The sequence below is a fragment of the Brachyistius frenatus genome, unplaced genomic scaffold (genome assembly GCF_029030835.1).
Source record: "Brachyistius frenatus isolate BFR_SWC_R1_liver_20210118 unplaced genomic scaffold, ASM2903083v1 Contig_295, whole genome shotgun sequence".
Lineage (NCBI taxonomy): Eukaryota > Metazoa > Chordata > Actinopteri > Embiotocidae > Brachyistius > Brachyistius frenatus.
The window spans coordinates 2,265-146,443 of NW_027210894.1; the positions used below are offsets into that span (position 1 = coordinate 2,265).

General features: G+C 41.3%; 6 protein-coding genes and 5 non-coding genes across 11 annotated transcripts in view; 7 read left to right on the forward strand and 4 right to left on the reverse strand.

Moving 5' to 3' along the window:
* Positions 1-4,246, forward strand: part of paip2b (poly(A) binding protein interacting protein 2B) — a 6,190-nt gene extending 1,944 nt beyond the window's left edge. The window contains exons 2-4 of the mRNA XM_069722544.1: positions 1,949-2,115; positions 2,884-3,066; positions 3,191-4,246. Coding sequence (XP_069578645.1) covers positions 1,960-2,115; positions 2,884-3,066; positions 3,191-3,247 — 396 coding nt within the window. The 5' untranslated portion in view covers positions 1,949-1,959 and the 3' untranslated portion in view covers positions 3,248-4,246. The remainder of the gene's footprint in view (positions 1-1,948; positions 2,116-2,883; positions 3,067-3,190) is intronic.
* Positions 4,247-8,078: 3,832 nt separating this feature from the next.
* Positions 8,079-12,771, reverse strand: LOC138635186 (uncharacterized). Its single transcript, XM_069722556.1, has 9 exons — positions 12,748-12,771; positions 11,108-11,242; positions 10,935-11,018; positions 10,123-10,171; positions 9,926-9,997; positions 9,678-9,752; positions 8,565-8,667; positions 8,279-8,441; positions 8,079-8,160 (listed from the first exon to the last, which is right to left on the reverse strand). The coding sequence occupies exons 1-9, from the start codon at positions 12,769-12,771 to the stop codon at positions 8,086-8,088; spliced, it is 780 nt and encodes a 259-aa protein (XP_069578657.1). The 3' UTR covers positions 8,079-8,085.
* On the reverse strand, positions 12,721-16,972 carry nagk (N-acetylglucosamine kinase). The gene is made up of 10 exons (XM_069722554.1): positions 16,931-16,972; positions 16,426-16,510; positions 16,161-16,259; positions 15,870-16,011; positions 15,449-15,559; positions 15,263-15,375; positions 14,925-15,012; positions 14,742-14,839; positions 14,586-14,664; positions 12,721-14,459 (listed from the first exon to the last, which is right to left on the reverse strand). Exons 1-10 carry the CDS (start codon positions 16,957-16,959, stop codon positions 14,257-14,259), a joined length of 1,047 nt encoding a protein of 348 aa, XP_069578655.1. The 5' UTR covers positions 16,960-16,972; the 3' UTR covers positions 12,721-14,256.
* Positions 16,973-19,929: 2,957 nt separating this feature from the next.
* dok1b (docking protein 1b) lies at positions 19,930-34,002 on the forward strand. Its single transcript, XM_069722553.1, has 5 exons — positions 19,930-20,258; positions 29,706-30,029; positions 30,706-30,805; positions 30,931-31,103; positions 31,618-34,002. Exons 1-5 carry the CDS (start codon positions 20,202-20,204, stop codon positions 33,028-33,030), a joined length of 2,067 nt encoding a protein of 688 aa, XP_069578654.1. The 5' UTR covers positions 19,930-20,201; the 3' UTR covers positions 33,031-34,002.
* Positions 34,003-41,810: 7,808 nt separating this feature from the next.
* Positions 41,811-77,901, reverse strand: m1ap (meiosis 1 associated protein). The gene is made up of 11 exons (XM_069722560.1): positions 77,644-77,901; positions 77,270-77,467; positions 72,371-72,536; positions 47,175-47,330; positions 46,828-46,987; positions 45,259-45,400; positions 44,777-44,840; positions 44,276-44,418; positions 43,480-43,595; positions 43,056-43,137; positions 41,811-42,032 (listed from the first exon to the last, which is right to left on the reverse strand). Exons 1-11 carry the CDS (start codon positions 77,899-77,901, stop codon positions 41,811-41,813), a joined length of 1,707 nt encoding a protein of 568 aa, XP_069578661.1.
* On the forward strand, positions 62,010-62,081 carry trnaa-cgc (transfer RNA alanine (anticodon CGC)). Its single transcript has one exon. It is a non-coding gene; the product is annotated as a tRNA-Ala (tRNA).
* On the forward strand, positions 63,240-63,311 carry trnaa-cgc (transfer RNA alanine (anticodon CGC)). Its single transcript has one exon. It is a non-coding gene; the product is annotated as a tRNA-Ala (tRNA).
* trnaa-ugc (transfer RNA alanine (anticodon UGC)) lies at positions 75,734-75,805 on the forward strand. Its single transcript has one exon. It is a non-coding gene; the product is annotated as a tRNA-Ala (tRNA).
* On the forward strand, positions 76,690-76,761 carry trnaa-ugc (transfer RNA alanine (anticodon UGC)). The gene has a single exon. It is a non-coding gene; the product is annotated as a tRNA-Ala (tRNA).
* A 43,671-nt stretch (positions 77,902-121,572) lies between the features above and the next one.
* trnaa-ugc (transfer RNA alanine (anticodon UGC)) lies at positions 121,573-121,644 on the reverse strand. Its single transcript has one exon. It is a non-coding gene; the product is annotated as a tRNA-Ala (tRNA).
* A 10,824-nt stretch (positions 121,645-132,468) lies between these two features.
* Positions 132,469-144,179, forward strand: part of sema4f (sema domain, immunoglobulin domain (Ig), transmembrane domain (TM) and short cytoplasmic domain, (semaphorin) 4F) — a 57,584-nt gene continuing 45,873 nt past the window's right edge. The window contains exon 1 of the mRNA XM_069722549.1: positions 132,469-133,304. Within this exon, the coding sequence (XP_069578650.1) occupies positions 133,214-133,304 (91 nt within the window). The 5' untranslated portion in view covers positions 132,469-133,213. The remainder of the gene's footprint in view (positions 133,305-144,179) is intronic.

The following is a 144,179-nucleotide window of genomic DNA, read 5'->3' on the forward strand; positions in this document are numbered from 1 at the left end:
TGTTCAAAACGGGCGTCGGGTCTGTTTGGGAGAATCTCTCATTCGTTGCCACGGACGCCGAAATGACATGACGCCACGCGGCCACAGGTAACACACACGCCACGCAGCCGGTGCGTTCAAGGCCTTTAAAGCCATCCGAGAGCAGCAGGACAGATGTGCGTTACGCCTGCGGCTTCCACGCAGCAGCAGCACCATCACATAGGGTGACTCACCGCGTTTGCCTTCTCTTGGATCATGTGCAGCCATCCGCACCAAGCTGAGAAGTAACCGCACAAACATTTTCGCTGCTCAGATCACATCAGTCGGGCGTATTCTTCCCCTTCGTGGGACATCCTGACACGCACCGAGCAAACCAGTTGATGGTGGCGGAGAAGATAAGACTTTACTGGTCCCACACTGGGGAAATTTAGTCCTGTCTCGTGGATTTCAGGTGGCAACAGCCGAATGCGACGTCAATTTAATTTAGAGGTGGTCCCACTTTTATTAGGGCAGGTCAATCAAGTTATAATTTTAGGAAAATACTTTTTTTCTCGAGGTAGTTAACTAGAAAATGATCAGCTACTGTAGAATTTGCATGTAGAGGTCATCAAATGGAAACATAACCTTATAAATTCCTCCACGATGTCTGCCAAAAGGTTATTCAATGCAGAATGTAAAGGTCAACATTAAGAGTTTGCTTATTTCCACGCAATGAAAATCTCATTCTAAAAGGCACATCTGCATTTTGGCTGCAGATTTGTAATCGTCACACTGAACCAGTCTGATGACGAACTGTATTCTGACGAGGAGAAACCAGCCTGTGCTTTTCCTTTCTACTCGCGGCCGCTTTGATGATGCATCTCTGGCAAAGCTGTTGAGAAGCAGCATGATTGGCTGAAACGTCAGTGGTTAGCTGAAAGGGTGAAAACATGCTTCAGCATATATGAATGGCAATTACAGGTAGTGATTCTCAGCCCACAGCCGAGCGCTTTGCCTTCGATCTGAATGTTTGTTTCAGTTTATTCTTGGACAGTCAAAGAGCCTCTAAAACTTTTTTTTAATTTTTTTTTATTATTCCCCTATTAATGCTACTTTTGAGTTTTTGTGAAATTTCTTTGCTGTTTTATTTCTTCTTTTAGATGTAAATCTTATGTGGCTTGATCTTTTTACTCCACACGCTGAAGCTAAACTGTAGGGAGATGAAGAAGTTGACATTGTGCTGTATTTTTTTCTTTTTGTTAGTGTAAAACAACTGATTTAACACCCTGTTTGTTTTCCTGTTAATGGCGTTGTACATCTTCATGACGTCTCTGGGCCTGTGTGCGTTTGTTTCTCTGGTTAATAATAAAATTGTGGCCTTTTACTGCACCACTGAAACGCCCCAACCTGGGAACACCATTGATTATAGTCATAAAAGATTCTATTTAGCCTTCGGGCCCATTTAGGTGTTTGCTGAATAGTTTTTCGATATGGCGGAGCATTTCTGACTGGTGTTTGTGCACAGAGCAGCAGCAGCGAGCTGCTGTTAGTTTTCAGTCCAATTCGTACTCAGATTGTGAGATATGGAGAATTATTGTTTGGTGGTTTTATCGTTTATGAGCAGGGAGACTCTGAAGATTTCTTTTACCCGCGGGAGCAGTTTTCCAGCTGCAGCTCAAATGTAATTGAGACGTTGATGATTTGTTGAATTTGGATCCCAGGCTGAAATGTCAAAGCCTTGATTTAAATGACATCATGTCAATAAGAAGCAGCTGTGGGGTAATGAATAGGAGACGAGCCAGTGTTATCTGACTTAAACAAATGACGAGAATGCATTGTGTTGAATTCGATTTTTTTGGAATTGGCTAAAGAATCGTTTTCGGCTTCTTTCTGTGTACTTTGACACTGGAAGTTTTAAGATGAAGCAGAATGTTGCAGGGTTTTTCCACTTCAACACCAATAACGCTCGTGTCATTGTTTTCCCCTGCAGAGCCGGCTGAGATGAGCGGTCCAGAGGTGGCTAAGACACCGGGAGGCGGGGCTCCAGGAAAGGAAGGAAAGGAGCCGGTGGCCAATGGGCACGCGGGAGAGGGCAGTGACGCCAACCCATTTGCCGAGTACATGTGGATGGAGAACGAGGAGGAGTATAACAGACAGGTGCGTGTGTCTGTCCACACTTTGAATTCTTATCAATTGAATTCAGATTTACAACTTGAAGACTTGATGTGTTCATCCTTTAGACCTTTTTCTGGCCTTAGTTTGGTTTTGAACCGTCTTTGTCTTGCAACACATAAACCCTCTCGGCCACCAATCTTCTTCATTTGTGAATTTGGAAAAGTCATCTGGGGAAACTTATTTTTATCTTGTTTGGTGTACTCTGTCCCAACATCAAGGCTCTGATAATACTGATAATATTGTTCTTAAAGCAGTTTTCAGACATCTGCACGGTGTCAAAACACAGAGTCCTTCACTGAGAACACTGCATGATGCACATCGGTCTGGTTTAAAAACAACACGCCGCAAAAAAAGTCAAACTGGACTCAAATTTTGCTGCAACAGTGCACATAATCTGCCTGTATTATTGGCCAATCAAATGTGTACAGTATGGAATACAAAGCATATGTTTGAGGTCATTCAGAGACCGTCTCCGTTACATGTTAATCCACTGAGAGCACTGACATGATTATTTTTCAATGGAAAAATGTCCCACTCGGTGCATACTTTGGTCATAATTTTAGGGATAATAAAGTAGATAAGTGGAAAGAGAGATGAGGGACAACATGCAACTGAGGTCCCTGGCCAGAGTTGAACAGGGGACATGGCTATTAAATCTGACACTTAAACATTTCAACCTTCTGTTCTATCTATAACTTTCTTTTGCTGCTTTGGTCTTACTTGTGTTGTTCCTCTCTCGGCGTGTCCCAGGTGGAAGAGGAGCTGTTGGAGCAGGAGTTCCTGGAGCGCTGCTTCCAGGAAATGCTGGAGGAGGAGGACCAGGATTGGTTTATTCCTTCGCGTGACCTCAACAACCAGGGGGTGGGGCAGCTGCAGCAGCAGCTCAACGGCCTGTCCGTCAGCGATCACCACAGCAACCTGGAGGAGGTGGCGGTGAGTCAATTACATCATTTCACAACAGATTTTTTTTTTTTTTTTTTTTTTTTCTAGACTCAGATTATAAAGTCAGTTTGGGAATGAATATGTTTTTAATTCTCTTCTTCTTCTCTGTCTGCAGAGGAAGAGCATCTTGAATCCCGAAGCGAAGGAGTTCGTCCCGGGGAAGAAATACTAGGAGTCCCCCTCACCCCCATGGAGCCTCCACACGCGCACACACACACACGCACACACACACACACACACACACCAGTCCTCACATATTCTCAGAGACTCTGGCGGCCACGACCGCACACACACTGACTCTCACACTCACGCACGCACACACGCATACACACACCTACACATTTGAAGTCAGTGGCGTGCTGGCAGGCCCAGTTGGGGGGTGGGGGGATTTCTTTTTCTTTCTTTCTCTTTTTGTTTCTTGAATCTTTTTATTTCCTGTTTGTTTCTTGTAAACGGAGGGACATTGGGAACAGGGGTGGGGGAGGGGTGTAGTACCAGCACCGCCCTACTGCGGGCGCTAGCTCATCATTGCATTTCAGATGACGCCGCTGACGTTTACAGAGCACGCAGATCTCACTGAAGCTCCCCCAGAACCGAGGCAGCTACCCAGGAGAGGTGCCACGACAAATCTTCAATCCAAAAGTTAAAGAGTGACTTCAACCACATTTTAATTTGTTTGCTGTCAAATTGGAAATAAACATTTGTAGTAGGTCGAGGGTTTCCATGACAGTGACGCGAGAGAAGGACTAACATTTCAGGGGGCTTCATGGGCTCCTGCCGCTGCTCTGTAAAGTCATCACAGTCAGTCAAACCCGTTAGTGTTTGCTCCTATGATGTCATAAGCTCCCTGTGACATCACAGCTCTTGTGCATCTCGGGATGCGGGTTGTTGTTGTTTGTATCTGCAGAGGCTCTGTTCCAAACCAAGTACAGACCCCCACCCTTCCTGCACAATTGGTTTGGAGTGATCGGGAACATACATGGACAGCTGTAATCATGGATGAGAAGCTATTATTTTCCCAATTTATGTGGAAGTCCATGTTATCTTTGGTCCAGTGTGGAGGAGCAGAGGTGGCGAAATGTCCCAATTAAGTTGAGTTTAATGAGAAAAATGTGACTCGAGGGAAGGTCGGAGCGTTTTGAATCTGAAATAAAACTTCAGTTTATCATTTTTTTGTGTTGAATTCTTTGGCTCAGTTTGGATTTATAAGGTGTTCAACCCTGTTACCGGGAGGGGAGGAGGGAGGGGGATTATTTGGTGTGGAACTCAGCCACTGCCTCTATCTGCCAGAACAGCTTGGTTTGCTCAGCATCAGATCAAGTGTCCATATCCAAATCAGGTTTTCAAATAGCCTCTCCTCTTATTTTTTTTTTCTTTTTTGCGTCATGTTTTTGAGGATGAGGCGTTTTGTGTCTCTACTGGGTATAGTAGCCTGTGGTGTCCATTCAGTCCTGTCTGTTGGAGGAAACGGTGTCGCCATGGCCCGCCAGAATAAAGCAGTATGGAGTGTGTGGCAAACAGTATTGCCTCCTTGCTGTTCTCGTCCTATCCGAGGACACGGATCGACTTTTTTGAGGAAGTTCTACTTTAAAACCTTCAATCTTTGTTGTTTTCTGGGTTTTCCTAAAGCATCCTTCCCTTGTATGAGTACAATATCCATTAAATTGTGAGCCAATAGGAAAGAGTTGTATATGTGAGGATGCTTTTCAGGAAATCCAGATTCTAACCAGCGAGAATTGTGAATTATTCAGTCAGTTTTTCTAGATCTCAGCCATTTTGGCTTTAAAATGCAGAGGCTGTATTGTGAACATCAGTCCTCTTCATGCCACTGTTCATTTGTGGTAAAAACAGTGATAAAAAAAAAAGAAAAAAAAAGTCTTGTGTATTTTACTCCTGGTGTTAAGCAGACATGTGCACTGTACATTGAATATCTAAATATCAGACAGGCTGCACTTCTGTCCACCCTTGCTGCCTCGCTCTGTTTGTCAGCGTGCAGCAGACAGTGAAGTCTTGGTTTAAAGGGGAACTTCCTCGTACAGTGTTGGACCACAGCTGTCGAATGGCACCCTGGTGAAGCCAATAGGAATGTCCGCCAGGTGGATTGTACAACATGAAATCATTTTTGGTGATTTTGTTTGCGTTAGATGACAGAAGCCGTTTAAAAACAACAAAAAAAAGGTTCAGAAGACACAGAGTATGAATTTCAATACAAATAAAAATAATGAAAAAAGATGAATAAAGATGTTAAAGACAAATTCCTTCCGTGTTGTTGCATTCTTATCACATTTTGTTTGTAAATCCAAAATAATGCAATATCCCAGCTGACTTGAGGCAAAGACGGGGTTACACCTCAGACATGTCGCTTGTCCATCACAGGGCCAGTACAGTGTGAGGTGATGGTGGTAACCACTGGCCCACCATGCCACCCCCCCTCCTTACTCATGAAATTCAATTTGCCTCATCCAGGCCTGTTCTGCAGGAGCAAACACCCCAGAGATTTATGCAAGTCAATGTTCAGAACACAATAATCATTGGTTTATTGATATTAAACCAAATGACATTAACCTCTGCAGCTGAGGGTGTAGTCATATACATTTTTACACATTGTACCCATTTTCATTTTTCTGAACACTTACAGGGACTTCCTGTCCACATTGTTTAAACTGTAACCATGGAAATGGCAATTAACAATATAACCTCACCAAAAGGTCTATTTAGTTGCTGCTTTGGGACTTTTGGTCATATCACAAGATCTTCCGCAGCAGATGGTTGCTATGGAAATGTCCATGTTTACATTTTTCTGACCACATATCAGTTTGAACATGTACAACATCTACACACCGATAGTGGAAAAGTGAACAGCTCCTACATGAACCTTGTGGTGAGCTTGATCGGCCCAACCTGTGCTTTAAACCAACAAACGTAAAAAAAACATTGAAGAAGTGGAAACACTAAGAAGGAGAGAGAAATATTTCACATATATGGAGCCGGAAACTTGAGCCAGAGTAGATTGCTGCAGGTAGGAACCAGTGCTCAGTAATTCATGTGTAAACATGCAAATACGGAGCAGTTGCTGGAAAGTAAAGATGTTAATGTTCAGACAGAGGAGTAACAGACATCAAACAGCCCCTCCTGGCATGCTGGGTGACGAGCTTATTTGACTAAAGAGACTGTAAATATGGCCTCTTTAAACGGTGACATGTCTACCAATATTATCTGATATAATATAAGAGGGTAGAGGAAAAACATGCAGAACAGGTCCGGCCAACCTTGAAATGAACTTGGGGCATGTGTGCTCATGTTACATTACCTTACATTTCATTTAGCTGACGCTTTTGTCCAAAGCGACTTACAATAAGTGCATTTCAACCATGAGGGTACAAAATCCAGAACAACAGGAATCAAGAAAATACAATTTCTTAAAGAAAGCCAAACTACAAAGTGCTAAAAGTAAGCACCATTTTAAGTGCTACTAAAGTTCTACTGTTCAAGGTAAATTCGGAAGAGGTGTGTTTCTAGTTTGCGGCGGAAGATGTACAGAGTTTCTGCTGTCCTGATGTCGGTGGGGAGCTCATTCTACCATTTAGAAGTCAGGACAGCAAACAGTCGTGATTTTGTAGAGTGTTTAGCTCAGTGAGGAGCAACAAGCCGATTGGTAGAAGCAGAGCGGAGGGAGCGGGCTGGGATGTAGGGTTAGACCATGTCCTGGATGTACACTGGACCCCATCTGTTCACAGCACGGTACGCAAGTACCAATGTTTGAAACGGATGCGGGAAGCTACTGGTAACCAGTGAAGGGAGCGGAGGAGGAGGAGGAGGAGGAGCGGAGTAGTGGGAGTAAATTTAAGGAGGTTAAAGACCAGTCGAGCTGCTGCATTCTGGACGAGCTGCAGAGGTCGGATGGCACGAACAGGTAGACCTGCCAGGAGGGAGTTACAGTAGTCTAGACGTGAGATGACCAGAACCTGGACCAGAGCCTGGACCAGAACCTGGACCAGAACCTGCGCCGCCTTCTGAGTGAGAAGAGGATGTATTCTCCTGATGTTGTGCAGCATGTATCTACAGGAACATGTTGTTGCAGTGATGTTGGCAGTAAGAGAGAGTTGACTGTCCAGTGTCACGCCGAGGTTCCTGGCAGTCAGGGTCGGGGATAACACAGAGTTGTCCAAGGTAGTAGTCAGGTCGAGGGTGGGAGAGTCTTTCCCCGGAAGGAAAGCAAGAGCCGAGCAAAAGGAAGAAGGAGGAAACCTTGACAGACGAGACCAGCGCTGGCCTCCCAAAAACGCCGCGGGGTGTAAATCCCTCTACTGGTGATCAAAACAAACGATGCATCCCATTTCCAAATCACGACCAAGAGCCCTAATGATCCTCAAGTGCCTAAATAATCAAACAATAATAGAGAAAAATAAATCAGTAACCAAAAGAAGGTCCTGTTTTCTTCATATTTTCATCCAGGCTGCGGTAGTTTTTTTCCGTCATCGTTTTACTTTGTTAAAATCGTGACACTTTTAATTTGTCCCAGCAGCCGCTGAAGTGGATGGAAATGAGTTTTTGGGAAAGTGAACCCCAGGAACAAACTTAACTTTTTCAGCAAGAGACATGAAAGTTTAACATCCACATGATGATCATAGAGTTAATACTTGTTTTTTTTTAGTCACTTTTAAATTGTGGTATTTTTTCTCAAGAATCTCTGTACTTCTTCTACCACTGCCACATGCCTCTTCCCACCATGAGTATGCTAACAAGCATACACATTTTACTGCCTCTTTTGGGTGCCTGCCAGTGGACGGTTCACCGCTGTGCTATGACTCATCTTCAGCTTCTGTGTCCTGAGGCGAGATAACTGAGGATCACAGAATGAAATGTGCAGGTGGCTGAACAAACCCGCAGCCCTTTGTAACATTTCGTACTGATATCCAGCACTATAAACTCACTGGCATGTCACGTTTGACACAAAAGACAAACAACATTTCATTTTTATCTGCTGTGTATTGAGATTCAATTTAAGATTCAGAGTTCAGGATGGATATTCTGGTGAGGAAGACGATGGTGAAAGGCGCACTGCTGACTCTTAGGCTGGGCCCACTAGGTGGAGATATACAGGATAAAAAGAAAATATATTACAACATAAAAAGCCAAAAGACAGGGCTACGGTCTACTGATCAGCCCGTACATAGACACTCAGTGGACCCTCTCTCTTTACCTCTGCAGCATAGCTGGCTTGATACTCTGTCAGCTGTGGCTCCCTGGTGGGCTCGGCGCTGTAGTTCGGCGCCTGTACGTGGGAAAAAAGCACATTGCTGCTCTGAGGGATGGTTTTCATCTCTGAGCAGCACCTAACAGGACACTCAAGTCTCTTCACACAGCTGCAAACGAGAGGAGAGGAGAGAAAATGTCAGGAAATGACACATATACAGTAATACGTGAGAGATACGCGTGAGGGAACTACGACATTTTTAAAATTGTTGACGTTTGTGTTCATGGCTTACCAAGTGCACTGCCAGGCAGTTGGCTTGGAGAAGGTGTAGTTTGTCATTCCAACAGCTGGATTCAAACCCTTCAAATTGGCACTGTTCTCCAAATGTTCAACATCTAATGAGACATGAAGTTACAGAGTGAATTTAGAGATGCTGGCACAAACCTTGTCGTGACACTGTTTCACACAACAATCAGGCGAGTTTATTTGTATAACACATTTCAACAACAAGGCAACTCAAAGTGCTTCACATAAAACCATTAAAATCATCAAAATATTAAACAGAAGAAAAGGACATGTAAAAAAAGAATTTAAAACAGTGATTAAAACATTCAAATAAAAGAAATAAAGCAAGCTAAAAAAAAAAATAGGATAAATGTAACAGCGCAATGTAAGAAGTAAAATACAGAAATGCAAGAAATGAATCAAGATCCTTAAATCTGGTTCAATGAAAGTCAGCTCCTCCCCTCGCTACAGAGCTGAGAGGGTCTGGATACAGTTTACAGTATAGAGACTGTAAAGTGTTTTAGTTTAGTCTCTATACTAAAGTAAGGTAATTACTTACCTTATAATTACCTTATATTTACTGCACAGACGTGAGATTAATATTTATCTTCTCATTTAACTAAGAAATACGAGTATTTCCTTTTTTAACGTATTAGAATAAAAAAAAATTATGATTTAATTGTTTTAATATTATTTACTTCTTACATTAAAAAAAGATACATTTTGCTCGAACAGGTACTAAATAAGTATGTGGCCCTGGAGGTTAAGAAACCCTAATAAAACCTCACTTCAGGGGTCAAATGTTGAATTTTCTATTTCATCAAATTCGACTGTTATTTGAGTATCATTTTATCTGTGGTTTCACATTTCCTCTTTGTTCTTTTGTTTTTTGAAATTCTCAATTGTCTCTAAGCTGGTTTTGTCATTGTTTTAAGATTTTCTCTGGCATTGTCGATATTATAAACCAGGTATTTATAATACAGAGAGAAATTTGCATCAATATGATATCATTTATTTTTACAGACTTTATCACAAATGGTGCATAGTCTTATCTAAACCTTAACCTCGTTTAGGGGTTCGAGTTTACGTATTGAACGACAAATGAGTGCAGTTCTTTTACCTTTGTTTGTGATAATGGAATTCAAGGCCACAGGGAAGTAGGTCGTATCAATATTGGGTGACAACAAAATCACACCTGAAAGTGCACAAATATTGAATGGAATTATAAAAAATATCAAGTCGACAAGTCAAAGGCATTGATATTGGGGACTTCAAAACGGTTTTCTCATTTGTACTTGCAGCTCGATTGCACAAACACCAGATGAATCAAGTCAAACACTCCTAAAATAACAACAGCAGCCGTCTGACCTTCCTGGTAGAGAATATCAGGCTTCCCTTGTGCCTCATCTTTTGCCTCATGCTGCTTCCACACATTTGCTGCTAATAGAAGAAAATGGATTGAGTATCTTTCCACCTGCCAGCTTCACTTGTGTATGTGTGTATCTTCTTCAGAGAGACAGAGAGAACTTCTTGCAGGTATTTACAACAAACACATTGCTCTTGACCTTTATCCGTGACAGGTGGAAGCCCAGTTGCGCAGGAAAATCCTGGTTCCTGTAAAGGGGACGTGATTTTCAAATAGTTATTAAGTCATAAGAAATCTATGTGACTGTTGTCTTAAAAATAACATGTTTTCTCTTGGTCTTATTGCCACCTAGTAGTAATGCTTTCCTATCGCCAGAAGGTGGCAGTAACTCAAGGTTGAAGATACGTTTCATTGATCCTGAAGTGGCAATTTGTGGCACAGAGCAGTAAATAAATACAGTCCTCAACACACAGCAACCTGAACTGAAACAAGTTATACACATTTTATTTAAAGCTGACTGCCAACCGCCTTTAAACAACATTAGAGGAAGATAAATGTGTTACTACCATACACTGTTAAAAACCTGTGTGGCGCTTTAAGATTAGATGCTGCTTAACAAACAGTAGAAACATGAATGGACAACCAAAGCGGCAGCCACGATTAAGTACAAAAAAAAAAAAAAAAAAAAAAAAAAAAAAAAATTAGGTGCACATCTTCGAAAAATGGTCAAATAGTTCCCACTAAATGTGAAACAGTATTTGATATTTGCTTGAAATGCCCGTCACGACTTCCCGTGTCCTGGCCCTGACAGGGTGGAACCAGTTGCCTCGTAAATGGAAAGAGTTAGGATGTCAAATGGAGGCAAGAAGGCAGGTAAGTGGGAACAAAAGGGATGCTGGGACACGGAGGACAGATTGTGAGGCCTGTGGTGGGACAGGTAATGGAAAACCAGATCAAAAAGAGATGGATGTTAGTGTGAACTTGCAGCAGGTGTGAGTTGTTTTGTTTCACCTGTGCGCCAACACCAGCGCCATAGATGCTGTTGGTTGTCCTGTAGAGGTGTTTATAAAATACTGGCCAGGTTTCAGCGTTACTCTGTGAAAATAACAACCAGTAATGAAGAGAATCAATCTACCGTTCAGACGACGTCTGCGTTAATCAATACATCCGTGAATCCAGCCAACCTGTGGTGGAGTGATGAATGCCGGCGCAGGCTTTGCTTCAACTCTGGTGTGCCGCGGTGGTTGGAGCTCACTGAAGGGTTTAAAGTGACTGCTGTAGGTGGTGACGAATCTCTCTGAGGTACATCCGTCCTGCCTCTGGAAAGGGGGGAAAAACAGGCAGGTTGAGAGTCTTAACCAACAGGGACTTCACCGTGTGAGGATGGTCGGACGTACTGATGATGCAGGTTAACCTGACAACAGTAATGACACAAATACTAGTTTGCTTCGGCACAGCTTTTTTTTTTTTTTTTGGCAAAGGTGAAGGATGTGCCTTTATCATTTACCATTTACTGGAGTAAAAACAGAAAAGATGCATTGAAAAATACTTTATTACAAAGAAATCCAGAATTATAAGTGCTATTTAAGCTTATTAATGTCAAAATGTAATTCAATCACTTAATAAAAATGGGATAAAACTTGTACCATAATGTGTGAGTGGTACTATAATGTATTAATTGTAATGTAGAAAGAACAGCTGCCAAATTACTGTGGTGAGGGATAGATAAAAAGTAAACTGTAGAAAGCCTCACCTTCTTTTAAGTTTGTTATGGTTTGTTTTGTTTTGTTTTTGTTTGTTTGTTACTGCACTGCAGTAATTTTGGCGGCAACATCCATTGTTTTTTTTTATAATTTTTTTTTTTTTAAGGTTAAACGCCACAAAAACCAAAGGAGTCACAGTTTCTTAGGACTTAGCAACTGGCTGTTAGTTCACTGTTCACAAACGAGCCTGCAGAAGGGAGGATTATTTTTTTCAACCGAAAAGGGGCGTGGCTACGCGAGACGTGCTCCGAATGACGTATTATTGACGTATTATTGACGTATTATTGACGTATGGTCTGATGAACATCAACTCGATTTTTGGACTCAGCCAATAACTGATATTAACGGATATGAACTCAAAGTTGGTCATATTTAATATGCAGTATAAAGTCAATTTGGTTTTGTCTTCCCAGTTTGTTTCTGCTGCCCCCGCATGGCCGAACATGAATTAATGCAGGGGCTGGTGCTAGATTGGATCAGCTGGAGGGACGCGCTGCCTCTTGATTGATTGTTAAATTGTGGGCGCGTTAAAGTGGAGGTTTAGGGTAAGGGGTAAGGATCGGGTTCAGGACCAGTTAATTGACAGTGAAACAACTAATCACAGCAGCGTAGAGTCAGAGCAGTCTTTTAGATGTCTGATCCAATCTAGCACAAACCTTAATGCAGTTTTTTTGTATTTTAAAAAAAAAGTATTTCAACATGAGTGAATAAATTGAATGAATAAAAAAAGTACCACCGAACTCTTTGGCAAAATCTAACTGAGTTGTTATTCACATTGTTTTACATTTTACCAGTTATTTTTCAATCACTATAAAAACTGCAGCACAATAACTAAAATCAGATCACAGATAACATTTGTTGAAATAAATAAAACTGCATTGATAAAACTGTAAGAAATGAGAATTTAGGTCAATCCTCAGGTTTTAACGTACCTAGTCTTTTCTTCTTTTCATTTGGATGCTCAATTCAATTCAAAACACATCAGGAAAACAGACGTTTATGCATTATTTAACTCAAAGAAAAAGGATAAAGGTTTGATCAATCTTTTTTTTTTTTTTTACCTTCAGGTGTTTGGAAGGAAACATGGTTGATGGTTCCTTGATTCCTCCTTGGCAGACAAGCCTCAGTCCTCCACCACAGCAGTCAAGACTATACAGTGTCACTCTGCCTGAGACTCACAGCGGAATGTTACTCAAAATGTTTTTAAACAAATATATTTATTCTCTTCACCGTGGCAGCACACACGATTACAGCTACTCCGGCACTTCTGTCATTACTTCTGCTTCCTTTTTCTCCTCCTTTGGACTCGAATCCCAACTTTGAAAGCCAAACAGTACATTGTTTTATAGAAAATAATTCACAATGTTTATTGGACACATATTTCTCTAATGCAAACATCACGTCTCACAATTACAAAAGGTTTTGCATAAAATTGATCAGAGGAGATTGATTTGCAGTGAATAAAGATTGATTTCTACATGTATTAAAATGGACCCATGAGGAATAAATGCTTCTCATTGAAGTTGTTACATTACCAGTGAATAACTGCAGATACTGTGATGTGTCCGTCTTAAGTGAACGGGGAGTGTGATGGCATCATTTACTAGTAAATAGTAAAAAAAAACAGAATTACAATCTGTGAGAAGGATTTACAAAACGTGGAGTACACTTGTATTCGCAAGTTTTTAAATTTGGAAGTTTATACATTAGCAAGCGAGTTTTTGGTGTTTGCTTGATTTAATTTTTTTGAGGGTCAGAGGTGATTTGCAACCCTGCACACAATTTCTGCAAAATCAATCGCACTTTTATTATAAATCATAAATGTCAACAAAAAGTTCAAAAGCAGTTTTGCATTTGACAGTACAATGAAAGAAAAATCACCTCTGTTGGAATAGCTGCTACGCAGCTGGTAAAAGTCCCATGTTTTACTCTTTTCTGTTTTATTTGCAGCCTTGACATCTATGAGAAAATATTTTTGTGGTTTTAAGGACCAAAAATATCTCGATGTAATATCACATCTCCTCCCTTCAACTTCTCTCTGGAGCTCTACCAAGAACCATCTGTTTTGTTTCTGTGTCTTTAAGGCACATTGATATCACTGACCCTCTCTTCTGACTGGCTGATTCTTTTCTTGAAGCTTGTTATCTCCGTAACAGAATGAGCCGTCAGTGTCGTCTTCCACCTGAAAGGTTGGACAGTGGGCCGTGTTGAGGTGGACATATGACATGAGTGCGAGTTTGGGACATCACAAACTTACAGAAGTCCAAACGGCTCAGTTGATGAACACGGGCTGCGTGCATATTTCCATGGTCTGAGCGTTTTGACACTTTCATAGTATTTATAAAGCACCTAGACCTGCTTCAGCCAAAAAGAAATGGTAATCGGAATTTACACTATGAGACCTTTAAAACCACTGAGATCTAGAATATTTTCAACCACTGTCCTGGTACTTTGTATTGAGATCAAATCATATGCTATACCATTCTTACACAATCATTATAATGGTCATTATCATTATTTAAGTGAGCAAATATGCTAATAATTACAAACTGGTCAGTACATCTACATTCTCATTCACTGCTGCTGAAGGTGTGTTTGTAGAAGACTTTAGTATTGGCTGCATAATCCATAGTTATGGTAGCACCTAAACTCTTAGCCCCAAGACTGGCGCCTCCGAGGGCTGAAGACTGCTGCAAAATCAGGAGGCTGTAGCCATGGAAACGGCCCTTGAACTTGTCAGATGATGCTACCTTTTCCAAGACCTCAGCCAACCCTGGAGAAGAGACAGAGAGGTACAGAAACTGAGACTTCTTCTTCGTGTAGATAGCTTCATCCACACCTCTCTTGTCTTTCAGTGTGAGCACGAAGGGAGGCAGTTAAGGGCCACAGAGACACTGACCTGGCATCAGGAGCTCCCAGCTCTTCCAAACAGAGCCCACACACAGGATGGGCAGGCCACAGTCTCCGCTTAATAAAGGCTGCCAAGAAAAGAGGGAGAGATTAAGAGAAAAGCTTGGAGATAGTAAATGACTATACAAGTGTGTGTGTGTGTTACCTCCTGCGCGGCAGGTAAAACTGCTTCTACATGTTTTGCCAGGACTCTCCCCGCCTGAGTGAACACGTACTGACAGAGAGCGTCCCCTGCCACTGCACCTTTAACACAAAGTTTGAATTTTACTTTTAATTTCAATTTTAGCCCATCACATCAAAACTGAACAGGAAGTGAAGTGCTGCCTACCTTCAGCCAGCTTTTTACAGAAACCTGCAAAGTGGGACTTCTGGAAGTTTCTGTAGAGGTGAGGCAGCATGCCCATCAGATCTGACACCTGAGGTAAGTTCAGTTTTATTTAAACATGCAACATCAGAAGACAGAAACACTCCGTCCCTGAATCAGACGACACTCAAGAGTTCTCAGATGTGTCGAAGCCTTTGCCTCATTTCTTACCCTGACAGGCACTTACCCAACGTCAGCATAAAGGATTGTTAACCTGCTTCATTCAACACATCCCCCATTCAAAGCATGAGCTGGTATCATTGTATAAACAAACACATTTATCGCTGTTGTTGCAGCCTGACCTGGAAATACTCCTCCATGGCTTTCTTCACATGTGTGACGTCGTGAGGAGGAGCCGCCAGGTTGTCTTTGGCATCAAACACCGTCTTCACCGCCAGATGAGCGGTCCAGAATGCTGAGAGACAGAAAGATGTCTTAAGAGTTCGGTACAGTGCATTAAGATGATTCATATGCATCACCATGGTTACCTGATCCTTCATCGCCCATCATGTGACCCCAGCCTCCACAGCCGATCTGTGAGCCATCAGGGTTGACTAACTTGCAGTTGGAGCCGGTCCCCGATATCAGGACGACACCTCCTGAAGAGAAAACAGAGACGGTCTCTGCTGAGCTGACTCATATTAAATAATAATTAACTACTCAAATCTCATCAAGCCAAGACACACTAACAGTGAGATAATTTTTTTACACAGCCACACCTAAGAGGATAAAGTATGAAGCCGTAAACTGTAATGAGCTTTTAAGGTCACATAATTATATAGGCAAGTGTATACGGTGAGGTGGTTGAAAATAAGAATGCATTAAGAGATTAAGGGTGAATAGAGGCCACGTTTGCACACATGCTTAAAGTTTTGTTACAAGTTAAAAACAGTAAAAATGACAGGTTACCGCGATCACTGGCCGTTGCTATGGCACCGATGGTGTCGTTGGTGATGAAATAGTGCTTGCTGAGACTGGGAAACAATTCCTTCATGAGGGCGATCAGTTCGTCGATGGCAGCCTTCTGCTCTCCTCCGCTCAGACACATGCCCTACACACACACACACACACACACACACACACACACACACACACACACACACACACACACACACACACACACACACACAGAAATCAGAATTTAGAGTTGGTAGTATTTTATCAGACAATAATCTGTACATGACACACAGTCTGACTGACCAGTGAGAATAATGGAGTATTTGGATCCAGTCCTGCCTTGACTTTGGCTCTCTGGACCATGTCGTTGATGACTTCGACAGATTTGTCCACACCGACCAACTGTAGCAGACACAAACAAAAACAAAAATATATATATCCTTAGAATAGAAACCAGGTGCATGACAACACGGTCTCTTACGTAAACCTTTAAGAAATCTACAAATCCCCGATCGTCCTCTGTGCCTTTTCTAATTTTTTTCCAAACCTGCCTACATCTTCATCTCACCCAGTGGTTGGTGGACAGTCCCTCGGTCTCTGCCAGGACCTTTCCATCTCCTGAGACCAGCACTGCTTTGGAGTGGGTTCCTCCACTGGATAAGGAGCATGAGAGAGACAGAAATACACGAGTTACTAACCACCAAGACAACAATACCTCGTTAAAAAACAAAAAAAAACCAACAACAACATGTATTTGCTGATATGAAAGGTGAGGCAGTACGGGCACAATATCAAATGTTCACATACACATTTACATTAAATGATGCAGAGATTTTAACTGACAGTAACCCTTTACGAGGGACGACAATTGATCACGAGACACACACAACACGAGACGCCTCCCCTCGTCACTCATTCAGAAAACTCTTTCACTATAGTTTAGCGTTTATGAATGACAACCATAAAAACGGGAATAAAAGCCTGCAACAAACACCAACGTGAAGAGATAATTCCACAAGATAAAGATAAACTTGTTTTTAAAAAGTTTAGTTGTATATTTCTGTCATTCTTACCCCTCTATTCCTCCGAACACCGTTGCCATGTTTCACTTCCTGTTTTGGTCCAAGCAACTGAGCAGATATCGCGAGAGCAGCAGCTTGAGCGCCAACCTGCAATGCTGATTAGTAACCAGTAGGTGGCAGCTGTGTTATTTTTTTATTTTTTTGTGTGTGTGTGCGAATGACTGCAGTGTTGAGGGAAAAGATATAAATCATAAAACAAACAGCAAAAGGCCACCCAGAGAGGTAGATAAGAAACACAATGTACACACATTCAGATTAATATCAATCAGAATCACCTTCAACAAGTCAAATCACACACAATATAATGTTTGTATGACATAATAACTTACAGGAGTTCAAAAGTAGATTAAAAACCCCATTGACTCAACAGTTCCCATCATGCCACTGCGAAACAAACGCTGGTTTATGTGAGGCATTGTGTGGTTGTATAATGCTAATATGTGACAGAAATTGAATGACAGATAAAAGAGCAGGATTTTTTTGGCCACGTGAAGGAACACACTTCACATAAAAACCCTTCTGTGTCTTGACTCATAGTTTAAATAATCCATAGTCGTGTCAAGAATAATACTGAGACATTTAGCAGCATTTGGTTATGGGCTGAAAACACGGACAGTAAGTAAAAGTTACACTGTGAGCCAGCAGGCGGCATCTGCAACACATTAACTTAGGGGCCTGCTTCTCCTGCCAACATAGGCTTCTTTACTCAAAATTCCTGCAATATTTCTGTAATTAAAGTATATTCGAGTACTGTACAACTACCTAGTAATTCTGATCCTCCAAATGTGTTGAATTCGATCTTTGAAATTTCTTGTCAGTCGAGATTACATGTCAAAAGAGGCGGCTGCGATGTACACGCATCCTACGGTTATGTTCCAAATCACTTTTTTGTTAAACAACCTGGTCGCAGGTCCTTTTGTGCAACATTAGAAAAAGCTTGACTCGTCCTCCACTCAAAACAGTTTGTCCATACGAGTACAATTGCATATCAGTATGCAAGAAGTGCAGCAAGAGGACATTGCATTATTGCACTCAGAAGAACAAAAACATTTTTTCAAAGAAATTCTGACCGCGTAACAGTTTAAGAACTAAATACACAGTATTCTGTATGAATGTATGATGAAATGAAGGATCCTCATCTGCTCACATGTGGCAGGTAACATCAGCCTCACTTTTTGGGTTATAGGCTTCACAACACGGGTCCAACACCCCCTCAAATCCACTCTGATCTTCGTTCTCTGCAGGCCTGATTGACAAGGGGTACACTGAAGTACACTATCATCAGCGAATCAGCGAAGCCAGGTCAAAAATGAGTTCAGACAAGTTGAACCCTATTTGAGTGGCATCCTCGGGATTGAATCTTATTGTGCTCATTTGGCATAAATGACATGAAAAGACCTTCTGTTTGTCTGATTTTCCACAGCTGTCACAGAACTAAAACTCAACCTGTGGCCTGGTTGGTGATTCTTCTGTCTGAAGAGGACAGCCATCCATCCCGAGTATGTTTAGCATTATTTTGGAGCACAAAAGCAGCTCCTTTATTGACTTATGTTCACTAACGGACTCCCTCTTCCCAGGCTTTTGTGGCGTGCTCCTGGTTTGGCTGCTCGATTCACCAAAGACAACTTAATGCGGGACTTGAAGCGAGCGTCAATGACAGAAAACACACGCTCTCCTGCGTAACCATGTCCAAGCGTTACACCTCTGCTTAGTGAGTTTACAGCAACATGGCAGTAATTGCATTTGTTCACATAATGAATAATTGCAGTTTTCTTTGAGATGTAGTTCTGCAGTGATGCACGGCAGTTTATTCACATCATCCCAAGTTACCGTGAATTTAGTTCACATTATGCTCCTGCAGGAGTTAGAAAGTGCGTGCATGTCAGACCTGAAACCAACAGAGAAATTACACAAGAGTGAGGAGGTGGGAGGAAGAGGAGCGGCTCGGTGCGCCCACCACGCGCTGCACACTCCTCCTGGAGGGAGAGAGGTGCGTCAAGCGCAACGGAGCGAAAATACCGGATGTTGGTTCATATTTCAAAATAAAATGCGGACAGTCGGGACAACTATGTTTTTCCTTCGTGACATGTTTATATAAAAGTTTAGGGTTTATTATAAACTCAGCACGTCGTACGTATGTTGTACGTTGAGCACAGAAACAGTGTGAAAGTGTTATGAAATATTTCTCACACTCTGTTGTGTAACTCATACTTCTTTAAGTCATGAGACTTAATGAATAATATCTACATGTAGCTACCGTATTCATGAGGATCGTTTGACCTTTAACAAAGATTTAACACTTCTGTCAGGCTTAATTGTTCACCAGAATTTAAATGAACTCTTACTAAACTAAGTTCTCATTTCCTGATAATGTAACTTTAGACATTTTAAAGTTTCTTTATTACCGTTAGGGGACCCTGGACAAACATTTCAGCCCAGGAGACCCAGAGGTTTCAACCTCACCAGTTTTGATATTAATTGCATGAATTACAAATCTGTTTGGTCATCTCCTGAAAGTACAATGCAGACTGTAATGGAGAAACTTTGAGGCCCTATCTTGTACAAGAGTAGTTCAATTCAAATCTAGTCTAAAAGACCAGATTATTTCACTTCAGGATGGTCTATTGTTGTGGCTACAGCTTTAAGAGTCCCATGTATTGACCAAAATCCCTTTGAAAATGTTCATGACTTATGCAATGTGAGCCCGGACAGACATGGATGCTAACTGTAACTTGACTGGTAGGCTGAGGCATTCAACCATGAGGTGGCAATTGTAGTTATACCAGCTGGAGTTATTACATACCTGTAGTTAAGCGTTGCTAAACTTTTATTGTTTCCAAAATGCACCTGAAGCTGATGCTATAAGCTTTTATTATGAAAGATCTAACCGGAAGTGTCATGCTGTGTTTTGACGTGCAGCTTTTTTTTTTTACGGGTCCAGCCCTGCAGGAGGAGTGAGAGGCGACATATAAGCGACCCACCGACAACATTTGGACATGATTTAACTTTGTCTGGACCCCCTCGGTGCCTCTATGGACCTCTTTATTACCACCACGACACAGTTACCTGTGCGTGATCGTTGCGACATATACGTGTTATCGGCTGGGGAGCGGAAGTGAGAGAAGGGGGAAGTTGTTGGGAAACAGGAAAAAAATAACCCCTTAAAAAGTGATTTTTTTTTTTTTTTTTTTTTTTCCTCTTCGTGAAGTTCAAGTCAGATTTCATCTTCCTGGAGGACGGTGGGCTTCAGCGTTTGGGGGGCATGGACACCCACGTCAAGGAGGGACAACTTCATGTGCAGCATCAAAAGTTTGGGAAGGTGAGTCCCTCAAAATCACTTCTCTTTATTGGCGGAGTTGACAGGAGTGACGGGGGGGGGAAAAAAATAACGAAATGTTTTGAGCATGATGTGATAACGCAAAAATATATAAAGTAATATGCCAGAGATAGATGCGTAGATAATGTCCCAGGAAGCTTTTCAAGGTCACTAAAAACTAAGGTATGCTAAAGTTCACACATGAACTCTTCAAACATTATAAAAATAATACAGAAACCGGTAGCTAAAGCACAACATGTGATAACACCACAACAGAGCGGCAGGAATATGTTGGCATATTACAAAAAAACAAAAACAAAACACACTTCAGTGTCTTATTTAGCCTTAAATAATTAATTTAATTCACAAATAACTTGTGCTAACTTTCTCTCCTTCCTATTGATAAACTAAAAATGGATCATCTGACGTCATGGCAGATAAAAAGAGCACATATTGGTGCAATTGCAGACCAGTCATTATGCACAGTGACTTCAAAGGCAAACCTACACTCTACCTGCAGAGACAGAGGGAGTTTTCTAAATGCTTCACTGGTCTGGCCTTGTCTTGAAGTAGCTGTTTGGAGTAAAGCTGCTGTGCGTTCAGTGTGCAAACAGATGCATGTATGAGCGCTGTATGGCATTCATTTAAAGTAAGAATACTAAAGTGGATTAAAGCAATTTCCTCAAGTAAATTAGGACAGGGAGAAAGAGAGAGGATAGGTTTGTGCGTTGTTGTGGGGTTTGTGTGTGTGTGTGCTGGTGACAGCTATATTTTTAGCACGATTGTAATGTGACTGTCCACAAGAAACGCATCATAAAAGGCAGCAGAGCCAGAACAACAGCGCTGGGAAGTTGAGACACAGTTGGCAGACATGCTGCATTTCCTCTCCGTCTTAGAAGTGTATACAGCTGTTAATGCCATTACAACCGCTGTCACCAGCCCCCCTTTTTTGTCACCTTCTCATAGTCAGCAGGACTGTACCCAGTTAAATGTAAGTGATAACACCTGGGTGTTTGTTTGTTTCAGTCCTTGGCATTCACACTTTGCTCTCAGAGCCACACTGGATAAGAACTCTTAACTCTTAAAGATTTCTAAGAGGGTCTTTGTCTCTCTGTCTCTGTCTGTGGTCATATGACATGAACCAACAAAACATTCTGGCCCTGTTTCCTGCCCCGAAATCACAACTGCACAATACATATTCATACGCTCAAAACCCAGCTGCAATGCCTTTTTAGAAACTGTTTTCAAACTATATTGTTACCGCTGAAGATTTGGGCAGCAGAGAGACAGAAGTCCTCTGAAGAGGGTAAAAAAAGCATCAGCAGAGAAAAGAATAGAACAGGAAGCTGAATGACGCTCGCTCGTCTAACAGTGTTGAAACGGGTATGAGGTTTGCTGGGTGAATTATGCAATCGGTAGAGCTGTCAGTGGCCATACGCACACACACACACACACACACACACACACACACACACACACACACGCACACACACACACACGCACACGCGTATAGGCTCGTTCCCACGTGCATGGTTGGAAAATGTGACTCGAGAGTGAAGCGGCACCATCCAACCCAAGTTTCTCTTTCAGACTGATGTTTAATGACGTGTGAAGTGGCCCTCACAGCACGCTGCTACGATGTGAGCCATCAAGCCGCAGCTACATTTCAAACATTTATTGTCTACTGTCCATACATTAAGCTACTGTTTTCAGTATAAGCTGTTCTGATTGTTTTCCTCGAGTACTGCTCAACCCTCGGTATTGGAAACCGTTGGATTAGTTTATTTAATTCCATTAACTGAAATAAATAGACAGATTATCTAATTATTATTATTTAGTGTTTTGGAGCATTTATGTATTTCTTCAGTGGTTGATAGAAGAGTTTTGACAGAAAAAGAGGGGGGAAGTGAGAAGAAATAGACTTTGAGGCCATTAGGAAACCCCAAGTTAATATAATGATCAATGACAAGTGAGAACAGTAATTAGTTATAGACTTTGTTATAAGTCTGTGTCTGCACTTTGCTATTGGACATTACACCATCTCTAGTCTTGGTGTACTAATCTGGTCATAGTGAAAACTTACTAAATGTCCTCCTTTCATTCTAACAAACTAACAGGTTAAAAAGGTCCAAATTAAAATCTAGATACCCTGATGTCTAGTCTCTAATGGGTCAAACCCCTGAAACACTGGATCCTACATTTCCCATAATGCAACGCAATACCCTTCTAAATGCCATTATTCAAACTAAACAAATGAGTGCACATTTAGTTTTGCAATTTTTTTTTAATCTCAAACCCAATCTGAGATTTGGTCAAATTTTGAAAGAAGTTTGTGATGCGTAAACTGAGCTTCATGTGTACAATCAGCAGTGTCCCTTTAAAGAAAGACTAAAGAAATTTGAACACGACGTCCAGGACCTGTTTTAAACATTCCTGCAGACCATAATATGTCTGCTGTTTCCTCTGAAGCCTGAAGCCCACTGCATCACAAAAGTATTCGTAACATGTAAGGCATGAATTGTGTACACCGCTGTCTCAGCCAATCACAACCACATCTGAACAGTGGTGATGTGGGATGCACGCCAAATATGTGCAGTGATGTGGCTGCTCAGCTGCTTTTTTGATTGGCAGTTGAGATTTTTATGAACAAGGTAAATGTGATTACACATGCTGTGTGTTCAATTATGATTCATACACTTTTTGCTGTTGTAATTGCAGTTTTTAATTTGTAAAGCTGTCGTCTGAATTCAGTTTGTGGCTAAGACCTGTGCAGCAGAGAGAAGTGATCGTGTTGCGTGATTTAGTTGAAGTCATGTTGGTATGTGCATCTATTTGTCTGCCATACATACACACACACACACACACACACACACACACACACACACACACACACACACACACACACACACACACACACACACACACACACACACACACACACACACACACACACACACACACACACAAACATTCAGATTGAAGATGCTTGGAGCTGCAGACTGTAGTTCACATGTGGCCTGCAGCTACAAAAAGCTTTTAGTCTGATGTTGGCAGCTCTTTGCCAACCACCAGGAGAGGCTGCAGAGGTGGGCAGGGCACTCGGGCTGTTTGATTGAGCACTAAAAACAGCTTCAGCCGGGAGCTAGCCGACACTTGAACAGGCGGGGTGTGTCAGAATAAAGTAGAATTTCATACCCAGAGGCAGCTAGATTAAAACGACAATGATTAATGTCTGAAGTCTGCCTAATGGATTAATGGGTTTGTGTGTCACATCTTCTCTTCCTGTGTTCATCACAGGCAGTGTCTCAGATACTGAAGCATATTCCTCAGAAATTAAATGCCCATTTCATTTGTCGTATGAATAAACCACTTGACATAGGACCGTGTGTAATTCTCCGTAAACAGTCTGCTGTCGGTGTATTTACAGCAAGAATAGTATGATCCTGTGATGTGGAGATGTTGAGTAGAAAGGAGTGATTAAGTCTGTGCAGAAATGCACTCTCAGCCCACCTCGGCCTCTTATTGGTGCTTGAAAAAAATTTCCTCAAGAAAGGAAAGGAAAGAAAAGAAAGAGGGGCTTTCTACTTTGGTGAAAGCAACAATACACCTAGGTAGAAGGTGTTGGTCTTCCCTGTCAGGAGCTCCTTTAGAGACACTTCAGTAGACGGGAGTTGCTGCGGATTGAAACTGTTTATTTGCCCTTTTAGGCAATCAGTTATGTACAGCTGAAATGAATGAAATTAATTGCTTCATCATTTGAGACCTTTTTTTTTAATGGAAAAAATACCCCAAATCCACTGGTTTCAGCTTCTCAATTACTTATATTTTCTGTTATTTAGTCTTCTCAACTTAACACGTTTGTGTTTTGGACTGTTGGTCCGATGAAGCTTAGCAAGTTATTTACGTCAGCTTGGACTCTTGGACATCATGATGGTTGTTTTCCACTATGTTCTGACATTCATAGACCAAATGGTTGATCAAGAAAATTCTTGACTACTTATCTTAAATTTTGCTGATTATTTAGGGAAGGTTAACACATAGTGTCCATACATTTAAGACATGTTAATATAATTTGATCTCATTGTATCTTTATCAGATTGTCAACTGACAGCTATCTAAAAGGCCTGAGTGCTTACAAGTTTGAAAGTTAGATTTTGTCGACACAGCAGAGGAAGGGTGGTCAAAGCAGTTTCTCTCTCTATAACACACACACTTCTCTGTTTGTGTCTTTTCTTTTCTCTCATAAACACATTACACTCGGCTTCTGTTTTCCTTCTGTCTCTTCTAAACAAGCATTAACGAGACACGCATACTTTCACGTTCATAAACAAACACAGATAACCCCCCTCCCCCCCCCCCCCCCACACACACACACAGACATGATACGCAGCACCATGACAGATAAAAGAGGCCGAAGTGGCTAAACGTGTCAGAATCTGTCAGACAGTATCAGTCTGTATGCAAACACATGCTGCAATCATGTTTTGATAACTAGAGTTAGTTACTGGAATGACTTACGTCCCCACATTATGTTTTGATGAGTGAAGTGTCGCTAAATCACATAAAGAAGATCATGAAACCCAAATTTAATCCTGTTCAGAAATATGTGACACTATCTACAGCAGCATCTGGAACTAATACAATGACTAACACATGCAAAAGGTGATGTAAATTTCTAAACAAATTAGTGAGGTACATGTTTGAAGATGAGACAGAACCAGCATTGGCTTTGTTCTAGTAAATAATTTCATGAAAAAAGACGTCATCTCCAGTAGTGAATGACAAGGAAGAACGGTAATCAAAGTCCTGAAGGCCAAAACATTCTCTGAAAAACGGACTTCATTGTATCTTGTCAAATACACACAAATACAGACAGCTGATGTATTAATTTGCAGACTCATTTCACACAAACAGGAACATTGTTCAAGAACTGCTAGAAAGATAGAATGGACACAATTTTCTAAATTTGTAGTAATTCTGCATTAAAAGTCTTTAATAACAAATACACAAGGAAGTGGTATGGTGTTTCATTTGCTCAAAGGCACTCAAGTCCAACAGAAAAGGATTTATTTTGTGTACTTGTCAGGTGACGCTCATGTTGTCGAAGTCTGTCACCAAAAACTGCTGAAAAAGGAACAACTGAATGTAGAGCAGTGTTTTTGTCATTTTGTAGCTTTTTGTTTGCCTTTCTTAATAATGTCCATTTTCAGATGCGGCTCTCGCGTTCACTGTAGGTGAGTGTGACAGTTTTAATAGAGACGGAAAGAAACACCAACACATGCATTTGTTGTCTGAGCTAATTCTGTTCAATTCTGCCAATTTGATTCTAACAGGAAGGACGCCAGTGAGGAAGTTTCTCTCTGTCATGATCTTCTTTGCATAATTTCCACTCGGTGTAACAGTGGCTGATAACGGTCTGTTGCCTTATATGGACCAGCTGTTTCACTCACACACACATGCGCACACACGTTATTGCACTTTATTGCAACACAGTTTAAAAGTTTCACACCCTGTTCGTGTATATGGCTTTTCAGAGTCTGTCTGTGTGTGCATGCATTTACATCTGCAGAGAATAATAAAAACAACCACACACACACACGCGTGCACGCACACACGCACGCACACACGCATGCACGCACACACACACACACACACACACACACACACACACACACACACACACACACACACACACACACACACACACACACACACACACACACACACACACACACACACACACACACACACACAAAGTGAGAAACACCTGGATACAGAAGAAAGAAGTAAAGAGAATCCTGGGTAATGACAATCCCACACATTTCCTGTCCTTTCTGGCAGTTGTTAATGTTAAGGGTTGGACGGTGTGCATATGCTCACTTAAGAAACCTTGTAAATGTATGCGAGTAAGAAATCGGTGAAGCCGTCTTCCATGAATGCTTGCCCTTCTGTCAGGACATCGTTTTTAAAAAATTTTTTATGCTCAATCACTTATTTAGCTCAAAATGACAGATCTCATATTTATCTCACGCAGCTTTATGACCTAAATGCCATAATAATATTATAATAGTGATGAGCTGACGTGTTGTTAAGAGTTCATCAGGTAACGTAACCCGAGTAAATATGCACAGTACATCATCCTTAGTGCTTTACTTGACTGGAGTAGTTCCATTTCATGCTGTTTTATACTTCAGCTTCACAGGGAACTATTCTCTCTCTCTAATACTTTGTCAGTCATGTCGTTTTTCCAGATTTGACCAATAAAACGTGAAACACACTGAGTTTATAAAATGCACTGATGACGAGCAAGATGCACTGTGACAGATTAAACACCACATCCTGTGAGATCCAGTGTTACCGGCTAGAATAGTAAAATAATTATAGGTAGTATATTTTACACAAATATTTATGCACTTTTCACCTCAAATATTGAGCACAGAAACTTTACTTGTGGATTTTTTTTCTCTTGTGTTGTTGCTACTTCTCTTTGAAGCTGAGTGTCTTCATCTTTCTTTTACCACTGACAGATCCACTGGTTGATTAAAACACTGGCAGACTGATGTTTAGTCGTCCTATTCTGCTGGTGGATGTCTTGGTAGATGTGAGCAATATGTGCAAATAGAATTTTCAAAACAAATATTTTTGTAGGCTGCATTTCTATTGTATTTATACTTACTATTTACAATGATTTAATTTCCACCGATGTTTAGTATTATCAGGTATTTCCACAGAAGACTTTTTGACATACGGTTGGAAAAGTGTCAGAGTCAGTCAAAATGTCTGCTGTGATTAAAGCCTGTTATAAACATCCGATCCAAGCCACAATCCTTAAACAACCAAATTTTGAAAAATATTTCCTAAAGCATTTATGTGTATGTGTATCAGTCTTAACAGTCACGTAATGGTCTGCAGCTGCTGTTGCACTGAACTCACGGGTCCTTTGAGCGACACATGTTAATATTATCTGATATGTGAAGACCACCTGACTGATCAGGGAGCGCTGGAGGACCCGCAGCTGTAGTGCCAGCGTTTCTCATTTGTCTCAGTTTGCTGGATTTTCCCTGCTGATCGGAGGATTTTACGACCTTGACCTTCCTGTCACAAGCTCAGCTCTCCGACGGTCATGCAGCTTCCGCCTCGCTGCGTAAACGGAGGGGAAAACACACACACACACACACACACACAGTGGAGACATGTAACTGAGATGAGGCATAATGTGATGGGGCAGCAAAACACACAGACGTCTCGTGGGTAAAGGGGGTGACACGGATTTCCAAATTAGAATAAATGTTTACTTATCGTGTCATTAGGGCTTAAAAATCAAATACAACGATATTGTAGGGATGACATGATGAGATTTTTGGTAAATAATAATCACTGATGTGGATCTAGTGGCAAATAATAGAACAGCTAAAAGAGTCTGGTAATTGTTGACAATGACATCACTTTACTGTAATGCACCCTTTAAAACCAGGAAAAGACAACAGTCATGTCATGTCAGCACATCCGAAGTGTAAGATGATATCTCGTCTCGTGTCATTCAGTTTTACCTATAAGCTCTCGTAAATGAGTTGAGTGGACTCGTGTATTGACGGCAAATAATCTTGCATATAGTATGTCACCATATTTATTATTAGAAGTGAACATCTGGAGTGTTTCACACCTGCTGTGCTTCTCATTGTTCAGTATTGTTGTTTGTCCTCGTCGCGGAAGAGATCATTGTTAGCTGTTGTTTCCTCAGGGAGAAATGATAAACGTGTCACCTAGTTCTGACCGGCTCATGTTTTTAACCTGTTTGGGGACAGGGCAGACAAAAATCTACACGAAGTGAGAGTCAGAGGCAATATGTCTTAGGATATTTGAATTGTCTCTCCTATTCTTGTGAATGTGACGTCTCGTCTCATCATCGTTTTGAGGGAATTTCCTCAAAGTTTCACACAAATGTCTGAAAAGTGATACGTTATATCCAAAAGATCAAAGGTCAAATTCACTTTGACAACATAATATTCTGAAAACCCCATAACTGAAGAACAGAAGGTGAGACTGTGACCACATTTCACATTTGGTCAGATACTGAATCGGTGACGTTCGTCTCAGGGTGTCCCCCTGAAAACTGTGCTGACTGTGTAAATCTTCAGTGCTGTCAGGTTGAAGATGTTTATGAAGCATCCAGACTTTATAATTCATAGCTTCCTGGTAGCAACATCCATATTTAGAGCATCGTCTGCTGTCATGGCGACAATTAATCAGAATTAGTTTTATTAGCCAAGCATGTGAACGCACACAAGGCTTCTTCTTTGTGCTTGAGGTTATCTGCTTTTGGTATTAAAGACAGACAGAGTGGGTGGATGGGCGTGTCCCTGTACTTTGTGCAGACTACCATATAAAGCCATCTGTAATGAAGTGAAATTAAAGAAAACCATAACAGGTCCTCTGTCATAATAACTTGTAACCCTGAGAGTTATATTTATACTTACTGATGCAGACTGAGTAATAATGTAAAAAAAACGTAACTTCTTGCACCCAAAATAACTCCTGGAATGAATTCATCGCACTAAATGTGTAATCTAACAGTATGATATGTATATTTGATAAGGATTTGTGTACTTGTGAAAACTCTTGTGAAAAGCCTTTACTTTTTGAGCAGCAATGAATAATGCTGTAACTGTGGTCTGTTGCTGCTGATTGAATGCAAAGGAAACAGTGCAACAGATCTGAGTCAAACTGCATTAGATTTGTCACCACATGCCTCCTACATGAAGCTTCAGTCAGGAGAGTTGGTAAAAGATAGACACACAAATATTATTTTGACTCAGATTTTCTGACTACAAAATGTTAACAATCTTTTCGTTTGTCTTAATCAGGTTTTTAATCATTGGTGGACATCTGCGTATCTCTCCCCATTGCTCTCTGAACAAGCCACATGCAAATTATGTTTCCCTATTTTTAACAGAAAAGCTTTCTGTCACCACAAAGAATCACTTTTTCTGTGTTCATCAACCTCTCCTTTATCTGATCGCAACCTTCCAGCCTGTCCTCCCACTCCGCAACTTCTTACACAAAACATTGGATTACCAATCTCTAGACCGAACAAAAATGTGTTGCTTATATGTGTTTTAAAATAAATATTATAAATGCATTATTTTGTTCTGTGTTGTCTATGAAGTTTAATATCAACTCTCCTTTTAGCTGTGATTTGGCCTCAATTTATGAGGGAAAAGTGTGGCTCTAGTGTGCAGTGGCTTTATCTGACCTTCCTGCTGCAGCTAGAAAAAGCTAAAAGGAACAAATAAAAACATGAATGTTTTGAAGCCAAAACGGTACGCTGATCCGTAGATGAGCCTGACTGCATTAAACCCATTCTTTTGATGCACTATTAATATAAAACAATTTGATTGCGCAGCTTTGAGTTATTGCCACGGTAACGGGTTCATCTTTTTCCCCAATCAGAAATGGAAGAAGAACTGGTTCGTCCTCTACCCCGCCAGCCAAAACGGCATCGCCCGCCTCGAGTTCTTCGACTCGCCTTCGGGCGCAGGAGGGGGGGCCGGCGGAGGCTCGGGTGGCGGTTCAAACGAAAAAACCAGGAAGCTGGACAAAAAGATCATCCGCTTGTCCGAGTGCATTTCCATTCTTCCCTCTCTGACGGAGAGCTGTCCGAAAGACAACATGTCAGTGTTTTGTGTGGAAACCAACGACAAGACGCACGTGTTTGCTGCAGAAAAGAGTGTCGCCAAGGACTGGATGGAGACCATGTGTGACATTGCATTTCAGGTATCTGGACATGTTTCCCTCCCTCTCCTTATGTGCATGTCTCATTGTGTTTGCTTGAGGAAATATAGTTTGCTATAAGCGAAGAAGACTTGGGTGGATGTGTTCTTAAGGCTTTGTCTGTTGTGTATTAGAAATGCTTTTGTCTCCTCTTTTTCAAAATGTTTCTCTGCTCTCTGATCTTTGAGCCTCAACGTGACCAAAAATATTTACACAGTGGAAACAAAATCTCCCTAATTTGGTGGGAAAGGATAAAGAACTGCAGCTTTAAATTTAGTTTCAACGTGATGCAGCCTTTTTGTTTGTGTGGATGTTACAGTCGTCCAAATTTACCCACATGCCCCTCGAGTGTATGTGCGCGCCGCAACTTAAACCGTGTGCGCTCACACACACACACACACACACACACATACAAAAACATGACACATATTTGCAGAGAGGAAGCCAGAGGGAGTTTCCAGGAGGAAAGCTTCATCCGCTTGTTCTCTGGTGCACACTCAGCCTCTTGAACTCTTTGTCTCTTCTCTCACTCGATGCCTACTCTGTTCTTCGGTAGCTTTTGCCTTCAGAGTTCAACACATAAACCACAAAGCTCTGCGATGGAAACATTCGGGGATAACACACTGACAATCCTCATTTGATGTCGTGCTCAGCTGGTTGACTCTCTATGTCTCAACAGGGGGGAAGTGGCAGCTGCAACAGCAGCACTGTGGACTCTAATGCAAGACCTCAGGACCTGCAGATGTCTGAAAACCTCATCTACTACTCCAGAGAGGAGGGTAAGGACACTGAGCAGGGTGGTTTCATAGGTTTACAGTCATGACTAAATATTGCAGCACAGAGGATCATCCAAGTGGACTTCCTAGAAGGAGAAGTTTTGTTAAGAATGACTTTCTCTCTGCAGTGAACGAGTTCTGGGTGAGCGTTCAGTGTACAGAGGCATCAGAGCGCTGTGCGCTGGCGGGCAGCTACTGGCTGAAAGCCGAAAATGACGTCCTGATGTTGAAGGAGCCAAAGACCAAGAAGAACGTTCTCGTGTGGCCGTACAAGCTGCTGAGGAGATACGGGAGGGACCGGGTGGGTGCACTGAACAAAACCCTGAAAAACTTTCTTCCAGGTCGACCTTTCACACCTAACACGAGAGGAAGTTCGATATGTTAAATTTAAACCCAGACTGCCCGACTAATCATACAAAGGAAGTGCAAGTAGCAGCAGCTTGTGTGCGTGTGGTCTAGAATATTTAATTTTAGAATCTGTGGCTGTTTTTGTGTCACTTTGATGCTTGACAGTTTGAGAGTAAGACCTCAAACTGACAGATGACCTTTAAGGGGTCTGTTTGGTTTGTCGGCACAAGATGTTTATTTACGGACCCGTAAAAACTGATACGGTCTTTAATGATATATACTTCTTTTGAAAAGAAAATGGCTGATCCTTTTTGCATTTGGGAAAGAAATATGGGAAGATCAGTGCCAATCTGGCTTCTGTTCTGACACTTCTGGATATATTAACATGGTCACACGCTTTTCTATGACTTTCACATTAAAATTCATTTAAACATTTTCCTCGTCTGTCTTCCCTTTTCTTTCTCCAGGTGATGTTTTCGTTCGAGGCAGGCCGGCGGTGCGACTCGGGCCCCGGCAACTTCACCTTCGACACCAAGCAAGGCAACGAGATCTTCACGCTGGTGGACCAGGCCATCCAGTCGCAGAAGGCTCTGGCTGAGGAGCGCCACCTCAGCTGCCCCATTAACTTTGACCCAGAGTGCCCCGCGACGCTGCAGCACATACGCCACGTCGTTCCTGGTGGCATGACGGCAGGAAGCGGAGACAGCAGCAGCTGCAGCAGTCGGGAGGCGGACGGCGATTCGGGCGGCAGCAAACCGGGTTCGGCTGACGGCGTGCTCGGGAAGAGAGAGGGAGGAGACGGAGGAGGAGCAGGAGGAAGGGGGCAAGCAGGTGGGGCAGGACACAAAGGGAGGAGTTTACCAGAGCCTCCCGCGATGTTGGGAGGAGGAGGGACACCTCCACGTACTCCCAGAGAGCAGGCGGGGAAAGGTGTGTCCTCATCTGATGAACACGCAGGTCTTTATTCTGAGCCGGCAGATTCAGTCCGCCTGCCTCTCTTCAGTGGTGATTTCCTCTACTCCGACCCAGTGGACAGCATCAAGGGTCAGAACCAAACCAGCAACCCATCCACACCCCCAGTGCCGACGCCACGCCTCCGACCCGTAGGAGACGACACTTCGGGTGGTGGTGTCCAAGGGGACCATCACCATGTAGGCAGCAACCACAGGAATCCACTTGACCTGTACTCACATGTGTATGATCGGATCAGCCTGGAGCTGAGCCAGAAAACAAGTGCGCTGAGTCTGAACGGTTTTGCAGGGGGAGGAAGAGGCGGAGGAAGAGGGGGAGTAAGAGGAGTGAACAGCAATAGGCGACCCCCAGGAGGTCAAGCAGAAGGGGCTTCATCGTCTCCTGCCCGTTCTCTGGAGCACATATATGATGAACCGGAAGGTTGCGCCAAAGGCAGCGTCCCCGCTAGCCCAGGGATGACCATTTACGATGAGGCCCACAGCCCGAGGAGGCAGGAAGAGGTGGCGGCCCCATCAGGACCGGAGGGGAGTTACAGCGCCCCGTCACAGGGGAAGCCGTCGGAGCCCCAGAGACATTCTCCTCCACAGCTGGGCCCGAGTCGCGGCACACCGCAACCTCCGGCACCAAGGTGGCCCAAGCCTCTCACTGCTCCCAAGCCGGGGAAGAGTGGTTTCGTTCGGAAAGAGCCGATTCTGCTGCCCCCTGGGAAACATGGAGGTCCCGGCAATAATATGAACAACAACAACAACATTTGGGGCGGAGGAGGAGGAGGAGGAGAAGAGAGGAGGGAGCTGTACAGCGAAGTGTCCAAACACAAGCGTCCGCCTGCTAATCTGTGGTACAGCCAGCACCAACAGACGCCGCTGAGATCACCGGATATCATTTATGATAACTTGGGAGATATTTGACTTCTTGTTCTTTTTCTACCTGGTCGGAAGAGAAACGTTTATCTCGTTTTTTAAAACTCGGAGAGGAAAAACTTTCGGTCTGTGCCTGTGTCCTTGCAGTTTTTGTAAGGACTAAGCAGATTTTTTATTTCACGGTTCTTCCGTCTGTGGACTGAAATAATTATTTGAGACAGTCGATCCATTCGGAGTGGATTAGCTCACAACTATGAGAAAACCACATTATGGCTGCACTTTGAAACATGGAGTGAAACTATTGTACGGCCACTCCGTGTGTGTCCGTGTGTGTCTGAGAAAAAGAGAGCGAGTGTTTGCATGGTCAAACCCATAATTGGTGTACCAAGCCACAGAGTGGTTGGAGCCAGCCACTTCACTTGAACACACACACACACACACAGAGAAAGCGAACGGATTTGCCAAAAGGATCTGGGCCTACAGGCTTGACTTTAACAAGCTGAGAGAGTGGCTTGGCACTTCTTTTCGAAAAAAGTCTGCTGGGAGACTGGGAAACATGTTTTTTTGCACTGCTGCTTTTCTGTTCTTCTGAAATATGAGACAATGTGATGGCCAGGAGACATTTTTGACAGGTTTTGGACAATCGTTGAGACTCTGATTTTACCAAAAGGAACTGATCGTTTTCTGTTTGTTTTCTGGACTGAGTTCAGCCCAGGACACTAATATAAGACGTGGTTACATCTGAGTGGCCGCTACATAAAAAAACAGACAAGTGGAACGTTAAGACCTCATTTGGGTCTTAGAAACGGACATAAATGGGTCATAAAGATGGTCATACGGTCACATGGTTCTTTAAATCACAAGGACAACTTCCTGCACAAGAGAATATTTCTGAAATCCTCTATGTTTTTATGTATTTACAAAATAAATATGAAACTAATCAGTCCCCGGCAATGTGTCTGAAACAGCTGTGCTGTCTGTAAATAGAACTAATAATAAAACTGGCTCTAAAACGTGAAATATTTCTCCGAAGTGAATCTATAATTGCTACATTAGCACTTCCCCTCAGTGTGTTTGTCCTGCCGGGAACCAATCAGAAACCATTATTGGTGTTTAAAAAAGACTTTTCTGTTCTGGACCGAACGGGACAGTAAAACAGTCTGACCTCATCCTCCACCTCTCTCTCTGCCACGCTCTGTTTTTGTTGTTTCAGTCGGTTTCCAACCACTTAATCGCACCGTTAAAAAGCGGAGCCTCCACAAAATGAAACAAAGACGCTCTTTCTTGCTTTCTTTTCTTTCTCTCTTCCGTCCTTTCCCCATCTCGGCATTAATTCTGTTGTTCGGTTGCTCTGGTGACAGTGAACGGCGGCTGGTTTGTGTCGGACACGCTGTGCATTTTAACTGCCGAGAGATACGGTAAGAGGACGGGAAAGAAATGGAAAAACAGAAGGGAAAAAACTGCTAATTGACATTTTTAAGAATGCCGGAGAAAAGGGTACATGTGGGTGTGTATCCTGAGCTGAGGATGACGAAAGAGTGAGACGAAAGGGACTTTAAGACTCAGAAAAGAGATGAAAAAGATGCTGACATGATGAATGCTGGCTGAATGAACCTGTCTGTCTGGTTGGCTTGAAAACAGGTACAGACTGTTCCCTTCATTGCTGCTGCTGCTGCTCATCCCTTTTTTTCTGTTCATTTCCTCGACTGCTGCTGGACTACGTTGTGGACAGGAAAAGTAACTAGAAAGTAACTAGATTACATTTTGAGAGTCAATTTTCTAACTCGCCAAACATCTCTTTTTTTTCAGACGGAGTTAGGGAAGAAAAACAGAAAGTCAAAGAACTTCTGTCTTTCTCATTAAACTCTGGGTGAACTCAATTGAAAAACAGGCATGGTGGGGAAAGGGCACACGCGCACACATACGCAGTACAACGTACATTTTCGTTTTTATGGTTGAACACTTCCTCATTGGAATATCCAAGACAAACTGTTTACACATTTACAGTCTGCGTGTGTTTGTGAGTAGAGAGGACTTTAGCCAAATGAAAGTAAACTGTAATCAGCAGAAAACTGACTGCTGTTTCAGTGGCTGCTTTATCTCCTCTGACTCATTCAGCTATTAAAATTTTACACATTTCTGCTGTTTGTTACTGAAGGCTGCAATCTTCCTGTTTAGATTATACTGAGTTGATTGTGCCTTCATATCTGTTAAATGTCAGAAAGTAACAAGACAACACATCTTGTCTCTCGGGGTTTCACAGGTTGTTACAAACTGCACTATTATTATGGTCGGTGGCAGTGACTTCCTGGACTCTGAACCAACCACCGTGACTCTAGAACAAACTGTAACTCTAAACTGTCTCCTGGATGCAGCTTCATATTTAACAGACGAAAGTGCTGTTGATTTTCACAGCTAAGTCAGCCAGCAAGGCTATTTATCAAAATGTCAGACTATTCCTAAAACTTCAGATCTTGTTCCTGTATCACAAACAACTCCTCCTTTTTCACAATTTTGTCTTCATTGGCTTTGGCCTTTCACACATCTGCAGAACAGTTCAACTGACCACGTGCGTGTGTGTGTGTGTGTGTGTGTGTGTGTTTACTGATCAGACACTTCAGATCAACTGTTTCTCAGTTTTCTGACAAAAGTCAAGCACTTAGAAATTTGGCTGCAGCACACAAGACACAAAAAGTACCATCTGAAAAATGTGTTCAAATATTTATATCAATGTAGATAGATTCACTGACTTCACTATGACATACATGACTTGAGGTCTGTGTGTGTGTGTGTGTGTGTGTGTGTGTGCGTACGTGCGTGCGTTTTGAGCGACGCGGACAATTTTATCTGCAGGTTTGAGGTCTCTGCATCTCAGCATGTCCACACGCAGATGTTACACACAAACACACAATCTTTGGCTATTATTGTGTCAGTCTTCCTGTCCTTTCACTGTCTCCATTGTGTCAACATTGTGTGACTGTCTTCTTCCCGATTTTTTAAGCGCTGGTCCTCAGCCTCAGACTCACAGAAAGAGCACAGAATCGAAAACAAGGCACTGAAACTAGTTTGGCACAAACAGGTGCTTTTGTGGAGTCCCGTCTTACGTGGTGGGAAAAACATCTCCTTTCTGAAAAATTTGTCGGCGTGACTGCATACGGATTGCTGTGAATTTGCTTCATAGATATATAAAGACGAGAGGAAAGAGGAGAGACATCCGAGGAAAAGAACTGTTTCTGAGTTCAGTCAAGGTTGAGCTGAACAAAAGCACACAGACAACGTGTCAGAAGTCAAAATATCCACTCCTACATCAGCGAGCAAACAGCTAACGCCTGTACAGTTGCTACATTGCGTGCAAAGAGGATCCCAGCTATCCACGGGTTTTTGAAGTATCCTTTTTTTGTGGTTTTGCCCGTGAACATTATTTCCAGATTTCAGAAACCTGGATGAGCCCATATGGAAAGGGCTTATTGGACGTTTCGGGCAAGTAAACACAAACAATCTGCCATTTCATTTTGGTATTTCGGCCACGTCAGTGCTGTGAAATGAGCTGTTAACACGACATTCGCACACAATCAAGTTCATATGACGAATGAACGTGGTTACAAATAACAGCCAATCAAGCAAAGAGCCGTGATAGCAATATTTAGAAATGTTTCAAGCCATTTGACAATTATAAAGCCAATATTTCAGGTCTTTTAGCTCGAGTTTGGAAACACAGTGTAGGCTCTAACTATATCATGCCCATACTCCACCAGGTGAGCGCCTCTGTATCTCTCCTCTCGGAGCGAGGGTAAATACAAACCACCTGCCTGCTTTTGTGTGTTGCAGGCCTTAAGCCAGGGCTCACAAGCGAGCAGCTGCTAACTCTGCCTCGGCCCCGTGTGGTGATGAGCAGGAGGCGTACGGTGGCTTCATCAGAACTTTTTCACTGCCTGTTGCAGCTGGAAACAAGAGCAGTGAAACGGAACCAAAACATTGAGCTGAAAGATTCTTTTCCACAGACTGCTTTAATGGAAACACAGTCCTCCTCTAACAAACTGACCGGGCTAAGAGTCCTAATTGCTTCTTAATATTGTAGCTACTCTTTCGACATCTGCCATCATTTGTTTACAAAGTCTGTTGATGCAATAATTTCCCCGTTACAGTATCACAATTTTTCTTCAAGGAAATGTATATTTAACAGCAAATATTTTTAAAAATCACATCTGTCGTTTAGTTCCTGAAAATTTTAATGTCAGATGTGACAATGCACCTTTTTAATCTTGTGAAAATGTTCCACCTGCCAGCTGCACTTCATAATATGAAACAACTCAGAGCAACATTTCCTCATTCTGTTTCTGACTGCGGGACACAAAAATACAACTTGCGCACATCTGACAAAGATTCGAGTGTTCTGCCTTCAGACAGACCTGAAACTGTCCGTGTTTGACTCTGCAGACCACCAGCTCTTGTGTTTAGCTTTGCGTGGGCGAACTCGTTCAGTCATTCACTCTCTCTCGCCAATCAGCGCTACCGAAAGGAAATGACAGTTTCTCATTCAAACTGTAGCTCCGCTGGCTCGCAAGTAAAAGGCACACCTGTGATTTTGAGGCGTGACCAGGACGTGATTTCTATTTCCTTTCAAAGTGACCAAGCCGAGTTCAAAATTCCACACTTTTTAGTGGTTTATTCATTGAACTCATTTGATGTTTAAAGCGGATTTTCAGTGTGACTTGTGCTCATGATTTTTGTCTCAAATATGTTAATATGCAAATCAAAAGTTGAGACCTTTCAGATATCTCTCAGAGCATTCTAGTTCAGGTTCTCTTGACTTCACCTCTTCACTTCCTCTTCACAAAGATGCACTTCCTCTTTCAGTTCTCACCCAGTGCTAATGGTAAGAGGGGGGCTCATTCTCTGCCTGTGTATGAGTTGTGTATATTCCTGCTCTGGTCTTCTGTGTGTATAGTATTAGAGTCCTGTGGCCAGTGAGGACAATTACAGGAAAGAGACAAGTATTATAGTCTTGGAGACAGATAAAGTCTGAAACTTTTTTTTTCTGCTCTGCAGATTGCATCAAAAAAAGGAAATGGAACATTAAGAATAAAGCAGGAAGTCACAGCACTAATATTATCCTGATATAAATGAGACAGAAAAAAATACGATTGCGCTTTTAGGCACTCGGACCACAAACTTCTTTTTATGGATCAGAATGGAAAATATATAAAAATGAAATGGCTTTAAACAAAAATGAAAAAAAAAAAAAAGAAGAAGTTTATCAAACTGGTCCCATCGCTGTATAGAGTCCTGCTCATGTTGACTTAGACCGACAGACATGTCCACAAAACAGAGACAAAATAGTGCAGTGAAAGGTCACTTCTCCACCCTCAGGAAACACTGAATCAAAACTTAAAAAGTAGGAAACAAATTGTCTCCTGCACAGCAGAGAGCGATCGCTGTTTGCTGGCACCAATCATCACGCCTTTACAACTGCCTCATCTTTTTGGTTTCTTTTGATATACTGGAAAGCATCACCTGCCGATACCGTGCCAAAATGTGTCATATATCTGTCAGTCCATGAGACGATACCGTGTCAGTGTCACGTTTTATCTCGCCTCGGCGTGGAGAATGAGGTGCTTTAGGCACCAAACACCCCGTGGTAAGGGTGAAGGAAATATATATTGGTTGGGGTTAAAATAAGGAAATTTACATAAATCACATGATGTACCTCATCTAAATTAAATTCGATGTTGTATATGTGTTACTTAAAAGAAGTCCATGTTGACTGGTCTAATCTATTTTGAAATACATTACAGCAGTGGCTCAACCCGAAGATCGAGATCTACCCGGTAGAACAAGGGAGAAAAAAGGTTGGAGACCAGCATCACAGGCTCCTATACCATTGCATTACTTTTCATAAAAGTGGCAATGTAATAATAATAATAGTAATAATAATAATAATAATAATAATCTAAAGCTTTAAAGGGTTAAAAGTTCACTATGGATGTCCTTCTGGTTCTAAATTTTTTTTTAAAATTTTTTAAGTGTTGAGTTTTAAACATTAAAAAAAAATAAAAAAAATTGAAACCACATTTTAAAGGTTGTACACAGCCATACTGTACACCGGATGTACTAAATTTTTGTAATTTATGAGCAACCACAATGATGTCAAAGATGAAAGTCATTGACTATATATAACATGTTCATATTCACCTGTATTTTCATAGTAGTATCAGCCTGTGAAGCTGGTATAATGCTCGTATTCTGCAGGTAAAGGTGAAAGGTGGTTAGATGCCCTCTCAACTACTGCTACTTCATCCGACAGAAATGTTACCATAAGAATGCTCCCTCTCCATGTTACTTTTATTTATTAACCTACAGGTCATGAACAGAGTTAAAATACAAATCAATAAATATATATGTAGAAACATATGTAGAACATGTACAAGGTACAAGACGCTGCTGAAATATCACCGAACTGATATGAGTTTAACAGAGTGGACAAATGATATCAGTCCATGTCAACTTCCTTTGTAGGTCAGACAATAAATTAGATTAAAAATGGTCAACAAACACAACGTTACAGCTGAACGGCAACATGAGAAAGTCAAAAGAGTGAGATAAGGATGCTTGTGTGGTTGAGTCACAAAGAACAACAATGAACAAAGAACTATTATTTTGAAAATGACCGGCAGCTTTGGCTCGAAACCTAAAAAATCTCCTGACTAACGAGACACTTTGTCCCAAATTCAAACTCTGAGTCAATTTGCAAACACTAACTATAACACTTTTGTCAACTGTCGGCCACATCCCGTTAATCTCTCAGTTGTGACATTTAATGAGGAGAGCGGCCGATAGCGTTCAGGTCAAACAAGACGAACTTCAGCTCCAGTCCTTTGACCTGTTTTTGGGGGAACAGAGAGGCTGTTGTTCTATCTGGACAAATTCATGATATTCAAACACGTTGACTCCACCTCAAGCAGCTCGTGAGGATAAAAAAGAAAAGAAAATGTAGAGCAAGAAAAAGAGAGGAGGGTGAAGAACAGAGAGAGAGAGAAGTGGGTAAAATGTCAGTGGATAGTTTTAAAGGTCCTCTGCAGATACAAAAGCAGCCTTGTGGTTGTAATTTGTGAATGCGGAAGTCCTGTGACATCACAACGTCATGAAGTCATTTACCACTGAGTTATACCGAATGCTATAAGGTTCAACAAGGGGGTGGAATGGCGGGAGACTCATTAAGCCTGCGTGAGAGTGAGTGTGTGTGTGTGTGTGTGTGTGTGTGCGTGTGTGAGTGCGAGTGTGTGTGTGTGTGTGTGTGTGTGTGTGTGTGTGTGTGTGTGTGTGTGTGTGTGTGTGTGTGTGTGTGTGTGTCAGAGTGTGTGGGTGTGGGTGACAAAGCTTCCTGAGGATGAATAAATTCATATTAATGATGATGGACATGTGTAACTGACCAACATCTACGTATGAACATGAATCATCGTTTAAATGCGTGTTAATATGCAATGCTGAGCAGAAATCAGTCAAACCATTCTACACACACACACACACACACACACACACACACACACACACACACACACACACACACACACACACACACACACACCGGAAATTTGTACTTCACTGCAAAGTTGTCATATTCACTGTTCCACAGAACACACTGCAGATTTTATCTGTTCGTCTTCCATCCACCCCCCTCATGCTGCCTTTCAACCCCCAGAGAGGGAGCTCGCTGTGGGGGTGAAGGCGAGCAGAGAGGCCCCTCTGTCTGCTGCTTTATTCTCTGTCTCATTAAAACAGTGAAGCTGTGTTCAAACCGGGGCTTAAGGGCAAAATGAAGAAGGAATGCGCGTACAGTATGTGTGTGTTTGTCGATAAGTCCTCACACACGGCAGCCCTGTACATTATGTCAGATTTATTCTTTTTGAATTATAGTCTTGTAGCTACTTTCTTTTGAATGCTTTGAACTATGTGTGTGTCTGAAACGAGCAGTGTTTTTTATACATCCATCAGCTCTGATCTTCCACATCGTCCACCGTTTGTTCTTTTTTTGGACATTTCTTATGACTTTCCGTTTCTTCCCTCCATTTTTTAGCTGTTCATTGTCCTGCTGCTTCCCCTCTTTTTAATCTTTTTTCATTGTTTACTGTGTGTGATTTGGAAGTTTTGCTGCCTCAGCAATCTGCAGGGGGCAGTGAGGTGAAACTTTCCTTTCACACACACACACACACACACACACACACACACACACACACACACACACACACACACACACACACACACACACACACACACACACACACACACACACACACACACACACACACACACACACATTCACATGCTTGCACGAGAGGCTTGTTAAATTCAGATCTGGCTAACACCGCTTGCGCGGGGAGCATAAATAGGGATGAAAAGAAGTGTCAAAAGAACCACCCAGTGTGTAGCGCGGCACAAGTGTGTGTTCACAGCATGTCACTGCCTATTGTGTACATTTATGTGCAAATTAGTCTGTGTCTTTCCCTTCTTTACAAAGTCTTTATGAGCTGGGTGATTGCTCACAAGCTTTACAATAGAAACCAATTAGCCAAGTGTGTGTGTGTGTGTGTGTGTGTGTGTGTGTGTGTGTGTGTGTGTGTGTGTGTGTGTGTGTGTGTGTGTGTGTGTGTGTGTGTGTGTGTGTGTGTGTGTCTGTTCTTTCTGACTAAGCTTTACTGTTAATCAGTGAAAACCCCTTTTAAGAGGAAGGATTTAAAACTATGTATGTTTGTTAAGGATGTCCCCTCCTCTCTCTCTCTCTCTGTCTCTGTCATTGAGCTGCACTTTCTTCCACTCACCCTGCGCTGTTCTTACTGTATTATCATTGAGTCATCATCATCATCGTCTTTCTCCTGCCGAGTGGGGGCCGGGGCCCGACGGCCGCCAGAGGTGCTGAGGAAGCTCAGAGCTGAGCGGGAGGCCTTGACAGGAGGGGGTCCCAGGGAGGAGGAGGAGGAGGTGAAGGAGGAAGAGGAGGAGGGCAGAGGAGCAACAGTGGCCCTGACCTTGCTGTTGCTTCCCAGTTGGTGACTCTGGTTTTGAATGGAGACAAAACACACAATCTGAATTTCCAAATAAAAGGCATTCTCACATTCGTATCTATTTATAAAGAATTTTACACAATATTGTTAAGCTCAATAATATAGAAAGCGAAAGAAACACGAGTTTTGGGTACGCTTGATTTATATATTTAGAACGGTAAGAAAATAAAGAGTGAGATAAAAGAGAGGAGGAAGAGGAGGCTCTGAAGGACGAAGAACAAAACAGATAGAACAGAAGATAGGAGAAAGAAAGAGATATGAGTTAAGACTTTGGGGTTAAGTTTCACTGAACAAAGAGAGCGGATGAAGATTTTGTCTGTTTTGCTGCTGAAGTGAACTATTTGCATGTCAGCAGCCTTATCAAGACTGATGAGTCACACTGCCAACAGCAGTCAGGTCACAGCCGGCCTCAGTGAAAAATGAAATGAGGATATGTTACGTTCTCAAATCAGACAATGTCTGTAAAATCAGTAAAATGAAGATCTACTCCAAATAAAAGATTCAAGTGTATTATGAGTCATGTTTAAAGTGCTGAAATGTGCTGAATCACTTCCTCTATCAACATTTTAGTTTGGTGTCCACATGAAACTGAATAAGACGCTGACGCTTTTATCCAAAGCGACTTACAATAAGAATAATGACAAACAGGTGTTTTCAATCAGTTGTATTTGTTGTGTAAATGAGATGAGAAAGCTTTAACCTGAAGTGACACTACATCCTTTAAACTGACAGGTTAAACATGTTGTATCCAGGAAAAAGCTTGTTTATTGATGAAACTGTCTGAATGCAAAGAGTGCTGCCATCTAGTGAGTAAATAGGAAGTGAAAAGTGAGGAGGAAGTTAGTAAACCCTCCAAGCACACAACCATAATGTGGTGATGAACAATACTGACCTGCTTTCTGCAGTAAAAGAGTTGATAACATGAGGGAAGTCGATGACTTGTGACTTCCCTCATGTTATCATTTATATGAGCAGCTGATCGTGACCTTCACACTAAAAAGCGTGTGTGTTTACCTGGCGTGGCTGCCTGCTGGCTGTGCTCTTCAGGCCCTCTAGTGTTTGAGGCTGGTCTCTGTGAACAGCTGCTGGCTGGACCCTGATATCACAAACAGCAACATAACAATAGTCATCAATATCATATTCATAAAAATATCATCTTTATCTCTCTATAATCTTACTATATCACAGTCATTATATTTGCATATTCATCTGTTACATGACCTCCATCTATATTATGTTTCCAGCATGCCTCATCATCATCACTCTCAGTGTCAGTTCCATCCTGATCATTCTCTCGGTTTAACACCTTTTCTTACATTACTGACCTCTACATCCATTACATCGGCATCCTGATCATCACCTTTTTCATAAATACCATCATTTGTTCTAACATGATCACAGGTGGTACACAGATTGATCCTCCTCATCAACTGCTGACCTGTATGGGTATCGTGGCTGTGCGAACAGGCCTCTGCTCCTGAGGTGCTGGTAGAGGTTGCTGCTCAGTGAGAGCGGGTTCAGCACAAACTCCTCATCCAGCTGAGAGAAACAACCCTGATGGAGCCAGAAAACACACAAACATCAAGCAAAACAACAAAGTGTCTATACTGCTGTTTTTTGTGGGTGATGCAGAAGGGCAGACTTTAACTTTAGCTAAATCTCTTTCTGTCAAAAACATGCATGGTACATAACAGCATCATCACATTAATAATATTTCATCCAAAAATGTCATTAAAACAGTGTGGTTCATGTTTTCAAACACATAAGTTCTCCAGGAAATGTGCAATTTCATCACAAGATCAATGGCACGTGATCATTATGGTCATGTCATACAGTATAAGCAATAATAAACTAAATTTAAATATGTACATAATACAATTTTGGTAAATATTTACAGTATATAAACAGTCATACTGTTTGAGACACCTGGTGCACATCTGAATAAATGTTTTTGTACTTTTAACTTGTTATAACTGCATGTATTGTATCTATGTTTATCTCTGTAAATAGTAATAAGTAATAATAATGTATTTTCTGTGCTCGGTTCCAACTTTAATTCAGATTAAATGGCCTCGATCCCATCGAGAGACCAGATGCTACTTTATACTATTTTGACCTCAAATTCAGTTCCTGATATTAGTGTCAATGTCCATGCATCCACAGATAATTTCTACTTCTGCTTTTGCCTCTGTTTACTTCTGCAATTTGTTTTGAACCAACAATGTCCAGCTAACCTGTATTGTCTGCGTCGCGTGAGGTCCAGGGTCCTGAGTTGACACCGGCAGCGAGCAGGGCAGCAACAACTCTCTGGAGACGACCGGCTTCAGGAGGAGGGAGAGAGACGAGGACGGCTGGAGGACATAGTGCGAATACACACCTGTATTGTACATAAACACAGACACAGATACACACACACACACACACACACACACACACACACACACACACACACACACACACACACACACACACACACACACACACACACACACACACACACACACACACACACACAGGGTCTATGAGTGCACACACACAGGGACTGATGAATGGACAACATTTCTGTCTCTCTCTGTTTCACAAACACACACACATGTACGCGCACACACACACACACACACACACACACACACACACACACACACACACACACACACACACACACACACACACACACACACACACACACACACACACACACACACACACACACACACACACACACACACACAGACCTCTGCCTCCAGCTGCAGACTTCTGACCAGACTCCATCTGCAGCAGCAAGAACAAGTCACGACTCTGAAAGAAGGAAAATCAAACATAAAGAAGTGTCATTCGTTTGTATTGTACTGTGGCATATTGAGAATTTTACACCGTGCAAGTGGAAATGAAAGAGCCAGTCAGAGAGCCAACTATTAGGTTGAGGAGAATTGAAATAAGAAGTGAAACAATAAAAAAAAAAAATTCTAACATCTATATTATTATTATTTGATTAAAATACAGTAACAGAAACAACACAATGTCATTGTTCTATTCTACCAGGACTAATGTTTTAAAACCTGGTTTTCATGATGCAAACATCATCTTTATACACTAAAAGAAATCCAAGTATTTGAATATGCAGCTGTAACACCAACAGATAAACTGCTGAAATCTTTAAGTTAGAAACTGTAAAGGTGATCGTCACATTTAAAAAGCGGTAAAAACATGTTCGCACCCTGAGTGTGTGGCAGAGAGCGTGAAACAGGCTGTGGTTGGTCTCCATCTCATCCCAGTCCAGCTGCCAGCAGGTGGTGGGGCGGATCACCAGCGGCAGGCCGTACAACACACTCTCACACACTCCATCTGCATGCACAGCCCTACAACACACACACACACACACACACACACGCACGCACACACGCACGCACGCACACACACAAACACACACAACCTTGATTAGTACAGCAAGAACGAAGGGCAGATTGAAGAAATTAGTTTTCTGTCCTCTATGATTTCATTACTAAAAACTGATATATAAAAGGTTGATGTCAAAGATAACCTCATCCTTCCTAAAATAATCTTCATCAGAATACTGGCAGGATGCAAACACATGACATCGTCAGCAGAGACAGAGAATGACATCATTCCCACCAAGTTTGTTCACAGTTGTGACCTGTTCTCCGGCTTCATTTAAATGTCTCTGCTATAAATCCGGAGTCATAAGTATGTAAAGCACACACAGAGCACAGTAACTTACTGGTATGCAAAACACACACACACACACACACACACACACACACACACACACACACACACACACACACACACACACACACACACACACACACACACACACACACACACACACACACACACACATTTATTCCTACTGCAACTCGGGAAAATGTAAAACCAATGCAAATCTGGGGGTGGGGGGTTAGCTGATGCAAATCAGGTCATACCTGAATGTCTGCTTTCTATCACCAGTGGAGGAATAGTGTGTACTTACAGTAGATGCTGCATTTGTCTGTATGTGATGGTCCTGTGAGTGTGTGTGTGTTTGTAGCAGTGTACTTTTGAACAACACTCTGTTTTTCCTGTAAGGAATCAGCATTTATGCTGCTAATCAGAGAATCCATGATGTGTTTGGTGTGTTTCCAGTCTGATGTGTTGTGAATTCATATTTTGTCCCATTTCTTGAAGTTTGTTGTTGTTAGCGTATGCTGTCCTTTCCTGTTTTACCACAGACAAACTCTTCTCTGGAGTTTCTACTATTTGAGGCTACAAAGATTTCCACAGCAAAAGTCTGGACGGGATCTTTCAGGCTTAGAGCTATTTTTCTGCTCAACTGTAGTTGTTTGGAGATTTCCAGCATCAGAGCAGACGACCCCGGCAGAACAAAGCAGAGTCTGATGTGATGGGAGAGTTTCATCTGAGAAATATTCTCTATACTCTCTGCTATCAGAAAGGAACCATTCATAGACAAACGGGGTTTCACTGCATGCACATTACATAACACAGACAACACACACAGATCCTACCTCCCTCATTTTAAACAATCCACTCATCTTGTCCTCTGCCAGAGATTTTGTTTATTGCCTCTGGCATTGTTTTGGGGTATTTTTTGAGAAGTAATAACTATTTATTTTTTTTAACAAAATTTGTGAAAATTGTCAACATTCACTTTCATGTTCATGTTCATCTTAGTAATTTGTAGGTTATACATTTCCAGCAAAGCTGAAAATGCAGGTCAGTTAAAGGTATGACAGGTTTCTGGCTCCCCATCACTGCTGCCCACTCTTACTTGATTGCTTTCAGTCTCTGCGGCGTCGGGCTTTGATTGGCTGAGCCCTTAGAGACAGGCAGGAAGTCACGAATGCTCTCAGTCTTCACTCCCAGGTTAGGGGTCAGGGGGACGAGGGCGGGGCTTATCAGGCGCTCCTGCATGTCACACTTCACACACACTGCAGGTGCCACATGCCACAAGAGAAAGACATATTATGTATTAAAGACGTCTTTATTTGACTATACTCGACTTCTAACAAATCACTGACATCCCAAATCATCACCGTCTTTATATCCATCTATTGTTTACATAAACTAGAGGATGTTTATGTGTGTGTGTGTGCGTGTGTAAGTGCTGTATCTAACCTGAAATAGGACTATCCGGAGGGCTTGGCAGCAGGAGGTGAAGGTGCTCTCTGTTGCCGCCCTGTTCTTGAAGCCATGCCTTCAACACCGTCTCCATGGCGAACACGCTGTTTTCCACCTGCTGCAGGTCGACCTCGGTCCCCAACATCAGAGAGTCTACAGACGGACACAGAGGGACATCGGTGTTCAGATGAAAGAGAGACTGGACGGTTGGAGACTGAAAGAATGTAAACGTTCTTCCAACAGTTTCAATAATGTTTCATGACTGAACAATCAGGACAAACTTTTTTTTAATTTTTTTTATAAATTTTTTATTTAGCATTTATTTTCTAACTTATATTTATTTTAAAATTTTCAATACAACAGACTTGTTGTTCACCAGTTTAATTTGAGTAAAACTTTACATTAAACTCTTGACAGTTGCTAAAGAAAATTGTTATTTTCCTCCACTAGATGGCAGCAATATTCAATATATCTACTATACAGTTGCGAATGGCCTCAGTGACTCGAACTGACATCGAAGACTTTTGAACTTCTGAAGGCTTCAGTCTCTCGAAAGCCTTCTTAAGCCTGTCTGGATGAGAGGAGAAGGCAGCGATTTCATGAAGGGAAGAATTAGGACTTCTTATTGCATGTCACCCTCCTGAAGTAGACAGAAGATTCAAAGAATATAATCTGTTGCTTTTCTGGTAATTTTTTTTGATTTTGTGTGAATCTGTGATTCTTCTCTTATATTTCTGTGCTTTGTCCCAAAGGACAGAACAGACTTCCACCGGTCTCCTTTCTTTGCTCAATGATTTCCACTCACAGAAAAGGAGAAGAGACCCTATGGACCTGCCCCACCCTCATCTCCTGTTCTCATCCCCCATTGTCCATTTACTAATGCAGACTAGACTCAAACCTTACAAAAGCCCCCTCTCCTTTTCCCTCTGCCTGCTGTTGAATAGTTAATGACCCATCAGGAGATAACTAATGGGACTAAAGAGAGAGCAGAGGATCATGGAAACACTGCGAGGGTACAAACGGAGAAGAGGTTGACAGAAGGGAGGATAAGTTGGAGAAAGAGCAGAAAAGATGGATGAAGAACACACAAAATAGTTAAACTCTCCCTTGCCGGGAACTTTATAGAGAGAATGAGAAACTTTAAATTCCTTGACTAAAATACGTCATTGCTTCTTTCATCTGTCAGCTACCGTACGGAAGCTATTTTTGGCTCTGAGCCAAAGTTTTCAAAAGTGCTTCATCTAGAAATAAGTACTTCATCTCAGCGGGAAAGAATTACGCTTGCTGCTTTTTTGCTGATGGACGCTTGTGGTCTGATCCTCGCTGGGTGACGGCAAGAAGGATGGAGGCTGACAGAGGAAGAGGGACAATTCAGAAAGCATGTGTGCACTAATGACACTGGTACTTTACAAGTTCTTCTTTTATGTGTAAATAAAAAAAGACATACTGTAAAGTCAAGATGCTTTGCTTTTCAGTTTTTGCCATGTTGCTCTTCCTCTGAACACGGATTAAAGAACGTCTCTGATACTTGTGACCAGCAGATTAATAACACCTGCATCCTACTGTATATCAGCTTACTGTGCAAAAGCAGTGACTGCAGAGAAGGATTGTAAAGGAGGAAAGGAACAAAGAAGAAGAAATGTGTGTGTGTGTGGGGGGGGGGGAAGCTAGAATCAATTCCCAATAACTCCTACATAATTAGAAAGAGAGGGCCAGAAAAGTGAAAGTAGAAGGAAGGGACATTTCAAAGACATGTACGGTCAAAGTAGGAGGAAAAGAAGACGAAGACAAGATGTGGTCTTGCCTTTATGGAAATGTTAATGGTGAGATAAGAGAAAAATCCTTGAGGAACGGACACAGATGGAGGGAAGCGAATCGATCGCCATTCCCTGTGATAATGTCTGTCTGGGGAGCAGGAACGCTGAGAGGAGGAGGCAGACTGATGGAAGTTGGTGTGTGCAGAAGAGAAGGGGGAGAAGGTTTAAATTACAGAAAGAGCAAAACCAGGAAGGAGGAAGGAGAAGGGACAGCAGAAGATAAGAAAAGACAGAGCAGAGATGGATGTGTGTGGTGGGTGATGGATGACGGACCACACCGACAGAAATGCCGGTAATTAGACCACAGAGTGCGGCTGTGTTTGTGTGTGTGTGTGTGTGTGTGGGGAGAGAGAGATGAAGGCAGGCAGAAAGAGGGGCAGAGACAAAATGAGGTGTGATGCTTCTCATAACCGCATAAATAACTGAAGACAGTCCATCGTGTGTGTGTTTTGAGAGAAATACAGTACAGACTGAAGAGAATAGGTGAGAGTAGTTAACCCTGATGTGTGTGTGTTCAGTGATACGGCAAGAAGCTGAAGTAATGATGATGTCGGTTTCTCTCCGGCAGCCTTATCTGCGTTCATGAAGAATGTGTTTACTCGACTCCTACAGATGTGTCGTCTTGTCAATCTCTGTTGGGTCCATTTAGAGTGTGTTTTACTGCAGGTATGCAACATCCAACATAACTATGTGTTATCTTTCAGTCCTCCCACCACTGCCTCTCTCTGCACCAAAGTTATGAGCGATTAAGAAACTATTAAATTATGAGCCAGAGCAAGTGACCCGTCCCGGTTATCTACAAGTCTAATGGTGCTCCTGGAGCTCATTAGCATGTCCTCTGTGTGTGTGTGTGTGTGTGTGTGTGTGTGTGTGTGTGTGTGTGTGTGTGTGTGTGTGTGTGTGTGTGTGTGTGTGTGTGTGTGTGTGCGTGCGTGCGTGTGTGTGTGTGTGGGTGGGTGGATACCTGGGAAGATAACCGTGACATGCATGCTTAGGTAAGCATGCAGGGTGGGAGTTGAATGTCATTAAGTGTGTGTGTGTGTGTGTGTGTGTGTGTGTGTGTGTGTGTGTGTGTGTGTGTGTGTGTGTGTGTGTGTGTGTGTGTGTGTGTGTGTGTGTGGCGTCAGGTCACAATTCCTATCAGACATCATAAAAACACAGGGTGTTCACTAAAAACAATTCTGATTTCCCTCCTCTCACGTTAAGTGCTACACTACAACTATATTCGGTGAATGTCTGTTAAAAATGCGACAAACAAAAATGTAAAACAAAAAACATGCATTAAAACATTGTAAAAATATACAAAATACATTTTTAAAGAGTGAGAACTCAGTGATGTAAAGATGTCAGAATAAACCCACCAATTAGTGCTGTAAATAGATTCTTTAATAGTTTTACTTTTCAGAATAAAACTCTACAGTGTAATGTTCCTCTTTAGATTTGAAGATGTGACTTATTTTAATGTAAGAGGCTCCATGTTGTGTAAAAAATACCAAAGATTTGAGTGCTGTAGGACTCGAAAACTAAACATGTCTGACTGTTATTTTTGAAATTGTGGCATTTAAAGATATTTTATAATAACAAAGGATTAACTGACATAATACAATGTGAAGGACTCTGAAACAGTCCTCGGCTTTATGGGGAAACACCACAGCTCCAAGGCCTCGGATGCCTTGCTGGCCTACTTTCACATTAGCAACTCTCTTCTGTTTCCACTTGTCCAATCATCTGAGACCTTTTCTCAATTCAAATGACTTATAGTGGATTCTAGATATTAAAATGTGCAACAGAATTTCAATATTTAGCTTTAGATGACACCTTACTGGTGCAGGGATGCAGCTAAATCCTTGACAAAGTTTGTTGTTGGAAAAAAAGATTTGATAAGGGCAAACAAATTTAAAATTACACACAGGCAAACCCACACAACTGTAAAAACTGAATTTGATCAGATGAAAAAGTAATGACTTGAGCTTTGCTGTAATTTCCCTGGAGTCAGTTTGTTTTTGTTGAATGACTGAGTGATGAGTATTTCCGGAGAAGGCTGGGGTATTTTTCACAGCTCTGCCAAAGGGAGGCCTGTCACTTTTCGCTTTTTTCGCAACTATGGGGGAGAGAAAGGAATTTATTCAAATTAGATTTTTAGAAGAAGTGACAGCCCGACAAGGAGAAATCTGCCTAACTGTCTCCGGCCACCTACAGCTTTTAAAAACACACTGACATTGTTGAATCTTTGTTTGTCTCTGACCAAAAAGGCTTATATCTTTGATTTACAAGTTGGTGAGTGGGGAGTTTACGACATTCCCTTTCTTCTGTAATGTGATGTTGTCCTCTCTCCCAGCCTGCTGCTCTTCATCGAAGCCTCCACGCCCAGTAATGCCTCCTTTTATTCTGTGCATTAGGAAGAGAGCCTCGTCTCCATGACCATCGACCAATGAAACATTAGCTTGTGTGTAGAAAGTAATGACACTAATGCTCTACTAGAGGAGGAAGCTGAGCTCTTCACTACAACCCTGTTTTCACTCTGTCATACAGATCAGCTTCTTCAGATCCTGATAATGGACACTGTGCTCTGTAATGGTGGCAATACTTTGGAAAGTTTCTGATGATCATTTTTCTCTTTCCAGAAAGGTCAGGGAAATGGAGAACTACTTTGAAGTCCACAACTTTATGACATCAATAGTTTGGACTTGTTTGCTCCATTTGAAGTTGTTTACAATGATTAACTTGATCCAATTTAGGTCTTTTAAAGGCCTTTTCTATCTATTTGCACGAACATTATGGCTTCATGTAAATAATGGTATTTTACAGGTTTCTCCCCCACTGAGGTCAGGAGTCAGGTATAAAACAAATAACTTACTTTTTAAGCACTTTTCTGAATACTTTTCAGGTTTATTTAAGTGGCAACCCACAGTGACGTCACCCATTGGTTTGTGATCTGCTGCTTTGATGCCTATAGACTGGCATCTTGGTTTTTTTTTTTAGCCAGAAGTGACCATATTTGGACAAACAGGGGAGGAGTGAGGGATCAATCTGACTCGATCTGACTAAGAACCCAAGGACACTACGCCCCTCACGCCTTCACTGGAAACCTGACTGCACCGCAGCCCTATCAATAAAACAGACACGGCCCTAAACACACCTCTCTTTGTGGCCTGATATCTAATTAATGATGGTATTATTTTCAGAAGGACCCCCAGAACACTGATCAGAAGGCGCTTTTTGAATTGGACTTCATTGGAGAGATTTTTTTTTCTCCCGCCCCTACTGGCCCTCAGTGGTATTGCATGTAAAAGCCCTTCCACATTGCCTTAACTTTTCAAAACTTAAGTCAACGTCCATTTGTATTACTTTTACTGTAACTTTTTTTTGGTGTGGTCATCAGTTTCCTTCATTATGATAGCACTTTGCTCACAACGGTATTGATTTTAGTTTGATATATTACCAAAAAAAACCCATTGGACTTATTGTTGAGGCCTTTTCCCAAATATGAAAAAATGTGTTGCCATAAAAATAAGACCGCAGTTAAAATAAACCAACGTTTTCAGGTAAATAATAAGAAAATGCCTTTCTTACTTATCTTTCAAAAGTATTATCATATTAAGAAGTTGCTCTTAATTCACCAGGTAACTCCTTATGTAAGTAAAAATATTTATTCTTTGCACCCATGCGTCAAATTCATTTGGAGATGAAGCACTGCTGTGTCAGGGGGATTCTCTCAGCCTGATGCCTCCCCCTGACACCAACTTCACACAAAAGTGTACATAAACATGAAGGAAGTGTTGATGAATGTCTGTCTATGGAATTTCCCTCTGACATCCATATTTCCCTTGCAGAGCGACACTGACAGCACACACTGTGTCCTCGCCTGTCAGCGTGTCTGTGCGAGCTTTAATGATGAATAGCTCATTGATGTAGTTTGAGACTGTGACAAATAGGACATTGATCATCTGGTCTGAAACACGAGCGCTCGACAAACCAGCGGCTGTGTGACCTAATTGCCTCGCAGTCACTTCTGTTAAAGCCATGCGGTCATAGGGACAATTAAAGCAGACAGACACTTGAAAAGGACAAGGGGACGAGGGTGAAAGAACAGCCCTGTTATCTGCCTGTCATGTTGGACGAGGAAGAACAAAAGAAGAGAGAGAGAAAAAAAAAGCGAGTGATAGAACAAGAAATACTTCAGGGAAGGTTGAATCATGAGACTATTCATATTTGATGCCTCATTAGGTATGTTACAGCGTTCTATACAAGCGTGAAGTGTAAGTGAACGCAGCATGAAAAAAACGTGTGGATAATAAATACCTCAGCAATTACGACTTTGTATATATATTTTTACAATCAGTGGTGCAAGAATTTATTGTGTTTCACCACAAATTCCTCCGGACAGGAGGGATTGGGTTTGTAAGCAGTTCATCAAATTCAAGTATATTTTCAAATCTACTCATAAAATCTGAATCCTTTCAAATCCCATAGTGTACATTTATTATAGATAACCACAACTCCACAGATTCAGTTTAGATTTTTCATTGCCTTTTAGGTGACAAGCCAGGAATACTGCAGTTTATAAATTCTAGCTACTAAATGAAACAACCCTAATAATAATCATAATAAATGAATAAATAATAATTTAATAAAGCTCGCCCAATCAACAACCTGCTACAACCTGAAAACTGATTGATAGTGACACTGAAATAACAGCTGTAACATACTGACATTTAAATCACAAACTACTTTGTCCAAACGACAGACATCCTGATGATGATGTGATGATGCACAAAATATTGAATAGTTATGCGTATAAATGTTAACTGGGAGAGTACCCTGTATTCAACGTACCACAATCAGCTGATCATTTATTCAGAGAAGAGTCATTCCTTACAGGAAACACACATGAGTTTCCCATGTTTTCCACATAGGACACATGTGATCACATGTATGATACATGCAGTACATGCATAATATATGTTGCAACATATATTAACATGGGGGAAATATTTGGAAAGGTTTTCAGCAAATCGCAGGTCAACACTGCTTTAAAGAGAAGCCTGCAGGCATTACCTGTTATTTTCACAACACTCTTCAAATACCCAATAAGCTATATAAACCTGAGAATATGAGTTAATTCAGTATGATTCATGAAGGAACTATTACTTTGGTCCTGCTTTTCTCACCAATCATTCTCCAATGAGCTATGGCCAACAGATGGAAAGAGGTAAAGTGATAGCAAAAGATCAACCGCCCGGTTTCAAGCAGAATCTGGAAATACAAGACGCTTAGATGGAAGAGAAGGACGCAGAGACTCTGAGAGGATGGCAGCTGCATGACTTCTTTGAAAAACTTGAAAAAGACAAGAGGACAGGGGATAAGAAGCGCTCTGCACACTGTATCACGGAGGCTGATAAAAGAGGAGAGGGTTAGAGCGAGGGAAAGGAAACCATGAGATGATGAAAAATAGCAGTCATCTTTTTTTCCTGGGCGACACAGTGTTGCAGTGGTTTTCACTGTCGTCTCACAAAGGTTCTGGATTTGATTCTGGGCCTTTCTGTGTGGAGTTTTTATGTTCTCCCTGTGCCTGCGTGGGTTTTCTCCGGATACTCCGGCTTCCTCCCACCATCCAAAAAACATAATGGATGGATCTGTTTTCCTTGGAAGTATACGTTTTAGGATTTAGCCTTTCATCCAAAACAATTATAGCTCCAAAAAGATTCAGGAATTAACAAAAGATCACTCTCACAGTGACTCCCACACACTTCTATCCTCAACCCTAAAAGGACCATGAATATACCGGGACTTCATGTGAAAGCGGATGGGGAGGAACGATGAGAGCAGACAAGAGATTGCAGAGGTGATAAGGAAATAGCAAACCTTTTAAATGAGCAGGACCAGGAAGTGGCAGAAGGAGACGTCACATTTTCCTCTTGCCAACAGGTGGTTAGAGAAGTACGGCAGAGAGAATGTGAAAGACAGAAAATGAGATAAAACGTGAGGAAGTAAGAGAGTGATAAGAGGAAAAAAGAGGGATATTGGGGAGGCAGACACTGCTGGAAGATTAACTGGGTTTTTTTTAAGACACAATTCAGACAGAAACTAACCTTAGGCAAATGTAGAAATTGAGACGATAAGTTTAATTACTGTGTTGTGGAGATAAGAAAATCCTTGCAGGTTGCTGTTTGCAGTAAAACTGAAATAAAAGTTTTAGGAAGTTATGTTACAACCTGGGTTACACTCACCCCTCTAAACTGCATGGAAACTAAAGATTTGATGTAATTTTCTTTTTCTTAATATTGATTTAATAAAATTGCTGTCCAAAAAAAAAAATTGTGATTCAGTAATTGTCATCAAAGTCAAGTATCAAAACGTATTGAATGAGACCCAGCAGGAGTGATAAATTGCTGCCATCTTGAATGCCCATGGACAATTAACATATAGAACATGTGCTCAGAATTTCACCTCCACATCTTTGAATTGCACCATCAGTGGTTTAATTGGACCCCCACAGTTGTAAAGTACTACACACCAGGGGATGTTGCTGTCTGTTACCTGTAGTGTTGCAGCAAAAACCTCCACCTGTTTTCCCCCCCCCAACTATAAAAACTAGCTTCTCACCTTAAAAAGTAGACGCTCTGAAACAGTACTCTAAGTACAAATTGTAGTAGGTTGTAGTAATTTTACAGAGTACATGTGCGGTGCAGTAACTGGAGGCTCCTCTGAGCGTAGTCAACTAGCTAGTATCTATCAATAGCATGTGAGGTGTTTAGGGAACGTCGGTAAATTGTAGCTACAACAAATAACCTGGGTTACACTATCCCTCTCTAATCTGCATGAAAACCACAGATTTGTACGTGATGTCATTTTCTTTTTCTCAAAATAAATTTGATATAATTGTTATAAAAAATATATATAGTTCAGGAATTTTGATTTTAAGTGTTTTGGTTGAGCATGGGCCCACATCCTGCTGCTGATTGTAGCCTGTTCTTAACCAAAGGCTTTCATGAAGCAGACATTGTGAGGAGCGACCACGAGACCTCACAAATACATTACTTTCCCTCTATCACTGCTACATATCCTTACACAGTGACCTTTGTGTCCCTCACACTTTTATCTCTGCTCACTCTTCTGCCATTCCCTTTACCTGGCGCCGCGCTAGTGGCAGCCTGCTGCAGCAGCTCCCCCCTGAGAGCCCCCCTGCTGTAGTGAAGAAATTTCCCCTCGGGGATTAATAAAGTGTATAAAATCAAAAAAATCAAATCAAAAACCGACCATCTGTTGTTCTGTGCACCGTACAAAGAAAGAAGGAAAGAGAGAAAGAAAGAGAGAAAGAGAAGAATAACTGAAACTGCTTCTTTTGGCTGCCAAAACAGGTATCTGCAAACTGCAACTGCAGGAAACACATCTGACACCCCGCCCTTTGCTCTACGTTTTCTGTTATGACTATGTCTCTCTGGCAATACTGCTGATTTTGTACTGAGTTTTTTTTCATGGTCTTTTGACAAATTAAGCCGAAACGAAGTGTACAAAATATCAAAGTACTTATATTGAGAAAAAGTGACAGACAAAGACAAAAATTGGATTGAAAAAAGGAGTGTTTTTTTTTTAGTGTTAGTATGATTCCCAGCAACCAGCCAGTCTCAGTGTGCGACTAATAGGTTCCATATCCTGGTGTGAACAGTGATATCCGTCTCCATCTGTATGACCACCTGCTGCTCTGCTAATTCAGAGGTGTGAACAGCCTGACCTTGGCACTGTGTGTGTGGCAAACTGAAAAAAAACATGCATTCTGATTTACACGCATAAAATAATTCCAACAATGGATTATTGTTCCTCTCAGTCTGTCATCTTCAATACTCATTTGTAGCTAAAACGATCTAAATGTGTGCTTTCTATCTGTGTGGCCGTTTTTGCGGTAGCTGCAGTTGGGTGTGCGTATATCAGGAGGTCTGGGTGGGGTTTCCCTCTGAGCACCTCGGTGCACGTTCAGCCACCACACACTAAACTGAACTCGCTGACTGCGATGGAAAATGAAGTGTACGAGATAGACGGAGAGAGAAAAAGGGTTGAATGACTGCAGGTGTGCGGTTGTAATAGTAGCTGAGGAGGAAAAGTCTGGTGAAAAGTTGTTTTTACACAGAACCAATTACACAAAAATGTACTACAGGAATGGTGTTTATTAACATCCAGCAGGAGTTCACTTATCACTGGATTTTCAAGAATTTCAAAATCACCGTAAGGAAAATAAAACCAGACAGGGTTTCCTTGCTGAGGTGCTCGAGCAGGATGGTAACAAAAGAGAGAATTTTATACTAAACTAAGCATTCTGTAGCTCAATTAAAAGCAGCGGGTCTGAACAGCAAAGCCTACACGGAAATGACATAAAGTGCTTTACCGAGGAGGGCAGCTGAGGACTCGTCCATATATGGTCACTTCTGGCTCCAAAAAAACAAGATGGCGAAGGCTGAAATGCTAAACTTGAGGCTTCAAAACGGCAGCTCACAAACCAATCGGTGATGTCACGGTAGGTTGCAGCTACACAACCTTCAATAGCTATGCGGTAGAGCGGAGGACTGTAGTGTTTGACACCAGACAGCCTTCGGTCGGCTCGATGGACAGGTTTTTAGGAGCTGGCTGCTGATTAGAACTCAGCTCGAAGTGTGTACAGACAGAGAAAAGTTTACAGTATATTGCATTTGGTTTGAAATACACTCGCTAATAACAGCAAGTGAAATATGCCTTACTTTATTAACAAGGGGTTGTAAACTAGTTTAGTCGTGTTGTGGGTGTCTAACTTGACTACACTCACAAGGAGTGAGTGTAACTTCAGACACGTTCCAGTTGAAATTTCCGACTAGAAATTCGGACCTCCCAGTTGAAAGGGGAGGTCCGATCGTGTCGCCCTGACTGTGCTGCATCATAGGGACGATATTGGCCAGATGAAGAACCGTGCTTGTTGTTATCCAGAGACAGAGCTTTGGATTCTGCTCAAACAGTTCAGTTTTTGTCGAAAGGGACCAGAAAGTCTTTTTTTCGTCGTTCCTTAAGTGGCTGTGGATGAGAAGACTGACACCGGTCTAATATCTGTCCAGAAATACCAGCTTATCAGCATGAAGACAGCAGACAGGAGGAAACAGATATCCTGGCTCTGCGTGAAGGCAACAAAATCCGGCTACTGGCAGCTTTAAGACTGACTCCTAGCTCTTAAATGAGGTCAGGGTGCAGGGACACTACCCTGCACTGTCCAGATGACAACAGTTAATACAGCCACATTTCCACGCATTCATTCTGCCAAGGCATTGTTAAAATAAAACGCTCAATGCTTTCTGCTCTGTACGTCCACACTACTTGTGGAGAGGAGGACCGACTGCGAGGAGCCTCAGGGGATAGATGAAGTTTCACATTATTATTGTAATGTAATACAATAAATATGACTCGCTGTGAGGCCTCAGGATGAAGACTTGGTTTAGCCCTTTTTTTTTTGGGTATAATTCTTGGCTGTGGGCCAGTGGATTAGAATCCTCCTCTCAAGGGACAAAAATGTTCACAGTCATTATTCTTGCGACTCAAACTGGATTTGCGGGATGTGTGCTGATCCAAGTGCAACTGTGTGGGGTGTGGAAATGGCTTAAGTGTTCTGGAGGAGGCAAATAAGGAGAAGGAGAACACTTCTACACAAAAAGAGCATTACTGATTCAAGGTGGCAGTGACACAGATAACAAGGCAAACAGCACATACTCCAGGCAGTGCAACAGTTAATATGATTACACAATACAGAACACCCACAATTTTGGCAACGTGTATATATTCAGTTGCGACCTGTATGCGTATTGTTAAGTCATAATTACTGAATTAAATTTTGTAGTATTAATGTGCTAAAAAGACCGACTTGGGCGCCTTAACTTCATTTCATACATAAAGTGCAAATTTAAACGATTTTTAAAGGCAAACTGATCCAAATTCTCTTGCAGCCCAACTCTCACAGGGATATGCTGCTATAAAAGTTGCAGTCTGCTGAATGGAGTTTAGTCTTAATCTAAGCGGACGCACTTTTAAAAAAAAAAAAAAAAAAAAAATCACACTTGGTTTAGGCAGAGGGGAACAATAAATCTCAGTTAATACATCATAAATCTATGGTAATACAAGAGGGATAACGCGAGAAGAAGATAAAAGGATGGAGGAGATGGGATACTACACAGACAGTCTGAGGAAGGAGAGAGAGAGAGAGAGAGAGAAAAAACATGGCAGAGATTTTCTTTTTCTTTCTCCCCCTAAAAAGATACATCGGAAAAGAGGAAAAGGGGAGGCAGCGGAGGAGGAGAGAGTAATTAGGTAGCTGGAGAGAGAAGAGAAGGAAAGAGGAAAAAGTCCTGTCATCTCGCTGTTATGCTTTGATGGAGCAAGGCAGATCCGGCGGCGCGGGGGTATGATTAAAAGAAAAGTGAAAATTAAAAAGGAAAATTACATACGGAAGGACCACACACACACACACACACACACACACACACACACACACACACACACACACACACACACACACACACACACACACACACACACACACACACACACACACACACACACACGTTAAGTGGAGAGAAGGTGCCAAGAGAGATAGTCATGAGTCACTCATCTGTTGACATAAATGTACTCAGGCAGATAGGACACATTGCAAAAGTGCACGATGGTTCATAAGTAAACAAAAATAAAAGCAAGAGCGTAAACTGCAAAAACAGAGACACACACAGAATTACACAATCACACACACTGTACTCTGTTATTTCAGTCCTAACCACGACAACTGCCATGTGTCCCTTGTAAAAGCTACTTATCTCTTGTACAAACTGGACAGACAGACAGCAGAAGAAAACAAAAAATCTGGAGGGGAAAACAGCGAGCGAGCGCTGCGGTTTGAGAAGAAAAGGAAGCGAGTGAGACGTGGAGAGGAAAGAGAGGGATTAAGGAGATATAATGGGCTGTAATCCTTTTCTATTGAGAGACGGATGCTGCAATCGCTGATGGGGTGTCAGTTGAAGAGAGCCATTTGTCCAAGATATGAGTCTGCTTTTAGACTCCTGCTACCTTTAGCTGCGAGGCAGAGCAAAAAGCACAACTCTCTTTTTATCAAAGATTTATGAAGCCTTTCAATTTAGAAATAATGTTGATTGCTGTTGTCAATCATACACAAACATGAGTCGTATCTTATAAGTGCCTTTAAATATAGAATTAGAGTAATTCTCACAAGCTGTAACAAACTCTTTTAGATATTTTCCTCATTATCAGTCACACTCCCACACTGCAGATGTGGCGAACTGTCAAGGTGAAGCGTTTCTCCTGCCATATCACATTAAAGGCTTTCTATCAGTTCGAGACTCAAGAGTGCAAACAAGAGGAGAAAAATGTGTGATTATTGTAAAAACAGTTTTACTTTTTGTTCACTAAGCAAAGTTTCACTCCAGACTTTTCCTTCATTGAAATGAAACTATTCCCACAGATGATGACTTTGGGCTATTCTGGTAAGTTTATTAACTCTGCAACATTAACTTCACTCATTTACAACGGTGAAGCAACATTTACTTCTAGATTATCTCTCAGTAAATCTAAACAGATCCTATTTCAATCATGGATAACAACTGATTATTAATTTGTGAGCTAACCAACACAGAAACAGTTTCCTCTGTCCATAATATCTCTTGTTCAGAGCTGCTTTACCGGTCATACAACCATGAATAAGAAGCACCTGTCATTCACTAACATTGTGTTTCTCAGTAACATCTTCCACTACGGGGGGGTCTTGAAAGAAACGGATACATGAACAACAATCATCTACAAACTACAAAGAGAATTAAACAACATGTGGCAACGAAACATTTGGAACAAACCACAAATATTCAGGCGTCAGCCCAACGTTTATAAAAAGGAAAGCAGCATTATCAGGTCATGTTAATGTTACTTTCAGTCAAATATCTGTCATACTGCTGTCAGAGGGAATGGTCCATCTAATCCTTCTCTAAATCTTCCCGAAATAAATATCGCCTTTATTCACGTTAACCCGGACGTGAAACAGTATTTTAGGAAACAAGAAAGTGAATCATCTTCTAAATGAGTCTGCGGCTGTTTCTTCTGTGAATAGAACAAGTAGCTGTGTTGATGCTGCTGATGCTGCTGATGCTCGGTGAGCAGCAGCGACAGTTCTGGAGTTTGGAAATGATAATGTATACTGGATTTACAGAGCAGGGTCTGTCTGTTGTATCACTGCAGAGCAGAGGGACGTGGACACTGTGTGGGTGTCAACGAGTAAACAATGCTCTTTCAAATGCAGCACATGTTTGCATGCGGAAAGAATTACATCCGGGCCTGTCTGCCAACAACTCCACGAAGTAAGAAATATCTCTCTAATTTCAGGGAGGCTTTTGTCATTTCAAATTAAGACATAAAATCATGAAAGACAAATGTTAGATTTATTGAAAGTGGGTTTAACGACCACAGTGTGTTCTGTCACGGCTTATATTTGTGATGAGTTGGTGTGACAGTTAGGAGGGGGTCCTCTCTCCTCTTCACGGCCGTGGAATGCCTCGGCCCATTTCGGTGCCAGTGTTCACACTCAAAAGCAGCCACACAGCCTGCATGAGACACAAGAGGTGTCACGCCTCGCTGCTGCGGCGCATCATCCAGAGTCTCGGCGCCTTGCCCCCCCCCCCCCCCCCCTCCCACACAGGCGAGTCGCAGCAGTACAGCGGGGTGACGTCCCTTAAGGGGTCAGAGGCCTGAAAAAGTCTGAGAACACCTGATGTATGATGACATTATGACTACACTTGCAGACTTTTAGCAACTATTATACTGTTATAACCAATAAAACACAAACAGGTTTGAGCCTGTTACATATGCACATTCACATGCTGAACATGAATTCATTACTTCTACATTTTTCAGTCCTGTTAACCTTTGTAAATGGAGTACAGGTCAGGACGCTTGCAACATAAAAATCTTGTGTCATTATTAGAAACCATCTCAGCAGATAGCTGGAGGGGATGTAGCTCAGCGGTAGAGCGCATGCTTCGCATGTATGAGGTCCTGGGATCGATCCCCAGCATCTCCACCTTTAACTGCAATCTCAAGCTTCTTTAGCATTTGGCTAAGTATGATAATGGTTTGCATTGCAGACACATATAGGATACGATAACGTGTCAGGTTCACACTCACTGGAGCATATTTGAACATCTCTGGGAAGAGCACACTCTCCAGGGAGCTTGGGCATGTGAGGAAATACTGTTTACCACAAAGCTATAGCAATAAAGGAAGTTATTGAAGTGTGGATGGATGGATGGAGGAAAGATCAATGATGGGATAATACAGAGCCTCCACAATCTATAAAAAAAAACACTGTGGATGGTGTTTAAAGAGAATAAAAGCTGTCACTGGGAACCTGGATTTAGGGGCTAAATATACGCGGATGAAATGGTTGTTTTGTCACTTTGAGAAGCATTTTGCGAACTTGGTATTTAAAATGGAATAAATGCCTCCACAAATCCGAAGACTGATGTGAAAGAGACTTCAACTGTTTGAATGAATGAGTCTTTGTCAAAATATGATGGTGAGGAAACAGATTGTGTCAGCCGTTTGAACAGGATTTACAGGGAGCCTTGAGAAGGATGCTTCACATGGATTTTCATAATACTGCACATTACTATGAGGCAAATTCTGGCTGAATGAAAAGGGTCAAAAACACATACACAAGCCCATTTATCTGCATGGTGATTTACATAATATGTGGAAAACCACACAAAATGCACACAAAAGAGGTACATAAGTACACATACTGAACAGATACACAATATCTCAAAGTTTTACATTGCTATAGAGCAACTACTTTTAAGGTGAGAAGCTAGTTTTCATAGTTACTGTGCTGCAATTGCAGGTAACACACTGCTACAGCAGCAACATCCCCTGGTGTGTGGTAACTTCCAACTGCGGGGGTCTGAATCAAAAACACGCAGGTGAGGCGTTATTGTTCAAAAGTTTCAGCTTCACACTTTTCTCTAAAAGCGTGCTGTCTCTCATTGCTGCCAACTTGGAAGCGATTGGTGTGGCTCAGTAGCAAACAAAGACAAGTGTGTACAAAACAACGGGGAAATCGCTGCATTCGTGAGTATCGCTGTTGAAGTCTTCCATCTGAAAGACTGAAAAATAGCCGACTTGACTTTTACACTGTTGGAAACTGAAGACTAACAGAAGCAACACTGCAGCTGCAGCCAGTGGGGATGTAGCTCAGCGGTAGAGCGCATGCTTCGCATGTATGAGGTCCTGGGATCAATCCCCAGCATCTCCACCTTTAATTACCCGTCTTTAACATTTAATGGCGGATGAGGTAATTCAAGTTTACGTAAGAGTCTCACAGGTCTACCAGACGGCACGAGGGGACGTAGCAGTGCATGTACGAGGTCCTGGGATCAGTATGTGGCTTCTCATCTCCTTGTAATCGTTTGGTAAAAACAGGCTATCGTCAGCGCAAGGGTGTGTGTCGATGCAGAACCACAACACTTCAAAATCAGGCACTGGCAAAAATAGTGACTGAGCACACTGAATGGCAGCAAAGAGTTTTAATACCAGAACTTAGCACAGGTCCCCACTAAATTATTTGATAATGGAACTTCAACTTCAACAGAAACTCTTCTGTAATCTACCGCAGCTCATACAGCATCAAGAGACAAGAGACAGATCTAAAAAGTTTCTTCTGAGAAATACTCAGGAACGGGAGACTAACATCAGCAGATGAACTTTTCTGAATCATTGCCTGAGACAGTTACTTCTATCAATAATAAAATACCAAATGATGACATTTTGTGTGTGTGTGTGTGTGTGTGTCACAATCCATTACAGGAGTATAAAAGGATGTGACATGAAGTGTCAGCGGTTTATGGAGCTACCTGAAGATACTTCTGATGGCAATAAATGTTCCCGTCAACGAAAGTACAAATGGTTTTGTCAGGTCTGGATACGAGTTTTTCAAAGAAAAAAACCTGTCAGTAAAAATGTCTTAATTCTGAGTGAAGTCATTCATATGCAAACTCCCACTGAGATTCACTGACATTTACACCATTTAGAGACTCTGCTGGTTTCAGCTCGGCTACGTTCTCTTAGTAACAGCGTGTTTCTGCTTCACCAGAGACTCAAAGTCGTCTCATGACAAACCTACGTCACACAACAGAGTGTCAACAAGGAGCAGCACAGAACTAAGACTGCTGCGGGATGCAGACTGCAGTAGATGGTGTTTCCATTTGTATCGACATGCAGAAAACACACAGTAAAGCACGTGGATACAGACGTGTAACGATGCGTATAGATTGTTTACATGCGTACCGCACAGCGAGCGTATTGTTAGATAGTGTAAATATAGGAACACCAGCTTACGTCAAACTGATATCTAGACATCACAAGGAGAAGACCAGAAAATAGCACATACAGCAGGCTGAACAAAATGAACCATACATGACATGATCGACAACAACAAACGCACACGTACTATATGATACCCAATCTGTCCCTACTGATGAAGACATCACCAAAACCTCTTTATTTTCACGGTGCAGCTAATCTCAAATGGATTTGTTATCTCCTGAAATGATGATAAGGATTTCAGTCTTTTTTTCTTTTTTTTTTAAAAGAGAATACATCAGCTTATGCAACTCCTCAAATAAAAGATTCTAAAATAGTTTTAACAGTTTTAACATCATTTGTACATTTTTCGGCTAAATATGATCAGTTAACGCTCCTCCTTCACAGCTGAAGCTAATACTGTCTTTTATGCTGTATTTCCATTGCGACACACGCACACACAATACGCAATCTGCATCTTTTCAATGTGATTATGTGCCTCACTGACTCCACCTTCATGTCTTGTACATCAGTTTAAACAGCTGAACTTCTCTCAACCTTAAACTGTACAATATGCCCTTAAAAAGCCACAAAGCTCTTTCTCTGCTGACTAATGCAAACAATGCCCGATCCTTGAAAATGGATTCACTCTTAATACAAGATAAACAATAGGACTGGGAGATATCACCTAAAATCAATCTCATGACTGATTGTCTCATTTACCTTGAAAGCGATTCATTTATCAATTCTTTAGACACAAGCTTTGTGTTTGCAGTAAATCTTTTTAATTAGTTTCATCATTTATTTAGATCCTAAGTAACAGTTATTTAACTTTCAATGGTAAGAAAACTTTTCTTTTAGTAAAGATTTTGATTGTTTTAGTTCTTTTAATGGTAAAATCATCCAGTCTTCTACCGTCTTAAATGGATCGACCAGTGTATAAGTATCCCTGCAAGTGACTTTTTTGGTCATATTTACTGATGTAGAATTGTAGATTAAGTATTTGCTGAAATAAAACTAAAACTTATAGTCGTTCTTTATTAAGATATATGCTTTTATTCTTGTTCCCTCAGCTGAATGTTTGAGCTTCACTCTGCAGAATCATGTCTGTGCAGAGTTTAAAACTAGAAAGCTGTTTTCACATTCATCGGCTGAAGATTAAAGTTTCTCTGGCAACTGAAAATCGGACTTTAAGGGGCGGGTCTACTAGCAGGATTTGTGACATCACAAACAGTTTGGAGGCCAATCGTGGTTCAATTCACCTTACAGAAGTATAATATAGAAGCTTGACACATCTGAGGATGGACTTTACAGTGAAGCAGGAGACCTCTTTTGAAATGAAATAAATTTGCATATTCATAGACTCTGGAACTTTTAATGAGAGAAGAAGATGTCATTTTTGGGAGTCTTACAAGACAATGTTTTGTGAAAACCCACATCAGAAGTAAACTATTATTTAAAATAGAGTATTTTATATGCATCTGAAAACATGTCTGTAGGGGATCTTCAAGGATTGTTTCACAGCCCTAATAAACTCTCAAGGAGTGCTCTTATCATTTATAAAATAACAATAATAAATATTCGAATGTCATCAATTACGAATGATGACACCTAACCCGAGGCTTATAGAACATATAGCTCAGTGGTAGAGTTCATGTTTTGCCTGTACGAGACCTTGGCTTCACTCTCCAGTGTCTCTATTTCGTGGCTCCGATCAGTACAAAGTTTTCACAGCTGCTGAGACCAATCTGAATAGAAGACAACATATTCCTGGATACAATGGGGATTGCCAATCAAAGCACTTTCAAATATAATAATGGTGCTCTGGACCTAATTATGAAGTCAGAGCGAGAGGGAGACGGCTCAGGTGACAAAGGCCCAGGTGTTCATGGGAGGCAGTCAGACGAGAGTAAATCACTGTCGCTGCTCCAGAAGGTGTTTGTGTGCCAGCATGTCTGTCTGTCACAGCGAGTGTCCTCCAGCGCGGACGATGACTTTGCATCTTACTCCCAAAACAGATGCTGCTTTTGTTTTGTTTTAGAACTCCTGATTCTATCTTGACCAAATCAATGCTCTTGAGGGGAAGCTGCACTGCAGCGTGATGAGTGTTTGGAAAATAACACCAAATGTTAAAGCTTGAATGGAAACTGTTGAATGGCAACAGATTGAACACTCTCTTCGTAATGAATTCACAGCGGCAGCAGATGGAGGGACTTGGAGAGCTGGAGAAGGGCTCATATTTCTCTCGTCTGGAGGGAATAAAGGAGCAAACTGCTAAGGCTGGCAGCAGTGATCTTTGGCATGCAAATCTTATGACGAATCCAATTCATCCATGGTATTATCTGTTCTTAACTTTCAGATAGCACATTGCCATGGTCTGTGATTTTTCTGTCACAGACTGTGTAATTGTTAGTATTTCAAAAATGTCAAGGGCATGTACAGTCATTAGCTTTCATTAACAAACTGTCATGCATTTGTTTGGAAATGGCTTCCCCATTCTCCTCCACGACAACCAGCCCAGCAGCTACTTCTCGCCGTGACGTAACCGTCGCTTAGTACGGGGTATGAGGAAGGGGAAATGAATTTTGATGATTCTTATGACTCATGAATTAATGACGTTTCAAATATCTCTTCACCAACTTCCTGAACGATGAGAGGAACAGACTCGTGCGGGAAAAAAAGGAGCAGAAAAATAAAACGTTCTTGGTGATTAATGTCATTTAGTGATTTGTCCTGATTGGAGTCTCTTCTTGAAGTCACAACGTCATGTGTGTATCCAACATGCCTTCGGTCAATCAGTGTCATTCATAGATCTGCTGTTGAACAGAGGTCAAATATGCATGAGGTGATGAAGCTACAGAGAATACTTAACATCGATGAGGTGTTGGGTTGAGCTCCCCGTGTCTTTAAGCATTGTGGGTCAGCTTGTCCAATATTGCACTAATGTATAACAGCTTTCAGAGGTTAAACTCAGATGAACCACAAAGTTACATGGAATAATTATCAAGTAAGAGTTAGATCTTAGTGTCACCTATTTTGCTTCCTGGACATTTTGTATCTTCGTAAATATGGTTAAAGACTTATGTGGGAGGAAACTTTCTCTAAATAGATGTTATGCTTCTCTTCTTGGTTTGGAGGAGACCAATTGTCACACACTCTCAACCAGAAGTCTTCTCGGGTTGATGCCAGCACTGCAGTCAGCCTCCGGCGATGTCGCCCTCATGTTCTTGGCCTCAATCAGGCAAAGGGCCAGAGGGTGTCTGCTCACCAGCTAATGCTGTTATCAACACCTGTCTGTCACGGTTCCTGTGTGGTCTTCTTTTCTGCCTGTCTAATCCTCTCTTTATTTTTGTATTCTGTCCTTTGTCAGCCATTCTTAGTTTTATCTTTTTATCATTCTCTCTACTTCTTTGCTCAAAAACTGTGCTTCTCTTTCTCAAAAGACAAGCACTCTTTCCTCCTTTTACTCTCTTTTTTCACATCTCTTTTATTCTCGTATTGTTATCGAGTTGTAGAAACTTTTAAAAGGGATTTTTTTTTTTAATAAAATGACAAATGTATTATTTGCATCAACAAGACATGATAAAGAAGAGACTTCTCTACTGAGAAAACCTCCTCTGTCAAACCTACAAAATATGTATTCCCCATTGGCACAATCCCAAACAAACTTGTTCTGAGTGATCGGTGTCGCTTCCCCTTTTCGCCCGTTTGAATCTGATCTATGCTCGCGGCATAGTTCCATTAGAAGGGTTAAACAATGTTAGCAGGCCAAAATGCAAACCTAAGATAGTGGATATGGTAAACCATACACCTGCTTAAAATGAGTAGGTTAGCAATGTCAGTCTCATGGACCTGCAACCCCTTTTTACCTCATTCCCTTTACTTTGATCAAACTCTGACCTCAGTTTCAACACAAATAATAAATGAGATGCTCTTCTGTGCTGTCTTGTGGAGCAGAAACTGCATCTCCAATGACAAAAAAAAGGCAGCGCTTGACAGGACAGACAACAATCTGTCTGACCTTTAATGCATAGTGTTTTTAACAGTGAAAAACAGAAGTTATAACTACTAAGTTTTGCAGAAAATGTAAATTTGAATGTCAAGATTATGAAAATAATCCTCCTGAGAAAAATCTAAATGAGGCTATTTTTGAGAATAGTTGCTACTCCTGATAATTACCTTCACGTTGGAATGTAAACTGGAGGACATTAGACCAATACTTATGCATAATATATCAAACTTTCAACTGGCATCACAAAACAGTGCATCAGCCAAAGATTTGATTTGTTTCATTTGAATACCACTTTTGTAGCCAAAAGGAAAAATGCAATTATATTTTTCGCTCGTCAATCTCAACCATAGAAATATATAGTTTCTGTCTCTGACTTTCCCTGAGGAGCTGCTTCGTGCAGTGTGGGACAGCTTGTTGACTCTACTTCAGTCAACAACAGCAGTTTGGCTGTGAAGAGGAAAACCAAAACCACTGGTGCCATAATCATCCCTGTCTCACTCTGCTCCTGTCGCTCTGTGACCCATTTCTGTTTCTTCTCCCTGGTGCTCGTCTGTACAATTACAGAACAGACTGAGGGTTAAGGGATATAGTGGCAGAGTTTCAACAAAAACAGGATGCTTATCAAGGCGTGGACTTTCAGACACTCACACATATTTGCACTTTTATACTTGGGAGAACGATTACTGACATAAAGCATTTCCTGGTCTCTAACATTAATCAGTACAACTGTATTCATAACCTCAAGCCTTCCCCTAACTTTAACCTCTATATGCCTCCAACCTCGACCAGAAACTCAAGTCCCAACCCTTAAAAAGTACTGAATAAAAGGGAGAACCATCAAACATGTCCACACTGTCCAATATCTTCAATCTCATATCTTCATTAAGATAGATGCACATGAGTAAACACACACACGGCTGATCTCACAGTTGTGCAGACAAAATGAAATATGCGGCATCTCAATAACACAAACATGTTGGCATGCACACAAAACACACACAGCCAAAATAAATAGTCTGGTGTTAAGTAACACACCCAGATTCAGGAGTGTTCCCAGAATCAACATTGCTTCCGAATATTTGACTGAATCAGGATCGGAGAACTCGTCACACTTTACTGTTCACAACCAGAAGTGGATAAATGACAAAGGATATCAAATAATACAAATTTGATTAAACATTAAAACAGAAGTTTCTCCCTGCACGCTGACCTTTTGAGCAGCTCCACAACACAGTGAACACCCCGTCATACTTCCACTAGGATGGTGGGTAGTGCATCCAATAAGACTGAGTAGAATTCATACAGGCTAGACAGTTAAACTTCTTATCTTTGATTTAAGTCCGCTTCAGTTTGCAGCCAGATGAACTCTGAGGTCACTGCAGCTCTTGGATGCAGCTCTGACCCTGTTCTCTTGTCTATGCTGGTGGATTCTTACAGAATTTTATCCAAAATGTTTGTGGTTTATATTGGGAGTAATATCACAGACTGAAGTATCATACCAAGTACATCCAGGACAAGTTATTTTTTTTATTTTTTTTATTTTTTTTTAAGACATTGTGATCTTTTAGGTCTGATTGCTTGAAAATTCCACAATGTATTGCATAAGCCAGTTGGTATATGCATATGCAAGAGTAAGAATAAAATGTATGTGTAAAATGTGTACTGTATAACGCTGTTATTATTCCAAGTCTAGGAGCTAAAACAGTTTGTATTTATGTTTTTTCAGACAGTGATGTTACTCGGTGGTCATAAACGCGCCGATCCTAACTGTAAAACCAACACAGCGGAAAAATTCTACACTGCGAGCCACCCAAACACTAGTGGAAGCAACAACAGTGTGTGTGGCGATGTTATGGTAGCAACAATCACTGTGGAAAGAACCATCTCTAAAAAAACAGTTTTATGTGGGACATCGGCGGTCTGGTTCCACCACTGGTATTGGCATAATTACGAGGCTGAAGGTCGTAGTAACAACGAGCTTGAATGACTATCACACTTCAAACACTCTATAAAGGCTTCTGAGGAAAACAACCCAGAGGAGGAACCCAGTGATGTATTCCCTGTGGCATCGTAGCAGCTAAAAGGGTGTAGGCCTCATCAAACTCCCATCATCAAGCTGTGGTAACGACAAAACCACATCTCCAAGGCTTCATTCCAAACATTTCTCTGTTGAACAGCATTGTTTTTGTTTTTTTTTATTAGATACCGATGAGACACAGGAACAAGAATCTCTTACATTGGTCATCGAGTAGAATAAATACAAAAGAATTTGGACTTGAGAGATTTTTGGAGATTTTCTCCTGGATGCTTTCATACAGTCACTAACTGCACACGCAACATGATCACCGGCCTTGCCCCCTGCATAGGACTGGACACTGACTTTACTACTTTTACGGTAGCGATTGATTTGCTTCGCTACTATCTATTATCAAAAATGCCTTGTAATTCTGCGCAAACATTTTAATACCAAGGCTTAATCCACACGAACAGGTTTCCATTTTAAAATGCATAACTTGCTACGTTTACACGGGAGAAAATCTCATCAGCATCCGCTACCGTTTGCCCGACTAAAGTTCCTGCATTAGTGTTAATACAAATTTGACATTCCCTGTATCCATTTCAAATTAAAAGCTTTCTAGTTTTTCAGTTGACAGAAACAACATTTGCAGGAACGTGTTGTGACAGAAATTGTAAAATACTACTTTAGATATGTCATCCAGAGCAACCATTGAAAATAGCATTAATAAATGATGGAAATATACATTATTGACTACTGTATGGAAACTTGTCACCATGGAAACAGTGGTTACATAACCTTAGAAATGAAGCAACAACTTAACTGTGCGCATGTGTCACAGCTGCACTCCGGTTCTTAAACAAATAGCACTACAGCCCTGATTGTAGCTACGGAAAACAACAGTTACACTTTCCCCCTCTAAACTTCAAGAAAAATAAAAATTGGTACTAAAATGTGTGATGTAATTTTCTTTTTGTGAAAATGGATTTTATAAAATTGTTACTTGAACTGGTATCAAAATCCAAGTATCGCGACCTGTTTTGAAAATAGAATTTCACCAGGACGAAGTAGCTCCTTATAAAATAACCAACATGGACTCCAAGGGGAGCAACAGCAAGCTTTACTGGAGAGAACTGGGGCAAAGCAATGACATTCCTCTTTAGATGTTATATAAAACAGCAGAGACGCGATGAAGACAACAAGTTTGCAGGCAGGATTACATAACTGATAGAATTGTGTTAGGTGAGATAAAACTCACAACATCATTAGTTTTTCGAGCCCAACATTACACAAACTTCAGAGAAAACAAAGCTACAATCAGTTCAGTCACTGATTCAGATAACTATTTATCACCATGGAATAAATATTTCAGATGGCACATTAATATTTTTACAAGAAAGGCTTCTCTCTTAAAATTGCTCTCATTATTTTCTCCTCTTTGGGCATTTCGTCCTCACTTTCTACATCTCTCATTTTCCTCCTCTTCATTCCAATCCAAACTTCACTGCACTTTTATTCAGAACACTTCACTTGAACCTTCATGTAATGAGAAAAATGATTAAGAAATTTGTCTCAGAGAGGATTGCCAAATGTTGGGATTGTTGCAGAGTTCTATAAATTGTAACGTCTGTCTTGAGCGTTGAGTGAGGAAATGCTACAAAACTGTAAAACTACAGTGTTATAAATGGGTCAGTGCTGCACAACTCAACAGAAGATGATAAAGAAAGGGGGAAAGTATTTGGAACGCGTGGGGGAGTAAAAGTCTGCTCAGGAAACACTGTAGATATCAGATCTCCTTCATGTTGATAGAGTGTTTCTTAATGCTCTTTGCTTATTGGCTCAAATGGAGCTACATGTTCTGCTAATAGTGCCGTTATTCCTGCAGCAACTGTATGTGTACCAACACTGTGTCGATGCTATAACAACCCTACATTCTGAAACACTGTGTGCCCTAATTTTGGGCAGGCGTGCATTTGTCTCCTACCTTCAGTCTCAGTATGTGTGGTTTCAAGCGAGGGCGGGTCCCAGTCTCCTGCACTATCAATCTGGACGACAAGGAGCCGCTTCAGTGACACCAGGTCAGCATCTTTGAGCCCCGTCTCCAGCTGATGAACAATGCCGCGCCCTGGCTGGCTGGTCACCACAGTAACCTACGAATAAAGTAACAGGTAAACAAAGGTAAAGAGGAAGAGGAAGACGAACCTCCACAAGAATCACCTTCACTGGAAAATAATTGTTGAGGCTCAAGTCTAAGGTGGCGGCAAAGATGACAGAGCGAGTCACAACGTGCACATTTCATGACCCATTAGCTTTTGGCGATTAGATGCCAAGTGTTGGTCAAAGGGAAAATCGACATCAGGGTGTCAGCAGTCTTAAAATGAGTCGGAAATCATCCTCTGAAAGCTTACTCACACCACACTTTGCACTATTTTGGTCAGCAGCTGTGTTTTATTGACAGATGGATCCCTCTGCTGAGATTTGGCACCTTTGCTGCAGGAACTCAAGTGTCCTGTTACTAATGTCTGCTGTCAAAGTAAAACCAACACTGTTCCTCGAACACAACCACTCTAAACAAACCCGATCAGTTTTGGTTGCATTATTATTAAACCACATCGATGTTCCTCCGAAAAGCTTTTCTGTCTTGAATTGTTCCAGCTGGCGTCCTAGAAGATCATAACTTTGGAGGAACATCCCCACAACAAAGCATTCTTTGTGTCTGACTTTAATGGTTCTGTTTTACTTTATGGATATGACATACAGTAAATTATAGTTACTAAATTGAGAGCATGATGTCGGACCCACTGTCTCAGTCTACAGCCATTTCCCACCCCAGCATACATGTGGCATACCATATGGTATAATGTCTACATTTAGACACACTGTACAGCTACCTTTTCATGGAGGAAAAATACTTTCTTTAACTGCACTCTTGCCTTAGGATCTGAAATCTTAATGTTTTTCTGTGACTGAGCTCATCATTATCTGTAAATGAATTTTAAAAAACAACAACAACAACTCTACAAAATGTTTTTACTAATCCATTATTTTCTTTGATAAGGACGATTTCCACATTACATTTACACAAATGACAAGATCTTAAAATTAGTGCTCAGATCTGATAACAAATGAACATATAATTAGTTTTCTGGGACATTTACATGGCGGGAAAAAAGATAAACTAATGTTAGACTGCTGTTGAGCATTGTACTGAATCCCATTAACAGTTGCAGTAAATGATGATAATAACAGGATCATTGATGGGTTCTGGTCTCTGCTTCTGTCTGTTTAGCCGAAAGCAGAATCTGCTGCACATCATTAAGGAGAACACGCCCACAATGAATGCCAGAATCATGTCTATGAATGAAAACATGTACTGTATTAGTGAAGCAGCAACACACCCGCAGACACACATGCACAGGGCGACGTCTCTGCTTAGTGTCTCCTAACAGTGCTATTCATATCGGCTGCTGTCGGAAACAGCGGGTCTTAGTGTAATCGTCTGTCGGGAGCTTCCTGTAAACGCTGGCTGGATTTGAGAAATCCTCATCAACAGCCCACGGCCTCGTGTCCAGAGGATACGTTGTTTACATTTAACAAGCAAGGCTCTTTTCTCAAATGGCTCCCCATTTAACATTTAAATTGAACAAATTAGATGCTTTCAGGAATGGTAGCTAATAGTCCTTTTCCCCGAAACTGTCATTTGCTGACATCAAAAATGTATTTGTGCCTCAACTTCTGAAACTAAAGCTTGAGCTGAATTACATAACATACAAATTAACCGTTTTGTGATATGAGTTGCATTCAAGTCAAAGCTATGGTCTTTTATTGATGTCAACAATTCTATCCACTTATGATGGAACAATGTGCTGTCCATTAGTGACTATTTAAAACTCTATAAAATAACAGGTTGAAATATTTTGGACACTACAAAGTGATAGCGGGTTGCTTTTTACTGGCAGGGGCAGCACTAAAAACTATTACAGCTTTTCTGATGTCTGTTTTAAAGCTCTCTCTTGTCAGACGATTCAGTCGCAGATGAATAGAACCCATTTGCTGGATTTGAAATGTGCATGAGCTGTTTTTAAGGGGACTACCTCATATAAGATGTGAAGAGTTCTCAGCCACTGAAATGGACTGTAACCAGAGACCGTTTAAAAACATGCTAATGAGATTCCTGATTCAACGTGTTTTTTTGCAGCTGCTAAACACACTGAATTGGACCTGAAGAGAGCTCATTTAATAGGTATAAGTGGAGCCTCTTCTCTCCATTAGCATGAAGGACAAAGCCCGAATATCAAAGGGGATCTATTCAGCCCGAGCTGGACTCCAGATGAAGAGATGCTCCCTCACAATAGACATGAAGAGACAGAAACTGTCAAATATTTTGGGAATGACTTCATATTCAAAAAGTGTGAAAAACTGCAAAAGCAGTGACTTGATGTTATAGTTATCGAATTCCATGTTCAGGCAGACACATTTTATCCAAGAGGCACACTGTTACAAGAGCTTTGAGCACTGGGAATCATGTTTGTTACAACTCTACTTCACTTACAGATGCTTTTGTCACATTATGGTCATACTGACAACTAATTCACTGAAGTGGTCAAATCTGTTGACGCATCTTCTGTCAACATTATGCCGCCATTCTTTTACGCCTTTTAAGGAAGCAATTGTTTGCCAATACAAACAGTCACACAACACAACCATCATTACAAACCTGTACTTATGTCAAACACAGCAGATCAAGACAGGTACAATTGGTATGCCATCAAATCACAATTTAAGGCTTGCTATGAGAAAACATAGCAGATACTCAGCAGAGTAACCACACAGTGTCCATCACCCTGTATAACAGATATTTGCTAATTCCCAGTTTTCAGCAAAATGTAGCCATTCGACATTGATTTATCAAGGGGATGTAGCTCGGTGGGAGAGCACACGCTTCCCATGATGTCCTGGGTTCAATCCCCAGCATCTTGAAAACTTCCATATTTCTTACAAGTTGAGCAGCTCCTCTGTTCACATAAAAACTCTACACAGTTCAAATACATCACAAGTCATTATAAAGAGCAGTACAACTAAATGGACGTTCACTCTCAAGCTGTGTGAACATGCTGTGAGTCATGTTCACGCTTGTCAATTGAAAGTCAAAGAACTGATTCTCTTCAGCATGTTTTCTTGCAGACGTGAAGGAGTCCTCATCATCTAATTCTGGCCTCCAAGCAGATGATTTGTCCAATTAATTTTACTGTGGCCGACAAATTTCCATTTCGGAGTAACATCACGAGTTTTAGTAGTGTTGTAATACACTCCCATCAGTTGATCACTTGGTTTTAAATGTCTACATGGGGATGTAGCTCAGTGGTAGAGCGCATGCTTTGCATGTATGAGGTCCTGGGTTCAATCCCCAGCATCTCCAATTCTTGCCAACCAAACCTCCGCACATTCAGAAGTCAAGCAGCCCTACATGTGCTCTTCTTACATGAATGGAAATGTAACTAGCGAGAGACTCTGCAGCGTGAAGCTGGCCCCACACTGGAGGATAATTGGACTCAGTTCTTGGTCCGATTTGCCCCCTCACACAATCATGGGCACATTCCAGATTCAAGGCTGGTCTGAGCCGATTATCTGCCGAAATGATTGTGTAGAGCGAGAGGTTTACAGACGTAATCTTAATGTTACAGATTGGATCAGAGTCTCCCTGATTTTGAATCGGGATTTCCTGATGATTGAAAAGAACAGCGAGGGAATATTGAGCAGAGACCTACAAAAGCCAATGAGAGCCAGCTGATCGGGAAGTGTCATCAACCCCACAAGCCCAGAGAACAATAACATTAATGTGAAACACCATCTCCATGGCAGTGGGAGGTAAGAGAATGTTTTCAAATGACTACATTTCTAATGATCACAGGCGTCACTCTAGCATCCACCTGCTTACAAAAAACAGTAACATTATCTTTTTTAGTTTTTAGGGTCTTGGGGAAGCTGGAGACATCTCCGGCTGTCATTGGGCGAATGCGTGGTACATCCTGGACAGGTCACCAGTTCATTACAGGGCCAACACAGAGAGACAGACAATAATTCAGACATGTTCACACCCACAGCCAATTTAGAATTACCAATCAAACAAGCACGCATGTCTTTGGAACCCGGAGCACCCAAACAAACAAACACACACAGGCAAACATGCAAACTCAGCACAGTAACCACCACTGTGCTGCCACAGATTTAAACAAATGAACAGACAATGCTCTTCAGCAAGTTTTTTTTTTTGTAGACATAAAAAAAAAAAGACACATGAAGGGGGATGTAGCTCAGTGGTAGAGCGCATGCTTTGCATGTATGAGGTCCTGGGTTCAATCCCCAGCATCTCCACTTCTTGCCAAGCTTAACTTTGACCAGAGGTGACGGTCTAACTCCACTTACTGTAAACGCAATACCAGTCTATCAGGATAATTCTCTGTGCTTATGTTGGTTTATATACAGATTGACTGTGTGCTGTAGCATGACTAGTGTTGATCATATTAGCACCAGCACAATAGGATCACTTAACCAAAACGTTCTGTCAGTGCAAGGGCAGCTCAATACCAATGGCTTTTCATTTTGATTGGTTGGTAGTGGTCATTGACAGTAATTTCACTGTGGACACCAATAATAGGCTTTATATTTTAAAGTTGTTTAAGTCACATCTGAAAGTGTACAGAAATTAAATTTTTCTCGTGTGGTCTAATGTTCAATAGGATAAACTGCCCCTTTACATTATAATATTTATGATTAGGCTGCTACCATAACAGATGCATAAGATGAACACATTTTTTTTTTTTTATTTGTATGACATTTAATTGTCAAACTAAAATTTCATGATTGTGACAGCCCTACTCACCTCCACAGAAATGTTGTTGCTGGCCTGGCTGCCACTACTGGTGTGTCTCATGTACTGTTTAAACTGCTGCACACTGTCCAGCACTGCCTGTCGCAACAGCTCCCCTCCTCTGGCTGCTCTTCTTATACAGCCTTCACCTGGAATAGACCTCAGCTCCTCAACACAGGAATGCAGCCTGGCCAAGTTACCACGAACTTGCTACAAATAGGAAGCGACAGGGAAAGGAAAAGGGATGAAAGAGAGAGATAATGTGGGTGACAGGATGCAGCAATGGGAAAGTGGGTGATGTATAAAGTAAAAGAGAAAGCAATAATAGGAGAGAAATAATGTGTTTTCTATTGCTTTCAGGGTTATTTCACCTTTATCTGTCTTACCACAAATGGCAGTAGACATTCCTGCTGCCTGCTGATGGCGTACAGACTAAGCAGCGGTATCCTACAGGGTCCATCCAGACTACAGGCCAGGGACAAGAAGTTGTCCAGAGCATCACACAGCACCGTACAGGTCTCTGACCACCAGGGTGGCAGAGCCTCCACGATCAGGACCCTGGCTGGTTGCCGTGGGAATGAGGAGGACCAAAAAGTCAAACTCCCAGTGTTGGACGAACCTGCTGGCCTCTTTCTGTTGTCCATGGACACCTGAGAATAATAAACACAGAATGCCAGAATTAAGACATAGACTTTATTAATCCCACAGTGGGGAAATTTAGTCGTCACAGCAGCATAGAAACACAAAAAGGTGAACACAATAAGAAAAAAAATGACGAATACGTATACATAAAGTAATTCTAATAATAATAATTTTAGAAAAAAATAAGAGCAATGAATAAATACACACATACAAACTATACACAAAAAAATAAATAAATAAATACAACTTGGGATGGATGGAAAGTGAACAAAGCAATTATCACCAAAAACCAAAACATCATGACAAACCTCTGCTCGGTAGTGATAATCAGCGCTGGCAGTCGACAAGACTGTAAGAAACTAGGTTATTAATTATGTAATTTTCACATAACTCAAGGCCATCCTTTACTTCAAAGGAGGCTAATGTGAAAAAAAACATTACCATTGAAGTAGTTTTCATGGAGGACAAAATATTTTGCTATCCTTAGCTGCAAAATATGCCTCAGGTGGTCAAGAGTTTATTGCACAGAGATGACCCTCACTTTGTGATGAATTACTTCAGTTAATTGATGTCTAGGGAGATTAATCCAGAAGTATCCCAATTTTAATTTTTACAGCTTCATGTGCATCATCAGATGGAAAAAAAAGTCCATCTGTGTGGATGTCAAAAGGCAGCAGTCAGTCATGCATCACAGAGGGTGTGGCCGGAGGGTTGGAGAGGGGAAACCCCCATGTCTCTTTGAGTCAATTACTCCATCTGAAAGCCCGTCATTATGGAGTGTATGTCTGTGTGAAACTATGTTTTTCATGTATGGTCACTAGCATTATCATGAGTAAAGGGAAGTCCTTTACTTGACAACATCAGTGTTTCCCGATTATGACACACAGCGGCTCAGTCAGTCATTTAATTTCCCCATCTCAGGGAGCAAGAACAGACAAGACGACAGTGTATAACGAAACAGATGAAAACTTTAACATGGCAACAGATTACTCACCAGTCTCCACATCCATCATACAGGTTTTGGTATCTGTCTATAATTGCTTTGAGGATAATTGTTTTGCAGTAGACCAGCACTGTATTATTCTAACAATCAAAACAAGAGACAAAACAAATGTACTTCATGAGGTAACTAGTCAATTAACAATTCATAACAAAAAGTTTATTTGTAATTATTTTTTTGAGGTAATTTTGAAACAAAAATGTTAAACAGTCTACGGGACTTCTGTAATATGAAGATTTGCTCACACTTAAAAAAATGTTGTCACTGTAAATGGGATATTTCTGGTTAACTATTAAAAGCTTGGGAAATCAGCATCTTTCCCTATTAGACTTTGATATTGTATAGAATAAAAATAAAAAAAAAACATATTAATTGATAATGAAAAAAGTACTTTAAACCCTGGGCTTTATCATCTTAAAGTAAAATACTTTTGACATCCTGAAATAGCGTAAATATGGCAAAATCAGACTCACAGAGGGTAATTTTGTTTACTAATATCTTTTTGAATTTGATTGAGCAAAACGTCAGCTTTCTGTCATTATGTTGCCATAACACTGCGGAGGGCCTGTCTTCCATCACTTGTCTGTCACAGGGTTTAAACAGAAACACTAATGCCCACAAATAAATAACAACGAAAGCAAAAAACAACAACAACAAAAAAACAAAACAGCGCCGTACCAAAAACAGAAGCCGAAAATATTTTCCTATGGAAAACATTTGAAAGATCGGGCTGCACTTTTCAGGGCAAAAGCCATTGACAGAACTAATCGCTCTCAGCCAAAGCCTGAGCTCTGAGCACTTCTAATCAAACACAGCTCTTAAATCCGATGTCCTGAGACCCTGCTCTGCCTGATCTTCTCAGAGACGGGTTATTTTACCAGTAAGACCCCACATAAAGACCATATTGTGTGCTTTTTGATCCTGTGCCCCCCTTCCCTTCGCCCGTCCCAGTCCTGTCCTTCTCGCCACCTACACCGCACATCTTTCACCTTCACGCCTTAATCTTGCATCATCTCTCAGACTGCTCTGTGCAAAGATGAGACATTTAATCTGATTCAGTCCAGAAGATAAATAATGGAGCTTCTGTTTGCCTCATCCGGTGTCCAGGTGAATTTCTTCACCAGCATTAAGGCATCTCATAGACAACAGTGCTCAATGATATTATTACTAGTAAACATTGACACTGCATTACAGTAAAACGTGTTTATTTTTGTGTGAAATGCGATAAGTCATATCTGTAAGCATTCAAAATAAAAACGAATGAAAATAATGTCTCATATTGAGAGGTGGAAGAAAAAAAAAAAATTCTTTAGACCCAAACAGTACAAGGTATTATTGTTTTTTAAAAGCTTTATATGACAAATAGACAATCAGGTTAGATTTAATATTAGCTGTTATTTTCGCTTTTAGCTCAATTAAACTCACTCAAGTTGTAATCGAAGCCAAATGAAGCTAACATTACCTTTTGCTAGATTCTTCGTCCTCAGGTGACTTCTGCTGATGGTACGGAGGAGTCACGCGAAATACGTCCGAAGAAGAGGACTTCACCAACAAAACAACAAACTTCAGCTGACAACTTAACAACAACAACAACAACAACAACAAAAAGCTAACTTTGACCTAACAGTATCTTAGCTCGCAGGCTAAAGTTAGCTCGAGCTACCGGGAAGCTAAATAACTGTAAATAAATTGGGTCACGAGCGCAGATAGTTATTGTCACGAGCGCACCCTTACCATAACCCCCACGAAATTTCCTCGGTTTATTTATACTTTCATAATTTTACTTTTTGTTATATGTGATAACTATAATTTATAATCTAAAAAAAACAAAACACGAATAAATTAATTAATTAATTCAAAAAGAAGACTATTAGAGACAACAACAACAAAAAACAGGTGTTTTTCGGCCACTTGGCATTTGGTTTCTTAGTATTAGCAAAATTAGTGTATTACAATAGGCCCTTTTTGGGTTTTTTTGTTTGTTTTTTCCATAAACGTGTGGAGACTAGTATTAAAACATGGAAAGGATACACTGCTGTATGTATACGTTAGTAATAATTTCAAAGAGAGTCCAGTTCTTCAAAAACACACCACACGGCCATTTGGGAATCAGCAGAGAAGTTTTATCAAAAGTTTTTTGGGTCAATGTGCACAGTAGGACTGCAGCATGTCCAAAGAGAAACTAGTGAAGGAGCAGTGTGGACTCTGGATCCGGTAACCTGCACTGATGACTGCAAACACACAGAGAACAGATCCTGGACACCTGGAAAACCACTGATGCCTTCTCACTCAACCACAACAACGGCCGCTTTGTTTTGATATGAAGATGTCTCATGGTAAGTACATGATTTTCTTCCCCCTCTGTTGCCTGTGATCAATTTAATGGATTTGGTGGTAGAGGCGCAGCTTCTGACTCCATGATGATCACTCATTCATCACTTGGTCTGTTGAAAGAAATACTGTTGACTCATTAGTCCAGGTGTTGGTAACTGGCTGCAGGAGTTTGTGCTCTCTGAGTCAGTGTTTACATTGACAGGCTTGTGAACCTTGCATCTGTATCTCCTGACATTGCAACTGTCGCTGAGTGTACATGTTGGGGTGTTGTAGTAGAAATTAAAATGGGGTGACAAAGAAATCTCTGGCGCCGCCATTGCTGAAAAAACTTTCCAAGGTCTATGGTGAATTTTGCAGGTATGTCCACAGCTGGCATGAAGGTGACATGATTGTTTTTGTTGTTATGTGTATATATATATATATATTTTAACATATGTCTATAATGTAATTAAAATAAAGCCTCTTGCTCTTCCTCCTCGTCATAGACTGTGTATTTGTTGTTTGCCAAATCAAAAAATGTTCTCCATCCAAGCTGGAAAGCAAATTATTCTCTTGTTCAAGCTTTTCAGATATGAGATTTGACTGCAGTTTCTTATTCTAATTATATTGTACTATATTTTGGTTTTGGACTGTTGGTGAATGATTTGAAGACATCTCCTTGTGCTCCTGGTAACTGTGATCTAAGTGTGAGGAAGTAACTGACAGATAACATAAACCATTTTTATATAGAAAAAATATCCCCATATTTATTTGATCTCCTTAGTTTTTAGAAATGTGAATTTGATTTCAAACCTTTGCTTCTCATGCTGCCTGGCTTCCAGATGTTTGTTTCTATTCCCAAGTTTTAGATGAATAGAGAGAGAGATCAATGAGAGGCCAAATGCAGGGACAGAATGAAAGAGAAATATGGAAATTTGTTCCTGATGGTCGACCTGCTTGATTCAAGTGCTGTCGAGCGAGAGAGAGAGACCTTCCATTCCTTCAAGATACAATCAAGATGTGGAAGCAAAATGAACTGGGAGAAATAAAATATGACTGTGTGAGTGTGTGTGTGTGTGTGTGTATGAAGGGGTTTTGTAAAGCGCTGTGGTATTTACAAGAGGCTTTAATGAAATGAGCTAATCGATGCACAGTCAAGCTCCTTGTCTCTCTCTCTCTCTCTCTCTCTCTCTCTCTCTCTCTCTCTCTCTCACACACACACACACACACACACACACACACACACACACACACACACACACACACACACACACACACACACACACACACACACACACACACACACACACACACACACACACACACACACACACACACACACTCTGCTACATGCTACTTTGCCAGAGTATATGAGGTTGTCATGAAGAAATGTGGAAAATTCACAGCTGTTTACAGGAGATAAGATGAGGTGTGTGTGTGTGTGACAGAGAAAAAACTAACTTCTGCCAACTCTCTGCACCTGGCAAAACCATTTTCTGACGAATATCTGCCCGGTGGAAGGCTTCTGTGTGTGTGTGTGTGTGTGTGTGTGTGTGTGTGTGTGTGTGTGTGTGTGTGTGTGTGTGTGTGTGTGTGTGTGTGTGTGTGTGTGTGTGTGTGTGTGTGTGTCAGCAGCTGATCAAGGCTTAATGTCACTCATTGGGTGGTGGCTTCTTGAAGGCACTGGCATTTCTCCATCTTGCATCTGTTCCTCCATCCCTTCCCTCCTTTTTTACTCTGTTAAAGTGTTCTTCATGTCCCCACACACCTGCTGCCTCTTTCTTCTTCCTCTCATTCACTCTTATTTTATACCTCCTCCTCCATGTCCCACCTGTCTGTCAGCACTCCAAGCTCTAATTTTATTTATAATGTATATGCTTGTGTATAAGATTGCAGGCGGGATGCATAGATTTTACATTGAGCCTCTCCACTGAGGCGGATGTTGAGCATTCAGTTTCAAATCGGAAGGCCCATGTAAAGGGATTAGGTGCACTGATATGATTGGAGCTTAATCAGTTGTACACACACACACACACACACACACACTCATAATGAAATACACACATGAATGTGCCTCCTAATTTAGTTGTGATAAACACACATACTTCTAGGTCAATAGGAGCTTTGCAACAGTGTACTAATCCGCTATGCCTTTTTGATTTACTCTGGGGGATTGGGGGGAAGTTTGCCCAAGTAGTTTTAATACTTATTTTGCACACTGGTTGCTTTTTTCACCCCTGTGCGGTTCTTACTCTGTTTTGGATTTGACTTTCGGTTCAGTTTTCTTCACTGAGCGATTGAGGTTAAATAAATGTTAAGTCGGTTGTGGTAAGATGTTTGCTGCCTTGAGAAGTTTTAGTTAAATTCCTTATGATGGGAACACGAGCATGAAATTAGAAAATCCCCACAGTACATCCAGCAGTTTTATTTGAAAAGGGTCAGATGGAGACTGATAACAGGCAGAAACTAGTGTCACAATTTGAGTTTTTAATCAGTTGACAAAAAAGCCGGGTCATATTTCGTAATTGTTTTCATTCATCCTGTCATTATTTAGGTAATTTATATCCCAATCTCTAATATATGCTCGTATGTCTATGTAACCATTACAAACAATATTTCTTGAAGCACTTTGACATTTTGGAAATACGTTTTTTTTGCTTTCTTGCTGAGAGTTAGATAAGAAGATTGATACCAAACTTGTTTTTGTCCACTAAAGAAAAAGCTAAAGGACAAGACTGGAGGAAAATGGGTGAAACAGCTAGTGTGGCTCTGTTCGATGGTAAGATAATCGAGCTCTAATACTTTAAAAACCTCAATTGTTTTTTTTTTTTTAAACATGGCGTTAAATCTAAAACACAAAGATAGAAATGAATTAATATATAGTCGGAGTGTGTTTCTTTTAGACTGAGCCAGGCTCGCTTCAGATTTAACCAAGTGACAACCCACCGTGATGTCAGTCATTAGTTTGTGAACTGACATTTATAGACAGAATACAGCGAATTACTTCACAGTGGCTAGTGGAAAAAAATGTATTGACTTTTTTTGTGTGTATTTTATTGTATTTCTAAGAACGATGTTGTGAGTTCCTTGTTACATACAATCAGAGAAAAAAAGTATACCCACTTCCGCCATAGTTATTACAAGTTGACTAAAACTATAAAGTCTTAGCAGGAATTCAGTGTAAAAACAAAAGGCTTGCTTCAACTTGTCTACATGTTATGGTCTTTGTAACAAGCTGGTTTAGAAGTCAACATGACCTGTGAAATTTGCTTGTTTACATTATTTCGACAGCGCACCTCATGCATCTGTCATTACACATGACAGATTTCCAACTGAACTACAGCAGGTGTTTGCTTGTTTCTGTCGACAGGGGCAATGCACTCTTACAATGTGGGTGTGGAGAATTAATTTTGATACGTTGACATTATACTTTACTTCTCGAGGGAGTGAAAGGCGGGAGAGGGAAGTGATCACCACTATGTTTCATTTCATTGAGCAGCTGCTCTGACTGAACATATGGAGACATCTGCTGAGATTGCACAGCAGGGTCCCATGTATTGCCACTTCAGAGCAGCAAAAATCTACCTGACAAGTAAAAACACAGGTGGGGGAATGCCAAAATACATGTGGGAAATGATTTACCTAAAGCACCTGCAGGCATTTACCCTCAGAAGAAAGTGTGACTGACTTCATGCCCTTTGCAAGATATTCTTACATAAACACATAACTTTTTTAGTTCATAAATTATATATCATCAGTACCGAAGGGAGTCACAACAAACTTTTGAAGGCATGAAAACATAATTTGTCTAATGTCATCCGCTTTGACTGGGAAGTACAAATAAGGAGAAATCGTGCTGTTCTTTTATTCCCATGAGACCCATTTCAGAGCCAATCCTATTGTTACTGAGGATCTGTTTGGGTCATACTGTAAGAAGAAATGTTATGGGAATGGCTGTTCCAGGAAGTGTGTGTGTGTGTGTGTGTGTGTGTGTGTGTGTGTGTGTGTGTGTGTGTGTGTGTGTGTGTGTGTGTGTGTGTGTGTGTGTGTGTGTGTGTGTGTGTGTGTGTGTGTGTGTGTGTGTGTGTGTGTGTTTCGGGTTTAGCGATGGTAAGCATGAATTCTTTGAGCTTCTGTACTAATCTGGGTGGGAATGGAATGCTTTTTGGCCTTGTGTGTGGAGGACAATGCCAAACCTGTTTACTGTGTTTTACTGCTACTATAGAGTATAATTAAAGAGAGCAGGGCCAAAGTAGCTAAGAGGGTGGACAAATGCACTGGTCAGCTCACCCATTTTCTGCTGTTACCCTGATGGGAGTGCTTTAAAACATTTGAACTCAGTGTCTTTATGGCTTAATGGTCTAATGGGAGTTCTGCTTTCTGCTAGTGAGGAGAGCATCATCATCAAACAACAAAATCTATATGAATATTGCTTTTCTTCATTTCATGCATTTCAAAGTGGTAGAAGATGATGGGTTTATACAAATCAGCTCAGATGTTTCCCCGACAACAACATGATCAATCTGACGTCATGTTACCAGTAGACCTTCGGTTCACCTTGGACCACTAATGTCTTTTGGAGTGCTGCATCAGCACACTTCCTGGAGCTTCACATAACCCCAAGGTTTTAGCAGTAATGGCAGTGTGAGAAGGACTGTAGTGAGGTCAGAGAGCACATATCCGAAACTGTGTTGATCAACTGCTGCTAGATGTAAATGGGCTACAGCTAGCTATTTTCTCCCTATCAACTTAATGTGTCAATACTGTATGTCAGTGCTGCATACAGTTAGTGTCCACTGACCTCAAGTTGACAAATAGTTTTAGCCTGCTATTAACATGAATATACTGTATATGTCTGGCCACGCTCCATTGAGGACTCTTTCCAGTCGTTGCATCCTAATGGACGTAGACCTCAAATTAATTTTGAAACTATTGGAGCAGCCTTTAACAAAATGGCACTGACCAGCATATATCATATATTGAGCGCTGTCAGGGATAGAGTTGTTTTGTCAGGACTACGCCAACACCATTGCACCTATATCGCTGATTATTCTGCCCTTCAGAGAGGCTGAGTATATCTTAATGCAAACAAGGTTTCCAGACCACAACAAAGGCTAAAGCTGTGGGCAATAGTTGGGCGGAGCTAGGCTAAAATAATTTTGGCCGTGCAGGTTTAAATCAGATTTTACAGCAGTTGATTAAGTCTTGATTTTTGCCTTTTTTTCTCAGTTGTGTTTGTTCTGTCTGTTCTTTTGTGTGTAACATACTTTTGTTGATGGAGGACTTGTGCTGGAGCAGTTAATTCTGCAGCTCTCCACCTGCTTATTCGACATGTAACTGATACCATTCAAGCACTGCTGAATGTAATTATCCATTATACATCAATCAGTGATCTAATTTGTTGTTGAAAACCTGGGGACACTTCCCCCTCTAATGAGATGATGGATGGAAAGCTTTAGCTTGTCTGCCACCAGGGAGCTTTTTTTTTTTTATTTTTCTCTGTCTTTTCGGGATGGGCAGAGATTTAAAGGTTTATTCTCCTGCAGTTCATTTCTCAAATGTTTGACGTTAGCAAAAGGCAGATTCTCTTCCAGACTGTACCACAATACCATAATAAGGTTGTTTTCTAGTGTCATCTTTGCTTAGCCAGTGTTTCATGTCATCTGTGAGCTCCCTCCAATGGACTCAGTGTCAGCTGTGTGAGAAGCTGAGGCAGAGGAAACAGATTGTCTTCCAGAGGAAGCTTCTGACGATCCTGTGACTACAGCCTCATCAATAAGTCAGTGTTCAAAATGTACCACATGAATAGGAGTGATGTTCTCTGGAGGAAAGCTCCACCGACAGTCTTTGTGAATATGGATGACTCATCTTTGAGTGAACATCAATATCTTGAGGGCGAATGCTGGGACTTACATGACGTTATTCTGGTCAGGTCATCCCCCTTGTTGTCCCTTGTCATGAGTACATTATAAGTTCATGACTTGTTATATCACCAAAAAGGCAATGTGATGCTGATGAGCTAAGAACTGGGGCTTCAAGATAATATATGATGTCAGTCCTCACACAGTTATTCAGCCCAATAGTACAAGGAATGGACGAATAATACATCCTTATTGACAAGACTATTGAATTCTTTGCTAACAAGAAGAAGGTGGAGATGACTAAAGTCACTAAAATGAAAGGCCAAGGTCTCTACAAGAAAAAAGGCCTAGATATGAACATTTAGCATCTTAAAAGATATCACTCTTTATTGGCACTCATGATAATAATATTTGGCCAATTTCACAGGGTCTACCTCAGCGACCCAGTCTCAAAATGTGTTGCGTTGGTCCACAGCGCAAAATGTATTAGGCTATGTTAAAACTGTGGGGAAATCTAAATTTGTTTCTTAAATCAGATCTTAAGGACAGACTGTCCGCACTGTGATTTGCAAGTGAGCGGATCGGATTTGGTGTGTTCACACATCGCCAACCTATCTGCATGCATTGCTGTGGTAACAATATACACATAACCACACTGGTGACGCGGGTTTCCAACACGTAAGCTGCTGGACAGAAGTGGCATCGCATTTCAAACCACCTCCAAACCTCACCACTTTCATTTTAGTTTTTTCATGGACTCCCACACTGCTCTCCCGGGTGAAAGGTCTATGTTTGATCCACACACGAACATTGTCACTTTTTCTACTCCGTCAAACAACTTCCCAGTCTCAACCATTGGCATCTCATAGCAAGAAGGTTGTGGGTTAGCTTTTTGCATGTTCATCCTGTGCCTATGTGGGCTTTGTTTGTGTGCCCTGGCTTCCTCCCACAGTCAAAAGACATGTGTATTAGGTAAATTGATGATCATTTGGCTCGAGGTGTGAATGTGAAAAGGTTTATTGTCTTTCTGTGTTGGCCCTGTGATGTGTACCTCATCTTCGCCTAATGTCAGCTGGGTAGGCTTTAGCCCCCATGTGACCTTCTTCAGGATAAAGCAGTAATACATAATGGAGAAATGGATGGACATTTTGTGATAAGGACCAACATAAGACACATTTTGATGTGAAATTGAACTGTTCTCAGAGCACATGCAATATGAGTTAACGTACCCCAACTCTAAACCAGTCATCAAACAGAGGCTGATCTTGTGCAAACCTTATTAAAAAAAAACAAAAAAACAAAAAAACATGGTTCTTGCGTAGATTGCATGTGGTGAAATGGCCACAATCATGGCAGACTACTGTTGTAAATGTATGCAACAATGGACATTGGTCTTCTTTGTGTCCTCTATATGTGTAATGCTGAGATGTCAGGAAGCACTTCCTGCTCATCTGGGGACAGTATGGACAGTATACTTCTGTACAGTAACAGTACCAGCAGTACATGGTCTCATCTGATCGACCGATGTGCCACGTGACTCTCCAACAATCCACCCTGTTGTTGCTCTTAACTCCTATTTTCCACATCCAGAAAAGGAACAAGCAGCAGCATAGACAACAGACGGGGCCAGCTGTGCTGCTGTGACATGTTAATGTCTTTAAACTACAAGATTGGTTTTCTTCATTTCATTGTAAAAGGTCATACAATAACTTATTGCCGAAAATAATGTAAAACCATTTGATAGATCTGATGTTGATCAATTCCAGTGACTTCATGACTATTGAGTTACAAAGTAGAATTTACTTTTTATCCGACATGGCTTCATGGTCGTTAAGAAAAAAGTGTGCTGCGATAACTAATCTAAAGAGTATATATTTAATAAAGTTGATAGTTTCAGTATGTATCTGAGGTCAGTTATGATGTTCCATGTTATCAAGGTCTCTTTGAGCTCTCACTTGTGTGCATGAGATGAAGGGTTGACACCGGAGCAGAGTACTTCCTGGTAGCGATGTCACTGCTCTCCCTCTGTGTTTTCTGTCAACACACTGTCTTCCTCTGGGCTGTCGAGTGATCAGGTCACTGTCATCATCTGTTCACTTATACAGACTATAGCATCCTGCGGGGGTTCCTTGTTAACATGTTGATAATCATTTAAAATTCATGTTGTGTGCTTGTTTGCATTTACATGTTGCCTGATGTGTAAACCTGCCAAGGCACGCAATTAGTTGATAAAGTCTGCATCATTTGAAGTCATTTTACACTCATAAATTATATTGTTTCTCCCGTGCAGCTGCACAGCCTCCAGGGAAATGACCTGATATACTGTATTGTACATTTAAATTGTCATTGAAGTTTTCCTTGGATCCTTGTTTTAGTGCAACAGAATAAAAATTGCATACTCATTAGAGCCAGTTAAAAACAGCAGATGTTTAAAGATGAACGTGTACGGCTGCTGACTTTAGCGGCAGCTAATTGGAGAGCGGCTGCAGCCAGCCGTACAAACACTTTTCCAAACTGATCATCATAGAAGAAACTGTAGTGAATGACAAGGTCCTCGTCTATTGAATTTCAATTTGCAGGCTAGTTGAATGCAATGAATGAAATCAGTTTTTAAAGCATGCAGGCAAAGCTAAGATAACTTCCAGATTTTCATGAACAATAAAGAATAAAGTTAATTCACATTTAAAAGTAGTTGAGAAATAAGGAAACCACAACATGCTCACACCAGGTGATTTTTGCTTTCCGACTTTGCTTTTAAATTTGTGGGAGGAGATCCTTCTGTCCAGGAAAGATTAAGTGAAGCAAAACATTTAAAATGTCAAGGTGTTCCTTTAACCTGCCTCCAGTTTCCTTCAGGTTCACGAAGCATCCCTAAAATGATTTCTGCTGCTGACAATTCTTCACGGTCACATCAGTTTTTGAGCTTTTCCTTTCGTATCCCGCCTACCTGGATTATTTCCTTTCAGGACACAAATGTAGGCACTGTCACATGTTGCACTCAGATACAGTTTCAAAGTTAAATAGACCATATTAATTGTGATATTTTACACATTTAAAAAAGGCTTTGTTAATATATTATAAAGGAGGAGGAGTTTTGTGGGTTGCATATACATATATTTAAACAGTACTTTTCCCATAAATCAATACATACACAGAAATTTTTTTTTTTTTTTATATGAAATCTGACTAGATTAAATATATGTCCTTTAGGATTCCAGTACTCATTCATGCTGCCTGATGATTGTGACCACAATGAATGACACTTATTGAAATGAGACTATCCTCCTCAAGAAAAACAACCTTGAAGTGACCTCTAGCAGTCGTGTAAATGATGGCAATCTTTTGTCCTGGAGAAGTGAAGTAGGTGGATGATTTACTTCAACAGCAGGCTTCGGTGGAGTTGGGTGCAGGAGACCAGTGTTCACGTCCTGTGTCCAATCACGAGTTAGGACATCTCTTTTAAACTGCATTTACTGTTGCCAAGACAATGAAGGTTCCACAACATTAAGGAAGTAATAATTTAAATACACAACACGGTTCTGGTCATCGTTTTAACCCAAACTGTTATCGTTCCCGAAACAAACTACGACCCTAAACCCAACCAGGGCTGGCTAATTTAGGAAACGCTCGTGTAGGTCGTATTTGAGGGTCGAAACTAACAGCCTATGTGGTCATATGGGTTGGAGGACTTGTTGGTTGAAACACAACAGAAGACAATCAGGATATAGTAAATGAACAACTAAATTAAAGCAAACCAAAGACAGGCAGGAGAGTCATGGACAATGTAAGGAAAATATCCGTTGCTTTTTATTTTAGGCTCTTCATGTCGCGTTGCTAAGAGTTGGAAGCTTTACATTTTGTAATGACCTATTCCTCCTTTTTCTTCCTGTGCACAATTTCTTTTCACTGACTCTTCATCTACATTTATATTTGCATTATAGGGGTTTACCTCTTATCCAGAGTGACTTATAGTGAGTAAAAACGTGGGGGTAAGGTGATCTTCAGCAGGATCAGCACCCGTTCCCTCATTCCAGCCTTGATCCTTCCCACCGACCCAAATTCTTCCGTCTCCACCCCCGTCCTCTTCTCCTTCCCTTCACTCTTAAGTGCTCTTCTGATTCAAGGTGCTCTGACAATTGCTCTGCCATGACAGTTCTTCACCCTAATCCTCAGACCTGTTGTCATGGAAAAGAGGCTCTCCAAATAGCACCCCTCACATTCAAAACCCCCCCTTCACCTGAAACATGAATGATAAATTTGAGTTTTTTGTGTCACTGGATGTGGGTGAGGGAGGCCAACAGGCGGATTTCAGCAGTTAATCACACTGTCTGTCAATTCTTCACAAGGGTAAGAAAGAAAATGAAGTAAAAAGAAGAAAAAAGACGTAGAGGGTGAAGATTGGAAGGTGGAAAAATGTGCCCGGTGCAGGATTGCATTCATTGCATTCGCTGACAGGGCTGGTGGATTTGCCTAATTGCTTTGGGCTCAAAACTGCTCAATCCACAAAGAAAAACTAGGCTAGAGAGAGCTGAATGCCTGAGTCTCATTGGTACTGATGCAAATTGGCCAGTTTTAATAACCCTGCTGACTGAGATATGGAGAGTGAGTGTGGAGAGATAAAACTGATTCAGCTGATTTATTCTTTCAAAATTCTTGGCGCATGGTGTTCTAGATTTACTTTTCTTCACTTCGAATAATTTATTATGATATCTTTTTCGTAATTTATTTATTCTGCAATTATTTTTTTGCTTGTTTTTTTTCTGACGAAAAACTAATCCCTCAAATCTTTAATGAGATTTATTATCTGTCTTTGGCCATATTTACAGTATGATGTTTACACTAAATAAGTAGCACAGTTATCATTTACTTATACACATGCTTATTATCATATATTCTTACAGTCGTCTGAAACTTGATAAAATTTCCATCACCTTCAGCTCTACTTTGTACTAAACTGTTAGCATGCTACACATTTAACTAAGATGGAGGCCATAGTAAATATTAGACCTGCAAAACGTCAGCAGGTTGCTTTGTTATTGTAAGCATACCAGCATGCTGATGTGAGCATTCAGCTCAATGCGCCACTATGGATTAAGCTCCTTTTTTCACAGCTGGTACCTCTACTAGTTTTTGGTGCCAGTTTTTTGGGGGGGATTTTGTTCTCCAATGCAGATATACCCCCTCAATAGGGCATTGTTACTGTAAAATCAATCAGATGAACATCTGCACCTCCTCAGTTGACCATGGCTGGGTTTTGCAGGTTGTCTTCAATCGAGTCGCCCAGTGAATTAAAAGAAATTGCAGTCTCCGCAGTAGTTTTGCTTGTTAAGAATGAAGGGTTTGTGATCGATGTACCTTGTCGCGATTGTCTCTGACCAATTAGTGGTCTGCAGTGTTTTTATGTAACCTTTTAGTATCGACTCAGCTGGACAGAGGGGGATACCAAAAATAAGACGATATATCAGGTACTATTCTCAACCTTTGCCGAATGGAAAACCATAAAAGTTAGCAGAGTCGTGTTGAGCTGACCTGATACAGGTAGTGGAAACAAGCCGTTAGTGTAGCCAAAAAGAGTTATATATTGTCTGGCGATAGTGTTCATTTGGCTCTATGTCCTAATGGCCTCCATTGTGTCATAGTCTGATGAATTACATTTCACCTTGACAGACCGCAAGGGAAGCTAAAGGAAAACTACAAACATTGTAGTGATTTTCCGGATGTTTAAATACGATGTAATCTTCTCTTTCATGTTCATCAGTGATGACAGATGATCTGAAGTCTGCAGTTTTTGAACATTATGACTCATCAGTGTTTTATGAGACTGAGTAGTGGTGTTTCATTAAAATCATTGATCTGAAATTTACAAGAGTAGCTTATATCTTTTTGCTATCAGTCAAAACCTGAAGACAAGCATTTGAAACAATTCATATAAAAATCACGTTTCTTGAAAAGCTGCAGGGAACGTACACTTTCTCCCCAGATACACACCGTTCTGCGAGTCTGCTCCTTCCTGAATCTCGAAAAGCGCTACATGTAAATACTCATATATGGCTTAATTTGAAGTGATTAGTGAAGCATTTTAGAAACTCCTCATACTCTATGTTTTCACTGTTAATCAACCATTGAGAGGTTCAGTATGTCTGTTACCATAGAAACCAAAAATGAATGGACCAAATCACTCGATTGAACATGTAGTTGTTCCATTCATTAATGGGGAACTAATAGAGCACTTTGTCTTAATTACAGGAAAATGGAAATCAGTGTGTGTGTTTGAGTGTGTGCGTGTGTGCGTGTGTGCGTGTGTGTGTGTGTGTGTGTGTGTGTGTGTGTGTGTGTGTGTGTGTGTGTGTGTGTGTGTGTGTGTGTGTGTGTGTGTGTGTGGGTGGGTGGGTGGATCGACAATCCTGTAATTTTTCAATAAACAGCATGAAGCTACATTTGAACTTTGCCTTTTGTCTTCCCTCTTTGCTCTGTAGTGCAGTAACCATCAGCAGTGTCAGAGAGGCAGAGAGTGTGCGCATGTAGTCAGTGTCTACTTTATATACTCGATCATAACATCTGTAATATGATTATGAGTTAAAAATAAACTTAAATGAAGGGACCAGCAGTCATGAGGAGCTGTCATATGATGCTGTTTTCATGGGTGCAGCCTTTGATTTCTGTCAAGTGGAGACAGACCGCTCCAATCACCTTTCCACGAACCCTATGTTCCGCTTAACCTCATGAAACATCATCTGTTCTGCCAGAAGCTGTTCTCGGTTTCTAGCTGTGGTTGTTTGTGAGTGGAAACTAGGTGGAACGATCATCTGACACATGTGTGAGGCAGATTATGACTTGTTTGTCGGAATAAAAGGGGTTTTATGTAATTTTATTTAACTCGTCATGTGCAACTTAAAAGCAAAGACGACTCATGCCGTCTGTCCTGCTCCCTGTCCATCAACAGGCTGCATCCTGTCTGTCATTTCCTCCATCAGTGTTTATGTCTGAAAGAAGTCTGTTTAGTCTGCATGAACTCAGGTTAGTTTGAAACACCAAGGATCACAGCTTAGCACCATTATGTCTCACCATCTATTACTTGATAAAATCAGGGAACAGAAAGCTACTTCATATTATCATCTGCTGCAGATTTTCAGCAAGAAGTTCTCCTCAGTAATGTGGATTATGTCGGAGTCAGATTTGCTTTATCGGCCAAGCATTAGCAACATGCAAGGATTTGTGGAATGGGAACAAAACACAAAAGAGGAACTCATATTTTCCTGCAAATCATGTACTTATATATGTCTTTTCTGCACTACATGTACAGTAGATCCATCTTCTAAACAGGGGATTGTGAGACAAATAACATAATCATGTTGGTTTCACTCCCTTCCATATTACAGAAAACATGAGGTTGAATGTATGCAAAGCAGACTGAATGACTAAAGCTCAGCTAACTGATTTTAAGCCATGTAAAATGCTGTTTTTCTTTACTGTGAGCAATGTGCCTGGTGTTTTTAAATAACAGGCCTCTCCCCGATTTAGCATTTCCAATTTCTGAACAAATTATTAACTAAAATAAGTCATTTGCACCGCGAAAAGTGGTACTGTGGTGTCGCACAGAGACTCTTAGACACAGATCTGTCTTCTGGTATTACAAATAGCAAAAATGCATCCTAGACTGATGTCTTGGTCAGAGACAGAGCAGGTGAGATAAAATGTGCAGGATGACTTTTATGTAGCAATAATAAAAAAAGAAAGATTTTTCCTCAATTAATCCAGTCCTTAGAGCTGAACTGATAGCCGGTGCTTTTGCTCCTTAATGATTTACCTCTGGGGCCTGTTTAATACCTGATAATGACCAGTTCGATTTCAGCCACACCTGTGCAACTAATACAAATGGTTAGTCTCAGTACACAGGTTTGGTCACATGTCAAATGTTGATTCCATGGTTCAAATTTACATTCTGTTGGCTTTAAAGAGCAAGAACTGGAAACACAGAAAGGTCTTGGCTCATTTCCACATTGTTATTTCCCATAAAAACATTTTTTTGTGTCCCAGTAGTTTTATATATCTTTCTTGCCTGCTTGCCAGTCAAATTTGAATGACATTTTACAGAAACATCGCATTTGTACCTGCCACATCGTAGCTTTTGTACCTTTAAAATCCTGAGTTCTCTTTTTTTATTCATACCATCATCTCATTATACACACTTCTAAAACAAGGCAGCTAAAATGAAAGGAGAACACCCTGCACTGATATTCAGCCACACAACTGTGCCCTTTTAACCTTTTTAGTAGCACTTGAAGGCTAAAAACAATTCCAGCGAACCAAAATATATTTGTGATAAGAGTACCTATAATTCCTGACGGGATGCACTTTGTATCTTCAGGTTAACCTCAGCCTGCTGTCAGGTTTGAGAGTTCTCACACCAATTGTTATGGCTGCAATATGTGTCAGGGAAGCAGGCAAAGAGAATTAACTCGACTTCACCCCACCTTTTGTCAACTTTCAAACAGGAAGACGGTTCCTGCAGGGGTCTCCGCTGGGCGTATCGACTTCCTGTCTTTGCTTTGCAACAAGGAAAGGGTTACCAGGGGCTGTCAAATGGAGTCAACAGGCAACCGTCTACCTTTTTAACCCTTGTGTTGTCCTTGGGTCAAAATGACCCGCAGCTGTGTTCAACCAAGTTCTATTTTATTTTCATATTTTTTGGGATCATTGGTGACAAGGAGGCTGTGAGGGTTTCTTTAAAGAATGATCACCAATGATCCTCAAAAAATATAAAATTATAGAAATAAAATAGAACTTGGTTGAACACAGCTGCGGGTCATTTTGACCCGAGGACAACACGAGGGTTAAGTCTGAGCTGCATGTATGCAAATAAGTTACACCTACAGAGTTGTTAAGAAATATGTTCAAGTTTCTATCATTGTCTTTTAAATTGAGGTCAAGACTATTCACTTCTCTGTGCAGTGGACACATTCCTAGAAGTCACAGCACTTGAAAAAGTACTGATACGTCAAATCCAATGTTACTGAGTAGGAGCTCAAAAAAATGGTCAAAACCCAAGAACCACAAATGTGCATTTATGAGTGTGAAGGTGGACATTATATCTGATTTAGAACGAGTGTTTTGACTGTGTGTGTGTGTGAGTGGGTCAGGTAGAGGGCTTTGACAGCCCTCTCTGCTGCCTCCTTCTCTTATTATCTCATCCTCTCTCCACATGCCGCCAACATCCAAGGCAATAATTAGCAATCAGTCTCGCCCCAGTGGCTCCATTCAATGACCTGGCACACACACAGTGTCATACACACACACACACACACACACACACACACACACACACACACACACACACACACACACACACACACACACACACACACACATAGATGCACACTCTTGGTTGCCTTAAAATGATGGTTTCTTATCTATTCGTGTCTGTGTGCGTCTGCAGGATGTTCTTATCGGCTACGAAGAGTCCTTGTTGGCTGCAGCTTTGGGGCACAACACGAAAGCACAACAACACTCTGGCTGTATTTCTCCCTTGTGACATAAAGCACGGCAGAAACACTAGATAATGGCAGAGAGGAGAGACGCATCACATTGAAATGAGATTACAGTGAGCAGGAACACACAAATAAATATGGTCAGATGGTATAAAGACTGAGAATAAAACAAGGTTAAGCCTTAGACATATTCGAATGAAAGAGGATAAAGGAGAGGCAGGAGCATGTGCACGTTCAGGTAAAACTCCAAAGATAACAGAAAACTGAGAGGCACTTTGAGGTTTGTCTACATGTTCATTTCCATTATAATCAGCTTTTCCTCTCATTTGAGTGCCTCAAAAATAAGAAACTAATTCCAGCAACAAAAGTTTCTTTTAATACAAGAAAAGAAACACAAATAACTCACTTGTATTTTATTTATTTCATTGAGCAAGATCTATCCTGGTTCAGGACCCAAATTCAGTGCACAAATAGATAAGATCTGGCCACGCTCCTTGAGGAGTCGTTGCATCCTGTTGGGCGTCGACCTCAGGTTAATTTTGAAACTATTGGAGCAGCCTTTAACCAATCAGCATTGACCACCATTTGATGTATGTTGTGTGCCAAAACTCACCAAGCTGTAAATAGGACAGACCCTTGCCTAATGTGAGCAGAGTGCAATGTCATGTCAGTAGAAGACCATTGCAGGAAAAAAAATGTAGGCATTGTTCTTCCTTTGCCATCAATTCTTTGGTATTTGTCGGGTTGCAGCCACTGTCGCCATTGTTGGATCTACATTCAGAAGCAAATGCTTAACTTCAATGTCATCGCACTTAGCCACACCCACTGGTTGCTGATTGGACCGCCCTTAAAAGTGGCTGAGCGAACCTTAAGGCGAACATGGTTTCCAGACTATGATCACAGCAAAGACCGAGGCTGTGAGCAATAGGCAGGCAGAACCAGGCGAAGCAAGATCAGCAGGTAAAAGGAAAATGTCTCCTGACAAGACTCTGACAGCAGATAGCGAGTAACTGGGCAGCTGTGAATGTAGTGGGAAAAGGGCATCCATCCCTGTAGAGTCATAATGGCAGGTGGTCAAAAGAAAAAAACACAGGACTATCTGTGAGTTTATCTGTCAAAAAAACTTCTGGTGTTATTCTAATGCAGCACTTTTATCTTCTTGTTTCCATCCAGGTTGGTTTTGATTCATTTCATTAAGTCTCTGCATGTAAAATGGGCTTTATATTTCCTTCTAAAATCACTCACTGAAATGTTTTTTTTTAAATGTTGTCTCGCGTTGCCGTAGGCAGCACAGCTAAACAGGCTATTTGTCAGGACAGTCCATAACAACCTGTGTGATCATCACTGTAATAGGTGATTTTCTCAGAGGATTTAGCCACACAAACACATTAAGTTGCAAAAAATGTAGGTTGTGGGAAGGAGCAGAGGGAATTTCCCTTTTTAATCTTGCCTATGTTTTGTTGCGTTGAATCCCATATCTTGCACAGTTAGGTAATCTTGACAGAAATTAATGTAAACTTTATGTTTGCAAAACTTTGAAAAAACGTAAAGAACGCACTGATAGGTTTTCATATTATATTGAAATGAGGAGAAATAAATTTTTAGATGCAATGACAAGCAAACTGCATCCAAATTTTCGGTTGCTTGGTTTGCAAAATGTTTGGTTTTAGTTTTTAGTTTTTAGTTTGTGATGGATTGATCAGTCTTAACTTTCCCTTGACTCACACACAATCACAAGGCATTACCAGGTTTTCTGTTTTGCCACTTGGCTCTAGAGTCAGCTGGTTCCTCCACTTTGGTCCAGGCTCAAACATCTTAACAGCTCCTGAACAGATATATGTCATAAGTTCAGTCATTCTTTGGAGTTCGGAGCAGAATTTCTCAACAACCCTTGTTGCTGCTTGATTGCCGTGCAGTTTGGGACACATATATCGTTCTTTGTGCACTTTGGTGATCCCATAACTGTTCATCTTGCACCATTAATGTGTCAGGTTTTTAATTCCCGTACTTTGGTTTGTCTATAGTTTCTTGGAGCCGTACAGCCTCACAGAGCTGCCAGCGTGGCTATAGACTCCAAAACCTGCTTTGAAAAATGAGAAGTGCTTTAATGGGGGAAGGTTACTAAAGAGACAAATAAACTTCCATCTCCGGCCTTGAACAACCACTGTATCCCCTCCCGCAGTGTAATATTCTCCCAGCCGCTCTAATCAGCATCACTTTTCATCAGTGCTGAAAGACCTGAAGCTTCAACTTCTGCAGCCGCCCGCTGACTCAGTTGAATAAGTCAAAAAGAAAGAGGGGCAGAAAATGAGAGGGCGGGTGAGAGAGCACCTGATGAAAGGGAAAAATGAGAGCGAGTTAAAAAAAAAGGGAAAAAAATACTAGACAAGGACAGGCTGCACCCTCCGGTGCCTTTGTCCTATTGGCTAAGGGCCCACCCGGCGCCGGCGGCAACCGATGACATCACTGTGTGAAACACAGCGGGGAAGGGCGGGGCCTCTACTGCCTCTTGTCACCCTGGCAACAGGTTCACGTGTGTAAGTGTGTGTGCGTTTGTGAGAGTTAAACAGTTATAGCATCACCTCGGCCTATAAGTGCGCTGCCTGTTATATTTTGTGTTGGTTCTTGTGTTTGTTGATGTTCTCCCATAATTATTTTTTTTTACCCTGCGAAGTTACATTTTGTCTTTTAAAAGTGTTTCCAAATTTCAAAACACACAAACGTAATTTATCTTGAGTGACTGAACTCATATTCATCTTTCATTTTTTTCCCTCCCCCCTCACTCCTTCCTTTTCTAACTCCCTTCTTCTCGTGTCCACGTAAGCTTAGTTTCCTTCCCTAATTTTACCTACTTTACCCACCTTCAGCTCTTCCTCTCTCCTCCCCTCCTCTTCACTCTTTTCAGTATTCAGCTCGGTCTATCGTAAGTGGATTGGTGGTGTGCCCACTTAAAAGGAGTGGAGGAATCACACCACTAATCCCATTGTGACAGAACGAGAGCTGAGGCAGGCCCATATGTGTGTGTGTGTGTGTGTGTGCGTGTGCGCGTTATTTCTGCATGGAGAAAATGTGTCTGAAAAAGGAAGAGAGACAGAGATATCCTATAGATGGGAGAGACGGACAGATAGAGGACTCTCTGTGCGTGTGCCCTGTTAAATCAGGCATGTAACGCCAGCTTTTATAGGAAAGCCTCTGTAGACTCCTGTGATAAGTGGCAGGCTTCTCTGATCTCGACATGAAAGACCCGGCACAAGAAAGGGAGAGAGAGGGAGGGAGAGAAAAGGTGGAGAGGAGAGAAAGTGGGAGAAGAAAGGACAACATGGGAATGGAGGATCAGTGTGGTCTGTCCAGAGAAAACTTTAATTTTTCTACTTCCTGAGGAGCTTTGTGGGTTTTTTTTTTTTTTTTGTACTAATGACAGAGATGAGAGGAAGGTGAAAAAGAAGGTCAGAATGACTTTGCATTCACACATCTATAGACTGAAGAAAGCAAAAAAAAAAAAAAAAGTCCTTTTAAAATGAAAGTAAAAACATGTTTTTCTTTAATGCCTTCCAAAAAAAACCCTTTGTGGCAATGGCTGTTAGCACACTCAGCAGATAAGAAGCGACATCAGTGTTCATTTGGAGTTTTGTATTGAGGTATATGGAAATCGAAAACCAGCTCTGAGGGAAATATCTTGCCCTTTAGATGCTAAATGCTCCACTGTGTTCGGCAGTTCAACTTTGCTGGCTGCGCATTGGCGAGAAAGTGACGTACAGTCAGCCTGTCAGACCTTTGACCTTTCATCTTGAAAAACTGATCATGGTTAAGAGAAGAAACATACACCTTTTAAGTGGTTTAGGATTTGTTTTATTTACTTCACCCTCCACGTGTGTGTGTGTGTGGTTTTTAATTTATATGTGACTGAAGGGAATTTGTTTCCTCTTTGAAATGACTTATTGCTTCCTCCAAGAGCACCAGTGGGTGTAGATGACATCATAAATGCTCCTGTTCCTATTTTTATTCTTCTTCAAAGAAAATAATGTTGACATACATTAACTAAGAGGACAGCACCAAAACAACAAGGTACTACTTCCATTCACGTAATGATCATATTTCTGTCTGACCTCAAAGTTCTTGTTAAACAGATTTACAGCTGTAATATTTCTTGTAAAAAAAAAAGAAAAACACAGTATAAAGAGAGAAAAACACGGAGATCTTCTGATCCTCGTCCTTTAATAAAGTCTCTGTCCTTCCCAACCTTGATTTACATGCTCGCAACATGCCCAAAAAAAAAAGCCCCTTCTTTATTATCTTCCTCCTTCCCTTCATCGCTCCTCTCCCTCCCTCACACACTCATCACCCACCAGGCGCAAACACACTTCTCTTTCATTTCTGACACTCCTGTTTTCTTCTCTCTGCTCCCACCACTCCTCACCCGGTGGGAGGTAGAAGGAGATTTATAGAGGCTGAAGGGATATCATTGTTAGCGCTTGTCTTCTGAGATCCCCTTTGAAACACACACACACACACACACACACACACACACACACACACACACACACACACACACACACACACACACACACACACACACACACACACACACATAAAAACACACATATTCATGCAGAAATAATGAATGATCAAACGCATGCAGGTGACTGAGCAAGCAACGAAGAGACAGAAATACACACACACACACACACACACACACACACACACACACACACACACACACACACACACACACACACACACACACACACACACACACACACACACACACACACACACACACACTCCCGTCTGCTGTCAAGAGGGTTTGTTCCCACGCTGTAGGGAGTGTGTCTCATGACCGGCCAGCTGTGTGTTTGCATGTGCACGCGCGTGTGTGCACGTGTGTGTGTGTGTGCATGTGTGTTTGTGTGCGCATGCGCGTGCACGTGTGTGTTGGAGGGTGTACAGGGACAGCAGGGGTCCTCCTTGGGGATTAAACTCGTGTTTTAAGGTCAGAGAGGGTTGCACTGCTGGTGGCTGGAGGAGGATTTGCCCACACACACACACACACACACACACACACACACACACACACACACACACACACACACACACACACACACACACACACACACACACACACACACACACACACACACACACACACACACACACACAGTCAGTCAGTTAACCCAGGACTGAATTAACCGGCGTCACTCTTATCCAACAAAACAAATTAGCTGATTCCAAAAGCAATATGGTTTGTGTTTGCTTTAGTCCTGACAGATAATCCATTTAAGTGGCCACACAGGTCCCAGTAAGGAACATCTATCATCCCAGAATCTCTGCCGTTGAAGTGCTGTGAACCACTTGGTATTTAAATCACTTTGTGAAACCCAGGAAATGTCAGGTTGTCGTCTCAGTTGCCTGTTTGTCATCTCCGGGTGGAGATCAGTAAGTTCCTTGCCCTATGGTTAGCCCCCAGTGGCTGTTTAGTTTATGCTCATAGTGTTTTAGTTATTGTCAGTGTTGTCGTTTTTTGATTCGTCCTCTTCAGTTTTTTTTGGATTCCACATTTGTGGACTCATCCAGCTTTTTGGATTGTCTCTCTTTAATAATGAAAATTTGCTTCTGTGAGAACCTGCGTCACCTGTTTCTGAACTCATAAAATATTGAAATGGTGAGAAAGAGGAAATTAGAGTCCCTCTAAATATGTAAGAAAAAAATATTTTTAGCCTTGCTAAAATGTCACATGTGTGTTTTAGACTTGAATATCTCAGCTATTGAATGGATTGCAATGATGTTTTGTGCAGACCTTCTTGGTTTCCACAGGATGAATTCTAACGACTTCTAACGAATTTGAACAACCAGTACATTAATTTCTGACCAAACTAAATCAATGATTTTCCAATCAGATTCAGCTGTACTTGATTTTCTATCAGAATCAGCTTTATAGGTCAAGCATGTGAACAAATAGGCTAACTCCTTAAACATGTACAGTACATCTATATTATTTTGACTCCGGACACACCTGAATGTAAACTGCAACTCGACTGGTTGGAGAAGAGCTACAACTAGGAGGAGTAATTCTAGTTGAAAATTATAAAGCCAATGTACAGTATATTTGAACCATTCACGTGTTGCCAAATGAAAAATTACATTCCATATATTCTTTACATGTTTTTCTTATCAAAGCCATTATTCAGTACTATGCTTTACGCTATCTTCTGCACCTCTTGCATTTCTTATCCTGCTGCACCAGTGCTCTGTCTCACCAGCCTGCTTCATCCTCACATGACCTTGACTTCGAATGTGTAATTTGGATGGTATCATTTACATCTAAATTAGCATTAGTTGCAAATATTGACTGCTTTCACTGTGAATTAAATCAGCCCCATTGATCCAATTTGAGCCAACGGCAAATACAATTGGGAGCCTGAGAGGGATAATGTGGTACAATTGAAAGTCTAAACAAAAGGTAATTGGCTCAGATGTATTACAGAACCAATGTTTGAATTAATGAAATGTCGATGGTATGGTCAGTGTGAATTGTGAAGAAGCAGTAAAACCTTTATTGGGGAATTTAAAGACTGAACGGTAGGTAATTTGGAACTCCTATAACTGTCATGATATTCTTAAAAGGAACATATATTTTTGATAGTGAATTTAAGTCTTATGACCTAAGCTGATTATTTGGGAAGTGTTTTTGGGGTAAGTCGAGGGAGAGGATTATAGAAAGGCATCCAGGGGTTTGAGGGTTGTTTTTGAACTTGGGTATTAATTCTCCTCCAATCCCATTGTTGTGAGACGTTGTGGCTTTAAGGCGACCGTATTTCTCAGTTGACTGGTTTTGGGGTGTAACTGTGTTTTGGTGGGATCCTGTGACCGTCCAGACAGATGATATTCTTATTTGTGTCAAATGTGCTAATACCTTAAAGTCAGTTGTTATGTGTTTGATGTTGTTTTGGATGTAGGTTTGCTTTTTGACAGCTTTGTGCCTTTTTAACAGCGTTAATTAGTTTCATGTTGTAAATAGATTTAATCTGATGCAGACTGAGGCGGGCTCTTGACAGGAAGCTGCTGTTTACATGGTTTACCTTTTAGCTTCAGGTCAGTTTTCCAACAGTTCAGGTTCAGTTTGGAGAATTTGTCATTTTAAGGCTCTTTCACTTCAGCACAAAGCTTTCCTCCCCCTGACTGGACATCCAAATTCAATTGTTTGAGGGATCATCTCAACACTCCACATGTTTTACTACTTCATCGTGCATAGCCAGATCTCCTCCATACTGTGCTCGTGGGGCAGAATAGTCTGGCTGCACACATATATCATCCTGGTTTTGGGGAAAAGAACCACTTTGTCTTGTTTGCATTTCTTTAAGCCAATCACAATTGGCTTGCCCGGCACTAAGCCCAGGATGCAGCGACGGTGCCTTTGCAAAATAGTATCAGGGGGGAACTTGTTTTGGTGGAACATTTTCACACAGGGAGGTGAGCCCTGGCATTAAAATGGCTAAATCCCTGCAAAAGACTGAAAGGCAGGCAGGACTGCCATATTGCATGATCCAAATCTTTGTCAGAACTTGGCTTTTTCATCGTGTAGGTTTCTGCTCTGAAGTTACTATTGCAACTGGGATTTTGAAAATGGTAACACAGATAGCAGAAAAGGAGGAGAATGTCATCTGAAATATTCTGTCACTGGCAGGTTTATATCATCATTCCACATCTGGTGTGTCAGAATAGCTTCCAGATGATAGGATAACTTTTCAGTTGCTGTTTTCAAGATGGATTGTGTTCAGAGGTAAAGTTTTTTTAAAGTTTTTTTTAGACGTATTAATGAGTGAATATTGCTGGAATGTGGTCAGGGTGGATGAGTGATGTACCAGAGAGTAACACCAGAGATCGGGGTTTGCATCCTGACTCTCATCTGTGATCAGGTTTAAGCAACAAAAGACTTTGATTAGATTCATGGAAAGATTGTGGTGCTTTCAAACCTTGTTTGATCCAGATCCTCAGACTTGTCAGTTTGGTCCGAACCAAAATAACAGGTGTAAAAGGTGCCTCGGACCACGGTCCAAACCAAAGGACCAACATTTGTAATTTAGTCTGACCAAGAAATGAAAACTCACCTTGAAAATGCATAAAAATGCCGGAATGTTAACTTATTTACTAAAAGGAAAGTAAGTGCTGGTTGTAATGCAAGACTAATAATAAGCGTAGTGGCAAAAAAATGAAAGTATTTTTCTCCATCCAAATGGAAAAGGCTTCTGGCTGAACTGACAACACACTGATGTCAGATGCATGCCATCCACAAACCAATCAATATCAAGTACAGCGATATAAGTATGTCATGTGAAGTTCATTAGTGTTCTCGCAATATTGCAGTGTGAAACCAAAATCAACCGGATCAAATGTATTGTGTCTCACCTCATTGTGTATTTTTACTGTTACAAACAGCAAAGTACAGTCAGTAAAAGTGGATATTGTGCTTCTAGATTGGATATCTGGACAGAAAACAGATCAGACAGCAAACACATGCACTGATACATTTGATATTAAAATGTATGTGACTTGCCAGATACTTTAATTAAAAGCATATCCTCTTGATGTTAATAGATAATTCAGTCTGCACTAAATTTCCTTCCAAACTTACCTGCTGTTGTAAATCAGTATTGAATAAAGTTAATTTAAACAGGCTCAGATGGACCTTCTCACCTCCCTCTAATTAGTGCACTCAACCCCAGAGCACATCCTAACCTTTAACTAGTCAACCCTCCAAGACTCTGAGGACAGGCTGGGGCAAGTCGAGGACTGTGTCTAAGAAAATGCCGGCAGGTTTGTGCAGTGTAAGGTGCGGTTTCCCTTCGTCTTTTGATATTTGCCTTGGAACAGCCCTTAATCTTTGATTTTCAATTCAATTCAATGCAATTTTATTTGTATAGCGCCAAATCACAACACAGGCTATTTCATGGCACTTAACACACATTAAAGTTCTTATAACAGAACTTTACAGCACTATACAGAGAAACCCAACAATTCAACAATTCCCACATAAGCTAGGAGGGAAAAAACTCCTCTTTAAGGGAGAAAAACCTCCAACAGAGGGAAGGAAAAACTCCCTCTTAACAGAAAGATATCTCAGACAAAACCAGGCTCAGGGGTGGGCGGCCATCTGCCTCGAACGGTTGGGGTGAGGGGAGAGCAGAGAGAGAAAATGATAGCATAGAGATACGAAACATGAACTGTTGGTGGGGCTGACAATCATAGAGCAGAGACATGCAGCTTCATGGCCAGACACATCTGCAAAAGAAAGAACAGAAACTATGCGAGCGAGGGAACTGTATGGAGAGGCAACAGACAATAAGCAAAAACTATAATGTAATGGTGAAATATGAGTGTATAGAGAGTTAAAGAGTGAGAGGAAAGAAGCTCAGTGCATCACATGAGGTCCCACAGCAGCCTCGGCCTATAACAGCATAACGAAGGGATTCGGGGCCATCCAAACTGTTGATGTTAAAAACCTTTGTCTGAACATGTATATATATATGTCATTTTCATTCTTCCACAGTTGTAATACAAAGAATTATCTCCTCTCTAAGGACTTGAGTTCTTGTGGTATTCTTCTGGCTAGTATAAACCAATCTAAACCAATATTACCGTTTTGTATTGTTGCTGTTTGATTTTCTGGTCCATGAATGTCCAATTTTACTCTTTTGTTGTATAAATTCATCTTAATCTTTATGTTCCCAACACTTTTTCTGGAGCAGAATACAACTACAAAAATATTATTATCAGAATACACCTGCTTTATATTGATAGATCACAAAACAAAACAATTATGTAATTAAAAAAAGATAATTATTATCCTTTGATTTGGGTCTGTAAACCCACACATGGGCCTTTGTGTTAAAGCCCACAGACACAAACAGCCACCACTTGGAGCTGCTGATGAGACCTTGTTGCTTGCTGATTGAGGTGGTGTTTACAGTGCTGCAGGTGGACAGACATTCAATCAGGCTGGTATATAATCTGCTGTGAGTGTGTCGACGAGGCAACAGGTTGTTGGTGTGCTCACAAAGCACAACAAAAAGTAGGAAAAGAGGGGGAAGTGTGTGTGCGTGTGTGTGTGTGTGTGTGTGTGTGTGTGTGTGTGTGTGTGTGTGTGTGTGTGTGTGTGTGTGTGTGTGTGTGTGTGTGTGTGTGTGTGTGTGTGTGTGTGTGTGTGTGTGTGTGTGTGTGTGTGTATGTGTGTTTTGTCCAAACACATTTTAAACTGCGCTTGGTCAGATTCAGTCGATCCACAGGATGCCGCAGAATTGCATTAGTTTGTCAATATATATGCTTGTGTGCACGAGTGTGTGAATGTGGAGCAACCCAGGGTTCATATTGACAGTGTTGCTTGTGCATCGCTTTACACTGTACTGACGATTCAAAAGGCCTGCTCAATTTTCCAATAGGTCATCTAAAAAAATCTCTGGGCAAAGTATTACACTCCTTTGTACCAGTTTGCATTGCTCAAGTGGCTATTGATGTATTCTCAGTTTTTTTCTTAAATTATTTTGAAGTGTTTTCGTAGCTGATATTGATTTGATGCTACTGTACACAAGCTGTCAATACCGTCAGCTACTTTGCGTTCCGTTAGCTGTAATAGCGCAAGGTGTGACAGTGTTTTTATTGTGTATAATCATACAGCTTTTCTGTTTCATGATATAATCATACGCTAGCCTCTGTACATGGATTCTTTGAAATCATCAAGGCTTTCTTTAAAGGTATAAAAAAAAATAACTCTCAGGACCCCCGAACACCACCTTGCTTCCCACTTTTTAAATTTATAAAAAGTAAAGAAAATAGAAAATCGACTTGATTTACAGTCTGGCTATGTACGCTGATTTAAAATGTGAAGTTTAATAAATGAAACAAGATGCTGGATAGAACAGGAGTTTAATAAAACTGACCTCACCTGTCTACTGTACCTACTGGTGGGTTGTTCATACATACAATAAAATGCACACACACATTGTCTTCTACACAAAAACACACACATAACCCCCCCACACACACCACACACACACACACACACACACACACACACACACACACACACACACACACACACACACACACACACACACACACACACACACACACACACACACACACACACACACACAAAATGTCAGAAAGCATTGATTGTGAGATTGTGAGCAGGAGCCCGTGGGCCATTTCAGGTTTTGTTTGTGTCTCAACAAGGATATAAAAAAAAAAAACCCTGACAGTATATTTAAAGGTCAGAACTGAAGAATGGGGGGACAGTGTGTGTGTGTGTGCGGAGGAGGATGGAGAGAGTAAAATATTAAAATAATTTTTTTAAATGTAGAGAAATAAATTTTTGGGATCCTCCAGAGAATGAAAAGAAAGCAGCAGAAGTATTATAAAGTAAAATGGGTTACTGCATTGTTTTTCTAAAATGCCATTCAGCTGAATAAATGTTAATCAGGTTTTTCTTGTCTTGTACAAACATGAAACAGATTATTGGTTGTCAGTTAAAGTGAAGATAATTGTAAAGTTTGTTGATGGCTATTGCCATTACACAGCATTTTACAATCATATTGCGTGTGTGTGTCTGTGTGTGTTTTGAGGTGCACTTGGATTTTCTAAGGAAATATTAAAATAATTTCTATTTCTCATAGAGGACACTGCACTATTGAGCAATGGGTATTTCTTTGAGTTTGAATGTCTTTAAGGCTTTCACCCTGCAGATCAAAAAGGATGCATGGTTACATCTTATAAGCAAAATAAATACAAATGTTTTTAATGTTGCTTAGTGAAAACAGTGCTTACTTAGTGCTCACATACTTGCCTTACTGGAGGACTTCTCCAGAGGGCACACAAGAAAAAAAATTATAGACATTAGAACATCCTGATTTGCTTAATTAAAACAATAAACGTGGCGACAATTGAGGGTGGCACTACTTTGCTAATTCTGAGATCACAGGGGGACAAAACACGCCATCTGCACCGTCCCCGATCTGCATTTTTAGCATTTAACGCCGTGCACGTTTGGAACAGTCTCAGACTTGCTTCTATTTAGTTATGCAGGTCGGTGACCCTGTCATATCTCCATGCTGCCAATACAGTGTCCGCACGGGTTATCTGCGTACGCGCTGGGTTCATTTCTGAGGAAATGCACAACCAACATTCAAAACCATCATGCGCAGGCAAACACATGCTTGAATGCAGGTATTTCTCCAGCTGAAGTGCGACGATGGAGGGAGGCTCTCTGTTGTTTACAGCCTGGTGAATTTAAGCGCACAACATATGGTGGTCAATGACAATTGGTTAAAGGCTGCTTCAATAGTTTCAGAATTTACCCGAGGTCGACGCACAACAGGATGGAACAATCCTCAGTGAGCCGTGGCCAGACCCATCTCCCACACAGTGAATCACCGAGTATTCACACACCTAAAGATAACTTTAAAATGACCTTTCTCATGTTGTCTCTGCTCTGTTTGTAGACCTCCAACCCGCCACCAATAAAAGCACAGGAACTTGCGTACACACATTAATCCATCTTTCTGCAGTATGAGCCCCTGCATGGTGATTTAATCTCAGTCTCAATCCACAGGCACTAATCCGGCAGATTATAGACCTCTCACTCCACTGTGCACACACACACACACACACACACACACACACACACACGCACACACGCACACACGCACACACACACACACACACACACACACACACACACACAGTCGACACATCCCATTATTAACAGCATCTTTATTATATGTGACAATCCCCTCCAAGGGATATTGCCCCCTCAGCGTTTGCCCAACATGACACCAGCTGAGACACTGAGCACATATTAATACAAACAGAATTATCTGCAATGCATATCCTCGTGTAATCATATGCATAATCATATGTTTACACACACACACACACACACACACACACACACACACACACACACACACACACACACACACACACACACACACACACACACACACACACACACACACACACACACACACACACACACACACACAGACAGACAGACGTACAGTCAACACAGCACATTGTTGAATTTAGATGGATTGAAGCTTTAGTGCAGCTGCACACACACACACACACACACACACACACACACACACACACACACGCACACACATGTTCATACACAAATACACACATATTATTAAGGTGATTAAATACTTGCTATTAATCTGTCTCAGTGTCAGTCGTAAAACAAACAACAGAAATATGCTGACTTTCAGCACATGTCAGAGAAATTATGTTGGGGTTATACAGATGCACACGTCTGTGTGTGTTGTGTAATCACATGTAATCTGCAATTATATCGACACTGGACAAGAGAGACGTAATCCCCCTGACCTGGTAAAGACACAGATAGATAGATGTGGGATATATTAATGGGTAAACCTCCAATTCAGATGAACAGGATTAATAACATGTTAACATCTTTACATGATGTTGCTCAGAATCGAGACAGATTTGTGTCCCTGTGTTCTGTTCAATAAGGAAAAGATTGAGTCCACTTCATTTTTTTGACACTTAAATTTGCACACTAAAATATTTCAGTTTCCATGACGGCACTGCTCTATTTCTTTATTACTTGTAGTCATTCAAAATCATTTTTATGCCAGGTTTCAATGCACTTTACAGGCAACTAAACAAATGTAAAATAAAAATACACAAATAGCAGGAGTGGATTCTTCAGCTTCTCCATATCACAGTGGTACTATTCTCTACCTCCAGCAGAGACTTGGTCAAAACAGAAACAATGAAATTATTTTGTGTGTGTTTGTGATATTTGGTTCTATTGTAATGAGGTAATGGCAACTCAAAGGTTGCCTCATTGCTGAATTGCTGTAGCTGGTGAGCTTACCACTAAACAGCCAGGCTAGTGCTAGTTCAGCTTTTCCAGGGTTTATTCTGTGTTCTCCTTATGGTTTAGTTTACTCTTTCTCTTAACCTTTTGTTTTGATAATGTTATTATTATATAAAGTAGATATATACACTTTATATACTTTATATAAGATAAAGTAAACAGTAAATTATAAATTAAATTCAGTAAATGTAATGTAAATGTAAATTTAATTTAGTAAATGTAAATTAATGAGGACTAATGCTCACTAATGCCAAACTATCAAATTCAACACATTCTAACCAAAAGGACGTAATAGGTCGATTCTCACTCCCAAACCAACATATATGAATATTTTAAGTGCCCTTTATCGGACCTGCACGTCCGCAGACCTAAACGACAATGAGACCAGCAACAGGCATATGGGACCTTTATTGTTATAGTTATCAATTGTTACCATTGTCAAATGGTCACAGTTTGGTTCAGTTTTGGCACCAAAACTACTTGGTGAGGTTTAGGAAAAGATTATGCACCTAATTTACATCACGTTAAGATTGTGACGTCACCTGACTTCAGCCAATGCTTCTGCCATAATTACTGCGGTCGCTAAAGCTCTCAGTAAACATAAATATAGGTAGTTTTAACACCCTTCTGCCATCACCCAGCATAGTTTGTTTTTGCTATAAGTTAATTGCACTTGTTAACTTATCAACGTAGCTCGCTTACTAATAGGCTAATGGTGACATAGCTTCTAGAAAAGGTACCATTTACTCTGTAACTGTCTGCAAACCAGTGAGATTTTGTGCAGCAGGAAAGGGAGTTAAATAAAAGAGAAACAGAGAATGGTGCAACACAGCTAATAAGCATTAAGACTTCCATGTTCCAGTTTGGACTCTGTGACTGTTGTCCCTTCAAAGGTCAGCACTGTTAAGCCAGCTACCTACGACCAGAACAAATTTACAGGTCAGATTACACCAAAAACTCCACAAACATACTCGCTCTTGTTTTTGCAGAACAAAATACGGGTGGATAACAAATGCACATACAGACACGTATCCATTCATTATAAATGGTATTGATTTTCACAGAGAAATTAATAATTGATTGAAGAAAGTAACCATTTGGTACCAACCTTGTAAATACTAGTATTACCATAGCAACGACTTAGCAAGCTAGACTTTAACTAACAATTCTACAAATTTAAGTCATCATCTTCTTCTGGAAGTGTATTCTCTATTCATAAAGGTATTGATTCAAAAATAAAATGATTAAATGAACTAAACATCCGTAACTATTTCTAAATAAAAGCACAAACTTTACACAGACTCTTTTTAATTATGAGTAGTGTTTCATTCAGGTGGCAATTGAGCATGTGGGTATGTATATGCATGAGCGAGAGTAGAGATTATTATAATGGGGAACTGCCAGGAAAAAAACGTGTGTGTGTGTGTGTGTGTGTGTGTGTGTGTGTGTGTGTGTGTGTGTGTGTGTGTGTGTGTGTGTGTGTGTGTGTGTGTGTGTGTGTGTGTGTGTGTGTGTGTGTGTGTGTGTGTGTGTGTGTGTGTGTGTGTGTGTGTGTGTGTGTGTTAGATGGAGCGATGCCAATGAGTCTGCGCTAGGCTGAAATCAGAGTATCAAGTCATGATCCCTCTGCAGTTCTGGATGTGTGTGCATGTATGTGCATTTGGCATGGCTGATCACTGTGATACTGATAGCTCCGGTTCCTCCCTCTTATCTCTCTCCTCTCTGCCTCTGCTCATCAGTCCCTCATCAGCTGCCAGCTCAGCCAATCAGTCTTCACATAAACAGGTCAGCAGCCACGCATACAGACTCCCACCAACCCTACAAACCAGTCAGTGTTCATCTTGTAGCACCAAAGAGGTGTCACTCAGTGTTAGCGCTCACCTCGTGTCCTCGTTTGCAAAATCGAGAAAAAGTTGGCTGCAGTTGAAGCATCTCATATTATTATTGCACCCTCGTTTCCAGTTACTTTTTATTCTTCCTCTTCCCTTTCTCATTTCTCCAGTAAATCACTATAATTTATGTTTTTAAATATTAGATCCCAATAAAGTTTGCTTTTGGTTTTTTTGCTTCATAGTACATTGCTTTTAGTATTTAGGTTCTTTATTTAAACTGCCTTTTAGAAAAAAAAATGGTTTCAGTAATTTCATTCCCAGTGCAGCTGATAGACTCAAAGCTACATCTTCTGCTGACCTCATTAAGAGTAATTTTCCATGAGTGTACAGCATGTACAGTTTAGGCTTTCCTTTAGCAAAAATTCCTTTTTAGTTTCCTGGCATCCCAACAGGGCAGCCTAATACAACCTTATTGAATATAGGCACCAACCCACCCATTGGTTTGTCAACAGCCGTTTTGAAGCCATGAGTCTGGCATTTTGGCCATCACCATATTGATTTTTTTTGGAGCCATGAGCGACCATATTTGGAAAGTCAATTCCACAAGTTATTATGACGTCATTTGCTTAATTCACTCTTTCTGATCAATGTTCTGGTGGTCCATCTAAAAATAATTCCATAATTAATCAGATATTAAGCCTCAAAAAGAAGTATGTTTGGGGCATGTCAGGTTCCTGGTATATGTGGGCGGGGATTAGGATCATCCCCTCACTCCTCCCCAGCTTGTCCAAATATGGTCACTTTTGGCTCCAAAAAAACCAAGATGGCAATGGCCACAATGCCAGACTGGAGAGTTGGCACATGGGCTTGCAATAGTTGATGTTTTTTTTCTTGTTTTTTTTCTTGTAGCTCAGGCCTGTTATTCTGTTGGCAGCTTCATAGCCAAGACGTTTACAGCTGGTGATCTTTGAACCTCTCTCAAAATGCAGTGACCAGTTTATTTTTCGTTCAATGTAGACTAGTATAGAAAATATAATTAGACTTCTTGCAGTCTATATGTTAATAAATAATGTCTTGTTTGGCTGGGACTTTTGGATGCAGTTCTTCTGAATGCGTGTTACTGGGTGCCATCTTGGCTCTACAGCACAGAGCTGGACTGGAGCCAAGATGGCAGATGGCTGCTTGTCTGCAGGCTTTGGATTCCTACCAGGCCTCTAATACAGCAAACACAGACTACTGGGGGGAGGATGATGCTGCCTGGGCTAGGATGATGGTATTTATTGTTTCTCTGTGTCTCTCTCTCTCTCTCTCTCTCTCTTGTTTCTTTTTCTCAACTCATTTCTCTTTTTTTTTTTTCTTACCTTTGATTCTCTCCAGTGATTCAGCATAATTTTAGGTTTTCCCACACACTTCTTCTTATCCTCTTCTTTTAGTGTTTTCCCTTTTGTGTTTTCTGTCCCCATTATACTTTATAAATATATTTAAAAAAAAAAGTAGAATATGACAATCAGACAGAATAATATTACTGAAACTAAATAATGTATCTGTCTCTCCCCTCCTGCTTTTTTAGATGACGCAACGACTGAATTATGTAATTACATAAATATGGTGTAATTTAACAACTTTAAACTATAATTTGTTATAAATCTGTACACAAGTTGAGAAAGAAGGGATCTGCCACTGCTTTCTTTCTATCTATTTGCATTGTCATTGCAGAATATGTTTCATTTTAACTACATTTTGCTGATGTTCTGATTTAAAGCGTTTTGCAGCGTGACTGAGCATTAAATTCATGTTTTACAATCGGGACAGGACAGAAGATTAGATTACAACTTTGCAGTGCTTCTAAAAAACATCAATTATCGTGTGCCAAAGAAATGCTGAGTACTGAAACAGGGTTTAAATCTATAAATTTGTTTTACAGTAGGTATTAGAGTGACATCATTCACACACAGAGAATGGTCAGAGCTGGGTAAAAATACTGCTCTTACAGCAGTAGGGAAAAGGATATACATTTTGTTTTCCTCTTTTGTATCCCCATACATTTTTCTCACTTTCCTCCTCTTCTTTCTTAATTTTTTCATATTTTCTATCCTTTTTTTGTCCTTTTTGCTTTCTCTCTCTGACTCCCACCTCAACCTCTCTCTCTCCCTCTCTCATCTTTCTGCATCCCATTCTCTTTTTGCCATCTCGATTTCTCTCCCGGAGCAAGCAACAGTATGTATACACCCGGTTGCTGTGGCAACCCAAGGAGGCCACATGAGCGGGTGGATGAACAAAAGACCTAGAGACCCTCATCCACCAAGAGAGAGAGAGACAGAGAGAGAGAGAGAGAAGGAAAATCAGATTTCATTTTTAGGCGAGGGGTTTTGGTGTGTTGAAAATGAGGAGGTGGTGGTTGAGGAGGAGGAGGAGGAAGAGGAGGGAGAGAGGGGAGGGATGGATAGTGTAGGTGAGGTGAGTTCATAAATGAAAGCGAGAGAGAGAGAGAGAGAGAGAGAGAGAGAGAGAGAGAGAGAGAGAGAGAGAGAGAGAGAGAGAGAGAGAGAGAGAGAGAGAGAGAGAGATGGGGGAAGGGAGAAATGGTTAACAAAGCACAAAAAAAAAAGGGAAAAGATTGCAGTGAATAAAACAGAAAAGCCTAAAACATGGAACAGTGCATTATGGGCAGCAGCGGTGTCTCAGAATTAAAGATCATGAGCTGTAGAGGACTGACTGTCATTTTTTTTAGTACTAAGATCATTTTATAGAAATCTTCAAGATGTTCAAGAGTAAAGAAACCTTTCCTGAGTCTATATGTACTCATATTTAATGCAAATAATATACAGGAGGGTGTCCAGTTTGTACCGGAATCATACTGACAGGAGTCTATGAGAGTTAAAGCCACAATGTAGGCTTTAAGCCTTGATCATGTTTACTACGGGGACCATCACCAGTTTATTGTGGGTGTCTATTAGAGCAGTGCTCCCCAACTGACATGCATTTAAGAGCATGTCACATGATTAGCAAGTAAGGAAATTGTTTATTTTCTTGTGAAATACAAGTCCAACCTTTATCTCCAGCACAAACTATTCAAATGAAACATTATTGGAAATCCACGTCACTTTTGTGCTCACAGCACATAGACATATGGAACCTGTGCATAAAAGGGTCGCACAGCTTGTCCGAAGCTGTTAATCCCAGTGCATCAAATCCTGGCATTTTGTCAAAGCCTGCTGACGTCTCATACATATGCTCAAGGTGCCTCAGGTTAAAGCGTGAAAACCACGTGGTTAGGGTGAGGAACACATCATGGTTTTGTGTTAAAGGAAGTCATTTTATGTGAGCAACGTTGTCATGTAGATTACATGCGTTACGTGAATTGAATATGTTATATTGTGTAAGTAATTTAGGATACTGAAAAGAAATCCACGTTGACTTTTGCTTTTGCACGGACGCCCGTGGGCGGCTGTGGATCAGATAGATGATGAGTGGGTTGCCAAGTGATTGTCAGGTCGGCAGTTCAATCCTCGGTTCTTCCCATCCACGTGTTGAAGTGTCCTTGGGCACAACACTGAACCCGAGGTTGTTCCCAATGGCAAGTGAGCGCCTTATGTATCTCTCTAATGCCAACAGCTTCGGCAGTATTTGACACCCTGGGATTAAGAACATGTTGCCTCTAGACATCAGCGTCCATCCTTGTTGATGTCTTTCTTCAGCTACCTGTGAGATATAAAACCCAAAGCAGGGAGTGCAGTCTGAGTTTCACAGTACATTCATGAGTTTGAAAGTTTACCAGATTATGATCTTTTGTCAGGATGATGGCGAGGTAAACAGCAGAAATATTTTCTCTGGGCTCCAAAGTAATCTTTCAGGTGTGTACATTTTTAATTGACCATCTCCGCTCCTTGTTTGACGAAAAGCTGAATTGTAAGCACCAGGTGAAGGGAGAATATGTCACAATATGGCTTTAAGGGTCACAAGCCATGATGTTTGATTGGAGAAAGTGGGAAATGTGACATTTTACTTACAAAATTAAGTAATAAAGATGTAGAGGTTTGGTGTGCTGGCTTATGTTGTCTAGTTTAATCATGAAATAGCCTGTATAATATGAGATCTAATTACCTTAGCCACCCCAAGGCTTCTTCCAATTACTCCAGCTGTAAAGAAAACAGCTAAATGTCTCTTGTAACTATTTTAATCAGCACTTCCAACTGCACTGCGTGGATGGTAATTATGTTGGCCTCGTTGTTGCTCGTTCAGAACAAGGAGAAGACATGAACTCAGTCTCACATATAGAGCCGTAACCCAGTAATAATTAGATAGAAAAATACACTTGGGGAAATGTCAGGTTGATTTCCACTTCAAGCCTTTCCCTCATTATTTTTGCTCTTTTTCATTAACAGTTTTTTATGTTCACAAGCCGTGTGGATTCATTTGTGGAAGAAAAACACAACAACTTGGTTACCCGGTTGATAAATGAAGGACGTTATCGCCTGTGTTATAATTTTTGACACAGGATGTTACCTCTCCTAATCAGCCATAAAACGATTAACCTTTGAAGTCTATAATTAACATTTGTGCAGAAATGAACTCTTGTTTGTCTAAGTAAACGTAGAGAGCGCGACCCTTTGCAATATATACTGAAAGACCCTTTAGGGCACTAGTGGGGGAACCGTATTCAATTATGCTGCCTATTAAAACTTGTCAGGGATATGTGTGTGTGTGTGTGTGTTATGTCAGCTGAAACAGGACAGCCTTATGCAAATATAATTACACCAATTAAACCACGGAGGGGCCTCCGAGGGGGGTTTTGTGTGGAAAGACTGGCAGCAGTTCTATGTAAGTGTTGGTGTGTGTGTGTGTGTGTGTGTGTGTGTGTGTGTGTGTGTGTGTGTGTGTGTGTGTGTGTGTGTGTGTGTGTGTGTGTGTGTGTGTGCGTGCGTGCGTGTGCGTGTGGCAGTGGGTATGCTGGTTATGGAGCTGCTTTTTCGGTGTACATGTATGTAGGTTGACAAGCACACATGTGGGTGTTGACGTTCAGGGAACACTATTCTTTGCACCCTTTCCTCCATCCCCCATCAGAGCCACCATCACCCCATCCTTCCCCACCCCGCCCCCAATGCCGGCTTCCACGTCTGTCTTCAGGGAGCTGCAGGAGCTCAAAGGAGAAACCTTGGGAGTGATGGAGGAAGGGATGAGGACATGGAGGAAAATACAGGAGAGTAAACATATGAAAGAGAGACTGGGAGCAAATCAGCTGCCACACTGTTATATATCAGAAGTAAATCAAGATCGACACTTTCTTCTACCAATGACTGTGTTTGACTGACATCATGAATGAGTGGTCTCGTGTATAAAAACACCAGGGTGGCTACTGTCTTTCTTTCCTCTTGATGAATTCACTCGAAGTCAGTACAGGCACTCTTGACCCTTTAGACTTCACTCATTAAACCTGTGCTGCACATGCAGACCAGACCATTATTTTGTAGTTTTGTGAAAGAAAAAGTGAAAACATTTACTGTAAGTGGACATACTCATCTGATATTTAACCATACATATATACATATATTGTACAGATATTTTCCAGATAAAAATCTAAATTCTGTAACTGATACGCACTGAATGATGATGTATGTGATAGAGGTTTTCATGGATGTAGTTGGTACAGATACAAAAAGGACCCAGACCTTTAATTTTGCTGCCCTTTATAGAAAGCTGGATTTCAAGTAATTCAAACCAGCTCCACCTGCAGCAACTATACAACACCAATATCCTTCCTCTGTAGAAAAGTCAAGTGGATAAGAAATAATTCAGGCAGAAAATATACTGGTACAGACAAGCTTTAGTAGAGATGGACTAACTGAGGGGAGAGAAACTAGATCAAGATATTAGAGCAAAACGTTATGAAAAAACAATATAGTATTTGAAGTAGAAAAAGGGATTTGTCATGCCACAGTATAGAACTTTACCTTGTCACATCTAGAGCAGTCAAACCGATCTAAAAGTTTTGTTTTTGTGCTGCCTTCTTTTACACTCATCACTCTGCTGTCATATAATAGTAAAAGATGTGTAAAAAATGTATGTATTTCTGCATGATTCCTTCCAAAAAAAAAAAAAATTCCTTTAGAGAACTTTAGGATGAGACATCTTTGTGATGGAGTGAGTGACTGGCTACACTGATGTAATTCTTTCTGACATTTACAGGGGATTTTTCTCCATGTCCCCCCACATTTCCTTCTGAGCAGATCAGCATTCAGTGTTTTTTCCCTGAGGGTTATCACCAGCAACCAAGCCTGTCAGGTTAAATTTACCCCTGAGAAACTACCTGTTCATACCGGCAGTGGGAGAAAATGACAGAATTTCTTCTGACGTTGCCTAAAAAAATCTTTTCAGTCTTACTCTTGTAGTAAATAAACTGTGATCACAACACAGTCAAAGTGATTTTATCACAGACACCAGCATCTACTAGAAGTTGTTGTCAACCATTCGTCTTTGTGTATTTTCCAAAATACAGTGACAACATCACACTCGACTGCACTTTACAGAGTTATTACAAGCAATTCACTGAAGTACAGCCAGGTTCTGAATAAAGGAAACATACTCAGAGCAGGTAATTGTGACACAACACATGAGGATTTGTAGAGTCACTTTGACTAACGGCCTGTCGCTTTTCAATGCATCAATGCAATTATTAAAGAGCACCAACTGCATTACTGTATATTACAATATATTTTGGCAGGTCAGTGGTGATGAATGTAGTTGTGGTGGCTGTTTCTCTGCCCCTCTATGGCCAAACTTATGAGTCTGTTTACACCTGGCATTAATATATGCCCTGGTGATCCAATCACAAGTAGGCAGCTCAAAGTACGGGTGTGAAAACACCCAGGACACCTTGATTTTATTTTTTAGTTGACCCCGTCTGTAATTTCTGACTCACATCAGACCCTTGCACAGTTCTTTTATCCACTGCAGTGCAGAGCCCGACCCTTTCAAACTCGCTGGAATAATGAAATAATCTGAGCCTGACGGTGCAGGTAGTGAATTACAAACTCGAGTGTTCAAACATTTGCAAATGTAAAATGAGTTATCGATTTCGAATTGACAGTGCATTAAAATAAGGCTCCAGTGAGCAAAGATGTCTCATTGCACCATGACTCCTCCCTCTTCCTGTTTGTCTATTTGTTCAAGTGTTTTTACTTGCTTATTTACTTGATATTCATTTGTATATAGAGCGGTGATGTTAGAGTAGATCACAAGTGGTCACTCGAGATGCACGACAATGCAAGGTATGCACAGATGTATTTAGAGCTCTCCACTTGTGATGGGATCACCCAGGACGTGTGTTAATACCAGATCTGAACAGGCTATATGAGTTCCAGTAAAAGGTCCAGCACGGTTAGTTGGCTTCACCATTAGGGGACTGCCTGAGGACATAACAGGGATGCTGTCCTGGTAGTTCTCTCTCTTCTTTTGCTGAGCAGCCAGGACGCCCACCACATGGCCTTCACTTTAGATGAATTTGCCTTTGTGTTATTTTGCTTTATTTTTACACTCGTACTTCACTCACTGATGCCCGACAGTCCTCTATTTCATTATGAGTTGTTAAGCTGGGTTTAATAAACTCCCTTCTTACCTTACATTAGTGTGTGTGTGTGTGTGTGTGTGTGTGTGTGTGTGTGTGTGTGTGTGTGTGTGTGTGTGTGTGTGGACTCTTTCCTTTGTTGCCAGATTTGTAAACACAATTCTACACTGTATATCATTACCAGCTTTGTCTGTCATCAGATAAATGCCTTTTGTTAGAAAGACTGAAAACCAGCCAATTGAAATGCACCCAAATTCTTAGTGTTCTAGCAGATGACAATTTTAAGAAGTTGCTTAAACTGTTCATTTTCTGTGATGGATTCTCTGAAGGTCTTCTTGAGAGGCAGCCAAGGATACCCATTTTCTTTTTACCCAATGCTTTAAAATTAGTGAGACAGAGTTAATGGATTTTGGCCCACACATGTACCAGATTGCTCTCTCCCTCTCTCCTGCACACAACAGTAGGAGAGGAGATGTTAGCCAGCGTGTGACGTGCATTCTGATTCCCTCTCCTGGGGAGGGATGAGTCCTCTTCCTTAAAAGGAATTTACAGTTCAATAATGTATTTTCTAATCTCATACAGCATTTAAAAAACATTGCCATGTCTATTTTAAGCTCTCTAACAAACTTTACACTGTCCTCTCCTCTCCTTTGCTGCTAATCAGTCAGCAGATGTTTGGGAGGGACACATGCCACTCTTTTTCCCCCTCCCTCCCGTCCTCCCGTCCCTCCCGTCCCTCCCTCTCTCCCCTTTTAATTCCCTCTGAGTTTCCTTCGATCTTGGCTTGCCAAATCTTTAAATGAAGGAGCTGTTGTCATGTGAGCAGACAACCCAGCTGGATTTATCCCTCCCTCCTCCTCTCTACAAACCTGTTCTCCCGCCTGATGAAATTATTAATCCACAGTCATGTGCTGATTATTGAACCATGTCCTTTTTTTAATAGAAGTGATGTTAACGTGTTCTCACCCTAACATTGTGTTTTTCTTACAGGCATTTTATTCTTTCCATAAGCCTTAACAACTAGCCAAGTACAAATGTACCCATTTCTCTATGTTTATTCCACCCTCAGTCCTTCCTCTCTTCAGTCTCTACACCCTTCATTTTACCAGCAATGTTTTCACCTTTTTTCTGGGGAGCTTTTAGTATTATAAGACCTAAAAAGCATGAAGCAAATTGAGATGTTTTGCTACCTTTAACTTTCTTTCTTTCTGCAGGTTGATTTATGGTGAAAATTTCTACAGCGTGGCTAAGGCTTTTTTAAGAGTGCTGACAAGTCAAATTTGTTTCTCAAATTATATCTTTAGGACAGACCGTCTGCACTGATAGTTGCAAGTGAGCGGACCGGATTTGGTGTGTCCAGACATCACTAACTGATCTGCATAGGTCGCTGTGGTAACGACGTATGCTTGCTACACTGGTGTAGATATTCAACGCTTTCCAACGCAGAACCAAAATGCCAGCAGACAATTTATTTCAGTGTCAAGCTGCTTTTGTTCATCGTGCCAAAAGCTCCACTCTCTGCTAGACAATGTTAGTAAAGTATCACATTAAACTGGCTAACATTATATCTGTGTGGCACTTGTGCTGATATTAGCTTCTGACTGAGTGTTTTATAGACACAACAGGCCACACCATACAGAGGACCCACCTATCCATCAACATTACTGTAGAGCAAAGTTGTTTCAGTGTTGGTGTTTGGCTCTACTGTAGATAAGAACTGGAGATGCTGGGGATTGAACCCAGGACCTCATACATGCAAAGCATGTGCTCTACCACTGAGCTACATCCCCTCCGGCAGCCCCAACAACATGTTCATTTCTGACATACAGTCTTCAAACTGAGGATTTCTATAACTGCAGACAGCCACACATGCACCGTGCATTATTCCATCAGTGATCTATAGTGCAATATAATCTGTGTAATCAGCCAATGAATCAGTTGAATTAAGTAATCGGTTTCCTCCACACAATCATCATCTCTCATCCTTTCAATACTGGCTTCTGTGTAATGTTTCCTGCAAATGAGTGTGCAAGGCTTAAAAACGCAATCATCTTTCTCCTCACTGTACCGCTGAGTTAAAACTGACGGTCTATTTGAATGGATAAAAGGCTGCAAGAAAACATGTGGATGAAAAGTTTAAGCGGATAACATTTGATGCAAAACAAGCCTAACAAGTTAACACATTAAGTCAAGTTAGAAATGTTAGGAATTTAAGTCATATATATATTTTATTTGTATTCTGGTATTCCATCAGTTTTGCAGGATTCACAGTTTAAAAAAAAAGAAGCATTTTCCTGTCCCTTCATGCAGTCCATCAGTTCATCAGTCTGAATCAAGCCACTTTAGCTACTGTCTCTTTCAGGCCCACCACCCTAAAATCCTACTGTCTTCTGATTGGCAACCTGCTGAACAGCAACACTCAGTGCTAGATTAGATCAGCTGGAGGGATGCGAGCTGTAAACTGTACCGTGCTATGATGGATTGTCTCACTGTCAGTTGATGGGCCCTTAACCTATCTTCAACCTTAATCCTAACCTTAATCTTAATCCTTCCAGAGCCATGCGGCAACCTCTGGTGGGGAAAAACTAAGCTATTCCAGTTCCTCGAGTGGCCACTTGAGGCTGACTCAATGTCCAACTCCAGGGCAGAAATTACTGTAACATGTCTACAGCCTCGAGCAATATATGACTTTTGTTAAATACCACTCTCATTAACTGTTTATTGTGTAAAATAACTGTGGATTTATCACAAGCTGAATACAAAGCTCTTTCCAACTATGCTCCTGTGGCAAAAGCACCAGACTAGTTTGACAGGCTTTTGGCCAAGATTATCTTCACTTTAACATAATTTATGTATCGTAGACTAACCGAGAGACAATTCACAAACTAGAGTACAGGTCAAACAGGGGTAGATTGCATGCTTTGCATGTATGAGGTCCTGGTTTCAATTCCCAGCATCTCCAATTTTTATCTATAATAGAGCCAATCATGTCATGTCATGCCACCAGTGTAGCTATGCATACGTCGTTACCACAGCGACCCATGCAGATCGGTTGGTGATATCTGGACACACCGAAGCCAAGCCGCTCACTTGCAAATATCAATGCAGATTCTACAGATTTTCTACCGATGAGCCCCTCGTGGCTAAGATCAAATTTCTGAACATAATTGTGCTGGATGTCAAAACAAAATCTATAAAACTAACCTGATCTCACAGAAATATATGAAATGAACATGACCTCTGAACTCGGCATGCTTGTAATTCATTCGTATTTCTGTGAGATCTGGCTATAAAAAGCAGGCTCGGCACTAAAGCTGAAGGCTACTCTGTATAGTTTAATGAGTCTGAGTCCAGTACAGTCGAAGCTTTCTTCTCCCTCAAACAATAAATGCTTTGACACCGAAAGGCCTTGAACATTTTCAGCGAAGCAACTCTGAATTGGGAATATTCCACATCTGCTCGGGTCCACATTGCAGCACAACAGAGGCAACCCAAGCCTGGGTTAAAAGCTGTGGCAGCGTATTGTAAAGGATTTAAATCTCTGTGCTATCAGCCACCCACAGCAGTTTATCTCCCAGCATTGGGAACTCTGCTTACAAGCATGTTTCTGGAATAATAAAAAAAAAAAAAATCGACCGTGAAATCGAGCATAGTGACGTAACTTCAATGTCATCCCTCCTTGAGATGTATTTATTCTTTCTGTAAAGAATGTGGACTTTCTAACTGCTGCTAATGATGCCCAGTGCACCCACCCCCTCACTCCTTTTAAGTTAAGACTCTTTCTCTGGCAGGGCGAGAATCAAAACATGTTGTCAAGAGCAGCTTAGCACACAAAGGCTCCGTCTTACCGTTTCAGAGGTCAGGCTTTATCATTCAGAAACAATGACCCCGATCGCCTCATGATACAAGTCAATCGGTAAACAACTTGACACACATCACACTCCTGTGACACCTCGCACAAACACACACACACTACACAACGATTATGTGTAGAACTTCACTGTGAATGAATGAGGGGAAGGTTAATATTTGTTTTTCAAAATGCTTTAAAAGGCAGATTTGTGGAACCTTGTAGATTTATAAGCTTACTCCGAGCTAAAAGACATCCGTTCAGCAAGTTGTACTTCCCAAAAAAACCTGGAGATAAGCTCTTCTGGGGAGTTGTGATGCATTGTCCCTCGACGATTTAGATGTCTCAGAGTAAAATAGCCTTTCTTGCTTTGACAGCAGCTAAAAATTGTAGCTCTCTACAATGGAGGTCTGACTCACCACCTGCACAACAGCAGTGTAGAAAGAGATTCTTATGTACATCACAGAAAATCCTGAATGGTGAGGGAGAAACAGTTGGACATGATGCGGAAAATTGGGGGCTGTGACACAAAATATGTCGACAGTGGATGTAAGTTAGAGATTAGCATAGTGATAAGAGATAAAATACGATGGTAATTAGTGCACACACAAGAAATGTGTTTCAGAGTCCGCTGACTGATCAGGATGCTTCAAAATCAGCTATGAAGCACTTCACTGCCACATGTATGACCGGGGTCTAAAAGGAGGTCATGTGTCGAAGTTGAAAGAGTGATAAAGTCTAATAGGGAGGAGGTTGAATGGGAAAAACACAGGACTTTTACCCATGAGACCAGTGTTGGAGTTTGTAACAAAGCAAAAGTAAATGTGGATTTCTTTAAAAAAAAAAAAAAGTAAGTTCCTTACGTAATGTATTTAACTGGTGTAACGTGACGTATGTTATTTTATCCTGTAATTGATTGATTCTTTATATTTGAACAACTATTGGAATATTTGATATTCCAATAGTTGATATAGTCGATATAATAGTTTTCGTCTTTATTTTACTTTGGTAAAATATAATTTACTGTGCACGCTGTTGCTTTAATATATTATCTCATCAACACTATGTGTTTAGTTTCCACAGTGGATTTGGAGACAAGTATTCAAATAAACCAGTAGCTAGAAAGCCGCTTGTGTCTGCCTGAGAGAATTCCCAAACCAAGATCTTTTCTTAACGCTAACTAAGTAGATCTAGTGCGTAAACCTGAGGCATCTTACTTTTCACACCTATATAATATTGACACGGCATTGTCTAGTGGACTGACAGGTATATTTCATGCTTTGGTGAATATTATCTTTATTATCTGGCAACACTTCTCTCCACTAATAGAGCTGCAATAGTGCAAATGGTTGGAAACAAAAGAGGAAGATTACCTTATAATCTTCTTTATTTATTGATTGATTTGGCTGGTTTCTCACCACACCTGTAGAGCACATGATTCACCATGTAACCAGCTGCGCAACTTAAACTCAAATGTAGTGGAAGTCAGTATTTAAATGATCTTCCTCTTCCTCTGCACCCCCACATTCAAAATCCTGTTCTTCAGATTTCTACGCTGCCGATCACACAGACTTTTATATATATATTTTACACTACTCATGTATTAATGTCACAGTGAGCCACGGAGCTCCACTTTGTACCGAGCACTTGTTTCTTCAATTAGATCTCAGCGGGGTGGAGGGGTACAGCGTCGTACTCGCCCCGGGCTCTCTCCTACTCTCTCCGCTTCTCCGCGCAGTTGGGAGTGGGTTAACAGGATTAAGGGGACATGCATTGGGTTGGGTGGAAGGGTGAGTACGTTGGCAGTGACTCCCATCATGGTATGCAGTCTGAGAACTCAACGTGTAGTGTATTTAGGTCAGATTCAAAAATGGCATACATTAAACACACGTAAATAGACTCAGGGGATGTTAAAGACTTTAAGACTGAGGGGGGAAGATAGATGATAGATAGATGGAGGGATGGATGGATAGATAAATAGATAGATGGATGGATGGATGGATGGATGGATGGATGGATGGATGGATGGATGGATGGATGGATGGATAGATAGATAGATAGATAGATAGATAGATAGATAGATAGATAGATAGATAGATAGATAGATAGATAGATAGATAGATAGATAGATAGATAGATAGATAGATAGATAGATAGATAGATAGATACGTGGTCACACAGGGAGAAACAGATTGACACTGGTTAAAAGAGGGAGGTTAAAAGAGGGAGGTTAAAGGAGGTGGTGCTCGGGGGCTGTGCATCTTGACGCTGTGTGTTGATCTAAGAAACTGAGTGTGGATCATAAGGGAGTTGATTTTGGCATAATCTACTTAATCTGATTGAGGCCAGAGTCGTCTTCACAGGCTCAATAATTGATAGCACCATCTGCTGTGGAATCAATCCGGCACCATGTCATACGTAAGGAATTGGGTTAGAGCTGCACTGAGGTAATTACGTTTCATACCTTTGTTTGCCATCAGGAGTCTGATACTGGATAATTCCATTTAACACTGTTCTGTCATCAGAATCACAACATGATGAATGGGTGTGGAGTCCTTTGGATTTGTGGATTTGTGTGCCGCAGGCAAAGCAGACCAGGTGAACACATGGAGTGGATATAATACAGCATCTTGCAATATTTTGACCATAAAACTACACTTTGTAGTTATTTCAACAATTTATTCATCAGTTAAAAAAAATATTTTGGCTTTTTCTTTGTATTACGTACAGCGATTTTAACTTTATTAAAACACTTTTATTTCTTAGCTATCAGTATTTCAACTAAGTATTTCCAACTCATTTTCACACACAGCTGATTTAATAGCAATGCAGAAGTCCTCTTGCGGTCCTGCTTCCTCTGCTTGGCAATCACTGCATTAGCTGATTAGATTTAGCAATATTCAATTGCAGGGACCAGCCTCTGACGAGTCGCTGCGATTGTCTTACAAAGCACTTCTTTGACAGATGCGGTTCGTGATTATATTTCAGCTGAATGGCTACAGCACAGAATAATCATAGCAGAAATTATCCCTTGAATCAGACAAGTCTTTTAATAAAATACAGTGTGTGTGATGTGCATTCATCCATGTGTTTGTTATGGCTGGATTATAGTCATGTTGTGCTTGTGTGTGACATGTAAATAATTGATTGCCTAGCATTGTTTGAACATTTTTAATTCACAGCAGAGGGAAGGATAGCGCACACGGTTGTCCCCCGATGAAAAGAAGGACCTGCAAACATGGGCGACTCACAACATTAACATGTATCGTATGTGACGGTGAGGCAGCTTTGTTTCCTTGGTCGAGCAATGTGTTGCAACACCTCAGTCGGTACCCGCTGTTTCTTTCTTGGAAGCATCATGCGTGTTGTGTTCATGTCACGTTGGAAAAAGTGGAAGAACAAGTTGACAGATTCACGCTCCAATTTGGGGGATGCGGGGAGGATTTTACCCGTGAAATAAAAGAAACCAGAGGGCTGATATGATGTGTTTGATTTCACCTAATTCTGTTATATCCAATGTGACATGCATGTGACATACCTGTAATACAGCATGAAGGGATTAATGGGTGAAAATAAAAAATCTCTGCATTGCTGAGATTAATCTTCACTAAAGGGAAGTAAAGTAAGTTATTTCAGATTCTTACTGTTGAGGAAAATACACACTAGAAAACAGATACTTTTAGAAATATTCATGCTTTTACTGACTGTAGTATCAGAGAACAAAATAAACATGTTCTCTTCTTTATGTCATCTTAACCCTGCTGTTCGTTATGACACAAATAAGGAGCCGAGAGGATGAAAATAAGAAAAACTCTTGTTACTGTATGCATCAAACTGCTGTGTGGATGAAAGGGAGCTCAAGCTGGCAGATATCTGCGCTCTAACTTAGATGAAGCGTACAACAATCAGTCACCGCAGAATCAGTGCACGGCTGTAAGATTATTTTAAGTAAATCAGGGATCAGAATACTACGATATATTTGTCTTTTGCTCACGTTTGTTCGTGAGTTTCTGTGTCGTCAGGGAGGAGGGTCAAGAAGTTGTCAATCATGGCTATTACTCACCAGGTTGCTGAAGTACCTCTGCTATATTTTCTTCTGTTCTTCCACCCACAGCATCCCACTTTCCCTCTGCCATATTTACAAATTCACACCAGAGACCACTCTGCTGTCCCATCGGTCAATGTCAAGGATCGCGTCATATATGTGATATGTCAAACTAGGCAGGTAAAAAACAAAGAACTCATTAAAGTAGACTTCTCATCACGGTGTCGTATGGAGCTCCAGACACTGCAGCGCTGCTCTGCACACTACAGGGCCCATTCATTGTTCCCGATGTCCATATTTGCGGCTGGTACTGGAACTTTGTCAGGGATGACTAAATCAAATCAAATTGGCCAATCATGTTACATGAGTTTAGCTTAAGTAGTTAATTGTAGTAGCGGAGTAGGATGCTGCCACAATGGGCGTGGAGATGCTGGGGATTGAACCCAGGACTTTGTACATGCAAACATCAGAGCTGATTTTTTTGGGGGGTGATTCTGCTGGTTGCTCTATTCTTGCTGTTTGGTTTTTATGTACTGCTTTTTTAAAGAAAAATTAATTCCTTTCTGTTTACTTAAAGGAAATAAGAAAATATATGTATGACCAAAGATTTGTACAAGTTAAATTCTGAATGCTTCTAAGTTGCAAAGAGCAGAATCCCATTTGAGCATGCAACCGTCATCATGTGCATCATTTATTGTCAGTCTGTTCTTTCAGTTTTCTTGAGCTATTTTAGAAGCTTTTGAACACTTAAATTTTGGCCATTTGTGACCAGCGAGCTGCAACCACACACGCCTACATTATGACATCAGAATCTCTTCCAAAGTCATCTTTAGAATACACTGCTTCTCTGTAAGAATTAGCAAACATATGACAACATTTGAGGTGCATAGACTTGAGCCTTAATTATTCTGAAAAATGTCATTGTTCTGAATGTAGCCCATATGATTATTGTTATGGTTTTCCGGGGACTCTGAATGTCTGTATTCATTTGCAATCCATCTCGTACATGTTGAGACATTTCAGTGTATGCCATCCTCAGAGCCAAATTATTAGCATGCCTTAAAATGAGCAGTGACACAACAAAGATGTTTGCTTCCATTGTACAAAGACAACTAAATCAGTTGAAGACTATTACTTAGTTGTCGTTTTTTTTTTCTTTTCACAAGCAGAGATCTTTGTAAAATTCTCTCACCACTGATTTTTCTTCATACAAAGAACAGAGTTGGACAGAATAGTGCACTGCTGTTAAGAAGAGGTGGAGCTGGGAGTTGAACCTCACACATCAAGACAGGACTGCACCTCAACCCACTTGAAATCTTATATCACACTTTATTAGTGGCAGGTTAACATTACTTTATTGTATCCCACACATGCTCTTCAAAAATACACACATTCATGGATCATTTGGGTGGAATGAATCTAATGAAATGCTTTAACTGGAGCATTGATCCAAATCTCCAGGCTTACCTGGGCTCAAACAACCGTTTCAGACCCACCGCCTGAGTCCCTTCCCTCTCCGTCCTCCATAAAACAGCAGAGTCCATTGTTGGGGGGATTAGTACGAAAAGGTTTTGGGCTGTTTGTTCCATTTCCGCCTCAGCAGAGGTGAGGCACGGGGGGTAAATCAGTTGGCAACCATCCAGCTTTGATACAAACAGCGAGCGCTGGATATCACGCCGGGGAGGGATTGACCCTGCACTCGTCTTGTAATCTTGTTTAGCCAGACATTGTGGGTGAAGCGCACGCATTCAGCACCGCATTTCTACAATAGGTTTCCATACGTTTCCTTAGATTGACATCTTGATTGATAAATTCAGATGTAGGGAGGGGAACATGGGGCGAGGGGGCAGAGAGGGAGAAAGTGAGATGCAGAATCTGGGTTCCCTTTATCTTGTGGTTTAATTAAGAAAATGAAAGCTGTTAACTAAATGAGTGTGTCTGTGTCTAAGGTCATGTGGCCCCTCTGCTCCTCGGGCCTTTTGTGACCCCTCCCAGCCTCCCAGCCCCCCCCCCCTCACACACACACACACACGCACAAGCTGTGACTTAATAAGCACTGGAACAGAATTAATATCCATGACTGCATGCATTACCCAGCAATTAGACCAGTCACAAATTTGCTGGAATTAATGCACATACTTTACAGAAAACAATATTTTTTTGAATAAAGTCGCCACTTCTGTGTTGGCAGCAATGACCAAGGACATGGTCAATGTCACGTGTGTGTGTGTGTGTGTGTGTGTGTGTGTGTGTGTGTGTGTGTGTGTGTGTGTGTGTGTGTGTGTGTGTGTCGGGCCTGATCTAGGAGCCGCTCCCAGAGTATTTCTGAGCCATATAATTACATTTGCTGGAGGAGGTGGCCTTTCTGTCCCTCTCCATCTCTTCCCTCTGTCTGATTTTCTTTTCTATCATCCTCTTTTGTCCATAACAATCCCCCCACGAGCTTCAACCAGTGGTTCCCAATCCATTAGTCACACACACATACAGTACACACTCACGCAGACCCACTAAAAACCTTTGGCCTATAAGCCAGCGTCTGGTCTCGGCTGCCTGACACACATACAAGCAAGAGTGCACATACAAACACACATTTTAACAGACAAGTGACTGTGCATAAACAGACACGCACACTGAGACACACACATTAGCCAAAGGAGTGCAGGGTCACGGATTGCAGCGTCCTTACATCAGGGTCTGAATATTAATGTGTGGGGACAGATAAGCAGCCATGGCAATCCCTTTAAGGCCATAGTCCTCTGTAGTTGGTGCTTGTGGTTAATTTATGCCCATCAGTGTGCCCAATTTATGCAAATTTAGGGTTTCAATTTATACCAATATGTGCTGAGTGATTTGAAGGATTCAATCAATCTGACAGCGTCTGTGCATCTCGTTTTGTCTCTTTGTCTTCCCATTTTATTTATTAATATCTGGAAGAAACCTTTCATTCTGAAATCACCCTTTTATTGTCTGGGTTTTCAGTGCAATCTACAAACAAGGATCTCGATAGTAAATCATCATTTTAAGCATTTACTTCACCTGTCCAGTAGGGGGCAGCAGGAAACCCAGAGACATTTGAGTTCTGCTGTAGACAATCAAACTTTCTGACCAACGCCTCTTCATGTGTTTTATCTCAGATGGACTGTCAGAGCAGTGACTGACCCAGACGTGGATCTGGACCACCGCAGTGACATTGATAAATAAGCTCGTCACCCAAAAAGTCACTGGTGGGGTGTTTTTTTTGTATAAAGCCTTCAACTCCAACGGTCACTGCAGCCGTCACTGATGAAGACATTCATTGTGATACTGAGCGATGCTTAGTCATTCAAAAGTCATTGACTGCGTAAAGATGAGACACGCACAGTGTGAGCTTAATCAGGCTCGATTAGAGACGGCGCCGTTCACTTCTTAGCTCCATTTGGCTTTTTTTTTGGCATCGCTGCCTCACCTCTGACCCCCGTCCTCCTCCTCCTTCCCCCCTCTTTGTCGACCACAATCCTTTAATCCGGGCTCCTCTGTGACCCCTCCCTTTATCCTGAAGATGGGGTACATGTCTGTACCCGCGCCCCGTGAAATCGGTTGGTCTGCATTGGCAGCCGTGCAGCTCTCCTCCTGGGAGGAAAAAAAAGAAAGAAGTGGGAAAAGAGAGCTGATATGGCTGCTGCACAATTAAAAAAAAAAAATACAAACAACCCTCCTGCCGGGGGTTTAAGGTTTGCAGACCACTGACCTCACCTCCATTGTTTAATCACCTTTTCTTTACATGTCCCGCCCCTCTATGATGTCAGATGACTGACAGGTGGATTAAGATAAACAGACCACACAGAGTTATAAAGGAGCTGAGGAAACACCTAACTAAATGCACAATCTTTAAATGGTTATGATAAATAAAAATGGATGAACTACTTTTTGTTCAAAATCATTGGAAAAAAAAATTACTTTTGACTTTATATTTAAGATCTTAATCCAAAACTCTGTCAGTTTAGGAATCTTCAATAGTTAGAGTAATTTTTTAGGAGCATGTCTCCCACATGGAGGTTCTGGTTCTGACTGGGTTCCAATATTCTAACAATACACATTAATAATTCAGTCCAGTGTGGTGAGATGTTGGGTAAAGCATTTGGTCAGACCTAAGGAACAAATCAAAAAGCTGACACATTACACATCTGGCGGATCTATTCTATCACAAACATAGGCTATTACATATTGTATCATTCCTGGTGAATGGTGAAAATAATACAAACAGTAACTCCCATCAATAGATTGTAGTCTGAATAGGTTGATATCACTTTCAGTTCATGAATTGTGTTGTTGCATGAACTCTTCATGGATTTACAACTATTATAATTACATATTTAACTGCACAGCAGGCTTTTGTCTCCTTGTATGACAGAGCAGACAGTTCCACAATTGGATAATAATCTAGTGAAACCTGTAATTACTTCCTGACCCCTTTACCAGTTATTCCCACACATGAAATGAATCATTCATTCTGAAAAAAAAAATAATAATAATTGTGCAAGAAATTCGATATTAAGCAGCCTCAGCGTTTCTGAAAAGAAAAAAAAAAAAAAAAAAAAAAAAAAAAAAAAAAGATCAGCACGCACACCTGTCTACCGTGACATCATCATTTTACCTGTCGTCCCCCAGCGCTGCCTTTTCCGGAGGGCGGGGCGCGAGACGCCGTGCTTCCAGTCAGCGCTCGTGTTTTAAAGGAGCACATCCTCGAGCCGGTCACAATCCTCCATAGCACTGTGATCCCGTTCCTGCGCGCGAGCTCCAGCGACACAGCGTGCGCTCGGGATTTGTGTTTTTTAAAAAATTTTTTATTTCACTTACGGACCAAAACGATTTTTTTTTTTTTTTTTCCCTGCTTGAATGTTTGCAGTTAATTTGAAAGTGAAACGAGCGGAGGTTTTGTTTGTAGCAGCGGGACAAGCTCGGCGACACCAGTGCTCTGAGAAGAGCGAGGGTTCGGCTTATTATTAACCCGGACACCCGACATTATTCCTGCACGAGAGTGTACGGCACTTTGGATTACTTTGACACTCAGTTTGTGGCTGGAATACACCACAAATACAACTACAGCCATTTAGCCACTGCTTCTCAGCATGTCGCTTCTCCTTAGTGGATAATAAAACCTTATCATTTGCGCTGAGCGGATGCACACACTTCTGTGCGCTTTGTGCAAACCGCAGCTCCGTGAAAACAGTAACCTGTAGCAGAATAACAGGATCAGGACGTATTTATTTCAATTAGAAATAATCACCTCAACTTATTCATCACAGAACTGCACCGAGCCCGTATCCTTTTTTTTAATTTTTTTTTTTTTAACTCGGTCAGACCCGTGCAGCCTGCATCAGGAAGAGGATGCATCGCAGCTGAAACCAAGAGTACGGGACTTTGGTGTTGAAATCAGATCGGAAGGACCTCCAGCTCCCTGGTACTGGACCCGGGCTGAATCGGGATGACTCTCGGCGGTGCGATGTTGATAATTCTCCCGGTGTGCTGTCTGCTCTCCGGTGGCTCCTGGGCAGCGACTCTGAGCGGACTGGGAGGTGAGTACAACCGGGCAAGGTGCAAAAGTCAGGGAAGTAAGAGGTGAAGCGATCTTTATGAAAAGGGAATTCTTTTATTTGAGGGGCACTTTTAGACGGGATTATGGATTTGTTAGTGTGCTTAATCTCTGCAAGTAAAAAGGGGTTCCGCACCGTCACTGATTATAAATATCAAAAACAATCGCACGAGGCTGGATCTGCAACTTTAGTATAGTTTGCATGCTGCTTCATGTCATTTAATCAGAGTATAAGGACTAGTGCCAGAATGATGGCTGATGCTTTGGCAATGTTGCGCACGAAACCCCGTTTTACTTCCATTTGTTAACCTCTGCTCCGCGCTGCTGGTTTTACGCGCTGTGAGCGCGGTGCCAACGGGCTGCCTTCTGCCTTTTATTGTTGCTTGATAAATGGTGATGCTGGCGAAGCAAGCAGGTGCCAGACTTTTTTTTTTTCTGCTCCACGCCAACAACAAGTGCACGCAGACTGGGCAGAAACGCCGGGCTGTGCTGGTCGATCCAGACACGTAGCAGCTTTGAAATTTAAAGGGACCGTTCAGTCAAATGCGCTTTCCGCCGAATGGATTGATGCGTGTAGGGAATTTGTCTTTTCATTTTCCCCTCCTCTAGAGAAGGCAAAGGTCAGGCTCAGCGGCTGTGTAAGCTGGTAGTGATTCAGCATCTTGCTCGGAGTCATTTCAGCAGATGGGATGCAGAGTGGTGAGCTCTGGTTGGATCTCTGAAATTATCCTCACAAGCCAGTCAAAAATTCCTTGGACAGTGACTTTGTTCATCATGTTTACCACCACATCCAACACCATTATGTCTGTGTGCTGGGTAATGTGTTGAGTGAGAGCTAATGGGTGAAAAAGAACCAGACACAGATTTTGTATGGCTAGAGGTCCGAGTGAACAGAAGACAAGCTGGACCCTCTAACAAGCTCCTTCTTTGTGCTGTGACCGGCAGGGTCAGCAGCACAGACTTACCAGCCTTCCTGTTTTCTGAAAAGCGACTGACAGCTGAAATGTAAAACATAAAATGAGAGCAGACATCCATCACGACAAAATAAGTCACACGGAGATATTTTGTGACCCTTTGGAGATTGGATTACAGTCCGTGTATGTTGATATGTCTTTGTCCCTGTTGAATGATTTCTCTTTATTTGCTGGTGATAACTCTATCTGTGCTTTGTCCACATTTGACCCTGTTGTTTTTCCTTTCATTCCCCTTCCTAATATTTTATGCTTGATTATTTGCTCTCAGTCCGTTCTGTCTCTCTCTATCACGTGATGCTGTTTACACCCAGATGCATTGAGGAGGAAAAGATTTAGAGGTTGCGTCACTCTGTCCATTGAGTATTAGCCTGTCCTCCAGTCACCTGACTGTATTAATGGGCTTTGCCCTCGCTGCACTCTGCAGCCGAGCTGATTGTGCTTTAACCCTTCGTCCTTCCAATGTGTGATCGACCTACATCGGAAGTCTTCCGCTGGACACTGGCTGTACGTGTATTCAGGCTCATTTGCTGAATAGATGCGGTGTCTGTGAGTTAGCTCCCTGTCTCTGTGTTATTACGCAACTGTGGCCTGTGGCACAGCCGGTCCCACAACAAATACAGTGGGAGCGAGTGCCAACAAACAGCTACGAGAGCAAGTGGGAAACATTCGGATGTGTTTCCCCACGGAGCAGTATTTGTAATTTTCACAATCAAAACAATAGACCAAGAAATGCATCAGTTATATTTCATGCAGCACCACTGTTTGTCTGTCAAATCACAGGCTCCTTACAAAATCCAAACATGCACGACTCTTCCTGCATCTATCTAAACATCACAAAAACTTTTCTCTCAGGGAGTGAAAGTAGTTTCCACCCTCATCAGGGTGTGTGTCTCTCTGCGTGAATGTGTGTGCATGTGTGTTATGATGACTGAAGAAAGCCTCTTGTGTAAGAAATGTTGTTGTTATGAGCAACCTGTCAGGCGATGTGTGTGTTAAACCTAGTTTGCATGTGCAGTAACATACTGAACTCTGATGCTGTTCTGATAAAAGACAGTCGATGCAGACTGATGGTCTGCAGAGGATGAGTCCCGATAACTTTGGTGACATCACGACTTTTCATTCATCATAGGGTCAAATGTTCCACTTGCTCAAGACTGCAGTGCATGCAAATGTGGCTTTGGATGTTTTCTTGTCGAACATATACTCCACAGTTTTTGTCTGCTTCATTGCAGTTATGACACATCTGTTTTTGTTGTATTCATATTAAGTGCTGGTGTGGCTAATTAAACTGATGTGGAACTGCACCAGGTCTCTGGTTAAATGTTTGGAGTGAAGTCATAAAACTGCTTGGCTGCATACTGAAGTTACCGTGAGAGTGTTGATTTAAAGGAGCCGCTAACAAGCCGCTGCAGATGACCTTAATTGGGCTTTTACTAATAATTTACCATTAAAACTCAAACATATTCATTAAATACTCACATTCATAAAGTGACAATATACGAATCAAAAACTGATCCAGTGATTTAACTCCAAAGTACGGCCCGCACAAAACTCCACCAAACTTTACACTGTGTTTCTGTGTTGTGATCCGGTCATAGTCAGAGCAGCAGTTTTAATGCACCTCACATGAAAGTCATGAGGGTGTTGGCACACACAGGAGGGTCTGTCTACCAGCCGCGCTGCGACTGCATGGATCAAAGTCCATCACAGTGAGGGAGAGAAGACCTGTGTCTCGTTCTTTTATCTTGGTTAGTCAGAAGTTCTGCAGGTATATAAACAGTATGTTGATCTCCAGGCCACCCAGTGTCCACCTCCTGCACCGCCTGCTTGGCTCACCAAAACTGTACTTTTTCTTTGTTTGTAGTCAACAGGAGCTGAACAGAATCTCTATTCAAACAGTTCTCACTCTCGTAGCTTTGATAGATCGAAGATTTATTACTCTATTGAAGTTTTTTTGTTTTAGTGTCAACATTTACACTTGGCTGGTGTTAACCTGTGTGTGGAAAATAGAGTGAGTACCATCAGTTCACTTCTGTTGTGTGTGTGTGTATATATTTGTAGGGAGCAATTCAAACTTGTCTGCTCTGCCCTTCCCGTGAATTTCACATGAAAGTTTCAAGGTAAAACTGTTGCTTCAGACCACAGTAGTGGTGTAACAAAGAACATCCAACTCGTGCTCATTGTTTCATGTGTAAAAAGTACAACTGCTGCCGACCTTTTGTGGCATTCAAGCTTAAACTGACTCAACAGTTCAGTTGAATTTCCTCCTCCTCCAGCTGCTCCTGTATGGCTGATCTCAAACTTTGTCTTGATGTGTTGCAGAAGAATTGCGTTCCATTACACTGGATTGTATTTTCATTTAGTTTTTGTTCAAATCTGTTTGTATATTATCATTATTTCCGAGGGTTTAAAAGTCAAAAGAGTCATATTTGGAAAAGAAGACATGTAGCTGAGATGTTAAGCCTGCAGCGTCTTGTCTCATAATTAATTAAGTTAACAAATGACTTTCTGAACAACTCCTGTTAATGGAGTGGTTAAAAACTGTGTTTGTATTCAGAAATGATCGGTCTTGTCTTTTGAATTTTACACAGATAGGCAGCAGAAACTCATTGATTCCGTCATACCTTTGATACGTGTTGTGGTCTCTGTATTCAGACAACGTGTGATGTGACATATGGACTTTGTTCATTGTTTCCACCAGGTTGAACACTTTGAAAGGTGTGAGGTGGTTGGCCTGTTGGGTGATGGGTGGAGGTTTGAATTGGTCTGGTTTAGAATGGGCTGCTGTGCTGTGGTATTTCAATGTGCAATATAGCATAGCATCCAACGTTAGCATCCTCGCCACTTTCAACAAAATCAGGGTGGGTTTTAAACACAGATATTTCATCCTGAATTTCAAACGCTTGGTCTAAACGCCTGCCCATTAACAAGACTTGGTCCAAACGTAGGATGTGGCTGGACCGTGTATTCAACACTACAGGGTGTTTAACTTGACAGAGGGGCTTTTCATTTGAAATGGATCCTGGAAGTCGTGGAATCGGGCTGACCATTGACGAACATTTGCGGTTCTAGGGCTGGCCCTGCTGTTGTGGTCCAGCCAGTAAGTTAATCTTGTTGACTTTTTGTTGCACTTACAGTAACGCAACGAGTGTAGTTGTTTGTTTGAATAATGTTATCTTCACTTCACCTGTCACTCCTCTGCTCCGCTCCGGGTGTGTGTAGTGGGAACTGAGCCCCGCCCTTCAGAATACACACAGAGAGCAGAGGAGAGAAACTAGAGCCAAACACAGCAGAGAATCACTGAGCTGAAAAGAACACAAATTAGATAAATACCATGAATCAAATATTTATTTTCGATCACAGAGGGTTCCATTGGTGCAACGGTAGAGGAAACTCTGCTGTTATCAGGGAAATCACTGTGACGTGTCTTGTTTGGAGGGATGGTCAGGCTCCAGGCGTTCAGAATTGTAGTCTTTGCAGTGTTTCCATGTCAGAGAAACGTCTCGGGATTAGACCCGGAAGAGTGGAACACTAAACTGTCTGAAGCGGGCTTTGCCTGTGAGAATCCACGTGGACTACAGTAGATTATGTGTTTGGGTTGAGGCTGCATTGTTGTCCCCCACTGGGGACCATGACATGGTTATGCAAAGACAAGAGAACAGCTTCCTCTTTCTCATCCCTTCTTCCCATTGTGTGTTTCTCCGTTGTTCTTTCGCATCCCCTCCTTCCTCGAAGTGTAGCTGATCGGGCCTGGTTGGAATGAGTTGAGTGTTCTGGGAATGGAGAGAGGCATCAGAAATGCTTTTAGCACTTCTTTCAGCGTTGTCTGATGAGCCCTCGGCCTAGCCATAACTGGAGTGCATAACGGAGAGCTGCTGCATTTTAAATCCTGCCTTCCCTCCTCCTGTATCTCTCTCTCTTTGGTTTCATCAGAAATACCTCAAGCGCTTTTCTGACACAAAACCTTGCGTCTGTCGCTTCTGTCGCTGCCTCATTCTTTCTCACGGCATCTGTTTTTCTCTCCTCTTTTCTCTTTGTCCCTGTTTTTATTCTCTTATGCTGTTTATGTTGTCTTCCAAATCCTCCCTTATAATCTACCCTAAAAGACACTACGCTAATGCAAAAGCTAGACCTCAAACTAAGCTAAAGCTCCCAACAAAAAGAAGGCGACAAGCAGGTGTCAGCAGGTTTATATTCAAGAAACCAGTGCTATACTGTACAGTATCACTTACTCACCTGCAGGGTTACATGAAATGTGTGAAAAAGTTGTTTTAAGTTTGACAAACTATCAAATATTCAGCCTGGAAACCAACGAGTGAAACATGAAGGAGAGGAAGAGAGGAGGAAATAAATTCATCAACCACCTACAGGAAATACTCTCTCACTCCTTCTTACGTTCGTCAGCAAAGTTCATTATCTTCTCATACGCTTCGGCTCATAATGCTCTCTCTATGAAAGCCAGACACGGGCTCTGACTCTCAGAATTACATTAGTCGGCCGCATGCACGCACACATAGTTGTTCATGCACACCCTCACCATGTTTGTCAATGGTCAGCCCACACAGGCACTCCTGTGGCTGGACTCTGTCAGAGTAAAGGTCACAGCAAGTCAGACGTCAAAGGCCACACACACTCTGTGTCTTTCTCTCTTTCACACACGCATTCTCACAAAGTCGGCACAAGCAGATTCACTTTGTTGGATTTCCAGGAGGATTGGGATTCTTTATTCTGCCCTAACTCTGTGTCTCTTGTTCTGTTATGACTATCCCCACCTAGTTTGACCACTGTGAGCAGTTTAAAATGAAATTCACTAACATGATAGGCGGATATAGTAGGAGGGTCAGTAGAATTCTCCTTCATATCTCATTCATTCCTCCTTCCTGCCTTGTTCTCACTCCCTCGTTCATAAAAGTCCTGTGAAATGCACCGTGGCATGACGTGAGATAGTTTTTTTTAGTTTTTTTTTAAAGTGCTCGTGAGTAAAAGACTTAAAGGGTTTAGCGGAGAGTGCATTAGTGTGTATTACCTTCAGAGGGTTTTAGAAGAAGTGATGGCAGCGAGCAGCTCGAGAATATATCATCAACTCATTGGGATTCACAGCCGCTTTTCCCTCCTCATCTCCTGCCTCTTTAGCCCTCTGTTGCATGAAAATCACATCTGACAGAAAGCAAGCTGAAACCAAATATGACACATGGAGAACAGTTTTCAGGATTTAGACACAGTAGGCTATCATATTACTTACTATTAATATTTTTTACTTAGTCTTGTTCCTTTAAATTTCAAGTTAAACTAAAGCCTCTTTTACATTTTCAATTAAACCTGGAAGATCCCAGAAGCATTCGGTTTCATGTCGGAGTGGCCGTGATCCTCAATATTGCTGACTGCTGTCGACGACCATCATCAGTCATATAAATCAGTATTGATCGTATTGGTCACCAACTCAAGGTGAAGTAGAAGAGAGCGAGAAGGAGCACAGACAACGCAGTGACTAGTTAATGATCGTTGAACACATGATTTGATTGGAATGTAATGACTTTAAGAAAAAGAGGTGAAAAGGATGAAAAACAGGAGAGAAGAGGGTGAAATTAACGGATAATGAAAACATTTAGAACAGGTCTGATAAGCTTTGAGAAAAGAGGCAGAAGCTAATAGATATTGATGAAACGAAATTCAGAAAGAGGGTAATTGATCTGTCTCATTCAGGACCAAACCCACCAGACAGGACGTGATGGACCTGGCGAGACGAGGTCAGAGGTCACGCAGGGTCACCTTGCTCATAGTTAGACACTGCATCCACTTAACCTGTTGGCGTCTTTGTGATCACACACACACACACACACACACACACACACACACACACACACACACACACACACACACACACACACACACACACACACACACACACACACACACACACACACATTCAGCTGCAGTCACAGTGAGATGATCCTCAGAGAGTTGGTGGATGTTTACGCAGACAAATTGGACGTCGGGAATCAACAAAAGTCATCAATTGATCGAGCTGTCGATCTGTCCGTGTGTCTGTCTGTTGGCCTTTTCAGTGTTTCGGGGGGTGTGTGTGTGTATTCAGGTCATTGAGTGCCTCCATTAATGGAAAGGTTTGAATGTGAAGGCACGCTCCATCTGGTTACCTCTCTTTACACAAATTATTTTTCTGTGCATTTCTGTTAAATTACCTGAAAATGTTAAACTATTCCATTCATATCCCATTCAATAATTTGCATTTAATTTGTAATCAATTGAGTTGAGATTCTAATGTGATTGTGTTTCATGTTTATGTTTCAGTGTGTTCTTTGTGCAGGACCTGTGTCAGCAGTAAGGCAAAGGGGGGGAGTGTGGGAGGGGGAGGAAGGAAACACACACACACACACACACACACACACACACACACACACACACACACACACACACACACACACACACACACACACACACACACACACACACACGCACACAGTCGCAGCTCTCTGCTTCCTCTCGTGAGCAGAATACTACACTTCCTTTCCTCTTAGACACACACACAAACAAACGCCTCATCGCACCACACTTGTTTTTCGGCCTTTGATTCCCACATGTCAGTTGTGAAGCCAAAATCTAATCTGAACGCCGCATGAACAGTCGGTTGTTGTCCCTGTGTTTGTGTCAGAAGTTGGTTAAAAGGTGGACATACTGAACTCCCCCCACATCAGCGCTGCAGTGAGCAGTCAGCTTTTATTCAGATTTGTGCCTGTTGGCATTTTTGTACTGGGTAGTGACAGTTGAAAGCTGGTAGAAGCCACTGTGTGCAAACTGCTGAGTTTGAGCACAGAGGAAATGTCATGTAAATTTCAGTTTTACGGCTTCTTCGCAGCACTGATACTTCTGCTTATGAGCAATCCGAATAAAAACATGTCACCAGCGATACCAGTGATTCATGCACTCATCAGTTCACTGGAGGATACCGTGTCAGTGTCACATTTTGCCTCCCCTAGGCGTGAAAAAGTACATGTAGGTAAGAACAGGGTCGAAGAAGGAGGTCATGTGACAAAGTACAAAGAGTGATAAAGTCAGAGTAGGTCGGAGGTGATTGGATGGATTAAACCCAGGACTTTCATTCACGAAACCTGGGTTAGAGTCCATGGGAAAGCAATGTGAATTTCTTTTAGGAAATCTTTTCCTCACATCCTACTCCATGTAAGCCACAGACTGCATGTTAATGCCAGTTGGAAATGTTTTGTAAGGGATCTTGCTAAAACTGTGACATGAGCCGTAGAAATGCCATTAAAGAATAAAACTAAACCTGCATATTTAGACAACCATGAACATACAGAGTCTGGAATTGCAACAAGTCAGGAATGTACTTCCATTTTTTGAAACTCTCATTTAAAAACAAAAAACAAACGAGACATTTTGTCCTTCAGAGAAAGCATCATGTTATCTCACCGCACATAATCTGTAGGTCACTTTACTTCTCACGACACACTGACCCGGTTTCCTGTTTTGGACTGATGGATATATTTCCGGGTTGGACTGGGACAACGTCCTGCAGAATATTAACCAACATAATCAGTATCGAAAGGACCGAGAACAGTAAACATTTTGTCATAAGGGTGAAGAAAATATTTGTACTTTACGTTTAACTCAAAATTTTAGAATTTGCTAAATTAATTTCTACTCAAATGAACAGCTGATGTGCCGCTGACCATACCGTAGTCTGTGATTGATGTAAATATACTGAAATATATTGACACATTCAGTCACACTGCTGCTGTTAGACTTTCTTACAAACTCTCATTGTTTACAATAAAAGAAAGTTACAAATGTAATGTATTAAAATTCTTGTACCTTCACGAAGACGAGCTGTGATTGGTCAGCGTTGGGCTGCTTGTGTGGGCTGCTTTCTCCTACGACTTTCTAATGTCAGTGGAGATTGTTGATAGTGAACACAACATTAAGGAAATTGAAGAAAATCTCACTAATCTGCTGCTTTTCAGCAAATCAATCTTTCCTGCAAACATGGTGACCCCACGGCATTCGTCTCAGAATAGAAGTGACCTGATTGTGACTGCGGTAGTTTGAACCCAGCTGAACTCTTCAGCTGATGAAAACAAGGCCTTCAGGTGAGTCTGACCCTGTTCCTGTCTGCAGGAGGGTCACTGCTTCAAAATGTTTTAGACCTTTATCATGTCATATATTTGCTTGAATGTTTCATATTCCTAAATGAATAAGTGTCTAATTATATTACCACACTGCAGATCTGGGGTCAGGTTGTAAAACTGTACAAAATGCAAAGAGATGGAAAGGAATGGGAGTTAACAGGAGAGCTGCAGGCCATACTGTATTTGCCGCATGTCCCTCCGGCAAGTCTTATCAGTAAAGAGTCAGTTTAACATCTGAAGTGCCAAATTATAAACATAATGTATGGAGCAGGATATTTATAGATCTTATTAGCCTGGTAATAACAGAGTAAACACAGTATATGAGACACACAGATGATTACTTGTGGCTGAGCCATGAGAACCATCAGGTTCAACTGGTCTACAGTTGTCAACACTTTGGTTGAACCGGTTTTCAGAGAAAGTAGGAGTAGGTGCTCTTCAGTGGTTAATCTACAGTTCAATGAAGATTGGAAAGTGTGTGTGTGTGTGGTGAAACACACACACACACACACACACACACACACACACACACACACACACACACACACACACACACACACACACACACTCGAACCACAGGGTGTTAGGTGTGTCATGCAGAGCAAGTTACCATTCCTGCTATGATCAAGGTAACACACTTCATAAAGTCAGCACAGTGACTTCCGTCTAACACACACACACACACACACACACACACACACACACACACACACACACACACACACACACACACACACACACACACACACACACACACACACACACACACACACACACACACAGTCTTCAAAGAGAAGCTGAGTAACAGATCGTCTGAATAAAGAGGATAAAATGATAAGGCTGTCTGAGACCCCTTTGTGTGTGTGTGTGTGTGCGCGTGTGTGTGTTGAGCCAAGATATCTATTTCCTCTCTGTGTATTGTGAGTGGTCTCTTTTTGGCAGCCTAGTAAATCAAAGCACCTCTCTGCACTCCTTCTCTTGCACTCCTTTTGTGCATGTGTTTATGTGTGCGTGTCTTTTGGCAGTCTTGGTTGGCACACAACCACGGGGCCCATTTCATCTGTGCACACACACACACACACACACACACACACACACACACACACACACACACACACACACACACACACACACACACACACACACACACACACACACACACACACACACACACACTCTCGCACAAAGACAGCTTGACAGTAAAGGCTACCCTGCTGCGCCTACTTTGTGTTTATTGATTGATAGTGTCTTCCGCTGCAGAGTTTCTTTGGTATTTTCTTATGTATGTGTGTGTGTGTGTGTGTGTGTGTGTGTGTGTGTGTGTGTGTGTGTGTGTGTGTGTTGGTCAGTTTTGAGAGCACATATCGACTGCGTACTTGTCTCTCTCTCCTTGTTGCTTCCATGACTTGTTGATCTCTAGTTCTCCTGTTTTGGTTTTCATCATCCTCTTTTTTGACTTATTGACCTTCTGTCAGTTCCTTTTTGTTTTGTTTGTGTGTGTGTGTGTGTGTGTGTGTGTGTGTGTGTTAAGTACAGCAGGGCTTGATTGGGAACCTTAATGGCAGGAAACAGGCTGAGGGAAACACAAAGAAAAAACTGTCAGCACTCCCCCTCACACACACATGCACATGTATGTGGACATTTACACAAACATGCCTGCACATACAGATGTGTACACAAACACACTTTCTTTTGTTATATTTTGCCTTTTTTAAAAGCTCA

Excerpts from the sequence above, each read along its gene's own strand:
- LOC138635186 (XM_069722556.1), bottom strand. The coding sequence starts at position 12,771 with ATGTTTCCTTCCAAACACCTGAAG. Across the intron at positions 11,243-12,747 it reads TTCCTTCCAAACACCTGAAG|AGGCAGGACGGATGTACCTC; the intron begins GTAAAAAAAAAA and ends CCCCCTTTCCAG. Across the intron at positions 9,753-9,925 it reads TGATATTCTCTACCAGGAAG|GTGTGATTTTGTTGTCACCC; the intron begins GTCAGACGGCTG and ends GTGCACTTTCAG.
- nagk (XM_069722554.1), bottom strand. The coding sequence starts at position 16,959 with ATGGCAACGGTGTTCGGAGGAATAGAGGG. Across the intron at positions 16,012-16,160 it reads ATACTCCATTATTCTCACTG|GGCATGTGTCTGAGCGGAGG; the intron begins GTCAGTCAGACT and ends GTGTGTGTGTAG. Across the intron at positions 14,840-14,924 it reads CTGTAAAAAGCTGGCTGAAG|GTGCAGTGGCAGGGGACGCT; the intron begins GTAGGCAGCACT and ends TTTGTGTTAAAG.
- dok1b (XM_069722553.1), top strand. The coding sequence starts at position 20,202 with ATGGACACCCACGTCAAGGAGGGACAACTTCATGTGCAGCATCAAAAG. Across the intron at positions 20,259-29,705 it reads AGCATCAAAAGTTTGGGAAG|AAATGGAAGAAGAACTGGTT; the intron begins GTGAGTCCCTCA and ends TTCCCCAATCAG. Across the intron at positions 30,030-30,705 it reads TGTGTGACATTGCATTTCAG|GGGGGAAGTGGCAGCTGCAA; the intron begins GTATCTGGACAT and ends ATGTCTCAACAG.
- m1ap (XM_069722560.1), bottom strand. The coding sequence starts at position 77,901 with ATGGACAACAGAAAGAGGCCAGCAGGTTCGTCCAACACTGGGAGTTTG. Across the intron at positions 77,468-77,643 it reads AATGTCTACTGCCATTTGTG|CAAGTTCGTGGTAACTTGGC; the intron begins GTAAGACAGATA and ends TCCTATTTGTAG. Across the intron at positions 43,138-43,479 it reads CAGCCACGATACCCATACAG|GGTCCAGCCAGCAGCTGTTC; the intron begins GTCAGCAGTTGA and ends TTGTGATATCAG.